At 38.6% G+C, this 144,179-nt stretch overlaps 9 protein-coding genes and 1 long non-coding RNA gene across 20 annotated transcripts; 5 read left to right on the top strand and 5 right to left on the bottom strand.

Moving 5' to 3' along the window:
• The first annotated feature begins 18,589 nt into the window (after positions 1 to 18,589).
• LOC112166025 (thioredoxin-like protein 4B) lies at positions 18,590 to 23,242 on the top strand. 4 transcript variants are annotated; one of them, XR_002923095.2, is made up of 3 exons: positions 18,590 to 19,239; positions 20,428 to 20,527; positions 22,901 to 23,242. XR_002923095.2 is itself a non-coding variant. In XM_024302776.2 (2 exons), the coding sequence occupies exon 1, from the start codon at positions 18,757 to 18,759 to the stop codon at positions 19,210 to 19,212; it is 456 nt and encodes a 151-aa protein (XP_024158544.1). In that variant the 5' UTR covers positions 18,590 to 18,756; the 3' UTR covers positions 19,213 to 19,239; positions 22,901 to 23,242. The 4 variants fall into 4 exon arrangements, 1 of the variants encoding a protein (XP_024158544.1); XR_002923094.2 differs by having other exon boundaries at positions 20,417 to 20,527; XR_002923091.2 differs by having other exon boundaries at positions 18,590 to 20,527.
• A 12,032-nt stretch (positions 23,243 to 35,274) lies between these two features.
• LOC112202791 lies at positions 35,275 to 40,213 on the bottom strand. Its single transcript, XM_024343801.2, has 7 exons — positions 39,754 to 40,213; positions 38,926 to 38,980; positions 38,630 to 38,704; positions 38,374 to 38,465; positions 36,727 to 36,808; positions 35,736 to 35,819; positions 35,275 to 35,638 (listed from the first exon to the last, which is right to left on the bottom strand). Exons 1-7 carry the CDS (start codon positions 40,122 to 40,124, stop codon positions 35,513 to 35,515), a joined length of 885 nt encoding a protein of 294 aa, XP_024199569.1. The 5' UTR covers positions 40,125 to 40,213; the 3' UTR covers positions 35,275 to 35,512.
• Positions 40,214 to 40,373: 160 nt separating this feature from the next.
• Positions 40,374 to 47,742, bottom strand: LOC112202789 (pentatricopeptide repeat-containing protein At4g13650). Of its 7 annotated transcripts, XM_040519555.1 has the most exons (7): positions 47,437 to 47,742; positions 46,743 to 47,330; positions 46,394 to 46,566; positions 43,107 to 46,321; positions 42,396 to 42,483; positions 41,772 to 41,853; positions 40,374 to 40,929 (listed from the first exon to the last, which is right to left on the bottom strand). In XM_040519555.1, exons 3-4 carry the CDS (start codon positions 46,517 to 46,519, stop codon positions 43,223 to 43,225), a joined length of 3,225 nt encoding a protein of 1,074 aa, XP_040375489.1. In that variant the 5' UTR covers positions 46,520 to 46,566; positions 46,743 to 47,330; positions 47,437 to 47,742; the 3' UTR covers positions 40,374 to 40,929; positions 41,772 to 41,853; positions 42,396 to 42,483; positions 43,107 to 43,222. The 7 variants fall into 7 exon arrangements, with proteins under 7 accessions (XP_040375489.1, XP_024199562.1, XP_024199561.1 ...); XM_024343794.2 differs by having other exon boundaries at positions 42,396 to 42,503; positions 46,743 to 47,742; XM_024343793.2 differs by lacking the exon at positions 46,743 to 47,330.
• Positions 47,743 to 70,519: 22,777 nt separating this feature from the next.
• Positions 70,520 to 74,234, top strand: LOC112167632. 2 transcript variants are annotated; one of them, XR_005800462.1, is made up of 8 exons: positions 70,520 to 71,076; positions 71,252 to 71,393; positions 71,643 to 71,717; positions 71,792 to 71,924; positions 72,006 to 72,097; positions 72,694 to 72,909; positions 73,730 to 73,851; positions 73,956 to 74,234. It is a non-coding gene; the product is annotated as an uncharacterized LOC112167632 (long non-coding RNA). The 2 variants fall into 2 exon arrangements; XR_002923872.2 differs by having other exon boundaries at positions 71,643 to 71,924.
• Positions 74,235 to 88,976: 14,742 nt separating this feature from the next.
• On the top strand, positions 88,977 to 91,591 carry LOC112201872 (peroxidase 60). The gene is made up of 4 exons (XM_024342797.2): positions 88,977 to 89,204; positions 90,455 to 90,634; positions 90,727 to 90,886; positions 91,170 to 91,591. The coding sequence occupies exons 1-4, from the start codon at positions 88,977 to 88,979 to the stop codon at positions 91,589 to 91,591; spliced, it is 990 nt and encodes a 329-aa protein (XP_024198565.1).
• Positions 91,592 to 99,859: 8,268 nt separating this feature from the next.
• Positions 99,860 to 109,031, top strand: LOC112203884 (germin-like protein 8-11). The gene is made up of 3 exons (XM_024344789.1): positions 99,860 to 99,954; positions 100,093 to 100,183; positions 108,828 to 109,031. The coding sequence occupies exons 1-3, from the start codon at positions 99,860 to 99,862 to the stop codon at positions 109,029 to 109,031; spliced, it is 390 nt and encodes a 129-aa protein (XP_024200557.1).
• Positions 109,032 to 112,642: 3,611 nt separating this feature from the next.
• Positions 112,643 to 113,269, bottom strand: LOC112167796 (putative germin-like protein 9-2). Its single transcript, XM_024304868.2, has one exon. It carries the CDS (start codon positions 113,267 to 113,269, stop codon positions 112,643 to 112,645), a length of 627 nt encoding a protein of 208 aa, XP_024160636.1.
• A 3,058-nt stretch (positions 113,270 to 116,327) lies between these two features.
• LOC112203883 (putative germin-like protein 9-2) lies at positions 116,328 to 123,144 on the bottom strand. Its single transcript, XM_024344788.2, has 2 exons — positions 123,037 to 123,144; positions 116,328 to 116,846 (listed from the first exon to the last, which is right to left on the bottom strand). Exons 1-2 carry the CDS (start codon positions 123,142 to 123,144, stop codon positions 116,328 to 116,330), a joined length of 627 nt encoding a protein of 208 aa, XP_024200556.2.
• A 5,547-nt stretch (positions 123,145 to 128,691) lies between these two features.
• Positions 128,692 to 129,312, bottom strand: LOC112166722 (germin-like protein 9-3). Its single transcript, XM_024303614.2, has one exon. It carries the CDS (start codon positions 129,310 to 129,312, stop codon positions 128,692 to 128,694), a length of 621 nt encoding a protein of 206 aa, XP_024159382.1.
• A 1,828-nt stretch (positions 129,313 to 131,140) lies between these two features.
• LOC112166721 (putative germin-like protein 9-2) lies at positions 131,141 to 131,764 on the top strand. Its single transcript, XM_024303612.2, has one exon. The coding sequence runs from the start codon at positions 131,141 to 131,143 to the stop codon at positions 131,762 to 131,764; it is 624 nt and encodes a 207-aa protein (XP_024159380.1).
• Positions 131,765 to 144,179: the final 12,415 nt, after the last annotated feature.

Raw genomic sequence — 144,179 nt, 5'->3', positions numbered from 1 at the left:
ACTACAAGTTCGAGATGTCAGTAAGAAACATATACAGAGTAAGTTCTTAAGAAAGGAAAATGGGATAGAATGTACCATATATTTTTGGCCATGATGATGACCAAAATGACCAAAATGAGTAAGAAACATATACAGAGTAACCTCTTCTGAACTATAGGCAAATCTAAGGCAACCCATGTTTGTTATGATTTAGTGATTTCCACATTACTATCAACTTAATTGGGGTTCAAGTTAAAAAAGCAGTCTCAATAAGCATGCAAGTGTTGCAGAAAAATGGTAATAGATGTGTGGCAAACATAGTAACATCAACGACTGCTAAAGAGGAACTTTCTAATTTGGGGTTATATTTGGTTGCTTCATTAGCCAAATCATATTTTATAATGTTACACATTCCAGACAAGTAAGCTTTCACTCTTGTACATGCAATAAACACAAAACAACCGGCTTTGCCTTTGAATATAGTCGCTTGCGTTAATTCAAGGCTGCCATACCACACACATTCAAAATCGAAACAAACCATATTCATGCTAGGCAGTAACAGAGCACATTAACCATGAGAGCCGAGAAATACCTTTGCCATTGCAGAGGTTATATATTCTGGAATTCCGTGTCACTAATTCTAAGGGGAATTAATTTCTCATCAGGGTACTTCTCCAGGTGCGCATTCCTCCTCCTAGCAATCTAAAACCACCACCCAAACACAACAAAAACGAAATCTTACATAAAAAAATCAATCACGTAACCACAATCAGCATTATCGCAATCGATTACGATACTCAGAATAGATTAACAAACATAAAAACTTCAGAGATCGATGGTGAATCGAGGACTTCCCTAACAAAATTAACATTAACAAAAGTCCCAAACACAAGCAAAAACGACAAGATTTCATGAAAAACAAACATATTTCTCAAATTAGCAGTCTCAAGATTAGAGCAGTACCTGGACGCCGGAATCAAAGGCCCCATGGATGGAGTTCTCAGGAAGCATCTCAAGGCCGTGGCGGCAACAGACTATTCAACTTGGCTGCTGGCGAAGGCTTCGAATCCAAGGCCATATAGAGGAGATCTGAAGGCGGAGACTCGTTCTCCTTGGCGGCTTTATGCTTTCACGGAGGCTTGCTAGACCTTACTGGGGCGGCTCCATCGTCTCCCGTAAGAAATTGTAGCGCAGATAGACTTCATCTCCGTCAATTTCAGAGAGAGACGGAGAGGATTGTAGAGAGAGAATGTGAGATTCGGAGACACAGACAGAGGGAGAGGGAGAGGGAGAGTAGGGTTTGGAAAGACAAGGGAGCGAGAGAGAAGGAGAAGAGAGTTGGTAGATCTTCTACTGAAGTGGCCAGATTTGATAGAAATATGATGAAGAAGTTCAATCTTAGCCAACAAAGAATCGAGAGAGTGAGAATCGAGATCTGAGAGAGCTGAGTGAGAAGGAGAGAGGGCTGGTGTTTGAGTTTTCCTCGCGGTTTCTAGGTCGAGCTGAGAGAGCCCGAGTTAGAAGGACAGAGAATGAGTGAAGGGTCGAGGTCGATCTCTATAAGCACAGGTCAAAATAATTAGAAAATTTTAAAAGAAGCTCCACACTTGGACAACATTTAAATGTTGTCTGAATGTCACAATATTTTCTAGTCAACTAGGGCTTGGTTATTTGAGAGGGAAAAGTACCAAATCAATTTTTGGATATCCGTCCAAATTTAAGATAGGAAATCACAATCTTCTACAACAACAAATATGTGTTGTCTGAATGGTGACCATTTTTTCAAATTGAACGAGTATGGTTTTAGTCTATATTCAGACAACAGAAAAAAAAAATTATGTCGTCTGAAAAACTCAGACGACATAAAACAATTCTAATGTCGTTTGAAGTGTGTCGTCTGAAGGACTTTTTGGCATAGTGTTAGTTTGCCAATCTTTACTATGTCTGAACCTGATAAGTTTCCCCGTGTTGAGTCAAATTAAGCAGCAGGCTCCACTCCTAGTGGTGTCCTTCTGTTAATTCGTTTAAGTTTCAACCTTGCGACCATATTCCCTCATAACCCAAAAACTTTGATTTCTCATAAGGTGTCAACGGAGTCCTAAAAATAACATCCACCGATCCCTGTTCGGCATCATTTATGGTTGAGACTAAGATGATATCTAATCGTCTTCGAGTCCCTAACTTTTGATCTTGATTAATGAAAACATCACTGGCAAATGTTTTGCAGTTGTTCATCGTTCAAAAATTCAAGAATTTCACCTGACTATAAAATACGAATGCTGAGAAGTTTTATGTTAACCGCCCTTATTGACGGTGTGATAGCGTGATCAAAAAGGCAAGATATGCTACATGTATTGATTGGTTTTGTTATTTGTTCTAATATAAATTAAGTAAGCCCTTAACTAAACACCTCGAAATGTAATGAAAATTTGTAGTTGCAAACTGAAGGCCCAAATTGAAGAGGGTGGATGTGGGTGGACGAGAAATCATATCTTCTCATGGTACACATACACCCAAATGTGTTACCCAGTAATGTAAGATTCGTATTCACGTACATTGTTCATTTCTTCGTGACAATGGTACTCATATGCATAAATACGTAGCATCAAAGATGCTTCTTTTGAATAATGTATAACGAAAAATGGTAATTATTAACATGTACATCTAGTGACTTGTGCGATACCTAATCCAAGCTATTTCAGATGCAGTGATGAAATGAAGCGCTTTATATCACAAGCAAAACTAAGCAAGGACCGAGAGTATTGGCTTTGCATAGCGACCAACGTGAGCAATTGGTTATTTATTTGTTAAATAATATGACTAATTATGTTGGATAGGATTGGAGTAACATTTATATTATTATATGTTTGACAAATTGAAGTCGTTAAATTTAGTGACTAATTATATGACCTACCTCAATAATATATAATTGTTCAATCCTTTATTTAGATTTTGGTGGATAAAAATTGTATCAGTTTTAGTTGGGCTAATTGCATTTACACACATCAGTTAAATAGCCTAAAAAGAACAAGATAAGAATTACACATTGGTTCCATATCTCATTGGTCACGTGAACAAGAAGACGATGACTTCTGGGTTGATGTTTGCTAGGATGAGTTGATATCATCTGATACGCCACTAGATGATTCGGACATGCAACCTTCTGATAATTTGTCGGACTACTCCCTGTAGCACTAACTAGTTATTATGAATAAAAGGTTTTCAGGTATAAATTTAAATTAAGTATAAGTGGATGATATACATCAACTATGGCGTTAATCATAATTATGTATGTGAACACATCTATTATGTTTAATATTGCTAATATTTTCACCTCTATGTAATGTGATTTGCATTATTGTTAGGCCAAGTCTATATTAAAACGGTCATTCTCTAAGAAAATTTTTGTTATATATATATATATATATATAATAATAATAATAATAATGAAGATCGGTCGTTGTGTTTGCAAGCAAATTTGTTTAATGTGACATTGTAGTTACACATTGAGGTGGAAAACTAGATTGTAAATTTTTTTTGAAAAAAAAAAAGGGATGAAAAATGAGAAATTTTTTGAAATGAAACATGCTTTGAATTATAAATATGGTAAAATTGCATGGCTTAGGAAAAAACCTAAGCAAGAAAAACGTCCAAATTATTAGTTTTAGTTGAATTGCAGTTTACCCAAGTGCAGTTTACACCAGACTAGTATTAACTATTAAGATTGGTGTTCACTAAAGTAAATATTATGAAAGTAGTCAGTTTTTCCAATTACAGCCATTGTTTAGAAAATAAAATTGCAGGAGAGAGAATTGGTTTCGGGCGCCTATGACCCATATGTTTTATTAAAACCTTATTTAATGTCGCTTGAGTGGAGACCAACGAAGTAAATATGAAATTTAGGACTTGTCTGTCTTAGCGCCTGCAAGTAGTTCTGTTTACAAAACCAATGAACATAGGAATATGGCATCCAATCCTTAGCCAACACCTGTCCTTCATTGGTATTGTGAAACCTTGATTCAGGCGTGTGTTAAAGTCAACCCAAAACCTGGTTCAATTTCTACTTATTTCTTAGGGGAGTTAGGAGAACAACCAGAGTGGATAGGTTTGTTGAGTGAGAGGCAACGACAACCTTAATGGTTGGGTGAGTTATTGCATCAAGAGGAAGAGGATGGCTGCATTGAAGTCATTTGACTGAAGCCACACCAATGCAGGGTTTGTCATTTCTTGGTAAAGCAAAACCGAGTATGTAAAATTTACTTTGAACCACTACTTTTGTCATTTTCTGAAAAGGCAATATAGTCCACAGTCTTGGCTTCACATGGTATTGCTAAACATACAAATATTTCCAATGAGTTTTAGTTTATGTGTTGAAATCAGAGAAGATAATATCGTAGGGCTAAATAATGAAGATTGGTCGTTGAGTTTGCAAGCAAATTTGTTCTCTCTCTCCTACTCTCTCACCGATTTCTTCTCTCACAAAAGACCGAATCCGGCAATGCTGTCGCCCTCTGTCGCTGAGTGGTGGCGCACCGTTTCACTTTGTAAGAACTAGATCGGCGCCAATGTCTGCGGGCTTCCCTACGCTTGGATCAAAAACTCCTGCAAACAGGTCCAACAACGCCCTCTACATGATGTTCTTGTATGACAACTATGGCAACGACACCAGCCTTTGGGCTCTGCCGAAGATTGAGCGAGATGTGTTTTGGGAGAAGATAATATGTAAAGTTCACTTTGGACCACTACTTTCGTCGTTTTCTTAAAAGGCAATATAGTCCACAGTCTTGGCTTCACATGGTACGGCTAAACATACAAATATTTTCATTAAGTTTATGTATTGAAATCAGACAAGATAATATGGTAGGGCTAAATAATGAAGATTGGTCGTTGTCTTTACAAGCAATTTTGTTTAATATGATGTTATAGTTACATAATTGGGTGAAAAGCTGGATTGTAAATATATATATTTTTTTTAAAAAGGGATGAAAAATGAGAATTTTTTTGAAATAAAACCTGCTCTAAATTATAAATATGGTAAAATTGCATGACTTAGGAAAAAAACCTAATCAAGAAAAACGTCCAAATTATTAGTTTTAGTTGAATTGCAGTTTACCTAAGTGCAGTTTAAACCAGACTAATACTATCTATTAAGATTGGTGTTCACTAAAGTAAATAGTATGAAAGTAGCCAGTTTTTCCAATTGCAACCATTGTTTAGAAAATAAAATTGCAGGAGAGGGAATTGGTTTCGAGGGCCCATGGCCCATGTTAGGTTTTATGAAAACCTTATTTGATGTTGCTAGAGTGGAGACCAACGAAGTAAATATTAGATTTTGGACTTGTCTGTTGTGGTGCCTCCAAGTTCTTCTATTTACAAAACCAATGAACATAGGAATCTTGCATCCAATGCTTAGCCAACAGATGTCCTTTATTGGTATTGTGTACCAAAAATCCGATTCAATTTCTACTTATTTCTGAGGAGAGTTTGGTGAACAACCAGAGTGGATAGGGTTGTTGAGTATGAGGCAACGACAACCTTAATGGTTGGGCGAGTTATTGCATCAAGAGGAAGAGGATGACTGCATTGAAGTCGTCCAATTGAAGCCACACCAGTGCAGGGCCTGTCATATTCTTGGCAAAGCAAAACTGAGTATGTAAAGTTCACTTTGAACCACTACTTTCGTCATTTTCTGAAAAGGCAATATAGTCCACAGTCTTGGCTTCACATTGTATGGCTGAATATACTAATGTTTCCAGTGAGTTTCAATTTATATGTTGAAATCAGAGAAGATAATATGGTATGGCTAAATATTTTAATGTTTTCTATGAAGTTCAATGGCTTACATTGCCAATATTTAGTCTTATCTTAAAAAAGTGTTAATCTATAGTCGAATTTAGAAAAGTGTGAGGGGATTTAGTGTGGAAGAAGAAAGTACCGGTTGTCCGTAAACAGTTCACATCTAAAATGGTAGAGTTTAATATATTATCTGTTTTTTATTTATTTATGAGTGAATAAGCAATAAATGAATACTAGCAAACTAATATTTGGTTGTATCACAATTTCGTTTTCAAACGAGTCTTGTTGAAAAGTAATAAGAGGGATATGTTTTAGTCCTAAGGTTAATCACAACTTTTGAGGTTTTATGCCTGTGATTACATTAGAGGACTCATGTGTTTAGATCAGGCGCGGATCTACGTATACCATTGGTTAGACTCAAGCCCACCCGAGATTATAGATAAAAGGTTTAGTATATGTAATGTACATTAGGTAGGTTCCTGCATAGTTGGCTGACAGGCTTTGCTATCATCAAAGCAACCCTAGTTCGATTCTCTTCTGTTTCTTTTTTATGGTTACATTCCACATTTCCACTCATATTTCTTTTACTTATTCCTCCACCTTCTATATTTCTTCTACTTATTTCTATTGTTTTCCACTCATAGCCTCATCCCATATATAAAAATAAGTAAATAAAAAAAAATGTGTTGACCTAGCGTGTGATGCCCCGGAAATTCGTAATTATTTTCCGAGGAATTTTCAGAATCTATTTATGGTTGTTGGACGGTTTCGTGGCTCGTGGACAGAGCGGAAGTGTTTCGGACGAATTAATTATTTGAAAAGTATGACTTTAGGGGGGGTTTCAAGGTTGACTTTTGATACGTTGAGATTCTCTGAAAACTTCCTTCACGAATGTTGTAGAGTGTGTCGATACGAGTTCGTGGACATGTGGAACGTGAGAATCTGAGTTCGTATGAGAAAGTTATGAGCGTTTGAAGTTTTGGGAAAGTTCTATAAATAGGAGTTTCCATTTTCGAAAACTTACTATTTCCATTTTCACATTTACCATTTCCGGAAATCAGAAATCCTCCGTTCTCTCTCATCACCAGCGCTCGACCCGACCCGAACCAGGTGATCCGACCCGGATTTTCCGGCGAGCTCCGGCAACGACAGACCACTAGACGAGCCCAGATCGGTTCGCCTCCTCCATGCACTCCTCCCTGTGGTGTCCTCTAGAGCCGATTCTCGGTGGTGGCGGCGGTAGAAGGCGGTGTAGATTGGTATTTTCGGACCCGGTCGGAAATCCTTGTTCCGACGTCGGCGGGGCTTCAAGTTGAGCTTGGGGAGCTCAGAGCAGCCTCCTTGATCGATCCTTGGTGGTTGTTTGGATCGATTCACGTGAAACTTTGTTCAACTCGGTTTGGATTACTGTTCACGGCTTGTGAGGTAGTTTTCGACCCCTTATGCTTGTTTTCTGACTTCGAGCTTGTTATGAAAGTTCACAAGCATGCTTAGATGAAGAACTTTGATGTTGGGAGTTTTGTGAAATATTGAGTTTTGGTTGGTGGCGGTATGCCACCGTCTGTGGCGGCATTCCGACGGTGTTCCGGCCACTTAAGGAGCTATTTTTGGTATTATATATGTTCTACTTGTTGAAAAGAGCGTTTCGATATATAATATGCAAATTTTGGAGTTCGTATGGAATTGTTATGATTTTTGCAGTTTCATACCGATCGATTTATTCGATCCGTGAGGATTCGAGCGTCCGATCAACTTGTGGTTTGGTCACATCGATCGTGGAAGTATTCCGAAGACTATGAGAGGTCTCAGATGTGGTTTTGCCTCGATTGGGGCCACTTTGGGGATTTTAGTTCAAAACAGGGGTTTCGAACTTAAATCAAATGTGAATCATTACTAATTTGAGATCATTGGTGAATAGGTGCTTCTAAAAGGTGAATTGGACAAGTTGTTGGTGAGAGTGTTAGTTCGGTTCTGTATAGAAGACGCAGCGGGAGTTTCGAGGTGAGTAATCTCACGATGTTCATTTACGAACGGGTTCACCATATTGTTTTGAGAGTTATTTAGTTAACTACAAACTATAGTTGGTATTAGTAGGCATTCATGATCGGATGACTACGTATATATATATATATATTTACATAAAATATATATGTTTTGGTGGTTTGTGGATTTGTGAAAACAATATGCATGAAATGATGTTTTTTATTGTTTTGGGTTGTGGCTTTTGGAAAACAAATGATTGTGGAAATGTTGATTTCGATTTGTTTTGAAAAGCGTTGAGATTTGTGTATTTGTGGAACATTTTAGTTCGCGGTGGATTATTTAAATATGGGTTTTATACCGGGAGTAATTGATAGGGGTCAATTACGGGGAATCTTTCATTTTAGATTCGTGTAACATTTTGGGTCCAGTGCGACTCCTTTAATGTTTTGGTATTTATACCGCGGGTCCAAAGACTTACAAGTTGAGGATCGTGGGTCACGAAATGTGATCGTGGGTGGGAAATCGGGAATTCACGCCTTTGGCCGGGTTAGTGAATACGATCAGTTAGAGCTCTAGTCTGTCCGCCGTGCTTTGTTTCTTGATTGAAACGTGACTTGTTTATTGATTTAAACGTGATTTGGGTGAGTTTATCTCGTGATTTGTGTGGGTTTATCCCGTTCTTTGTTTCTTGATTGAAACGTGACTTGTTTATTGATTTAAACGTGATTTGGGTGAGTTTATCTCGTGATTTGTGTGGGTTTATCCCGTTCTTTGTTTCTTGATAGAAACGTGATTTGTTTATTGATTTAAACGTGTGAGTTTATCTCGTGATTTGTGTGGGTTTATCCCATGATTTGTTTATTGATTTAAACGTGATTCGTGTGAGTTATTCTCGTGATTTGTGTGGGTTTATCCTGTGCTTTGTTTCTTGATTGAAACGTGATTTGTTTATTGATTTAAACGTGTGAGTTTATCTCGTGATTTGTGTAGGTTTATCCCGTGATTTGTTTATTGATTTAAACGTGATTTGGGTGAATTTATCTCGTGATTTGTGTGGGTTTATCCCGTGATTTGTTTATTGATTTAAACATGATTCGTGTGAGTTATTCTCATGATTGGTGTGAGTTGTGTGTGGTTTGAGTTACTCATATGGGCTTGCAAAAGCTTACCGGGTTTGTTGTGTGGCAACCCGGTACACCATTCAAACGGTGTAGGGGACAATCTTGTAGGTCAGGGTAATCGTGGCTGAAACTGAGGCAGCGAGCTAGCAGCTTTACGGTAGAAAGCCAATTTTGTGACCTTACCGTTATTAAAACTTCCGCTTGTAGTGAGCTCTGAGGAGCATTTACGTTTTATTTTGTTGTTGACAATTTAAATTCGTAAGCTTGTGTAATATATAACTCTTTGGAGCGAGTGTATATTAATTTTGTGGGTTCAGGGCATCAGTAAGTACTTGGTTTAAAAGGAAAAAGATTCCAGGTATTTTGTATTGATGACTGAATGTTTACGCATGTATAATTATGGGATTATATATATATATATATATATATATATCGATTTTTATGTGTGTAAAATCAGGGGCGTGACATAGCGCTCTACTAGGGTTATGAAGCGGCGCGTCTCTTGGTCGTTGTATCCTAAACCTGCTCCATTCATGGAGATACTTCCAAGATTCGGCTTCTGTGTGTTGGCTCTTGCCGTCCTCGATGGCAGAGTGTTGTTTAAGGAGAGTTTTGGCATTGGGGGTGGTCATGCCTGCGAGCCAAAGGGTTTTTGAATTGGTGAAGGAAAGCGAAGGTGGTTGTTGGAAGGAGTGAGATCCGGTTATGCTCTCTCTCTCTCTCTCTCTCTCTCTCTCTCTCTCACGGTTGTCTTAGCGGGTCAAATTATTCCGGTGTTGATGGCACGATGGGCAGGCTATGGTCGTGTAGAATGGGCTTGAGCTTTCTCCGATCGGATCTTCCAAGATTAATGCAGCCTATTTGTGGGTTGGTGTTTGTTGGGGATTCCGTTGATTTCAGGGCAAGCGGTGATATCCGGCATCGGCGTAAAAGGCAAGGTGGTGTAGAAGGATCACGCCGGCAGCTATGCAGAAGGATTCGGATATGGGATCCGGGGGGTCTTTGTAATTGGATTGGATCTGGGATCTAGGGGGAGACTGGGTTTGGACTACAACCCACTATTGTGGGTGGGTTGTTTATCGATTGCTGGATTGGCTTGGGGTTCTTGTGCATTACTGGTATTGGATTCAAGACCCATGTCTATGGTATCTGTTCGTGAAAGATCGTCTGCCAACATGGGCATGTTCTGACACCCTTGGCCGGCTTTGATCTTTAGGTGGGAGAGTGCGCTCATTCCAGCTCAAAATTGGTTTTGGTCAATTTGCGCGTCGGGGTTGTATGGGTAGTCAAACCACCGACTACTCAATTCACTACACGGCTGCAATCCGTAGTGTAAAATCAACGTTGCGTTTCGACGTTGCTGCAACACCTTAATTTATTATTTCTTTGTAATTCTGATGCAATTGTGGCAACTTTCCCTTTTGCACTGTTTATTTTCTTTTTGGATGCTTTTTTGCATTATTTCGTTGTAATCTTTCAATTTCAACAAAAGGCTGACCTCATTTTACTAAAAAAAAAAGCCTCATACCATATGATAGGTTTAATTACTTTTTCCTATTTTCTTCCATTCATACCTCTATTAAATAAGGTTTAATGTTTTTATTTTTTTAAATAATATTTATCTCAATATATTACTCACAAGTTTATTTTTATTCAATAAAAATGATTCCAAATAATCTTCTTCTGCGGCAATCTATTTAACATCTCAATAAAATAGGTCTAATATACATTAGTTAAATATTGGCGTTGCAATGAAATCTCTTATCTCTATAGTTAAGAAAATGAAATTTTCTAGCCCCACCCCTATTTTAAATTCTAGATCCGCCACTGGTTTAGATGCTTCTGAAAATTGCTAAGAGTAGCTGATGCTTGACTCTCCAAAACAGCATTGTTCCTCAGATATACAACTGAAACTTTTCAGGCATATTGGTTTTGAGCACACTCTAGTGCCCTACGGTCAGTATTAAGCTGAACTAAACCATGTCTTTTTGTGAAAGAATAGGATCTCAATCTTCCGTAAGTTATAACCCAAGTGTTCAACAACAGCTTCAATGTCCCACCTACTGAATGTGTCTACCTCACAGTCATCCACCCATTGTACATAACCCCCACATAATCACCACCTATGAAGTCGACCCGAATGGGTATACCATAAAGTCACCCCCATGCCTAATTTCAAGAGTGAAATAATCTGGGTCACCCGCACATACTAATAACAATGAAAAGACTAAAATTATGGATTGGTATAGAAATGAAGAGGAGAAAAAAAATCATAACACATATAGACTATGTAATGGGCATCCATCTGTAATATGTAAATGTCAATTGTAATTAGCTTTGAGAATGAATTATTAAACTACTATTTGATAGTATGAAAGTTTGAGAATAGTCAATTGGGATTGACAAAATTTTCTTCTCATATTTTGTTGTAATATAAAATTCATTAGAAAAAAATTCTAATACAAATATGAATTCTGTTTGAGCCCAAAAATATTTTTAGCAATATCCTTAAGAGGATTTAGCATAGCGGGCCGATACTTGCGGCCTAAAAATAAGTCTACTTGGGTTTGGGTTATAGCTTCACCCATTCCGGAGTCTATAAAGAAAACGAGCCCTTAAAGGATTCGGGTAGCAGAGACTGATTAGGAATCTTCAATCAATATTCCTTTTATGGCAAGGAACCGTCGAAACCCTAGTTATAAATACCAGGTTTTAAGGGACAAAAACAACAACTCTTCAATCAACTAATCTCACAGATTATCCAAAGTCTCTCCGGAGCAACCTACCTTTAACCTAGTTGAAACCAGCGAAGCAAGGGTAACGCCCTCGCAACCCAGCAAAGCTAAAGTTACGCTTTAGCAAACCCGCGTTTTCTCCTACTTCCCGGTGATTGCTCTGCTTAGTGTACAACACTAAGTATCGACTCTGTGACATAAGAGATCACATCACAAGTCCTTACCAGTAAGGTAAGAAGTCTTTTTTCGAAAGGCAAAGAAAAGAACCTGATAACGAGGTTGGTGCTCTCCTCGTCCACAGCGTTTGAGAATAAGTCAGGTCAATGGACACCTCGACGACTACACCTCATGGTGTTGGCACGCTCGCGCACTCAAAAGAGACAGTTTGCTACCCAGACTGGTTTTGGAGCCAAACAAATTCAATAGGTGGTAGGAGAAACCCACAACACATAAAATATGAATTCATTCATTAAACAACTAAACCAAATAGGACAAGAACACCTAAACAGGAAGATTTTCATGCTCAACAAATAAGACCACGAACATGGAGAACACCATCACCATTAAACCACTACAATTCGATAAAATAAATGAAGAACAAGAAAAATGAGAGCTTACTGTAAGTAGGAGGTCCCCGCTATCTCTCAAAACTACATCTCATCCATCAATTTGTTGATTCATTGAACGATGAGCGAATCTCTTTTCGTTGCTTGCTTAGGTATTCTGGAAGTTTGAAAATTGAGGTTTTTTTCACTCTTGAAATTTCTCTCCTTTATTTTTAGGGTTCTAGTTGTCCCCAGAGTCAATCTGAGACTCTGAATGTTGAGTGTAGAATATTTTGAAGATTTAATCGATATTTGTGTCAGTTTGCTCTAGAGAGAAAATTTTAACTTTTAAATTGACTATAGAATGGATGGAGGTAAATCGGCAGTTAATAAAAGGTGAGGGGGTAATCGGCCGAAATAAAACTTGAAGGGTAAATTGACAGCATGTGCAAAACTCAGGGGGCAATTCAGCATTTTAGCCATTGGATAAAGATGAAGGTTCAAATATTAAATTTGGAGGTCCAACTAGAACCACCATTATAGCTAATGGATATATGATAATAAATTACACAAAATCAAAACGCTTCACAGACTTGCCTACATTCTTTGCTTATCCTTGTAATTATAATTTATTTGGTCCATTTGCAACCAAATCTGCAAGAGTTGTTTAAGTAACTCCAAATAATTTAATCAAACTTGAAATAGAGCGAAGATGTAGACTGCAATGAGTAGACCCTACTCGTTGCAAAGTGCAAGTCTGATCAACCACTATACCGGCCACTAATGAAGAAGTTTCTTCTTCGATAACTTTTAATGTTGGTTACTGTTTTACAGAAGAATCAACAAAATTTACAATCAAATTAGAGTTGAAAAGAATTCTCAAATATCATGCAACCCTCTAATTTATATAAATTAGAACATTTGATGATATGAAGTAACTGATCAACTAGACGATCAGTAACTGAACACTAGAAAACAGGTAATTGGATATAACTTCTAAAGATAAAGACAATTACACTAATTACAAACACATGTAAGCAGCAATAAAACATAGGGTCCTAGACCCATAGCACCAAATACACTAAAATTAGCCCACTTACACCACTAAGAGATTTTTATTCCCACTAACCCAATCTAAAGTAAAATAACCATTTTACCCTCAGACTAATTAAAGAATTACAAACTCTCTCATCTCATCTCTCTCTCTCTCTCTCTCTCTCTCTCTCTCTCTCTCTCTCTCTCTCTCTCTCTCTCTCTCTCTCTCCCCATCTCTCTGATCACGAGCCTCTCTCTATCTCTTTCCCCCCTCTCTCTGATTACGAGCACCATGTCGTGGCCGACGACGTCGTCTTTATCGGAGGAGGAGGATACAAATTAATGAATCTCAGGCCACCATCTACTCGTAGTCGTCGTCCTCATTAGAGAAGAGCTGTTGCAACTCTCTGGCTAACATCTTCGACAAGCCATTCATGAGCTCCACGTCGAGCGGCGTTTCCAGTTCCGATAGAGGCTCAAAGCACCGACGATGCCGGCTCTCTCTCTCCCCGTCGCCACCTGGCTCTGCCACCATCGCCATGGAGCAAGAAGGAGTGGGTTCTCCCAGAGATCGACGACGATGACAGGCGTTGACGATTCGAGGAAAACTACAACCGCTTCTAGCTCAATTTTAATGCAATTGAAGTTTCCGATTTCAATTTCTCATCATTGATTTTGTGAGGCAGAGGAGTGGCGGAGGAAAAGGATGATTTGGTGCCCAGAGCTTTTCTCTGGGTGCCCAAATCAATTTCTTTCTTTTCATTTGTTTTGGTTTTTTTTTTTTTTTTTGAGTAAAATTGGGGCAGAAGGCTCAGAAGGAAATAAATTCTGGGGGCAATACATGACTGATAGTCGTCTATTGGGGGGCAATAAACGTCTATTGGAGGGACATAGACGTTCTGAATTGATGTAATCTCCTTTTTTTTTTTTTTTTTTTCTGTAATCAAAGTTTTATGTGTCTAAATTTAGGGAAATTAATTCACATTCTGACGACTGAAAGTCCTATTGGGGGGGGGGGCAATAGACGTCTATTGGGGGGCACTAGATGTCTATTGAGGGCAAAAAAACTTTCCGGTGAGATTTTCAGCAAATTCCGGTGGGCGGCGGCCGATGACTGGATTCTGGCAACTGGTGACTAGAATCCAGCGAAAGTTGGACGGATTCCGGCGGCTTGTGACGGGGCTCCAGCGAAGTCTCCTATGATTTCTCTCTCTCTCTCTCTCTAAGTAACAAAGGGGTGATGGTAAAATGGTATTAAAAAAAAATCAAAAGACAAAAAAAAAACTTAATGGGGTATTAGGGAAGACCTCCTTAGAGTGTTTTGGGTAAGAGAGAATTAAAAAAACTTAATGGAGTAAGTGGGAAAAAAAATCTCTTAAAATCGGGTAAATAGACAAAAACCCTAATGTACTAATTAAACAACCATGTGCATATAACAGAGATATTGTATTTCAAAGAAAGAAAAGTAAACCACTGCAAGTGGCCTAGATGTTCGTGTCTAGTTGGGTGTGCTCCCCAATCTAGGTTCGAATCCTGAAGCTGTCAAAGTGGTCAGGCACTGTGCTGCAATGCACAGTTGAAGCATTTCACATGCGCCGAAGGGGTTTATCTTGCGCCTAGGAAGCCTTTGGGTTCCCCTTGACAAAAAAAAAAAAAAAAAAAAAAAGTAACACTTTTAGTCCTGAGTACTCTTAGAGGTTTGACTGACTTATTTTACCTGGAGAAACATAGACCACTTAAAGAGTAGAGGTTTCAATATTTTTACCTCAGGAAACATTCAAGAAGACAATAACATTCAAAAGTGAAAACACCACCATAACACCATTCACGATAATTTTTATTGTGCGAGACGAAAAAGAGGGAAAGGCAAAAAAGTATTGCAGTTCTATATCAAAAATATTAGTGCCAAAAATCGGTTATACCCCTTGAAATAGGGACATGTCTGTATGGATATTTGATCACATAAGTAGATACTTGATTAAACGTTTTGAATTTAGGTATCACTCATTAATCTCAAGTACCATCGAGTAGAGTTGTTAATGGACCAGATTTGGAATAAATCGACCTACATCTAAATCTGTTTAGTAACAAATAAAATTTAACCCGACTCAATCTGATAATTCGCCAGATCATTGAAAGTCAAATCCAAAATCCAAATCCGTATTTAGCAGAGTAACGGATATATGGTCCATTAATCCGACTATTTATTATAATAAATTTTAAATGTAAATATAAACTTTTGTCACCATGTACAACAAAAGAAACTCTGTTCGAATATTATATTTCGTATTAAGACGGACCAAATTATTATTATTATTATTATTATTATTTTTGAAGGGAAAGATAACAAATTATATTAAATGATAAATGAGAGTTACATGGAGCAATGCAAAAGCATCGAAAGAAAATAATAAAGCATAACGAGATGCACCAAAGCATCTATAATAAAGAAAAAACAATAAAGGATAATAAGATGAACAGACACATCTAGAATGAAAGGTAACCAGGATGTAACTTTATGTCGAACGACATCGCTACACTGCATATGTCACAAGAGCAGTGTAAATGTAAAAGTAACCGTAACCGAAATTGTAACCAGTCATATGATCACCTAGGAGAGGTGATTCGCCCACCAGGAGTTCGAAAGTAACCGAGGGTGTCAAAAACTCAAAAATTAGCAAACGAACTTCTAAGAACCAGAACCAATACCAGATTAATATGAGCAGCTGTCTCGGATCCAAGATCCGGACTTGTGAGCGACCAAGATCCCAAATACGGATCCAAATCTGGCCTAAGACCAAAGTCAATTATGCCAAAGCAGCCTTGACAAAAGCTCAAGCCCATTTAAATATGATTAAGGCACCCAAGCTCATGGTCACCCTAGCATTAGCTCCTCTTTGGGCACTCGAACGCCTCCGCACCGAAACACCACTGATTCGATCCAAGCCTCCGCACCAAAACACCACTGATCCGAGCCGCCGCGCCGTTATCCCCATCGGAATCCACCAGGGGCTCCACCAAAGCTTGATGGAAGATAGCATTCAGGAGAAGGCAGCTGCGCAACAGACTTAGGAAGCCCTTCAACGTCGATTCGATCTGCAAATCCTGCCAGAGTCGGCCCTAATGCAACCCCTCCAATCCTCGTCGAAGAAGACTCAACCATTGTTCCAACCTATCATGCCGGACGAGATCAGCCTCACCATGTACCAATTCGGTGACAACGCCGCTTGATCGATCCGGTCTGGGCATGCCCCGAACATCCAAGCACCAACCAACCTGACCCACCTCACCAAATTTGAGACGCGCCCGTTGAGGCCCAGAAGAACAACAGCCGTTAACCGCCATCCGCGATGATAGATAGGCTATCATCCTCAACATCGATCGAGCCGGAAAAGCGCACGCTGCCTCCACCTCACCGTACGAGAGTGGCATTGGATAAAACGAGAAGGAGGGGAGAAGAGAGTCCCTACTCTAAGGAGCCGACACCACAGAAAGTGAAGGAATAGATCCCCATTGAACAAGGGGGAAGGTGCTGCAAAACCTCGCCCGAGGGCGGTGGCCACTTAACCCTAGCAGAGTACTGCTAGGTCTCATAAAGTAGTTAGCTAGAATATGTTTTAGACGGACCAAATTATTGACAATGAATTGAATTGTTAACGGACTAAGAGCAACTCCAAAACCTTCCCTATAATTTTTGCATTAAAGTCAAAGCTTTAGCCTCTTTTTCTTCTCTAACTCTAACAGATTCCCTATTTTACAACAATCTCTAAAATCTCCATATTCTTCCTTAAAATTTTAGAGTTTGCTGTAAATATAGGGAATTTGGTTTTCTCTTTCCTCACTTTCCCTAAAATAGGGATAATTATAGGGAATCTGTTGGAGCAAAAGAAACTTATTTTTCCCTAAAGTAGAGAAAAATCAAAATATAGGGAATCTGTTGGAGTTGCTCTAAAGACAATGTATCGAACTATCGAATTATTAAGGATCTTTGATCAAAAGCCCCAAAATGAGCCAAAGTTATCCCACTTACCCCAGCAACAGATTTTTATTCCCACTAACCCAATTTGAATTGAAATAACAATTTTACTCTTAGTCTAATTAATGAATTACAACCACATGCCCTTCTCTCCTCTCTCTCTCTCTCTCTCTCTCTCTCTCTCTCTCACACACACACACACACGCACGCACACTCCGAACCACACACACACACTCTCTCTCTCCTCTCTGGTCGGCGGCGAGACGAGGATGACGATGACGATGACGTCGATGGAGGTGATTCTCGGTGAAGCTGAGGTGTCGAAGATGTCGAGGACGCACAGCTTGCCGGCGACGGCTGATCTGCTGAGATAAGCGACGTGGCGGGGGTGGTGGTGGAGCTCCGACGGGGTTGATGGTGACATCAATCTCTCCCTCCTAGGCGAAAGTTCACCAGCAAGCCCACCTGAGGCGGTTTTCCAGTGAGATCGAGCACGGCTTCACAGCTTCACAGCTTCACAGAACGGAGAGGGGTGCCTAAATCAATTTCATCACCTGCCCTCGCGACTAATACCTCTAAACAACTCAATCAAGCCGATCATTCCCTTTTCTTTTCTTTTCTTTTTTCTCTTTTCTTCTTTTTGGCCTTTTAATGAGAAATTTTGGTAATATAAAATGTAAATTATTGGAGTAACAAGCTACAAAATGGTGTTATGCCAAGCGCAATACAGGTCTATTGGAAGGCAATAGATGTTTTGAATTGATGTAATCTCCTCGTTTTTTTTTCTTTAATCAAAGTTTTATTTGTGTAGTTTTAGGAAGATTAATTACCATTTTGGTAATCTAAACGTCTATTAGGGGGCAATAGACGTCTACTGGGGGCAATAGATGGCTGATAGTCATCTATTGGGGGGCAATACATAGCTGATAGTCGTCTATTGGGGGCCAATAGACGTCTATTAGGGGGCAATAGACTATTGGGGCAATAGACGTCTATTGCCCCTCTATTAGGGAGCAATAGATGTCTATTGGGGGCAAAAAAAAATTTCCGGTGAGATTTTTAGCAAATTCCGGTGGGCGGCAGCCGGTGACAGGAATCTGGCTGCCGGTGACTGAAATCCGGAGACAGGTGACCAGATTCCGGCGGCCGGTGACGAGCTCCGGCGAAGTTTCTTATGGTTTCTCTCTCTTCCATTTTTTTTTTCTCTCTCTAAGTAACAAAGGGGTGAGGGGTAAAATGGTATTTAAAAAAAAAAGGTATTAGGGAAGACTCCCTTAGAGTATATTGGGTAAGAGGGAATTAAAAAAAACTTAATAGGCTAATTGGGAAAAAAATCCCTAGAAATAGGGTAAATGGACAAAACCCCAATTATTAAATCCAAAACCATAAGTTGTCAACAAATCCGGATCGGATCCGGATCAAATCCGGTCCTTTCCACCATCGAGAACAATCCATGCCTTCATTATTCTATTTCCTTCTTTCTCCCTCTCGCAGCTCCCACATCAAAACCTCCCCCTCCTAATCTCAAATCCGGCCAGCTTCACCGCCACCGCGTTCTCTTGGTCTAGCGCTGAAATCGAAGAATCATGAGTTACCTATTGACGACACTGACGAAGAAGCAAGAGGTGGATTCGATCATCAGATCCACCATCGACAAGGTCCTCGTCCTCCGCTTCGGCCGCGCTTCCGATTCCGTCTCTCTTCTTCTCGACGACGTTCTCGCCAAATCAGCCCGCGACGTCTCCAAGTTCGCAACCGTGGCACTCGTCGATGTCGATTCCGACGACGTTCAGGTCTACCTCCATTACTTCGACATCACTCTGATTCCGTCCACCATTTTCTTCTTCAACGCCCATCACATCAAGATGGATTCCGGAACTGCTGATCACACCAAATGGATCGGCGCGTTTCGGTCGAAGCAGGACTTCATCGATGTTGTCGAGGCTATTTTCAGAGGAGCGATGAAAGGGAAGCTAATTGTGAACTGCCCCTTGCCGCCGGAACGAATTCCGAGATACCAGTTGTACTATAAAGATGTCTAGAAGTTGCCAAAGTGTGATGAACTAGAGGTATGCTTTACTCGGTTTGCCTGAGGCATGTCAATCTTGGCTAAGTGTGCTTTATAATTTTGTATTATTGAGATAATGTGCATTGTACAATTAGAAGCTCATTGCATGATTGGGTGGTAGAAGTGAATGGATCACTTGCTTTGATTAACTATTTCGGGATTAGGGGATATGGGATAATTTTGTTGGGAGTTATCTGTGGCAATATTATGTTAGTTCTTTGGTAGAAGACAAATTAGATCTTTTACTAGAGATTTGTACGAGTAATTGAGAGGATGAATCTGTTGATCGCTAGGGAGCTGGAGCATCCTTTTCTCTCTATCTCATGTGCGCGTATGAGGCTAGCGCGTTTAAACCATCAATTCTACAAATTGATGAAGTTGGCATTTTGTTTCGTTTGACGATTCTTTATACTTGTAAAGTTGTAACACGGATGATATCTGTGGATCTATATTACATATTACATTAATAAGAAACAGGCTGGTAGTAAAGAAGAAAGGGGTACAAAACTCTTTGAATAGATTTACCAAAAAGAGAGAGATCCATAAGTCTCAGTAGCTAGTTTTCCAAATGCTCCACCGTACTGACTTTCCTGAAGTCTTAGGGTTCATGTAACATTTTTTTTTCTAGGAATATCTATACTATCTTAAGAGGACATGGCTGGTTTATGGCATAAAATTGCACCGCCATGGTGTCCTTATCATTTTTCTCCTCATCTGTATATACAACAATTTCAGTCTCTAGAAATATTATTCAATTGTTACATGAGCAAGCAAAGTATGAAGAATTGAAATTCATTCTAGTAACTAAGGTTTGATTCACCTTAATTGGCACAAGGGTGGAATTGGTGTGCTCATTTGAAGTGGGTTTAGTTGTATACTCAATATTTGGAACTACTCTACCAACGACATAACTGTTGCTTTTTTGACCGAAGATAATGTTTTAATTCTCACCAATACAACCACAGGTAACCTGGTTGTAGCGTGCAAATACCAAAATACCAGTTATTTTATAAGGATGTGTAGAAGTTGTAGTCTGTAAAAGTTGGATGAACTTCTGAGGTTATACTTACTTTATTATGAGAAATGTATTTGAGAGTTTTATGGCTCAGCCTTTTTACTTTGGTTCTCTTTGCTTTTGTTGAATGGGTGGAAGTTTTCACCTGATTATTACCAATTAGGATTCTTGTAGTTCATGCTATTTCCAGGGAAAGAAGAGGAAGTTGAAGAAGAATGAGTAGGTATGGATTGAAAGTCACAAAACAGGAGAGAAGGACTCTGAAAAGAGAGAGGTATGCTTTACTCTGTTTCCCTGAGACATGTCAGTTTTCGCTAATTATGGTTTATAATTTTGCATTGTTGAGCTTAGCTATAGATTGATTGGAGATAAAATTCATTGAACATTTATTAAAGTTAAACGTCTATTGCATGATTTGGTAACAGAAGGGGTTAATCACTTGCTTTGGTATGCGATGTGGGAATTAGGGGATTTGGCATGTCTGTTGGGGAAATATATGCGGCAATACATGATTACAATGTTAATTGTTATTAGGGTTTCATAGATTCAGGTTAGGTTCTCTATGACAAGATAAATTGGTTCATTATAAGAGAATCAGTAACTTGATTGGATTTTGTACAAGTAAATGAGAGGACGAATCTGTTGATCACTTGGGGCCTAGAGCATCCTTTTTTCTCTTTCATGTCTGGGCATGAGTGTGCGTATTTATGGGGTTTAATCCATTCAATTCCAGAAATGCATGGAAGTTGGCATGGAATATAATGTTGATGTAGGCATATTGAAGAGCAGAACAGCTATGTTGATCTGGCCTATCTAATCTAAGAGAAAGATCAGCATTCTTTGAGAGAAAGTCTTTCAGGTGTTCTGTGGACTTTTTGTACTTGAATTGGTTGGATGAAACACAATTGTCTCATTTGTTTCATTTCACAATTATTTATATTTATGACATGCTGAATCTCTGTGAATCTATTTGTAATGTTTGCTCTTTACGTATTACATAAATAACATATAGGCTGGTGGTAAGGAGCAAAGGAGCATGAAATTCTTTGAAAAAAGAGAGTTCCAATAAGGTTCAGTAGCTAGGTTGCCGATTTCACCACCCCACTGACTGTTCCAGACTCCTGGGGTCCGTCTGACTTTCATGCTAGGAATATCTATACTACTATTTTGAGTTAGATACTGATGCTTCTAGTACAAGGCTGCTTCTTCTTATGGCATAACACTGCAATATCATGGTGTCTTTAACATCATTCTCCTCATCTTTGTTTATAACAATTGCAACCTCTGTGGAATTAATTTATCTATATATGTAATTAGTTTAAAATGCATGTTACATTCGTTGAAGATTTACTAGAGTGGGCAAAATGCATGATTGGGTAGTTGAAGTGATTTTTAGTCAGTTGCTTTAATATACTATGTGGTGATTAGGGAATGTGGGAGAGTGGCTGTGTTGGGAGTTTATCCTTGTGCAGCAATAGGTCGTTATTCTTCATTCTTGCATTCTTGGAGTTGGTTATGTTGTCTTGATAGAACACAAATTGGTGGTGTTCCAAGTGCTGCCTGAAGTGGCATGCTTTAGTTGGAGGCAACTTATGTACTAAAGAATCAATTACTTGGTAGTTTTACATGTGTAAACGAGAGGAGATTGTTGACCAATTGGGAACTAGCAGTCCTTTTTCATTGTCATGTCTTGTATATGTGTGTATAGGGTTTTACTCTGTTCAATTCCGGAAATGCAAGCAAGCTTGTTTGTATAGAGAATACCAAAGTTTGTAGGCATAGTTGATTACATTGAAGCAGAACCTATTTTTTGTATTTTTTTCTTTGGTAGATTTGATCAGAGAGAACTAATCTGATACAGTTGTTTGGTTATTCTCTGGTGACTTCTCTTTGCACTTTATTTGGTTGGATGACAAAATTGTCTCAGTTGTCTTGTTTGCTCATTTGTTTAGGCTCTTTATATTTGTAACATAGGCATGAATCTTTTTGAGCATCTACTTGTAATATATGATGCTCGTTAAGTATTGTATTAATTGTGCATACGCTTGTAGTGAGAACAAAGGTGCATGGATTTTTTTTTTTCTTTTCTTTCTCTTTTTCGAAGGAACAGCTCTTATTGGTTAAATTCTCAAAGGCATTATACAACAAAATGGAGAAGGAGTCTACATAAGAGAAGCTAGAAAAGACAAATTAACAGGGCATCAGATTAACTGACATTGAACCAGCCTAGACCAAGAACCCTAATCTATAATTGCTTTCCAGTCTAAAATTCTAGTGGCATGCATCCTTAGCATTTTGCTCCTCATCTATATTCACAAAAACTGCACCCTCCATGGAACAAAATGGAATGGATAGCATATCACATATCACGTACAAGACACGTCTCATGTATAGACAACAGTGTTTAATTTACAATTTTGTTACATCAGCAAGCAAAGTAAAAAAGACTTGCATTTCATTGTGGTAAGTGAGCCTATTCACCTCAATGCAATGATGGAAATAGTGAGCTCAATTGAAGTAGGATTATTTGAAGTCTTTAGTTGGAAAAAATCTACATGCATGGAACTTTTGGCCAGTTTGGTTCTGTAAGATCTATTAATTCAGTCTCTAAAATACAACCACAGCTAACACATTGCTCTTTTTACAGGGTCCTCCTGGACACACAAAAGCTCAAGATTTTGCATCTCTAACCTCACATGAAGCTGGGTTTTGTTCGTATGAGGTCCTTACATAAGATGGATTCAGGAACAGCTGATTACAGTAAATGGGTCAGTGTGTTTCACACAAATCACAACTTCATTGATGTTTTTGAGTCGGTTTTCAAATGAGAAATGGAAGGCAAGCTAATTGTGAATTTCTCCTTGCCACCGGAATGGATTCCTGAGAACCAACATTTGTACTTGTAGTAGTAGTTGAGAGAATATTCGATTAACTTCTAAGATTGTACTTTTGTTAATATGAAAACATATTTGGAAGTTTTATTGCTTAACCTTTTTCATTGCCGTCTCTTTCCTCTAGTTATTCTTGCTAGGTAGGAGTTTTCAATGTTTTGCAATTTTCACCTGATTATTACTGATTAGGAATTTCGGATTACTGTAGTTTATGTTATTTCCAATGTAAGCAAAAGGAATGTGAAGAGGAATGAGTAGATATGGTTTGAAGGGTTTGAAGCTCAGGCAACAACACAAGAAGGCCTCCAAAAAGAGAGGTATTCTTTACTCTGTTTGCCGGAGACATGTCAACGTTGGCTAACTTGCATTATTGATCCAATTTAGATTCGCGTTGCATGATTGGGTTGTAGAAGTGATTGAAATCAATTCCTTTGATGTACTAACAAGGGGATTAGGAGAATGGGTTTGTTGGGAGTTATCTGCGGCAATATTATACTGTTATTAGGCATTTGTAGTTTCAGGTTACGGTTCTTTATTAGAAGATAATTTGGTTCTTTGCGTAGAGAATCACTTAAATTGACTTTGTGTCATTAAATGAGAGTAGGAATCTGTTGATCACTTGGGAGATGGAGCATGTATTTTTATTCTTTCATGTGTATATGAGTGTGGCTATGTAAAGTGTTTAATCCATTCAATTCCCAGAAATGCTTGCCAGTTTGCAGTGGTTAAATGTTCAGTGTTCTCTGGTGACGTCTTCATTTCTTTGCGTACTTGAATTGGTCGGATGACACAAGTGTCTCATTTGTTTCATTTGACGATTAAATCTCTGTGAGTCTATTTGTAATATACAAGCTCTGTGTATCACACATGTAAGTGGTAAAGAAAAAAAAGGAGCATAAAACCCTCGGAATACTTATTACCACAGAGAGAGAGAGATCCACCCTACTGACTAGTTTCCAATTTCTCCACCTTACCGGCTCTCCTAGGAACATCTATACTATTTATTAAGAGTGAAATACCTGTGCTTCTAGGTTACACGGCTGGTTTTTCTTACTGCATAACATTGGTAATCTCATGGCGTCCGTACCAGATTTCTTCTAATCTATGTTTACACCAGTTGCAATTTTCGGAATTAATTTACAATCTTGTTTACATGAGCAAGCAAAGTAAGGGGAATTGCAATTCATATTAGTAAGTTGGGTTAAATTCATATACCACTACCTACAGAAAACAATGCTGGCTGCTTTAATTCAAGAATATCTATTGATTTACTTCCCAGAAATAGAACCACAGGTGACCTGGTTAGTCTTTCTGCAGGGCCTTCTTGGACGCACAGCTCAATACGTATGCTTCTTAACACCTCTGAGTAACAACACAGGTTCCAGTGTTCCACAAATTATTATTTTTTCTATTGTTCCATAATCTCCATGACTGACTCTCATTTGTTTAGCAGAAGAGGTGTCGTGAATTTAATGTTTTTTGTCTAGCTAAGCCTCTAATAAAAGTAGACGATGGCATGTTTGGTGTGGTAGAAAGGTAGAACCTTCAATTTGCCACTAATAATCTCAAGCATATTTATACGGAAGCTGAAAAGTATCCAATCTGATATAAAATATGTTGGAATGGTATGCCATTCTGATAATGCGTATGACAATGCAAATTAGCGTTTGTCCACCTACTCCAATCTAAGTTTAGAGAACTTTCCAAGCTGTCACACCAAAGGATTAAATTCCAAATATGCATAGCTCTAGGGCAATCCCTGAGAAGATAGAGCAAAAATCCCTGTACCTGGGGGACAATAAGAGCAGTGAGAATCCACAGTAAGTTTCCTCCTGCATCTTTGTACATTGGTAAGCAATCTATCTTGAAAAACAATCTATCTCAGATACCAGATGACCTTACAGGTTGAATCAATACAACCTTCATTAGAGGATTGCCCCCAAATCATTTGGTATATCCCACAACCAGCAAAACCATAAGGTTGGAATGCTCACATCAGGGAGCACACGTGGAGTTTATGCACAACCACCCAGAGACTAAAAATCTTGGACTTCTGAAGTTAAGTTAGGGTCTTGGATATTAATCACCTCCACTATTAGCAAACTTTGCAACGGTATTAGCCCCTTCGTGCATAAGCATTTTGGCTTCTGCAAATTTAGGCCGGGAGTGAGGACTTTGAAAGAATATAATATCCTCCCTTTACCACATCATGGGGGTTTACAGGAGATCCCAGAGGCTCAAAGCCGCCTTTCCTTTCATTCGGTACGCACTTTGCCATGAAAGATCTTGGTGATCTTCATTTCTTCTTGGCAATGCAGTTGTTGAGCGTCTCCTTCGCCATAAATAAGCACCGGCTCGCTATATACTGCTGTGGATTAGGATGTGACGCATAGCCTCCGTCTTCTACCAACCTTTCCATAATTTTCAATTGTCATCTGATTATTACTAGTCAGGATTCCTGTGATTTATGCTATTCCCAAAGAAAAAGGAAGCATGTGCCGGTTCGGGTTAAACTCAGGCAACAGCAGATGAAGGCCTTTAAAATATGCTTTCCTCAGTTTGCCTGAGACCTTTTGGCTGGATGCCCATCTTGGCTAGTTATGGTTCATAATTTGATTTACCGAGTTCATTTATCTATTTATATAGTTATTATTAGATTGAATGTAGATGACATTCATTCAACATTTACTAGAACAGAAAGCGCATTGCATTTTGGGTAGTGGAACTGGTTTCAAGTCGCTTGATATAAGCTTGTCCTACTGGGACAATATTAAATTAACCCTGATCCTTATTAGGCATTCTTTAATCTGAACTATGGTTCTTTATTAGAAGACCAACTGGTGTTCCAAGTGCCGCCTGAAGTGGCATTCTTCAGATGGAGGCAACTTGAGTAATAGAGAATCATTGATTTTTCATCTGTAACCGAGAGGAGAATTTTGTTTACCACTTGGGACCCGCAGAAGGCTTATTTCTATTTCATGTTTGATGTATGTATAGATTTGGTGCATTCAAGTCCAGAACATGCATTATTTGTATGGAATATATCATATTTATAAGGGTATCTCAAAGATCAGACTGCTATGTTTGCTTTGTTCTATCTGATAAAATAACTATGAGGCTTTCTTTGAGAAGGTTGAGAGTCTGGTTGTTCTCAGGTGGCTTGTTTTTCTACTTGATTTGGTTGGATAACGTAACTGTGGTTGGTTTGGTTGCTGATTTGCTTAGGCTCTTTTTGTGCATCTTCTAAGGTATGCTGTCTGTTTATTATGTGAATTGTACGTGAGCTGGTATTGAAAACAGAAGAGCATGAAATATAATTCACATTTTCGAGAACCATTTGAATCAAGTTATGGAGATGAAATAACTCCAATTGTTTTTTCTCTGATCTGTTTCCGACCCTTCCCATATCAATAACTAAAATGAACTTTTCGAGTAACTATTAGTTTGGCAATTTGGTGGCTTCCTTTTATCTTTTATACAGCGTGTACATACATTCCTGAAATGAAACTATCTGATTAGCCTAAGGTTCTATATATCATTTGGACTTTCATGCCATCTATATCTGTACTATTACAAGGAAACTGGTCTATCTTATGACATACTATTGTAATACCATGGCTTCCTTAGTATTTTACTCCTAATCTATATTCACGAAAACTGCACCTATCATTGAATCAATTTTATATGTTAGATATCAGGCACATGACACGTCTCATCTAGACTAGTGTTTGATATACAATCTAGTCACTTGAGGAAGCCAAGTAGGAAGACTTGCATTTCATCCAAGTGGGGATGTTCACTGTGGCACAATGATGGAAACAGTGAACTCATTTGAAGAAAGATTTTCTGTAGTTGTTATTGTAACGGCTCTACCTGCTTTGAAGATCTATTAATCCACTTCCAGCAATACAATCGCAGCTAACATGGTTGGTCTTTCTGCAGGATCTGGACACACAACAGCTCTTATTTTTGGATCTCAAAATCTCTGCTGTTGGGCAAGATTCCATCAACACAGGTTCCAGAAGTATATTTTTGTTTTCCATGCCTTTTTGCCTGTCATTTGTTTAGCAGAAATTTGTGTTTTCAAGATCTAGAGAATATGTCTTCAATCTAAATGTATGTGTTCCGGGCTTCTAGCTAAGCTACTATCAAGTTAGACAAGGGAACATAAAACATGCAGTGATACTCACTTTCTTTCCACTACTAATCTTGACAAGATTAAGCTCTAGTATAGAAACATCAGATTTCTTAGATAATCTACCATCGTTCGTATGTACTTCTGATCCGTGTATTGCTGTTTTATGTTCTGGTCAAGAAAAATCTTTACTGTAAGAGGTGTTATGACATTAACTAATCATTATTGCCAAGCTAGGGTCTCAGATTTTGGACCATTTCTTTAAATCCCTGTGAATGAGTGAAGCTGAAAGTCCCCATGAAGATACAGTACCCCTCTAGCAACGTCTCTCTGATTCTGAGTCAGTGGTAAATAGAGGTCAGTGCATGATGCACAGATTAAATGTTTCCATTTGACATGTAGTAATGTTTGGTTCGTTGTATGGATAGGATTCAGGATGAGAATGCAATTAGAATGATGGGCAGAACAGAACAAACATATAAAAGCCTCAAAGCTTTTATTTGGCATGAACTCATACAAAAGCAGCTAAGTTTTTCAATGTGTGACCTCATTTATAAACTCCTGTGCCTTATATGAATCAGCAGTTGACCATCATGAGAAATGCATTATCTTCTAAACAGGCTTGTCCAAGCTTATTTAAATCTGGAATGTCAGCTGTAGCTATACTCCTATATAGTAGCCAGAAGCTTGAAGGTCATCTTCTCAGAACTTGCAATTGTATTTTATTCTGGGATTGTGACTGTTTGCCAAATGTGAAATTGTACAATTTTAGTGTCTTGCTTGCATTTGGTTCAAGTTTTACATTGTATATTTACTTTTCCTGTAAGTAGAAGTACGGATGAGCAAATGAGTACTTACCTTTCCAATATGGGTGAATCACTTGCAGAGAAGTTGACATGTTGCAGAGCATATGAGTGCTGCCTGAAGCGGCATTCTGTAGTTGGAGGCAACTCAGTAATAGAGATTCAATTACATGAAGTGATTTTGCTTGTTTTAAATGAGAGAAGGAGGTTGTTGATTACTTGGGACATGTATCAGCTCTTTTTGTCTTTTGATGTTCTGTGTCTGGAGTTGTAGGGTTTTACTCCATTCTTTTCCAGAAGTGCATGCAAAATGAGTTTAGATACTTGCATACAAAATGAGTTGCCAAGCATTATTAAGACAAAGCTTAGAATGATTCTTAATTCTTATAGATCAGTAACTAGATAACTGAAGCCTTCTGTACAATGTAAACATGAGTGAAGAATGTAACTATCATTATCTAGTTCCACAGGCACTCATACTGACTTGTATTTTGGATCAAACCTATATAATTTGACATTGCTAATGCAGATGTGTAAAGCTATCTCTGCAACTGTAATGTCTCATATTTACATATGCGACTATTTTGGATCAAACATATAGTATTCATTAAAAAAAAATGCAACTTTTACTTCAATCATGTCACTTAAAAGATTAAAACCAAACTCTAACATACATACTTATCAAGACCAACTAGATCAATATTAATTAAAAGCCATTGGCATGGAAGCTATTTCTATATTTATGCTGTCACTATCTATATCAGGAGTAGCCGCACCCTAGCTAGTATTTTTTGGGCAATATGGGATTGTAGAGGTTTTCAAGCTTTTTCATCTTAGACTCGTATTCTTCACATTCAAGAAGTTAGTTCTCATTCTCATCAGGCCATTGGAATAACCTTCTCAATCGCATCCACAATTTTCCCCTTGTCTGCTTGGTTGAGATCTGGGAGATTAGAAACTGTGTCCTGTGTGCCACAGGCATAATGTGCCAATGCAAGCTTAGCATCCATTTTCTTCTTACTCTCCTCGTCTTCCAACTTGTATTTTCTGCCCCCACCATCTACTCAATTTCCTCCTTACATAACTTTGGTGTTATTGGTATTTACGATCTTATTTTCATTCTTTTTTCCTTGGCAGAACAATCAAAATTCCATTGGCATTTCAAACAAACAATGATATCAAGCACTCCCTTAAAGCAGGACGTATGCTTAAGAGTTTAAATGAACTCAACAATTTACTTGGTATTTTCATCCTCATACACACGGATAGTCATATAAGTCTGGCCCTTTGCTAATCGGGGCTAAAACTCCGGAAATGAAAAATGCCAAAATAGGAATAACACTTGAGATTATCAGAAATGCCCAGAAAGAATCATATTTGTAAAGGGTATCTTTAGTAGTAGCTTTCACATCAAATAATCCCTTTCCATTTTTGAGAAGGGAAACATCACTACCACCAAGATAAAATTCTTTCTACCACAAGTCTTGCCTTTTTTGTCAAGACCGCAGGCAATTGAGGTAGTTGTTGGCTTATCAATGATACACATAATGCTCATAAGACGCTGTTTGAAATCTTTTTTGAGATAAAATATAATTAGCATCTCAAGGATTGCATGTTATTGATATTCAAATGCCAAAAGTATAAAAACGTTCATGGCCACACCGTTTCTTATCTGGATAAATGCAGGTCAATGACAACAAATTAAACACAGTATTGTCTTTGCTATTATGATAATTCTGTGAGTGTTTTTAACGTTCGAATAAAATATTGACCATCAACAGATTAGTGAATTCACGTAGCATTATTCTATCCTATGCATTACTTGAGATTATTTTCCCAAATTTGTGATCCATCTAGATATGGCTATAATATATTCAATTGTAAATTGGTACGACTGAATTACAAATCTTTTATGTATTTAGTTTCTAGTTGATTCTTCCGTATGCTTGCACTTGAATAGGTTGGCATGTACTATTATAAAATTGAGATACTGGAGTCTTCTTATGATTAAATGTTGTTTGGGCTTGATAAATGATAAATGAAGTGACAGATGCACTAATGTTGAATAATTTTCTAACTTTTTGTGATGTTGAAAATTAAAAAACATTGTTTTTAATTAGTTCAATGCTATTATGTTGCAGTTGATTATATTAGAGGAATTATCTAAAGCGTTTGGTGAGATAAACGTCAATGCAAAAAACGTACTCTCTTGATATAATTCCTCTTGCAAAGGTCGTGAAGCAAACAAATATGTAAGTTATTGTTTCTCTAGATGTGCTTTATTTGTAACATGGGTTTTGACCTAATGTGTTAAGGTTTTGTTTAGTCATTGGATCATAAATGGAGAGGATAGACTTTTGCATATAATGATGTAGTGTTTAAGCAATATGTGTTGACACTTGATAAATGATGTGGATATGACACGTTATGCCACCTAAGATTAAGACCACAAATATATGTTAGAGCTTAATTGAGGCAAATACTCATTTTCTTCTAGAATAAGGGCCTTAATCCGCCCTTCATTTTGAACCCTAACTACAACATGAACCCCAACGATCCCAACCCTCCGCTCATACCCAACTCCTGTGGTCCTCACTTTGGTTTCGTCCCTAACCTAACTATTAACCTGAATTTGCTCTATCACAACATGTTATCCAAGCTGATGAAACAATATGAATAAAGTTGTATTTCTTGCAAGCATCAATAAAGTTGCAAATAAGAAGCACTACGCCACAACCTCTTCTTGGTGATGTCTTGTTGATTTACAAGTTGTGGAAGATGAAGCAATTGAGAAAGGAGTTGACCGATGTTACATCTTCGTTTGATTAAGTTTTGGGTTAAAAAAAAAATTTTGGAGTATTTTGTTATTTTTTAAAAGATATTTTGGTACTTTGAGGATTGATAGTTGGACTTCATATTTGGTACTTTTTGGTTGGTTTTCTTATTAATTTTTAATTACACATAAATTCGAAATGCGCTAGTGAATCGTCATTTTGTGTTCACAACAAAGTTATAGATACAATTTAGAATTGATGGAACTAGACATTTACTTATAAGTCACAATGAGGACTGACACGAGTTTTACGGCTAAACTTTGTAATAGGCAAGTGCTTGATGCAGAAATTGAGGTTGGTTATTGGTTTGAAAATGGCTAATGATTGTAACATTCACAAATTTGATTTTGTTAGTTTATGCATACTAGTAATTTTGAGTTACATATCTTCTCTCTTAGGTTTATGTTTGAGGTTTGTGTGTGTTCTGGCAACAATCACCAATGGGTGGGTGGACATAATGTGCATGAGAGAGTTGGATTAGGAGGTGGTAGAGGAGGTGGACATTAGTGGTTTGTGATCTGGAAAAAGTATAAAGAGTTTTTAAGGTTGGGGAAGTCATTCTAACTTCTCTTTCTATTGAAATCCTCTTTTTCTATTTGAAGAGTAGCCTCTAACTTTTATAGTTGAAATTTATCAAAAACCCTAAATTATTCTATATTTCTTCATTTAATCTCCAGCTTAACTTTTCCTTATAGTTTCATTCACAGTGCTTCATGTCTTCATCGTGCAGGGGCATCCAAGAATCACATACTCTAACATGAGATTCTCTTCAAGGCTAAATACAATTAAAGACTGAAAATTTTCTTTACTCTTTCTTCCATGGAGAAAATGTAAAGCTCATTGATGATAATCTTAGTGAAACACGAGAAGGGTGTTGAGGAGCTGGATGGAATTTCTGGATCTTCTTAGGTTTATATTTGAGGTATATGTGCTTTTTGGCAACAATAGTTTGAGATTTGGGTATGCATAATGAGCATGAGAGATGTGGAGGAGGAGATTAATGTTTTGGTTTGAAAAAAAAAAAAAAAAAGTTGTTTAAGGCTAGGGAAGCCATTACAACTTGTCTTTCTATTGGTATTTTCCTTTGCTATTTAAAGAGTAGCCTCTACCTTTTATGGTTGAAATTTATCAAAAACGCTACCTTATTTTCTATTTCTTCATTGCATCTCATGCATGTTATTGGTTATTGGGTAATCATAATTACCAATTTAATCTTGTTTCAATATTTCCATACATGGTTCTCTTGTAATTTTGAGTTTAAACTTGTACTTGAAACTTCAAAATGCTAAACTGCATGTAGCATCCATTAAACTAACTTAGGATATTTTCTGGTGTTTTCTTGTATTGCTTGCAAAATCTTATTTTCTAGATAATGTTCCAACATAATATATTCAAGGAAGGACAATCAAACACCAAATATTCCCAATGAGACTCATTCAACCAATCACAATATCTCAAAGAAAGTCTCTAAGCAGTTGTGACTTGAAGACACCCGAAAACCAATTGACAATTGATAACGAAAAAGAATTGGCCGTACCTTTTCTTTTATTTCTTTGAATTTAAAAAAAATGACAGTAAATTAAAGGTTGGAGACATCACTTGTAACAAAATATGGATCAATGTATAACCAATATATTCTTGAAATTGGTTTTGCGAGCAATTGGTGTTATGCTCATCAAAACCAAAAGATGATAGGAATTGTCATGCACTACTACAATCTTCCCCATTGCACACCAATTTTTTTAGTGGCTTTAGTTCCAATGCATACTAATGTTGGTGACTAATGACATTAGCCACTATGCACGTAGAGAGTTGATGACACACGACATTTATCACATTAAACGAACTTGGAGAAAGGTTTTGCATATTAGGTATTCATTAAGATCTATAATTTGATCATTTTATTGCATGCATCTTCAATGGTCACAAAATTTTATTTACGTTTTTTATTTTTTTTATTTTTATTTTTTTACAATTTTGAATATGGATGAGCAGGAGGCAAAAGCATCGTGAACAAAACAGCTTTTTAGCTAAGGTATTATAAATTTCAATTGTGATACTTAAGAGCAAGTATATATGTATAATATTGGACTATTATGAAGCCTCCTCATAATAATTATGTGTTTCTCCTAATAGTTCTACATCAAACGTTTTGAGGAGTTGAGGCATAATACTGAGGTGATTATATAATGAGTTCGTTCGTATGCTATACTTGGTCAAATCATACAATTAAGAATTTAATATTTTCTGTCACTACAGAATTCTTCCAATAATTGGAGCAAAGGTGTTGCAGTAAAGGAATTATCTAACTTCATGGTATGTACTTTACTTAGTAGATCCATTTCACTTTATAGTAAAAAAACCAAACACACTATCTTATGTTTTGTTTTTTTTTTTTTTTAATAATGTTCTCTTCTTTTTTGTACTCTCAATTTGTAGTTTAGGCAATGATTGATGACAAATGGATGGCTGAGATGGAGTTGATTGGAGAATGTGGACTTTACTTTATTGAACAAATATGTATATAGGTACTTTGTGGAAGTTTCCTTTTAAAAAGTATGTTTCTATTGTAAAGATTTGTATATATCGGTGCATGTTTTATGTTTTTACTAATGGATTGCTAAAGACATATTCACATGTTTTATAATATCTGTATAGGGTAAGAGTTAGGTAATATGCAACACAGACATTATATTGCACTCATGAGTAACATTTCAAACATGCATAGCAAGAGAGGAAGATCATTACGCACGCGCATGCAGGAAGACTAGTTTATTATAAACAGAGTAGAGAGGGTAATCCTAATCGTAATCGGAATTGGCTTAAGGCGGTGTCACACTGTTTCACACGTGGTTTTGCAACGGTCACTAAAAAAGTCAAAAAATCAACTACTTCCTAGATGATTTTACTGTAGGAGAAGAATGCTTGAAAAACTTATGACTTGTGAGGATACAAAACCGAAACTTTTGTTTTTTTTTTTTTTTGGTCGAATACAAAGTCAAACTAAGAGCCTCAACAGTTGGAATGGAGTAATTTTGCCTGTTCAGGATTTTGGTGGAAATGCTAGGACTTTATGAGTATATGAGCATAAAAAAAAAAGGGTGGCTCTATTAAAATCTCCAAATTTAGCATTTGGACCTCCCTCCTTTCTTTTGTCATGTAAACTTCCTATTTTATCCCTATCTAATTTCTCTTTATCCTGTCAAGGACTGAAAAATCGATAATATCCTCGATATTTCTATTATTTGAGGGTCTCAATATATCTTTGACTTACCAAGAGAATATCATGAGAAATTTTCGAAATTTCGCGATATTTCCGGAAATATTAAAAAAATTTGCAATATTTCCGGAAATGTTCAAAATTTTCGCGAAATTCCTGATATTCTCCCAAAATTTCGAGATTATTGTCATCTCTCGCGATATGTGGGTTGGTCATAAAGTATTTTGACCAAAATTGAAGCCAAATTTTGACATACCTCATGAAAATTAGTCATTGTCCTTATCCAATCCGACTAAACTGTATAACATCTAAAGAGGAAAATTTTAAAAATTTATAGGATCATGTATCGCTCTTTGAGTCTTTTCCCTCCATGGTCCATGCTTATAAAGCTTCTGATTATCTAATTTGCTAACTAATAAACATTTGGCTCTATTTTAAAAAAAAAACTTTTCTATGTATTTTTATGGACCATTTTCTACTTCTTTTCCTGTTTGTTTGACGACCGATGTTTATTTTAAAATATTTATTTAATTGTAAAATATTATTATTATTAATAATTAACTCTCCTAATCTCCTATTTAAGTCATTTTGATTTCTCATGTAGAATTTCATTTCTTTGTCATGTCACTATATCTTATTATACTTTAAATTACTACAATCATTATACAATTAAGTTTATCAAACAATTTTTTGAAATACTATAGGTAATTGATCATGTAAACATTTCATAAAAATTCATTAATGATTTCCATGTTACTTTTTAAATTTCCATCATTTTTTTAAAAAAATTTACTTAGATCGAAATTTCCTCGAAATTTCCATTTTTTGGACTATCAATATTTCCTCGATATTCGATATTTTAGTCCTCGCCTCCTGTTTTTGCCAATAATTCATTTGGATTTTCTCAACGGCAGTCATGAATGAACGATGATGATTTTCTTCTAATTGATCCTTCAAAACAAGAAGGCTCACAAATATTGATGGCATAAGGGTAGAGGCCAAAATTGTATAGAAAAAAAAAAAAAGGGGCTTCCTTTTTGTATACTTCATCCTGCGGATGATATTTTCTCCTCTTTTCAGCTGCAGGAAACACAATCATACCCACAAATTCAGCTTCAATTGAGTCTTTAGACAGACCAAAAAAACAGGGATCAAATATCTGCCAATTAATTCCTTCATCAACAAGATGTAGCAAAGTTACATACACGAAAAGTGTATTGGCTGTTAATACAAAGTCAAACATACAATTACTATACATAAATGTTTTACTATTCATTAGGTGATGCCATCAATGGAATGCTAAAGTGCTTTTAGGAGACTTAAGCACCAAGACTGAGCAAGCACATATGTACAGGGAAGATAACAATCTATTGATGTCATGGCATTGAAGAAGGCTTCGATAGATATTGGAGCCACTCTTCTGGAGTTCCCTTTCTCATTTTCAGCATCTTTACTGCCGCACTTGTTAGGGGTATGGCAAGTATGTCATAGTCTTTTGGAGTCTGCAACATCAAGTGTATGTCATTGTGTCAATAGTGATTAGTGAGAGAATAACACATCGTTCTTCTCTATTTCTGAGATCATTACTTACTAATATACCTTAGGAATTTTCATCAGCTTCATACATGCTTCCTCCAATGTCTTCTGCCCTTTCTTCGAGTTGCATTTTGCACATGCAGTAACCTAATATGCATCATCAGAAAACTGCATGATTAAAAACCACTAAGCAAGTATTTGCAGAGAACGCTATTTTTGTAGGGACCAACTAACTATTAGACTTGGTTTTCTGAAGAACCCAATTTTCCATATTCCAGATCCCATATTGTGAAATAAAACTTCTCTTGGAAAATTCATATTCTCAGAGCAGGGTTTCAGGTTTACACACACTATCCAACACTAATTTTCTTTCATGTCATTTTCCCCATCACATCTAATAAAGAACATGGCCTTAATATAGCTGAACGGTGGAAAAAATTGATTCAGGAACCATACCTTAGTGGGAATTCTAATTTTTAACTGAACTATACTCAGTTGGAATCTGTCTTATTGAAGTTATTATTCATGTTCCTCATTACATTCTAATGTGCCATTACAACTTCATAAATTATGTTAGTAGCAGTTGAGCAACAAGTTGGACTAATTTTACAACTTTCCAATACGTATATACTGTACATCCAATGTTTAAGCCAATGACCACAACAAGATCACACATTTTCACCATCCATGGTAAAAATAAAATGGAAGCATGAGAATTCTCAGAGAAATTGGGTGCAGAAAGGAAAACAAAAGGAAAGAGAAAAGAACAACAGAACACTCCTCTAGTTCAGAGCTTAAGGGGCATCCATAACAAAAGCAGATGGACAGGAGGATCCCTCCAAGATTCCTTTTCCATCTAAAGGATCATGGGGACTTCGTTATATAAGTTGATGTAAAGAAGCACTTCTGTCTTAGGGAGTTTGATGGCCTCAACTAAAACAAAGAGTTGAGAGTTTGATATAAAATGCTTTTGTCCTATTCATTTGCTCTCCTCACACCCACACCCACACACACAGACCTCAACTATATCTAAATGGTTGTCTTACGCTCTTACCAGATTTTCCCACTTCCATTCTCCACCTCGTGCAATTGGTATAACATGGTCAATAGTCAAGTTTTCACGTGAAGAACAGTACCTGTGCAGAAAAGACATACAAAGTGAGTAATCAAAACCGAAATCTTCATCCCTTACTGAAAATAACACATTTATTCTGATCAGAATTCATGGCTAATGAAGTTTCTTTATTGGTGACGGCCTATTTAACAGATCACTGAATCCAAGCTATGAACTTCCTGTCTAACAACAGTTGAAGATCTCGATCAGGTTATCTAGGTATCACCAGTAGCAGATGTCCATTTGTGATTTTCAATCTGTTTGATACTGATTGCGTTGTGAAAGATGCTTGCACACAGTACATACTTCATAAATCCAAAGATGGTTCCAATTATATCGGAAATTTCTAAAGGGAGCTGGTTGGTTGAGCAAGACTTGCTTCTGGGGTAAGTTCCCTAACTTACCGGAGCCTCCCTAAATAATTCCTGCCAAGTGAAGCACCTTCAAAATGCACAAACAATGAGTGACCCTCTCCCTTCAATTTGCATGTGACACAGCAACCATGCCATCTTCTTTCAAGCACATCGCAAGTTTCACCTTCCCATGAGCCACCAACCAGCGTAATAGCTTGACCGTTGTTGGAACCTTAGCATTCAAGATAAAAACTAGCTTGACCTTTGGTTCCACTTACAACTTTGAGCGACAGAATCAAATTATGTAGAAAGAAGATGTCATTTAAGGTCAGTTCAGAAACGTATTGCATAAATTTGTCCAAGTATCAACAGTCAGAACACCATAAACCACTTTACTATTCATATGTGCATTAATAAATTATAATATTGTTTAACCCATCTATATCTCCTCTAGAACTCTAAAAGAGAAAAAGCAGTGGCTGCAAATGGTCATTGGTGATGGAACCTTCTTCATTGAAAATTGTTTGGCAATTCCCTCAATCCTATTACCTCAAGAATCATGCTCATTTTCATTATAAGTATGAAGGATTTATAGACCAGGTTCTCTGCCTATGCTGTCCACTGTTTAAACAGTTAAATACCTTATGTTTATCCTTCAGAAAGTAATCCTATGCCTTCGGATTCCTCATCAACGTAGCTGAAAAAATAACCTAAACCGCCACAATAAACAACAGGAAAAACGCCCTCCCACATTAGTGTGAACATAACCAAAAACACCTATATTGTCATGAGATGTTGTGTGTTGTTCTTTTGTGAGCTATTTTCAGAAGTTTCAGAATTCTTAACATTCAAAATTTCAAATCATATAGCAAATCTCTCTTGCTATAGCATCATTGACAACCTGTTATACTATCATAGTTCACAATGTTTCAATCAAACCCAGACAGAACTACATTTTACAATGCTTTTTAATTAGTTTTCTTCTGCCTTTCATGTTTCCTGAAGGCTACTTAGAAATAACCTCTCAATGCCACAGAAACTCCCACTCCTAGAGAAGGTGAGGTTCAGTCCCAGGTCTTTGGTATGACCACAAGAGACTTAATGAGCTACAATAAGCTGCAACATTTACTTATTGGCCCTTGAGATGCAAGTACTTAACCTATTCTCTTATAACAAGAAGGGTACATACTCAAAATAAGCACAAAAACATTTAACTAAAGGGTAATATACTTACTGACAAGTGAAACTGTCCCGACAAAGTATATTTTTACGACTAAGATTGCACTTAATTCTTCTTCTCTTTACAACTTGCAGTAAATGGGGAATCTGGAACAAAAAGTGGATGTAATCAGTCCAAGTGGACTTGAAAAGAAAAAGTGAAGACTGTTGGTCAGAGAAAACAGGATGTAGTATAAAACTACTTAAAAGCAAGGATCCATGAAGTTGTCAATCTCAAGCAAAAACATGGTAAAAATCATGGGATTACATACCCTTAAAACAGCCGGTATGTAGAAGGATCCACTTGGGGAATTAACAGTCTGATCATAGTATTCTAGGACATCCGCCTTGTACAATAGAAGAATTGAATTAAACAAGTATTTTAAAAAGGCATGATACAACTAAAGCTTCTGACCGTTGCAGGAAATATAATTTTGACTTTTTGAGGAATACGATATGTTTACTACTACAATTGCCATTACAAATAATATCAGCACATAACATATCCTTTTCAGGTGCTTCTAGCATTTGCAAAGTATCTAACTTGAGTGAGGCATGGAAGTCCCACCTTATCCATGAATTCCAAACAAATAGCACGTTTCCAGCAGACCACATTAATTGGCCTGGCACAGAAACCAAACAAAATTATAAAGAGAAAAGAAAAGAAGCAAGTAGATAAAATAGTACAGAAGAAAGTGTATGGTCCTCCATGAAACTACACCCTAGAGATAACTAGAAAAAAACACTACATAATGCATAGACACTTGTTACAAGACCACCTAATGATTACTGGATAGTAAGTGTCATTTAACATACCTCATGTTTACTGATAAGCATTAGCATTATCATGTAGATAAGACAATTGAAGGAATAGAGAAAAATGAAGCATCACAGACATTAGTTGAATGTCGAATACTTCTCCAATAGTCAAAATGTGAGAGTAAATGCATCAAGTTCATTTCCTTTCGAAACCACATAATTTAAAGACCATTTAGTCTGTTTGATCACAAGGCTGTGCAACTGGTTTGGTGAAAATGTTGACTCCCATTGTTTTCTATGAGATCTACTACTAGAATGCAAAATTTTCATTCTCATATTTGAACTGAAAGCATAAAAATCAAACATACCCAATTCAGAAATCAAGAAAGAAAACACATTACACTTATGCAAACTCATTCTCCATTGGAGACACAATCAAACTCATTTAGTTACCACATTACTAACAACAACAGCCAAAACCATGATATAAAAAATCAGCAAAAACCAAATGCGAATGATCAACTCATCAATGACTCACTAAACAGATCCACTACACATTAAATACTCATCTTTTGCTTCTAAGAAAGTAGTCATGCAAGTCAAAACCAAATAGAACAAGTGGGTCCTGATCACCAACCTGTATGAGATATCCAAAACCAGACCTCTGAAACAGGACAGCTCATCCCTCTCAAACTCATCATCATCATCACCACCACCATGATGGGCATGCTCACCAACCTTGTTGTCACCCTTAACATCCTCCTCATCCCCGAAAAACAAACGAACCTCGGCCTTGAGACGCTTGGTCTTGTTGGAAGAAGAGTTGGAGGAGGAGTAAAGCCTAGTGGAGTCAAATGAGCTGAGCCTGCGGTTTTGGGGTTTGATCGATGATGAGAAAGTGAACATGCAGCTCAATGGGTCTTTTGGGTCCAACCCGGATCCTGATGATGGGACTCCCTCACCATTGAAGAGTGACTTCACATTTGCTCGTGCAGCTAACCGTGCCATGATCAAATGCCTACTTTTCTTTTCTTTTCTTCTAGTGTTGAGTATGAAGGTTTCCTTCACTCTTATTACCAGTCCACGGAAATAAGCGCTACCACATATTTTTGCAAACATGCTTCATTTCCCTCGGAATATCCTCTGCTAGTTTACTCAAATTGACATATCTACCCTTTAATTATTCTTCCTGCTAGAGCCAAAATTCTCAACAAAAATCTAATAGTAATAGAAATAAAAATAAAATCTATTTTGGCATTCAGACAAGATTGCGTTATCGTCTTTTATAGAATAACAGATTATGAAACACATCGTTTCCTGTGAAGAACTTTTCACCAGTAATCTTTAGACCACCTTTAAAATGATGAAATGATTGCATCCCATATTGGGTTAGCGCTATTTGAGATAATTGGCATGTACTTGATCCAATTATGGCAATCATTACAAAGGAGATTCTTAATTACACGTATAATAAGCTAAGCAAGCCTAAAGCAATTGCCAATTTCTCGCTGTGAATATAGAACTGTTGGGTCCTTATGCTGTTATTCTGTTTCCTTCCAAAGGTTGTCTGTTTCCTTCCAAAGGTTGTATGGTCCTGAACACAACGAAACTCAGATGCCCGTCCCCGAATAATTGATATACCTTGCCTGCAAGCGAGTGTGGTTGTTCGCCAACACAGAATGCAAGAACTGAATTCTCGACCTCAAATCCAACTGCGGCCAGGCTCTTTCTTCACACAAGTTCCCTTCATTAGTTGCCTTGACTGATCCCTACAACCCCACATTCCCGCCACTGCGGTCTTCCAATTCCAGCTCTAGAGGATAATGGTGATGGAAATGAATTAGGATTATCAATTAGTAAGCAACGTGAATCCAGAATGCCAGTTTACCAACGTTTAACGATACAAATAAATTTAGATCTTAGAGGCCAAGCGAAAGAAAACATGACCAGCAGAGTAACTGATCTGAATCAATGTAAGGACAACAGTAACCATTTGTTTTCCATGGAAGTAAAGACCACAAGTTATGTTCTACAGGCAAAGACTTATTTTACGTCTAAAGCACTAGGTCATGGGCCCATGGCATATTAGGAGAAATCTCTAAAATTGGAATACTGTTTCAGTTTCGGTCCTGATTACTGATAATGTCTGACATTGTCTTTAGATCAATATTAATGAACTTAGCACATCTTCTCTGCACTATATTGAGTATATTCTGAAGCACTATATATGGTTTATCTGATGAGATCAAAATCAGAATCTTAGGATCCTAGCCACTCGACAAAGATCTGGAGACTGTCTAAGCAAAGTTGTAACAAGTCTATTGCAGCAATGCCCCCAAAATCTAGTCTGAAACCATGGCAAAGCTAAATATCTAAACAGTGTACCATAAATTAAACTCTAGGGTGGGGCGTTTAAGGATAGATTACTCTGGGTACGATCAAATGATTGGTGAAAACAACAAGGGGATTAGTAGGAATGGTCAGGCTCATTGTTTGCTTCCATCATGATACCTAACCAATTCTAACATGCTATTTTGAATGTAAATACAGAACCAATTGTTCCAAATTATAAGTAGGGAGACAAAACTTTTACAATCAGAGAGAGAAACTTCATGATCATACTAGAGCAACAGGGTATTATAGTTTAGTTCTTACATTCCCACGTTGAAACTTTCTGCCAACAGTCTTGTCCTGATTCATTGTTTAATGGATGTGGAAATATATTAACAGTCTTGTCCTGCATCAACACGAGATTTTTATGAAATTACCATAAAAATAACGATGACGATGATTTTTGGTATAAAATTGATGCTGGTTTTTTAAGGATAAACTGATGATATCACGCGGTGAGGTTGACAAACTCTAAGTTCACCCCTATAAAAGAATATGTCACTTAGAACCAAAGTGAAACAATGTACTAGAGTAGATAAGCGAAGTCATACTACGACCAATACAGTTACTATCGGATCTGCACCAATATAAGGACAGCGTTAACCATCTAATTTTCTCAAAAGCAAGGACCACCCAGTGTTCTTGGGGAGCAATTCTTTTATAGTTTGCATTCCTAAACATTAGGTTGCAGCCAAGAAGCCCAGACTAGCACAGGATAATAGAGAAAATCCCTGAAAATTGGATAATCATACAACTCTCTGTGAACCATTTTCATTTTAATTTCTTTCAATTATGAGCATGAAAACTATACCTCAATTGAATAATAATGATAGAAGGACTTTGAAGACTGGTTTGACACCTCATTTTGAAGAAAACGAGTAATCATACCTGACTGAAAATGATGCACTACACGTTTGCCATTTGGACCCTATAAGGACTTCAAGGTCTCCCCTCATCCACCTAATCTGCATGGAATCTACAAATGGAACAGAGTACCTGGATTACAAACCCAAATCAATATAACTATCCTAATCTGCATGGAATCTACAAATGGAACAGAGTATCTGGATTACAAACCTGAATCAATATAACTATCACAGAGGAATGCATTACAGTAGAAAATATATATATATACACATAGCAATGGTAATCAAATGAGTATTAACACAACCAAAGTATGAACATGTTGGCAGAAAGTTTATGCTAACAAGTAGATCAGAGGATAACATTAAAGTTTCAAACTTCAGTCAGGATGAGTTCCAAGTCCACGGTAGTATGTACAGTTCAATAAAATATACTTGATCATCACTATGTCCAAACTCATAAGAGCATCGAAGTGAATAAACCTTATCAAATCAAATTATATATATCAAAAACTGAGTCTTAACATGGTAGTTTGATGTGATAAGAATCAAATCCTGATAGATGATCAAAATGATTTGGAGCAACATAAGCCATTACACACATTAGGAAACCCTATGTTTAAGAAGCAGTTCCTATGGAAGATAGATTAGAATCGGTCACTAGTTAACAAACCACAGTCCCTAGACTTCTGTACAGAAAGGCATTTTAAAAAAAAGCGACAGTTAGAATTCATACCAGTGTCCATGGTCTTCTATAAGAGGAAAGTCAAATAGGGGCCACAATCATACACAATGAAGTGATTCCAAATGCCCAGTGTCAAGACTTCTTTTCTATTAACCTTTTCAGCAGTCTTACCAGTAATCTTTACAAGAGCAAACACCATCTTTAAAATGATGAAAACGATATGCATCTCGTACTATGATAGTTCTTTTTGAGATCTTCGACGTATGCTTGATCCAATTATGGCAATCATTACAAACACGGAGATTCTTAATTACACGTATGGGAATCGTATTAGATAGGCTAATCAGGCCAAAAGCTATTGCCAATTTCTCGCTATGAATGTACACTGTTGGATCTTTATGCTGTTGCTCCATGTCATTCCAGAGGTTGTTACGGTCCTCAACATAACCAATTTCAGCTGCCCGCTCATTCAAATCCCCTAAGAATTCATATATCTTATTGGCAAGTGGGTGCAGCCGGTCACCAACATAGAATGCATGAACCGAATTCTTTACCTCAATCCAACTGCGGCCAGGCTCTTTCTTCACACCCCTTTCCTTCATTAATTGCCTTGCCTGATCCCTATAACCCCACATTCCTGCCACTGCATACATGTTTGATATGAGAACGTAAGTTGCTGAGTCTTCAGGTTCCAGTTCTAGAAGATGACGGGCAGCAACCTCCCCAATTTCTGTGTTCTTTTTAGCTATACAAGCACTTAAGAGAGTCCTCCAAATCATTGAATCTGGTTTTATTGGCATCTCAGTTATGAATTTTCTTGCCTGGCTCAAAGAACCAGCTCGACTAAGAAGATCAACAACACAAGCATAATGCTCAGCCTTAGGCAGTAGTCCATGCTCTTTGCTCATGGATTCAAAGTATGCAAGCCCCTCACTTACCAAGCCTACATGGCTACAAGCTGAAAGTACTCCCACAAATGTGACATGGCTTGGCACCACACCAAGTTGTTTCATCTGCTCAAATAGATGTAGTGCTTCAATACCATGCCCATGCTGAGAATAGCCGGTGATCATGGCATTCCAAGAAATCTCATTTTTTTCAGGCATTTCAATAAACTCTCTCTTTGCATCATCAACACTACCACACTTTGAGTATAATGTGATTAAAGCATTGGAAACCTCAGCTTCTGAATTGTTCCCAGTTTTTATCACCATGGCATGAATCTGCTCTCCTTGTTTTATATTTGCTAAATTAGCAGCAGCGCTGACTGCAGAGCCAAATGTGAACAAATTAGCTTCTACTCCAGCTCGATGCATCTGAGAAAATAACTGCAGTGCTTCCTCACAGTACCCACTCTGTCCAAACCCTGATATCAGTCCATTCCATGATATATTATCTTTCACATCAATTTTCTCAAATGCTTGGTAGGCTTCCCATATTCTACCACATCTAGCATAAAGGGTAACGAGTGCATTGCCAACGGAAAGATCAGTCGAATAACCAGATATGCATGACTGAGCATGAATCTGTCTACCTTGATTGAGTGCTTGAATACCAGCACATGAACTAATTGCACTTGAAAATCCTATGTTGTCAGATCGAATCCCTCGGTTTTGCATTTCTTCAAAAAGTAAAAGAGCTTCAGCAAACAAATCATGCTGTGCATACCCTGCAATCATAGCTGTCCACGAAACAACATCATCTTCAGTGAGTCTTCTGAGTATTCCAAGGGCAGTATCCAGTTTTCCATGCTTAGCATACATATCAATGAGCACGCTACAGACATATGCATTAAACTGAAAGCCAGTTTTTATGGCTTGAGTATGAACCTGTTCTCCTAAATTGAGAGCTCCAACAGAAGTACAGGTTCTCAAAATACTCGGATAGGTATATTGATTAGGAATCATACCCTCAACATGCATTTGTTTAAAAATATGAAACGATTCGATCAGGTCATCTTGCTGCCCATAAGCAACTAGCATCACATTCCACAGGACAACATTCTCTGTCTCTGTTGTAAGGAAAAATTCATAGGCGGTTTGCAAATCTGAGCATTTCACATAAAGATCAAGCAGAGACCCTTCGAGGATTATATCTGATGACATTCCTGCTTTAATTGCATATGAGTGGAGTTGTTTCCCCTTATACAGATAACCAACTGATGCACAGGCACTCAAAAGACTAGCAATTGTTACACAGTCAGGTTCCATACAGTCACTCTGCATTTTCTTGAACAATTCCAGAGCCCTATCACTAAACCCACACTGAGCTAGCCCAGATATCAATGAGTTATATGATACTCCATCCCTGTACCACATTGTATTGAAAACTTGTTCAGCAGATATGAAGTTCCCTGAACGGGAATATAATGTTACAAGAGCATTGCATACGTATGTTTCACAAGAAAAGCCTCCCTTGAAAACAAGGCATTGCAGCTGCTCACCCAGCTCAAATAACTCTATTTTTGCACAGGCACTAATCACGCTTGAGAAAACATAAGGAGTTGGGAAAATTCCTGACGTATGCATCTGGATGAATAGGAGAACAGCTTCTTCTTCTCGTCCATTACGAGATAAGCCAGAAATTATAGCCACCCAGGAAACACTATCCCTAAAATTCAATTTATCAAAGACTTTTTTAGCAGAATCCACAGAGCTGTTCTTAGCATACAAATCGATCAAGGGATTACATACAAGTAAACTAGTACCAAAACAATGGCGGATAATCCTAGCATGAATCTGTTCCACATATTGGATACTGGCATTACCACCACCACACGCCCTTAAAACTCCTGCAAACGTGGTCTCATCAGGACGCACATTTTCTGCTACCATTCGGGAAAAGAAACCCAATACTTGACCCGTCAACTTCTTTGCAAGAAACCCATGAATTATGTTATTCCATGAGAATAAACTTCTATATGGTAGATCATCGAAAACCTTGACTGCGCTGCATGAGTCATCATTTGCAAGATAAACACCAACAAACAGGTCACTTATTTCATATTCTCCACCAAACCCCAACTTCAAAATCCTAGAGTGAAGTTTCCTAGCATCTAACAAAGACCCAGAACTCAAGCACCCTTTTAAAAGCCAAATATACGTCTGAGAATTGGCACGAATGCAACGTGCTTCCATAGAATGCAACAAATCGATCCCCTTTGGACCACCTTCATTTTGATGAACTAGATAATCATCCGAAACACGAGCATTGGCTGCATTACTATATTCCGCCAAGCTCAAACTGACTACACTCCCACAAAAGTGCTGCAGAAATTCAAAAGATTAAATAAAACAAAACTAGAAGACCCAGAACAAATCAAAAGAAGAGGAGTTCACCTTGCGAAGATTGATAACTGAGGTGGGTTTGGGTTTGGTTCTGAAATGAAGCCGGTAGCGATGGAAGAACATAGGGTTGTGGCATTGGTTTACAGTGAGCATCAAGGACCTGAGACACCCACTCATCTGCCTACAGTCATCATTAACCTCGCTCTATAAACTTCACCACCCTCCTGCTCCATACAAACCAAATCAAATTTGATAACCATATCTTCATTTCAAGTTTCAACAAAACAACATCATTCAGATAATTGCATATATCAGAGAGCATAGGGAAGAGGCATCAGATAGGTGATAACAGTTCCGAACAAACAAACAAACAGCATCAAATACAATTTATCACACAAACCTGAAATGGAGAGCTGCAAATGAGAGTTTGCAACTTTGTGCAGATAGATGGGAGTGAAAAGAAGAGATGGGTGGGTTTAGGGTTTAGGGTTTTGGGGGTTTAGGGTGAGAGTAAGCAAGTGAACTGAAAGTAGGCGCAGGCGGGGCAGCCCAGTGGTTCGAAGTTGAAGAAGATCATCTTCTATGGATTTATAATTTGTAGCCTCCCGATTCATAAAGGACAAAACAGAGAACGTCTTCCATGCTCGGAGCTTTACATGCTCGTCTTGTTTGGGCCCAGACATGTGCAGCTCACATGTCAACAAAAAAAGAGGAAATGTTAATGGGAAAGGCTTAGCCTGTTCCCGGTTGACGTTATCAGATTTCTACCCACAAATGGACAACCCATTCTCTTTAGGACCCATACTTCTGTTCATCTCCTTTTCCCTACAAGAGGAAGGACATGGCCTGAGGAAGATTAGGAATTCACCAGTACCTCTGGTAACACTCCGACCTGTGGCAATCGATTAGCTAGGAAGGAACGCAAGCAACAGTAGTTATCGGAGACGAATCAAAAACTCCGGAACCGCTGCCGGAAACCGGAATCACACTGAAATCCGACGTCACCCAAAAGCACAATTTCTTCATAACCCAATGGAATTCAAAAACTATTTATACTAGCATGTAGAGCGTGACGAAAGGATTAAGTTTTATACCACATGAAGCTCAATCCGTAGCCGGAGTCGCCGGAAAAAAGCTGGAGAACCGCCTGGGAAGCTTTTAGCTGTCCAGCTTCGTATCATCGCCGTCTGTCGCCGTCAAAGAGACCAGGAAGAAGTCGGTATCAAAGAAACGAACCTAACATCCGTGTTTTTCCGCCGGTAGATGGCCTGACGGCGAGGAAAAGACCGGGCCTCGTCCTCGGGTATTCGGATCGCAAGACCGGGTCAGAGACTCGGGATCTCTCTCGATCCCTCTACAGTGTTGATCTGATTGAATACACAGTCTCTCCTTAATTACTTTAGAACGGTCTTGATAAAGAGGTGGCATTTTACGGTTCAGATTGCACCACGTGATTTTCTATTAATGCCTTAAAATTCTAAAACTTCAGAAAATCACAATAAATAGTTGGGGTGTCCAAAAAATTCCCTGAAAATATCGACGGACTCGTGACGTTGTGTATTTTATTATTAAACCCTTAATCAAGGAATTCACCGCCTCAAAATTTTTTTAAAAAAAATTCCGAGCACCTGTACAATTTCTGAGATCAATAAATAATTTTCGCACGATCTCACTTAAACTCGACAAATTTTTCGAGGCTCACAGATTGGGAATCCTATTCCCAAAATCCCCCCTCCCTCCCCCAATTAGGGGAGGATAGGGATCCAATGGTGCTCCTGTTAGGGATTTTTGTCATCCCTAGACCACAATAGTAGGCATATAAGAATTTTGTGTAATCCGACGAAATCGAGATGAAAGTTTTAGACTTTTAGTCATATTTATTTCAATCCAAAAAAAAGAAGAAGTTAAATTCAATAAATTTTAAATTCTCCGGGTTTATTTCATGGTAATAAGTATTATATAAAAAATTGACCATCATTGAAAGCGGTCAATCCTATAAACACTCATACTTCTCTAACGCGAGCCGAATCACAATGAGATAAACTTCCAACTAATGTAAAAATTTCAGAAAGTTCATCTACTCATGGTTAAGCTCCCCTTAGGGAGTTATAAGTGTAAAGTGGTTGACCGCTTTATTTGACATCTAAATGATGGCAGATCGGGTTAATTTTTTTACACAATACATATTAATACGCTATAAATAGATTGGTAATGTCAAATTTTTCGATTTCCAGTTTCAATTATTTAGATCGACCGAAATCCTTATATACCTACTAATGCGGTTTAACTTGTTTATTAGTTGTATTGAAAAATATACCTTCCATGAGGAACAATGTGGAGGAAATAGACTTTATCAAAATCGACCATTGGATGTCATCATGATAAGAAGATATAATTATGGTCAAAATTTCAGCTATTTTTAAAGTTGTTTGGGTCTCGATCTACTACGTCAACCATAAACCTTAAATACTACATAAAACTAATATGCTCATAACCGCTCACTCACAACTTCTTTTTTCGATCTATCAGCTCTCACACTCTAGTGGCTATGACTTATATCAACTAATATAAAAATTTCAGAAATTTTATCTACTCGTGGTTAAGCTCGCCTTAGGGAGTTATAAGTGTGTAAGTGGTTGACCGCTTTATTTGACATCTAAATTATGGCGGATCGGGTTAATTTTTTTACACAATACCTACTAATACGCTATAAATAGATGGGTAATGTCAAATTTTTCGATTTCCAGTTTCAATTGTTTAGATCAAACGAAATCCTTATATGTCTACTAATGCGGTTTAACTAGTTGTATTGAAAAATATACCTTCCATGAGGAACAGTGTGGAGGAAATAGACTTTATCAAAATCGACCGTTGGATGTCATCATGATGAGAAGATATAATTATGGTCAAAATTTCAGCTATTTTCGAAGCTGTTTGGCTCTCGATTTACTAGGTCAACCATAAACCCTAAATACCACATAAAACTAATATGCTCATAACCGCTCACTCGCAACTTCTTTTTTTGATCTGTCAGCTCTCACACTCTCGTGGCTATGACAAATATCAATTAATATAAAAATTTCATAAAGTTTATCTACTCGTGGTTAAGCTCCCCTTAGAGCAAGTTCACCCGTTGGGTCATCGGGTCACCTACTATTCACTACTTTTTAGTGTATATTTTCATTCTCTGGGTTACGAAATACACTATGCCCGTGACCCAGGGCACGAAATACACTGTGCTCGTGACCCAGAAGGTGAAATTAACACTAAAAAGTAGTGAATAGTGAGTGACCTGGTGACCCAACGGGTGAACTTGCTCTTAGAGAGTTATAAGTGAGTGTCCGTGTACCTCCAGCAGCGACAGCCCTCGCACCCCCCCTCGACAGCTCCAACCCCGCTATGGTTACTCCCTCCGTTGGGCGCACCATTTTCTTTGGCACCCCGCGCCGTATCGCCGGCGCTCTTTCCTTCCGCGACGCCGCCTCGCTCGCAGCGCCGGTCCCCGCCTGAACAGCGGGCAGCCCGTCACCACCAAGATGAGAGTGGTGCGGCATTGGCAGCACCACTGGAACCTCTGATGGGCTCAGCGCCAGCGTATCGGGGTCCACCGCCGTTTTCTGCGTTGCCAGCCCGGAAGCATACATGGCCTCCAGGAAGTTGTCTATTTTAGCGCGGTCCATCGCTTTCTTGAAGGCGTCACAGTTGGCCTTATGTCCTGGAGGAGTCTCTACAAAAGTGCATAATGGCAAGCCGGTCAGTATGAGGCAACATCACAAAACATGTAGTACAGCGGAGAGTACTTACCAACAGCACGAGTCAGTTGTTGCGCTACCAGCAGCTCCCACCCGGTAAGGAGACGGAAGTCCAGTAGGTTACGATTCCGCCAACAACCCCTGATGCGTGCTACGCGGCACTCTTCCTCACGAGTCAGGTTGTACCGCAACCTCGCTGCACAAAAAGGTCATTGTCAGTATAGTAAAAAAAAAAAAAAAAAACAGAAACCCCGCCAGTCGTGTTCAGCGGAAACGGCAGACAACCTCGGATGGGCTGAAACTCTGACTTAATTCTAAACGACGGCTCCCCCTCGTTAGACCCCGCTTGGTACTCCCACCCTGCTGTGGCAATGCAAAACGAACCCCGCCAGTACGACATTGAGTCCCGCAGGTTCTCAATCAGCTTGGGCGCTCCTTGGTGACGACTGAGGTTTACCTGCCCTCTACAACCCTGGCGCTTCACGTACACCAGTTCGTAGAAGTATAGTACCTCCGCCACGGTCGGTCCTTCGCAACCAGACAACCGCCACAGCGAGTTCAACGCCAGCAACAACCGCCACATGTTAGGGCACACTTGCCCAAAGGCGATACCGAACTCACACACCAGGATCTGTAGGTTGGGCACCAGCGGCAGGGTCACTCCCTCGCGGAATATAGCCTCGTGCACCGCGGCGTGGCCCGCTGGCAGAATCGAAGCCTTCTCCTCTACCGTCGGCGGACGCAGCTTCACCACGCCGGGCAACCGGAACACCCGCTTCAGCCGGTTGACGGCAACCGATGTCATCCTACCTCCCGCCTCGTCAACGGGGGTGCCATCCTCGAACACCCACGCCGAATCGGTATCCTCTCCCGCTACACCTCCTCCGCCAGCGGAACCGCTGGCGGCACTATTACTTTCTAGCCGCTGTTCATGCAGTGTGTGTGCAGAGGCAGCCTTCCCCGCCCTAGAACTCTCCGGACGCGATGAACGATCCATGTCTACGTCTCACGGAATGGTCTGTAGCGGCTCGACCTCTAGCGGTTCTGGCAGTGAGGTTCTTGCACGGGCAGACGGACGCAACGAGTCAATAAAATTTCTATCTGCCGCGCTGAACGACACTTCAGATCCGGAATCCTCACTGCTCGAAATCTCTATGACGTCGGCCATCCCAAAACCCTAAAACCCAAATCAGTTAGCTCACACAAAGATCTAACCTACCCCTATATCAGCTAGTGACCAAGAACATCAAGAACACTCAAACCCAGAAAATGCCAAAACAAGAACAAACGCACTCAAACCCATATTCGACCATCTAGAAAAGCCCTAACAACCCCAATTCTGTCAATCACAACCACCCTTCCCCAAACCCACTCTCACATGCACCCTCACAGTACGTCGACAAATAACATATCACAGAAACACCCAAAACCCAGAAATTCACCGAGGTAGACACCCAATGAAACAGGGAAATAGGCCAGAATACCAACCTTAACAGTGGAGCCTCTGACAGCTAGTCTTCGAAGCCAGAGATCGTCGGTTCTTCCACGCACCAAAAATCGCCAGTATCACCTTTCCTCTCCGATCTCAGACACAGAACACTTGAAGACGACGAAGGCACAGTTCAAAGTTTAGAGCAGTGCCAAATATGCTACCTTCCCCCCCTTTTATGTCAACGTCAAACAATCCCACGCTGTCCGTTTAAAAAACGACATCAAATGTCAGCCGTACACATGTCTCACAACTGCAGTTACTCTCGGGATTAACCGAGGCGTCGCCTCGGTTAACGAAATCCATCATTACTCAACATTAATGGCGAGGAGACGGCTCGGTGGAGGAGGCACGCCTCCGCACGCTAACCCTTTAGGGGTTCCCCACATGTCCACCACCATCAGGCGAAGCGTCTAGTAGAAGCCACAACTTATGGGAGGAAGGCGCCAAGTATCGAAGTCTGCTGAGCGAAACCTCGCTAGCGAAACTTCTCGCTTGTCATCCTCCAAGTGTCGAAGTCCGCTGAGCGAAACCTCGCTAGCGGAACTTCTCGCTTGTCATCCTCCAAGTGTCGAAGTCCGCTGAGCGGAACCTCGCTAGCGGAACTTCTCACTTGTCATCCTCCAAGTGTCGAAGTCTGCTGAGCGGAACCTCGCTAGCGGAACTTCTCACTTCTCATCTTCCAAGTGTCGAAGTCCGCTGAGCGAAACCTTGCTAGCGGAACTTCTCACTTAATACCTATCGAAATCTACTATGGGCTGCTGCCCGCTGGAAAACTTCCACTTGTCAATCTGCAAAAGGCACCCCCTGCTATGAGTGGCACTGCCGGCAGAACCAACTCCATTTTGCAAAAACTGTGCATTGCTGAGCGCGACTCCGCTCATTAACTACCACCAAACACGTCTGCGCGACGCTGTTTCCCGCTACATCCAGCGGGGGGTATCCGCCAGCGGCGAATCCCGAGGCTACGCCTCACTCTGACAACTACCGCCACGCGGCGTTACGGTCAGACGGTCCCTACGGGACACGGGCACTTGTCAACAGTCTACGACGACCCTGATCAGGTACGTTGACCCCCTTCACCCGGGTACTAAGATTGGGCTCGCTACCCAACACCCTCTGCTCCGCGCAGGTTCCCCTCAACAAACAATTTGCCGACCATCCGGAGGTCCGTCTTGGCTAGGGAGTGGGGACTCCCTGGCGGGCCTGGCAGGGGCCCACCCGAAAGGGTATAAAGCGTTTGCTCAGTAAATCCATGGTTGACAACGCACTGACGCTAATTATGCTGTTGCAAGTCTAGAGGAAGTAACGCTTCACACCGCCGATCAACTCCCCAACCAAGATTGCCCTCCTTGACTGGGGACTTGGGGGACTTGTACCTACATGTGCCAGAACGAGCATAATTAGCTATAATGAGCCACGCTCATTGTACCGCCGGAGGTACCAACTCCCACCAAAGGGATGACCTGCGAAGGCACGGCCAGGCAGGCTACCGCTTAGGCCCTGGACCGCCCCCAGATCACCGCTGACGCGCCTCCACGCGCCGCGTCAAGATAGCATCAGAAGCTCCATATGCTAGGAATCGAAGTACATCAGTCCCACATCGGAAACAAGAGGAAGATCAACCTCTTCCTCAACTATAAAAGGTTCTCTCCTCTCTCCTCATTAATTATGCAATTACTACTCATTTATTGTTATGCTGTCCATATACAGTGACTGACTTAGGCATCGGAGCAGTGAAGACCGACCAGCACGGTCTCCCTCTGACGCCTTGTCTATTGTGTTACAGCAAACAGGAATCATCTAATCCTAGGAGTAGCGGTCCGCCCACTGGACCCGCGTTAAGCAAGGAATCGGCTACCGCCAGACTTGAGCATTAACAGGTAGGGATCAATTACCCTTTTTCCTGTGCTAAAACAGCTTTCCGATGCCACTGTTGATACTTAAATTGCGAGAACATCCCTTGTAAGAGCTTGGAGGTTTGGATATTTCCCACCATTGAACTTCCACCACAACAATATAATGAATTCAGCATTCCTTGGAGGCAACTAAATAGATCTAAGAGATATCTATCCACCTCACTCTCAACAACCACTTCACAACTGTCTTGAATCTCCCTCTCCTAATCATCAAGCATTGCAGCCATCTTTCCTGTCATTGCTCTTGATGTCGAGGAGCTGCAGCAACTACTTGGAACAACTTCTTTGTTGCATATTTTTTTGGGAAGTAGAGGAGCTTGCATACAAATCCGTTAAGCTGACCAAAAGCTCCTTAAGCTGCCTGCTCTTCTCCTTCATAGAGTTTGTATCATAATCTAGATACCTCACTAACACATGTTCAAAGTTTCTAAGTTTGTATCGAGGGTCCAGAACTAAAGCCAATAGAAGGAGTTGATTTAAATCTTCAAGGGCACCAAAGTGCTTCTTAAACTTGGACTTCATTTTCACATCCATACTAACCAAAACTTTCTCTGCTTCGCTGCCCTCAGCCATTTCAGGCCTTATAGCAAAAAGAGAATCTATCTCTCCCTCTATAGTCACAATCTGATGAAATGCCATATGAGAAGTAGGCTTTGTCGTTGCGCTGATCTTGAGTGTTGCATCGTAGAATGCCTTTAGAAACTGTACAAAGACTGCTGCCCTCTCCCAATCAGTGTCATTAGGTGGCCTAATCCTCTTCCTACGCTTCTTGCTCTTTACATCTTCACTAACGTCTTCATTGTCTTCAGCAATATCATCATCCTCATCGAAATAACTATAGAATTTTTGGTCCTCTTCTTCTGCCATCCTCTCAAAACCCTTCCTGAACTCTAGGGCTGTATTTAACATTAAAAAGGTGTTGTTCCATCTAGTTGGAACATCAAGGGTAGATATTTTCCTGCTTTTCGGTACTTCTCTTTCTACACACTGCTTAAAATCATCCAACCTCAACGGAGAACTCCGCACATACTTCACAGCATTTCTTATTGCAGCCACTGATCTATCTAAAATGGTCAAAGCTGATCTCACAATCAGGTTTAAAACATGAGCAAGGCATCTAACATGCAGATGCTTGCCTCCCAAAATAGGGGGAATAGCCCAATTGCCCATCTTCTTCCTCAAATAATCTATCGCCACCTTATTAGCCGATGCATTGTCCACACTCACAGTTAAAACCTTATCAATCTTCCACTGAACCAAACATGCTTCTAAATTTTTTCCTATGCTTGTGCCTTGATGGTTAGGAATGACACAAAAGTTTAGAATTCTTTTGTGCGTTCTCCAGCCACTATGAATAAAGTGTGCCGTCACAACCATGTAATTCACATTTTGAATAGATGTCCATGTATCGGTTGTGAGTGAGAATTTGTGATTGGCTAATTCTAATCTCAGTTTTTCTTTTTGTGCTTCATACATTTCAAAAAACCTTTTGACAATTACTTTCCTACAAGGAATTGTCCACTGAGGTACAACCACTGAACATAAATGCTTAAATCTAGCTTTCTCAACTTGAGAAAATGGAAGCTCATCTATGACAATCATCTTACAACAAGTTGTTAAATAAGCATCAGGACACCATTTTCTCATAGCTAAAGATGCATTTTTTGTTTGATCACTAGTTAAAACACGTTGGTCTAATTCCATCCTAGGAGGATACTTCTTGCATACTTTCTCAATGTGACGATTAAGTGTACTAGTGCCATTAAGACTAGAATCACCAGTAAGTTCAGTAAAGCAATGAACACACTTAGCTCGTACTTCATGGCCAACTTTTACCTGCTTTCCATCAATGGTACATATTGTAAATCGGCTTGTCAAATTTTTCAAAGTGTTCCCAAATCCAACTCCTTGAACTTGGCTTCAATGGCTTCACTTTTTTCTTCTCTATCCTCTTTCTCTTGATCTCCTGTGATGTTGGAGGCTTGCTTTCTTCTTTTCGTTCTTCTTCAGAAGCTGGAACAATTTCTTTCCCCATCGTCGAATCATCAGTGGCCATATTCAACACTGAAGTTGAGGAGGGAAAAAAAAAAAGAATCCAAACATAAAACAATATCAACACTGAAAGCTAAAGCATAAATTCAACAACTTGGAAACAACAAAAAATAAAAACAAAACACCAAAATTTTGGGTAAATTATACAAATTAACCTGCAAATCTGTTCCTTTGAGGAATGAGGCCTGTAATTTTTCACTTGCAATCATCAGCTCTTGCAATTTTACAATCCAAAATTCCTCAGACTTCTCATTTTTTGACCCCCTCAATGGACTATCTGCATTCACTTCATGCAGCCGAAGCTTCTCCCTCGCTTCACGGAGCTCGATTTCCAACAACAAGAAAGATCAGCAGAGACCCACATCACCAAGATCAGTTAAAAACCCTAAAAAAATTACAACAAAAAAAATGGAGCAAGATTTATAGAGAGAGGGAGAGATTGGAGCTGTGCGTACCACGGTGGTGGTGTTTTCCTCCACGTCGGATAACGGTGTTGTAGACCTTCCAGGTGATAGCAGATGGTGCAGATCTTAACCTTCCTCGAATCCCCGCAACTCAAAGAGCTTCCTCACAGATCTTAACCTTCAGTTCCTCGCAGACCTTCCTCGAAGATTCTTCACACGGGCATGAAAGATTGAAAGGAAATCACATCAATTTTGGTTATTGGAAGAGGTGGTTTCAAATTCAATCCCAACAATGAAGTTCAAAGAGAAGGTTTTACTTACAGTGGGTAGGAGAGATCGAACCGGCGAGGGTGGGTCGGCGGTAGAAGCGGTGACAGGGTGGGTCTGCGGATGGTGACCGAGAGAGAGAGAGAGAGTGAGTCGAAAACGAAAAGAGGTTGAGATTGAGAGAGTGAGGCTAACTCGGTTAGGGTTGAGTGATTTAGGTCTTTAGTTGGGTTAGGAATCGCATGTGCACACATATTGTAAGCCTGAATATCACTACAAATAATATACAAACATATTCGGGCCTTCGGGCTTTTTTTTAATTTTTTTTATTTCTTGGGCCCGGGCCCGGACCGTATGATATTTATTTCGGGTTGGGCCTTGAAAAACATGTAAAATAAATATTAAAGCCCGGACCGGTTCCGGGTCGGGTTCCGGGCTAAAATCCCAGCCCTACAATTCAGAATGAGAAAGATAGAGAGAGTTGAATCCGAAACTGAGGCATTGGGCGCTGACATGACTTTCTTCATGGATAATTTTTCTCACAACTGACGTTCAATGAGGGCAATTTTTTTTTTTAATCTTCCACCTTAAACAAGCAGCCTCTCTCATTTCTTTTTTTTTTTTGTCTTTGTTTTCTGAAATTATACTAAATCCAGACGCGCGTGTGTGCTATTAATTTGTTTACTCATTATATTAACGTTGACTACCTTTGCAGGCCAACAAGGTGGAAGAAAATAAAGATGGAAATAGGACATTTGGATGTGATTAATGTGAAGTATAAATTTTTCTGTCATTATATTAGTAACTAGTCTTTTTCGCATTGTTTTAGCCTTGATCAATGTAATCAGTCGATTAGTTACTACTTTATGTCTATCTACACATGTAAACATAAATAAACTCAGTATTTTATCATAATTTTATTTCTCTTGGAGACTTCTAAATTAATAAAAAGAAATATTTAAAAACCTTCTGTGAGTCATTAGAAATTAACAAAAGTATATTTAAATTTTTTTTGGTGTTCATGGTAGGGTTTGGCGAACCCCAAAATTTAGAAGGACTGCTCTTTATTTTTGAACATGAAAAAAAAAATTGTTAAAGGTTTCACGCCCCTGATTTTTCACACATGAAAATCGATATATAATCTCATAATTACATATGCGTGAACGTTCAGCCATCAATACAAAATACCTATAAACTTTTTCCCTTTAAATTACACACATAATGATGCCCTGAACCTACTATATCAATATTAACCCGCTCCACAAAGTCATATATATCATAAGCTTACGAATTAAATTGTCAACAACAAGATAAAACGTAAATGCAACTCAGAGTTAATTATACAACGGAAGTCCTTATCAACGGTAACGTCATAAAAATGGCTTCCTACCGTAAAGCTGCAAAGGCGCTACCTCAGCTTCAGCCCGATTATCCTAACCTGCAGGATTAACCCCTACACCGTTTGAATATTGTACCGGGTTGCCACACAACAAACCCGGTAAGCTTTTGCAAGCCCGTATGAGTAACTCAAAACACACATGCACAACTCACGCCAAAACGAGGAAAACAACTCACGCTTTGATTCCTTAAAACACGAAATAAAGGAGAATAACTCACACTTTAATTTCCTTTCAAATCGAAACATAGAAAACAACTCACTTCTTGATTCCTATCATTTGTACCAAAATCGTACCATAGAAAACAACCCACACTTGAATTCTATCAGTAAAACATAGAAAACAACTCACACCTTGAATTCTATCAGTTGTACCATCAGCGTACCATAGAAAGCAACTCACACCTTGATTTCTATCAAATCGTTAATAAGGAAAACAACTTGCACCTTGTCCCCTTAAAAACCATTAATAAGGAAGCAACTCACACCTTGTTCCCTAAAAATACGTAATGTCATGAGTTATCAATAACCAATTCCCGTTACCCTATGAATTACCTATATGGCAGACATATTAGATCTCTAACTGAAAACGTAACCACTCGTCCGGCCAAAGACGTGGTCACCTGATATTCTGCCAAGGTCTTAGACCTTCGATCCTCGGGCCGCACTGTCCCTTGGAGCAAAACATTAAAAGAGTCACAGTGGACCCAAATGTTACACAAATCGCAACGCTTTTGAAAACAAACGAAATCAACATTTCCATAATCATTGTTTTCCAAAAAGCCATAACACAAAACAATAAAGAGCATCAATTCATGCATATTGTTTTCATACCCAAATCTCAACGCTTTTCTCAAATTTCAACGCTTTTCAAAACAAATCGAAATCAATCATTTCCACAAATCATTTGTTTTCCAAAAGCCACACCCCAAAACAATAAAAAGCATCATTTCATGCATATTGTTTTCATAAATCCACAAACCACCCAAAACATATATATTTCACGTAAATATATATCTATATGTAGTCATCCGCTCAGGAATGCCTACTAATACCAACTATAGTTTGCAGTTAATAAGTAACTCTCAAAACAATAAGGGTATTCCCGTTCGTAAATGAACTTCGTGAGATTACTCACCTCCAAACTCCTGCTGCGTCTTCAATATAGAACAAGGCAGCCAAACCACCCAAAATAGCTGTCCAAGAATACCTCGTCACATACCTAAGGAATTACAGCTCTGATTCAGTCAACGAATCACAAGGAATAACGTTCGAAACCCTAAATCGAACCAAAATTCCCAAGGTGACGCCAAATGAGGCGAAACCACATCCGAGACCTCCCAAAGTCTCCGGAATACGTCCACGATCGATGTGACCAAACCACAAGTCGATCGGACGCTCAAATCCTCACGGATAGAATAAATCGATCGGTATGAAACTGCAAAAATCATAACAATTCCAAACGAACTTCAAAACTTGCATATTATATATCGAAACTCTCGTATCAACGAGTAGAACATATATAATACTAAAAACAGTTCCTTAAGTGGCCGGAACACCACCGTAACTCCGCCACAGGCGGTGGCGCACCGCCGCCGGCCAAAACTCAATATTTCACAAAACTCTCAACATCAAAGTTCTTCATCTAAGCATGCTTGTGAACTCTCATAACTAGCTCGAAGTCAGAAAACAAGCATAAGGGGTCGAAAACTACCTCACAAGCCGTGAACAGTAATCCAAACTAAGTTGAACAAGGTTTCACGTGAATCGATCCAAACAACCACCAAGGATCGATCGACGAGGCTACTCTGAGCTCAACCAAGAAGACTTGAAGCCTTGCTGACGTCGGAACAAGGATTTTCGACCGGGTCCGAAATCCACAAACTGAACCGCCTTGCAGCGTCGCCGTGGAGGAGAATCGGCGCTAGAGGACACCAGAGGGACGACCAGACGGAGGAGGCGAACTGATCTGGAAAGTCTCGTCGCCGGAGATGGTCGGAGCTCGCCAGAAAAGCCGGGTCGGATCGGGTCAGCTGGATATTTTCGATTCTAAAGGTAGCAGCCGAGAGAGAAGAAAGAGGGAGTGAGTTTCCGAAAAAGGAAATAATGAAAATAGTAAGTTTCCAACTTGGGAAACTTCTATTTATACTAAAATGGAAATTCCTTCCAATGGCCATAACTTTCTCATACGAACTCCGATTTTCGTGTTCCACATGTCCACGAACTCGTATCGACGCGCTCTACAACTTTTGTGAAGGAAGTTTTCAGAGAATCTCAACGCTTCAAAAGTCAACCTTTGCAACCCCCTTAAAGTCACACTTTCCGAATAAAGTTCATCCGAAACACTTCCGCTCCATCCACGAGACACGAAACCGTATAATAACCACAATTTAGATTTCCGAAAAATCCTCGGAAAATAAATGCGAATTTCCGGGGCATCACAAAAGGAAACACAGATTATGTGCCTTCGTCAAAGAGACTGACGGATAGGGAATCAAGGAATCAGTGATTACCATCAATCAGCACAATTATAGATCAATCAGCATTCAATGTATTTAATGTAATTGATATTTCCGTTGTAATTCTATCCCTATATAAAGGGATTATGTAATGAAATGAGTATACCAATTCCTATTATCATTTTACTTTTAACACGTTATCAGTACGCTCAGAGCAAATAGCCAAGAAAAAAATCTTAGTTTTTAGAAGAAAAAAAAACCAAACCCTAGAATTTTTTTTTCTCTGCCGCACCAATTGAAAAAAATAAAAATCCAACCAGATCAGGGACAACCAACCCACATCACCGGCCTCCATCTCGATCCGGCGGCCTTCCCCTCGATCCCAACCCTCCAGGCCAAGCGCTGCAGCCTCCAGCCACCGCGATCCTTGCAGCAGCAGACGTTAAGCATCAGAAGCATCCTGCCGGAGCTCCACAGATCGAAAAAACCCATCCCAACACCTAAATTACCGATCCCTGCAGCACCGATTCCTGCAGCCCCACAACCTACCTCGTCCATATCTTTCTTCTGGCCTCCTCTTTTCTAGCCCACCTGCTGCTCAAATCACAGCCCCATCCCCGTCCGGCCTCCTTCACATCCTTGTAGCAGCACCACAGCAACAGCGCGCGCATGCCCAGCCTTCGATCCCGTCACCGATCACCTAATCAAGCAGCCATCGATCACCTGCTGCTGCATCGCCCACACCTGTGACCAGACCTCCCTCCACTTGATCTGTCCTGCACGCCGGAGCACGCATGCAGCAGTCTCTGCCCAGAAGGAACAAGAACCAGAAGCACGAAGAGGACGTGAAGAAAAGAAAAAAGGGCGGGTTGACCCAGCCCAGAAAAAAGGACTAACCTGGCCTAAAGAAAAGGTCCGGTGAAAAAAAAAAGAAAAAAAAAAAAAAGCAGGCCCTGCAGGCCCAGAAACAAAAAAAATAAAAAATAAAAAATAAAAGAAAAGAAAAAAAAGAGAAGACCCAAAGAAAAGGGAGAGGAAGCGGCTTAGTTTTCTCAAGCCCAAAAACATCGCTACACACGCCTGCATCAACACGCGCATGTGCTAGGATTGTTTTATTTTCTCAAAATAAAGTATGTTTTCTTATTTTATTTTATGACTTTAACAAAGCATATGAATTTTATTTATATTTTCTATTTTTAAGCATGCTTTATACCTTATTGTTTATGCCTTTATTATATTTTTATTGAGCATGTTTAGTTAGATAATTTTGATCATTTAAAGCATGTCTTGTTATTTATGTTTTATATGATTATCTTTAAATATGATCATATATTTTCTTGTTTATATTTTATTTTTGAGCATGCCATATATATATATATATATATATATATATTGTTATTTATGAAATTTTGAGCATGTTTTTATTTTATTTGCGCTTATATAAATTATGTCTACGCATGCTTTGTATTATGCTATTGTTTACATTTTATTTTATGCATGATATATTCTTGCTATTATTATGTGTAGTATATAATTTGCTATTATTATGTGTAGTATATAATTTGCTATGATTATGTGTAGTATATAATTTGTTGTATATTTATGAAATTTGAGCATGCCATGTAGTTTATTTCTTATATATGCTATGTTTAAATGTGCTATGCTTATTTTTAGAATGCAATATACAAAAATTACGTTTTGCCATGATAATGAAAATTCATGCGCATTTGTTTAATCCTAAATTGCGAACAGCATTATACACACATACTTACTGTGATAAAGTATTTTCACATAGCATCGAAAAAATGTGACCTTTACGAAACTTGATCTTGAAATCTAATTCATACGTCTGGAAAATAATTCACGTGGATGTCTTTATGACTGCGTAATTTATTTCTTCTCTCTTGTTTATGTAGATGGCTGATCCAACTCGACCTGAATTTGACATTTTGGACTCAAACGGACTTGAGTACCACCGTTGGGTTTCCGATGTAGAAACTACCTTTGTGGCAAGAGACTACACTACCACCATTACCGATCCCAAAGACAATGAACCGTCTGACAAGGTGAAAGCAAATGCCTTAATGTTTCTAAGGCGACATATTGATCCTAGCCTCCGCTGGGAATACCTTCAGTTGAAGACACCCAAAGAACTGTGGGATGCCCTTAAGGGACGTTTTGGGAACAGTCATGACACATTGCTCCCAGAATTGACCGTTCAGTGGAATGAAATCCTCTTGCTTGACTATAAAAGGGTAAATGACTTCAACAAGGATATGTTGCGCCTAAAAGCACGTCTAAATTTCTGTGGAAAGGAACTCACAGAAGATGACATGATCCAGAAGACTCTTTCCACTTTTCCTACTTCAGCAATTATACTAGCGAACCAGTATAGGCTGGAGTATGATAACAAAAGAATCACAACCTTCAACAAGCTGATCAACCTACTGCAAGTGGCTGAGAGGCATAATGAGGTTCTATTAAACAACAATGTCAGGCCTGTTGGAACAAAGAAAATTCCTGATGCTAATTATGGCAAAGTGAAAGGTGGAAAGAACCCCAATGTAAAGGGGGTTAGACGTGCTGATCCCTACCCACATGACAACAATGCACCACGTGGCAAGAGACATGGGGGTCGTGATATGGGCCGTGGAGGCCCTCCCAATGTATGGCGCAGAGATGGTGGTGATGGCCCTAGTGGTCATGGAAACAAGTTGCAAAGGGCACCTAAGAACCCTTCAGTCAAACAGAATAGAGTTAGCAATGAACCATGCTATAGGTGTGGAGTCATTGGGCATTGGTACAAGAACTGCCAAGCAAGCAACAGAGTAGCAGCCAACTACAAGAGGTATAGGGAGTCTAAAGAACAATAGACTCACTATATGGAAGAAGGAGGCCATGACCCAGACATCAACTGACAGGACCAGCCCCGGATTTCACCTTGAAATCCAAAGTGGCCCTGCGGGGCCTACCTTAGAAGAAATTCTATCAAAAATTTGGCGGAACTCCCTCTAAAAGTGAACTACCCAAAAACCTGTAGAAAGACATTTACACTTCTAAAATAATCCACCCTTATTCTTCGGGAGCCACCCTGCTCCCCGTATCACAACGTCTCCCATTTCACAAACAATTAAAAACTTAAAAATATTAATCTCAAGAGTTATCAGAGCAATCTATTTCTTCGGCGTACAAGAAGGTAGAATACAAGATAAACGACCAATACTTTTATAATGCGGAAGCTATGACAGCTATGCCTCAACCCCATGTACGCTCGACCTTAAGCTAAACTGGCCTGCAAACTGGGCGTTTAAAACCGAAGGGCCCAGGGGAAAACATTTAAAAATCGTTAGAGTGAGTGGACGAAAAATAAGTAATTTCGAATGAATAAGTAAAACTTAATGCTTTCCCAATTTATTCTCTAAAATCTTGCATGCAGTAACAATCTTGGAAATACTTTTAATCATCATCTTTACTGCAATCTCTTAAAATCTCATCCTCAATCCTTTTTAAAACATCATTTTCAAGAGGCTTGCTTGATGACTAGAAAGGACTGCTGTCTAGTCATCTCATGCCATCTGGGAGGGACTGCCACCCAAATGACGCATCGGAAGGGACTGCCAATCGGAACAGGAGACGGTGGATAGAAGGGACTGCCAACCAACCACAGGTAGTAGACGGGACTGTTGACTAACTACCTCATGTTATCTGGAAGGGACTGCCAAACAGGTGACGCATCGGAAGGGACTGCCAACCGGGCTGCAGTCTGGAAGGGACTGCCAACCAGACTATTACCTAGAAGGGATTGCCAACTAGGTAATGCATGCATGCGCTGACTGATAGCCTCCTCAATAAACTGGAAACAACCTTTTGCAATTACTTGCCTTCGGAAAGAAACTCGATATTACTTCAATAAATCATTAACAATTCACCGAAAGCATAACTCAGGATTATCTCACCAACTCAAACCTCAATATCTCAATAAATCCTCGAAAGCATAAAATCAAATACTCTGTAAATCAATAAATGCTTTCGAAAAGAAAACTCAATCTAACTCAAGGCTGATAAGTACGGAGCTCAAAACTCAATAAATCTCGATAATTCAATCATGCTCAAATATTTGCTAAATCCTTCGTACTCGTATATCATCATATAAACTGATATTTGAAATCAATAATTCTCATAATATTTTCTGAATCAGTCACTTCCCGAAAATCATTTCCCAACTCAATAACTCATAACTATCTCGAAAATCTACTAAAAGCCCTCGGGAAGGAATTTCAATACTAACCTCGTAATTCATAAATAAAACTTAATAAACTAAATCTCATAAAACCATAAAACTCAATAATTCAAATTATAAATTAAATCTCAATCGGAAAATGCTAATATACTGCATGCACCATGAATTTAAAATAAATGTCCACTCACAGTACTATTTAGGCGATCACGTATACGAGTTCCTTCATCGAGCCATAGCTCGGTATATCGCCCTGTACACAATTATAATTCTTGAATAACAATCCGGAATTTAAATACGATTCCAATATCCTATTCTCAAAAATCAACATTTTCATTTCTTCTCCAATTTAATCCAAACTTCACCATTAACACCAATTCCTCGATTTACATATTCCACAACGAAAACGAGGGAATTCTGACGGCCGGATTTCCCACAATTCAATCACAAAACTCCAAACTTCGGAAAATCACAAATAATTCCAAATTCCTCCAAAATTCACCAGACTCCACATACAAGCTCTACAACATTTCTACAATTTAATGGGCTAAAAACTGAAATTAAAACACTGCCCTGCACGCCTCCACGCGCCACCAACAGTGGCAGCGCGTGGACCCCACGCGCTGGCGGCCACCACCTCCGATGGCCACCAAATTTTGGCAGCACCACCTACACAACAGACCCAACATTTTTCATAACTACAACAAGTTCCAATTTTACCTTGAAGGGCTCCAAATTGGCCAGTGAAATTTTTCCAGAAAAACCCAAGAACCAAAGAATTTGAAATCGTCGATTCGACCTCCACACTGCAAATCGTGGCTCAAGGATAGGGGCGAAATGATCCTTGGCAAAAACCGAACCTTCGACGCCAGTTTGGTGGCCGGAGACGGCCGGAATCACCGGAAATCAATAAAACTCCCAAACTGCTACAGTGAACTTCACGGCTAAATTCCGAGCTCCACCGGCCGAGCCACCGCAAAACACCACCATAGGTGTGACAAGGATGAAGAGGCGAGCTTGCCGGTGCCCGGATTCCTTTGTGGGGTGACCGGAGGAGGAAGAAATCGGAGGAAGAAGAAATCGGGCCGAAGAGGAGAAAGGATCGGGGGAGAGGAGAGAGAAAAAGGCTGTAGGTTTCCAAAAATGGAAACTTACCACAGTAACTTGGCTATTTATAGAAAGTTACCACATGAACAGTAACTTTAGTATTTCGCTTATAACTTTTACATACGAACTCCGATTTTTACGTACCACATAGCACGGGCTCCGTTTAACGTCCTCTACAACTTTCATGAAGAATATTTTCTCAAATTTTGACCCGAACAAAAAGTCAACTTTTAGGGCCACTAAAAACACTAAAACGATAGTAAAAGTGAAAGTAAAGATCGTTCACCGTCCAAGTGACTAGTAAACCGGTGAATTCGGGTTCGGGACGTCACATCAACCTCACAATTGCAGACTTTTAATGGCAACAAGGAACTTGCTCAGTCAACCGATGCCCCAGATTTTGACTGATCTGCTTTATTTACTTTATTTTCCAAAAACAGTTGTGAAGACATAATGCCTCATTTTTAATTAGACTATTACTTGGTCTTAAATTTTATTTCAATAATGGTTTGATGAATTAGAACATGACCTTGATTTGATTATCGTTGGCTTAATAATAAATTTTGAATTTTATTCTGAAGCACTGAATTTATTCAAATTTATTTCCTATACACATATTTACATGGTTTGAAATAACATTATATAGATGTAAAGCAATACATCTAGAAAAAGAAAAATTATTAGAATGCAAAGATTATCATTCTACTAAAATAGAAATACTCTAAAGAATATGAGATATGCTCTATATGCACCAAGAGCTAATCGAACTTTGTTAAAGTTTCAAATATATTCGTGCCAACGGTTACCATGTAAAAACAAACTGTGAGAATGGAACTGAATACTTTTATATTACCTCTAATGAATGTGGAAGGAAACACATTTTGGAGAAACTTATGAGTCAATCTAGTGGACTGTACCTCACTACGATTAGGATCATTGAATCCTATGCTGTCACCAACAATGAAATGTGGGACACTGACTCATACAGACTTTGGCATGATGATCTGTATTTTAAAGAACTCATATGGACATCCCTTATGCTAAAGATATAACATAAAACATTCTATTCTTACAAAGGATACAAAGAGATATTTGTGGACCTATCCATCTAGGATACGGACCATTCAAGTACTTTATGGTTCTGGTGGATGCTTAGACAGTCTGGTCACATGTCGCTTTATTGTCCACAAGAATTGTTGCAAACTCCTAGCACAGATTATATGTTTAAGGGCTCACCACCCTGATCACCCTATCAAGTCTATAAGACTTGATAACGCTGGAGAGTTTACATCATAAGCATTTGATGATTATTGCATGTCTATTGGATCGATGTGGAGCATCCTGTACCCCATGTGCATACACAAAATGGTCTCGCAGAAGCCACCATCGAAAGGCTACAGATGGTGGCTAGGGTATTGGTTATGCGCACCAACCTGCCTATATCTGCCTGGGGTTATGCAATATTGCACGTAGCTTTACTTGTTCATTTCAGACCCACAACTAGCCAACCATTTTCTGCGTACCAGTTGGTAACTAGATATGAGCCTTACGCATATTTGGTTGATCAGTATATGTGCCTATTGCACCCTCATAGCGCACCAAAATGGGTTCTCAGAGACGATTAAGTATTTATGTTGGACACGAATCCCCAACAATTATCCGCTATTTGGAAACCTTGACAGGCGATCTCTTTACCGCTAGATTTGCGGACTGTCACTTTGATGAGACAGTCTTCCCGTCGTTAGAGGAAGATAGGAAAAAGGATTTTCCAAGGGAATGACAGGAATTGTAGTGGTTTGTTCCCACTCTATCTCATTTTGATCCCCGCACTTCACAAAGTGAAAGTGAAGTGAAAAGAATAATCGATCTTCATAACGTAGCAGATTCGATGCCTGATGCGTTTAATGATATCGTAAAAGTGACGAGATCACATATACCAGCTGCAAATGTGCCTGCAAGGTTAGAATTCCCCAACAAGGGGCATGGTGCCGCAGATAGAGGCACTGCAACAGCACTTAGTGGAGGTGTGGTTGAGGCCGTGGCTCCTCAAGGAAGAGGGGGAGGTCACTTGGTTTAATTGACACTCACCCAAGGAAGAAGAGGGTGAGTAAGGCACAAACCAATCATCAATGTATAGAATCCCTCTCATGAGATTGTCTCTGATTATAGTTATGTCCATGAATCAATACTGGAGGACGCTCCGTTGTTAAAAATGATTCCAGAGAACAAAGAAATCTCAGAGGATTATGAGAGTGCGTATGAGTTGATAGAAAGATCTTCCATACACATTGATGATATATACTGTAGCTCAAGGAATCATAGAGCACGATGATATCGAACCACGCTTTGTTGCAAAATGTCAACAAAGAGCAGATTGGCCTAAATGCAACGAAACAATCCAGGCAGAATTAGATTCTCTGACAAAGAGACAGGTATTTGGTCTGGTAGTGCTAACCCCACCAAGCGTAAAGCCTGTAGGACATAAATGAGTCTTTGTCAGAAAGCGTAATGAGAAGAATGAAGTCCTGAGGTACAAGGCTCGCCTTGTGGCGCAAAGTTTCTCACAACGCCCTGGAATTGACTACGAGCAGACATACGCTCCCATAATGGACGTTATAACGTTCCGCTACTTAGTTAGCTTAGTAATTTCCGAAGGACTGGAAATGCAGCTCATGGATGTGGTTACTGCATATCTCTATGAAGATCTAGATTCAAAGATATATATGAAAAGTGCCTGATGGCCTTACATTACCCAAGTAAAGTGACTCTAAACCACAAAGTGTGTTTGCAATTAAGTTGAAACACTCACTTTATGGATTGAAACAATCCGGCCGGATCTAGTATACCCGTCTAAGTGACTACTTGATTGGGAAGGGATATAAGAACGATGAAGTATGCCCCTACGTATTCATAAAGAAAACAAGTTCCGGATTTGCAATTATAGCTGTATATGTCGATGATATGAACATAATAGGTACTCTTGATGAAATAAGAGAAACCACGAGCTACTTGAAATCCGAATTTGAGATGAAGGATCTTGGGAAAACTCAATTCTATCTAGGCCTTGAACTAGAACACCAAGTTTTTGGAATACTAATCCACTAGTCTGCGTATGTCCAAAAGTCAGGAGATATAACATGGACAAAGCGCATCCTGCTAGCACTCCTATGATTGGTCGAAGCTTGGATGCAAGGAAAGATCCATTTCGTCCAAAGGAAGATGACGAAGAGGTGTTGGGAGCTGAAATTCCCTATCTAAGTGCAATAGGCGCATTATTGTACCTAGCCTAATGTACTCGACCAGACATTGCATTCTCAGCGAACTTGTTAGCTAGATTTAGCTCAGCGCCAACGCAGCGTCATTGGAATGGTATCAAGAACATTTTCCGATACCTAAAAGAACCATTGACTTGGGACTGTTCTTTCCCTACAGAGAGACAAGAGGGATCGCATATGGAATTGCAATCCCTAAAGGAAATGTTGATGGTGAAAGCGCCACTCCCTACACCGAAAAGCCAAATGACGTTTTGGTTGGTTTTGCTGATACTGGGTACCTCTCTAACCCACATAAAGGTCGTTTCCAAACTGGTTATGTATTTACCATTGGGAACACGGCGATATCTTAAGATCAACCAAGCAAACCCTTGAGGCTACCTCCTCGAACCACCCAGAGATCATTGCTCTACATGAGGCGGTTTGTGAGTGTATATGGTTAAGAGCTATAATTACACATATTCGAGGGACTAGTGGTTTGAGTTCTACCACTAAAGAGTCTACTTGCATTTATGAAGATAATGCAGCTTGCATCAAACAGATGAAGCTAGGATATATCAAGGGTAATAATACAAAACACATATCGCCAAAGTTTTTCTACAATCAGCAACATCAAGCTCTCCTCAAGATTCAAGTGAATCAAGCAAGGCCTGAGGAGAATATGACAGATTTGTTCACCAAATTATTACCTAAGGCCATATTTGAGAAACGTGTGAAAAGCATAGGAATGCGAAGACTTTCCAAGCTCCCCTAATTAATGTAAGTATCATGTGGAGGTGTAGACGTCAAAGGGGGTCTAACACACACATGTCATACTCAAATGTAGAAGGTGCGTTGTGCTCTTTTCCTTCGACCAAGGTTTATTTTTTGTCCCACAGGGTTTTTATTGTAACTTGGCAAGGTTTTTAGTGAGGCAACAACTCATGCATCACTTCGTCTTTGACTTGGCACAAGGGGGAGTGTTAAAGGAAAAACAGATTATGTGCCTTCGTCAAAGAGACTGACGGAGAGGGAATCAAGGAATCAGTGATTACCATCAATCAGCACAATTATAGATCAATCAGCATTCAATGTATTTAATGTAATTGATATTTCCGTTGTAATTCTATCCCTATATAAAGGGATTATGTAATGAAATGAGTAGACCAATTCCTATTATCATTTTACTTTAACAAAAATTGGGATGTTTGCTTCTTTATTGAAAAAAGAAAGAAAAGGAGATGTTTTAAATTAAACAAATATTAATTACCAATATTTCTAGGACGCGTGTTGGGTAGATATATGGTATCAAATGGTCGTTATGGTTGGCTGTAAAGAAAATATAATTACAGTCAATCACTTTGACAGTAAAACAGTTACTAAAGAAAATTACAATGTTAAATATTGTTACTTTTTCACACAAACACAAGTCATGCAAGAAGTGCAACCCACCGGCAAAACCCTTGTGGACCTAGGCTTCTTCTTAAGGTTTTAAAAATGCTTTGCAGGTTTCCGGTTTAATTGAATAAGTGGCTAGCATTATGCCACAAGTACTGCACAATAATTGACGGTTACAAGGGATGCTGATGTGCCCAAGCAACCCATCACTACTAGAATTATGCCATCAAACATCACCATTATTAAATTGGTCGGAATTGTACGCGATGTAAAAAATACATCCTAACATCAGTTTATGAAATATCGATTTCTATTGTGATTATAAATATCAGTCGTTAAATTAACCGATGTGTAAAGTCTTGTTCAAAAATTTTGAAAAAAACGCGGAGGGACTAACTTAAAAAGTTTGAGAAATGCGGGGGTCCAAAATTTTAATTCCCCCCACTTGGTCATTTTGTCTGAAACTTTCGGACCCCAATTGATACTCTCACTTTGACAGCCTCCTTCTTCGCGTCCCCAACCTGACCCAGCTCCTCTCTCCAACCTGACCCCCCGACCTCAGCTCGTTCTCCGACTCAACCCGCGCCACTAGCGTTTGATTTTCTGTCCGGCGTAGGCCCGCTTTCTTCTCTCTTCTCTTCATCGTCCTTTTCTTCTATTTATTGGGCTTGCCATAGGGTAGCTCAGATCGACTACGCCGGAGTTCAGATTGACTAAGCCGAAGCTCAGTTCGACTTTCCTCCATCATTGCCTCCAAAATCCCCGATCCACTTTGCAGATTCCGACGCCTTTGATTTTTCTTCGAGCTCCCGTCTTGGGATGGAAGTCTGGGAAGGTAACCGGCCACGGCTGGAGCAAGTGGGCTTGGGTCTCCGGCCACTGCTGGCTCTGTTCGCGCGCTGTTCCGAGCCTACCGCTGGCGACGGTGTGCTCAGATCACACCTCTCAATTTCGTGTATTCTCATCTTCCGGCTCATGTCGATATGTTGATGGGATACCCAAAGTGAGTCTCTTTCAGCAGATTTTGGTCTGGGTTTCGATCTAATGATTAGTCCAAGATCAAAAGTTGCCTGGTTTCACTTTGTATATGTAAATATATACTAGTTCTTGAGTTTGGCTGTTGAGATTTGATATCTACTGGTTTCATTTATCTTTAATTTCATTTTCTAAAATTTCAGAAAAGAGGAAACGCACAATTACCAGGGTCGCACCCAGTTTCGCTTAGCAGGTTAAACATCACAGCTCCTTGAGAGTGATTGCAGTGGTTATGGGGAATGGAAAGGGGAATTTTTCCTTAATATTCCCAAAATTAAATATGAGGTATAGAGGCTTATATGACCCATTTCCCTTATGATTGCATCGATTTTTTTTTCTTTTTCTTTTTTGTGTTTTACAACTGGAAGATGATATCGTATAAATGGTTCTAATACACTTATATTCACACAAGTCGAAGGTTGCATCTGTGTTTTGTTGTTTTTGATTGGTCAAGTTTTGCACATACTGCATTATTATTCTAAGAAATTTTTCTTAGCAGAACTGTTTTCATCTGTATATCTTTTTATCTTGCAGGGGCCCTCTAGTAAGAACCCTCTTGCATACAAATGGTATAATGCAGAGGAGGAGATTCTAGGGAAGAAAATGAACGTTGGTAACTCTTTTATATTATTTGAGTTTTCAAGCTGCTAATGGTTGTTAACTGAAATTTTTGCCAACATTAGGATTGGTTGAGGTTTAGTGTTGCATTTTGGCACACATTCCGTGGAACAGGAGCTGATCCATTCGGTGCGCCTACAAAAAATTGGCATTGGGTGGATGGAACTTATAACTCTGTTGCTATGGCCAAGAGAAGAAGTGAGAACATCCTCTGTTATTTTTCTCTTTATGTGACAGAGTGATTGAATTATATTTATATATGCGTAACTTACAATGCAGTGAAAGCCAACTTTGAGTTCATATATAAGCTTGGAGTCGATAGATGGTGTTTCCATGACAGGGATATTGATCCGGATGGTAAAACCTTGGAGGTAAATCATTCCTTAAGGTTACTTTTACTGATACATTAGCAAAGGAAAGCATGATTGGTGATATAGCATTGCTTGTACAAACAAGATAAACAGGAAATTGTTGATTTACCTAGTTTTGTTTATTGTAGGAAACTAATAAAAACTTGAACTGTTTGAGCTGAAGGAATAAATATTGTTTAGCTTTTACCTGGATATTTGTCTATAGCTCTAATTCTCTACATTGTCCTGGTAATATTTAGTTTGAAAAATACAAATTGCTTGTCCTGAATTCTTGTGCGTGAGATTTTGTTAGATGATAGATCATCCCAAGTCCTGCATGTATCTGTAAAGATGCCTTCCTAAGTACTTGCACGTTGTTTTATTGTTATATACTGTAGATATGAATTTTTATGAGAATGAACAAGTTGCTATTGATTATTTAGTAGTTCTGTTTTACTTGGTGTCACTCGTGGATTTGATATATGGGCTCTGTCTAGCTTAGAATGCTAAAAGTTTTGGTGGTGTTACTTGTGGTAAAATTGAGCAGCAGCATGGTTCTAATTTTGGTAGCCATGTATGTATATACGCTTACTTTTGAAGTGTCTTCTTCATGAAAGGGTCAATATCCAGGAGTAGCTTGGAATGATCAATTCTTGGCCTCACTGTCATTTGATCTTAGTGCCTCCATGCCTAGAGATAAAAGGAATCTGCTGCACTGAACCAAGAGCTCCAATTATTGGAACAGCAGTCTGCTTCTAGTGACCGTTTATCTGCGCTTGTCAATGAGACATTGCAGTTATATGACTGAAACTCTTTTCACGAGATGTTCCAGGGTAATTAACTAGACACAATTTCAAATTATATTCAATTTTAAAGTGCTATAGCATCCATTTGTAGTGCTGCTAATGAATAATATTAATTTAGGAAGCATGGGTTTAGATGTATGAAGGTTTTTACATTTTGTGATATATACTAGTGAGTCAGAAATGATTGGCACCTATGCTTACGAATACACCATAAGTTCAATAACTGTCTTTTTCCTCATATTTAGTCAATCCTTATCCCATATCCTTCCTTCCCTCTCATTTTTGGAACTTACTTTGTATCAGTTTTAAATAGTACTCCGTTTTGTAGTTTATATTTTGGGATCAAATCATTTTTTGGTCTGCTCTATGGGCATCACTCGCTCTAGAGTTTAGACATTACTCCTTATCAGCCATATAATAAGATTGGAAAACTACTATTACTTGACTAATGTTGTCATATTGAAGTGTTTTTTTTTTCTTGTTACTGTTGAGTGTTCTTAGGCTTGGTTGAGGACTTCTTGTCCTCTATTATTGTTTGGCTCCCATGAGATATAATATACTGATCTGACATGGACAGTAATTTTCTAGCTGCTAGTCCCCAAATTGCCAGTAGCACTTCTCCTTTCTTTTGGCCCTCTACAATTATATTTGTTCAACAGACAAGCTTTTATTTTGTTATGTGCAATTTTACTGTATCTGGTTTCATGATTGAAGACTAATGAATAGGAAAATCCTTACAATTACCATATTGAAGTTGTTTTGCATGTATCTATCTTTTGTTGTTGGGTGGCAGTATCTGTTGATGTATTTTATATCAAAACTCATTGAAAATTATTGTGTTGTGCAGAGATGGTTAAAACATCATCACAACTTAGGACGAAAACAGCAAAGCTGAAGAAGCGAAACAGAATAAGACAGATAAGATCTACAACCGATACAAAGATTCATCTGTGATGAATGATAGCAATGGTAACAGCTATAAAATGTTCCTGATAGTCAGTGGTCTTGCAAGTGGAGTTTAACAGGAAACATTGCATTTCCATGTTTGTGTTACAATATACTCTCTTTTGCAGGCTTCTCTGGTGCAAAGTTGGAAGATCTTCAAGAATTTTTAGACAATATGAAAACAATGTGAACTAGCCATATGATTTCTTTAGTCTTGCAGCGCACCTAATTCGCACCTTTTTGTGTTAGATGAAGTGACTGCAGCAATTGTGAACAAAACTGCAATAGAAATTGCTAGGCTAGACTTGTAGAAGGTTAATTGGGATTTTATTTTGTCTATTTTGTGAACTGTCAAGGATAATAATTTTGGACAGAATACTCCAATATTCAAATTACTTTTTGTCAAATATGGATTGCATTTTATAGCAGCATCTACATATTGTGTGGACATCATCCTCATCTAAAGATCATGATGTCTATATATAAAGTTTAAATCAGTTATAACCATAAAAACAGATGTCCATTAAGAGAAATCATTAGTTTCAAAATGAAAATCGATGTCCCATTAACCATAAGATATCGAATTACTATGTTGGAACCGATGTGTCACAAACTAGTGCACATCGTGTTTTAGATAGAGATCGATGTCCAGTATAAGTATTGTCATCGATGAAGACCAGAAAACCGATGTGTGAAACAGTATCAGTCATCGTTTTTAAATGAATAGCGATGTTAAAATGCATAGTTGTGTTGTAGGATATTATTTCTTTAAGCATTAAAGGCAATAAGATGAGGGTTTGGCAATATATAAACAGACAAGGTTGTTATCATTTAAACGTATTTACATCGATTTATAACAAGGAACCGATGTGTATAATGATACTAGACATCGGCTAAAAACCGATGTATGGATTTTCCGGACCTTTCTCATCACCCACTAAGACATCAGTCGGGATTCTTTTTCTCATCGGTTTTTGGCCGATGTCTGAGGGCATTTTTCTAGTAGTGCATACTCGGAGCATGTTAGAATTTTCGGACAAAACAATTGATAGGAGCATAAATGCCATGTTTATAATGTTTAACTCCCTATATTTTGCTAAGTTATTTTCTTTAACTTGATCAATTTAACTTAGTTAGTGTTTTACAGGTAAAATGGAGTCTCAAAGTCCAAAAATGACTAAAGAAGGCATAAGTGGCGCAGAAATGGAAAAAAAATGAAGAAATGGAAGTTCTCCCAGTTTGACTAGGAAAAGGAATCCTAGTTGGAGTAGGAATCAGAAGCTGACTTGGATTCAAACTCTTAAGTTGCGGAAATTAGAAGTTCTACTTGGACGAGGAGACCCAATTCTACTCAGATAAGGAATACTAGTGTGATAAGGAGTCCCTGTTGGATAAAGATTACTCAAGAAGGTTCCGAAAGAGTGTAGAAGCATCTCGGAAAAGGAAGCAGTATTCAACTAGGAAACCTACTTGCATATGGAGTTCTACTTGCACTAGGAGAGCTTTAGAATGTCCAAGAAGTATCTAGAAGTCTCAAGAAGATCATATGCCGTGCACATGAGGAGGAAGTTTTAAAGAAATCGGATTTCAAAGCAATATGGAGTTTGGATTTCTATTTTAGTATGGATTGGAACTGCCGTGAGATTCTTGAAGGTTCTATGGAGTTCTTGACGTTTCATTCTTCAACAAGGCGTGGAAGACATGCGAGAGGCATGTGATGGCAAGGAAAACCGAGTTGAACTTAAGTTATTCATTAAAAGTCAAATCCATTACAGATTCGGAAATCTGCCTGTGCAGATCAGTCAACTTCAACGGAGTGTCAAAAATCGGTCAGAGCTCAGAAAATTATGATCTTTATATGGTTGGAAATCTACAGACGTCTAGTTTTCAGAACTTTTTACAACTTGTCGATATCTATTTTCTAGAAGAAGTTATGGCCGTTTTAGTACACTGAGGTCAAGTCTGCCGGAAATCTGTTTTGTGTCAAAGAAGTCCTAGATCAACACAAACTAAGAGAAGTCAAGTAGAAACGAATTGGGAGTGCCTTGAGACGTTATCCTATAAATACCTTGTGTATTAGACGTTTCAAGGTTAACACTTTATTCTCCACAATTTCATTTCTCACCGGTTTGCTCTTGAGTTTTCAGGTTTTCGCATCTTGCAAGTTCCTAGCCGTGCCATCCTCCATCTTTGCCGTGATCTTCACTTTGTGCCGCCGCCATGGATCTGTGTTGGACCTTGGGACGTAACTAAGGGCTGTTCATACCACCTTTCATATGTATTCTTCTCGGTTTTATGACTTGTTAGATAGAAATTTCTGTTTTGATTTTCTTTGTGTAAAACCGAAACCATGAGTTAACTTTCTGATTTTTGGATGCAATTTTGATAGTCTTTTCAATGTTTGATGTGTTTATGTGTTCTTGATTCTTGTTAATTGCCGAATATATGGAATGATAATCTGATTTTGTTTTATAGAAAACTTTTATGTGTTCTTGTTCTTTGGGTGTGCAACTTAGGATGATTGCATGTAATTGGAGCTAGTAATTAGGTGAACGCTTGTTGATCCTAATTCAATATGGTAGTAAAGGCTTTGTACAAAGGTCGAGATCAGATTATGCATGTAATGAAAAGACTTGCTTTGAGTACTTGAATTTGCATGTTTATTGACTAAACTTTCACTTGCTCTTAATGATTTGAATGCATGAGATTATGAGTCGCTTCGATTGTGTGATACTTGCATTTGAAATATATTGTTTAGGCGCTTGTTCTACTCAATTGTGTAAAGGGAAGTCATATAAGGGACATTGGGCGCTTGTAACTTTGTTTCTTGGTTGATATCGTTCCATGGTAATTACAAGATTAAGGGATGCATGAATATGTTGTTCTTGAAAGATTCTTGATGAATTGTTTTCCAAAAATTCTTCTTTTCCCACCTTTGTAAATAAAACGTTTTTGTTCTTTATTGTTTTCTAAAAATTTATGTTTTCAATCTTCAAAAAACCCCCTATCTTTTATGTTTTGTGTTCTTGTGTATTTGTGAATAATTAAAATTAATTTAGTTAGAGTTTAGGTTGCATGTCATGTAATTAATAAAATAAATAAAATAAAAAAATGTTTTTAAAAATTTGTGAATAGTGTCTCCGTGAATAGTAAATATGTGTTGGTGTTTTCTAGGAATTAATTTGGTGGTTTTTAGGAGTTTGTTGTGTGTTTGTTATATGCTCCTATTTTTTAGGGATTGGCTCCTAATTTTTAGGGAAAGTAGTTAGAGTTAGTTTTGACTTAGGATTTCTTGTTTGACTTGGTTTATAATTTGTTTTCTTGTAAATTAAGTAATCTTAAGTAGGCTAGAAGTAGTAATCCTTGTTGTATATGGATTTCTAATATAACTATGACTTGTAAAATGTATTCTAGTAGGAGTAGGATTTCTAATTTAACTATAACTTGGATTCTTTGTAAATTTCGAATTGTTGTCTATATATACTTGTTATTTTTGTTTGTTTTGTAAATTCTTTCTCTTATTTTCATGTCACATGTAAGTACCCTCAATCCCCGGTTTAGAACGATCCCTGCTTATCCTATACTAACACTCGACATTTTCAGGGTTTAAATTGGTGAATGCTTTTGCTCGTATCAACAATAAAGGGTTTTTTGCACCAACAGTGTCTGAAGACTCGGGTGATTGACAATATGATACCTGAACTTTAAACGTTATCAAAGTGATACCCAGACTCAATTTTTCGTATCAACGTAGTACCTGCTGTCAACTTCCGTCACGTCTCTATCAATCTAATCACGTGCGTAGCACGTGACTCGTTAAATGAGGCTAAAAAATCCGATTTGCCCTCAATTTCTTTTTCTTTATTATTATTATTATTATTATTTCTTTTTTTAAAGAATACTCAATTCCTTAAATTCTCTCTCTCTTTAAGGTAATCAGTTTTGAATTTGAGGAGGATCTATCTCTTCGAAGGGCACTTCTCGAGCCTCGAAAACAAACATTGTTTGTTGTCTATCTCCGAACCTTTCCGGCTGACTTCAGTTAGCTTGGCATTAGCAGTAGGCAACTTTTTGCCTTTCAACTCCAGTTATTTGTCTTCTACCCACCCACTTCTTCAATTTCGGTTAATTATGCTAGTAGAAGTGATCAAAGCTATGGGAAATGACCAAAATAGACTAAATCACCGACGTGCACAGTAGCCACACATGGTGGCCGAACCTGCAAAAAAATCCCAATTTCTCCAAATCTCAACCAAACTGAAATTCAAGTGCAGAGGCATGTAGAGCTCGACAAGTAGACCAATTTTGATATCTGAGTTGAAATCGAAGGTCGCCGGAAAAGGAAGAAAACCCACCGTGAAATCCCTACACCATCTCTCCTTCGATTCTCACTCATGCTTCGTTGTTGGGACAATCCGACACCACAAGGATGTCCATGACGTCAAGAGGAAGCTACAGCCACCGGTTGAAGGTCTCGAAACGGCCTGAATCTGGAAAGCTCGTCGGAAATCCATGAAGCTTCCCCCCTTCGATTCTCCTTCCTCACTTCGCGACTTGACAAACGAAGAACACCAGGTCGGTAGCCGCCTCACCATTCCCTAAAAGACCCGAAGCCGGCGTTATGGGTTCAAAAAAGCTAACCTCTTTCCCCTCCTAGCCGCAGTTCAACTTCGACTGGCCGGAACTCATGTTCGTCCCTGGCCCAGTTCCGGTCTTCTCAGCCCCAGTTCCGGTCTTCCCAGCTGCGGCTCTCTCTGCAAATTTAGAGATCCCAATTTCATAAAGATCCACACTCGTAATCAACGAGCAGCGAGTCGACTAAGAATGCAAAAAACCTCTCCCCCCACCGATTCGGTTCTTTGGTTAATAAACAAAGTAAAAAAAAATTTCAGTTTTTATTTTTAATTTTGAATTTATTCATTTAGGATTTAATAGAGGGGAAAAGACTTTTTTGCCCTCATTATGTTACTCACATGTCTCGCATGTGGTCAAAATTGACGGCGCCGTGACGGAAAATGACAGCATGTACGACGTTGATACTAAAAATTGAGTCTGGGTATCACTTTGATAACTTTTAAAGTTCGGGTATCATATTGTCAGTCACCCGAGTCTCCAGACACTGTTGGTGCAAAAAATCCAACAATAAAATACCAAACATTTTTAAAATGAGAAATGCCCAATAAGTTCGTCACATAGTGGGGCTAACTCATTTTGGTCCTCAAACTCTCAAAATCAGGGGTCGGAACGGGTTGAGATGGGCCGGGATGATTATGAACCCAAACTTAAATCTGATTTTAACAATGAGATGAGATGAGATGGGATGGGATTGTTTTTCTTTTAAATTAATCTCGTTCCGTCCTATTCATTTTGGTTTCGGATTCATTCGGGATCGGCTCATTTTTAAATAATTTAAATATAATATGTATAATTAAACTTAGTATCAAATTATCAATGATCATTCAGAATTCAAAATAATCAAACACCAACATATATGAGCATTATCCATACAAAAACCATCGTTCTAAGCCTTATGGCTTTACAACACTTGAAAGAAGTTTAATTAAGTCCAAGCAAATTGAGTAATTGGCTAATATAAATATTGAAAATTATCACAAGCAACCTATAAAAAATTGACACATATTAAAAATTTAATTTAAATTATAAACATAAATATTTCAGGATGGAATGAGATCAGCCTCGAGATTGAAATTACAATCTCATTCTCATCCCGAAGTATTTGGGACAGGACGGGACCATCCCGATCACCAAAAAAAAAAAAAAAACTAATGATCTCGTCTCATATTGCTCGGGATGGGATGTGACAGGTTTGGGGTCAGGATTTCGGATTCAAATGCGCACACTTATTCAAAATGATTAAGAAGGAAAAGATATAGCTAGCTGCTCCACTTGAAATAAAGAAGACAAGTTGTAGGAAATTTGTTTGACACTATATGTATTTTAGTTTTTTGATCAAATAGCTCATTCATTAAGAGAACACATATTACAAACGTAGAAGTGCATGAGGAAGCAAGAGTCTTAGGCACGGAAACCTAATAGACTAAAGCCTGATTAACCAACATCTTACGTAAAATAACAAATCGAAGCCCAAAAGTCCAAAAACGACCAAAACAACCTTATATCTAAAACCACAGAAAACTGCCACTAGGAGATCAACCTGACTAAAGGCTGCTAACTACCAAGCTGCAATAAGAGTAGCACCGACCAAAGCTTCACTTCCAGAGGCCAAAGATTTGTCCACCATAATTCTCCATACCCGAATAGTTTGCACAACAAGGACAAAGGCACCAAAAGACATAATAACTGTAGTCATAGATGTGGATACTATCGAGCAACACAATGACATTGTTCTGGTGACGTCCACAAACATCGGTGGAATACCAGTACGACATCAATTCTCAATGTAGAGTTAGTTGTATAGGTCCAGGTCGAGACTAGAGTAAACAAGTTTGAGGGTAAGATTGTGGAAACATTAAAAATTGAGATAAAAGATGAGAAAGGGAGCTATATGAGAATGAGATTACTGAAAGTTTTTTTGACTTTGGACGACAATGTAACACCGCACCCCACCCCATACCTGATGTCAATGAGATTTGAACCCGTGTTAGTTAGGCTAGCTAACCAACAGGCCACGGCTCACCGACAGATTAGTGAAAGTAAATCTGGGCATTTGGAGATGAATTGGTTGGAGCAAAGAAAAAGATAAAGAAAATGAGACATAAAACGTCAGGTCTAAGATAAAGCTCAGGAAAAACTCATCACAGGGGGGTGGAAGACATTATCGACTCTCAAAACGACAGAGAGAGAGTTTGGGTGTGTTAGCTGGAGAGACTCTTGAATAAAAACTTTTGGAAGATAGCGATTTGCAGTAAATGTCATATGTTTGGTAACCATTTTGTTTATTTTTGCATGTATATTTGTTTGCTAGATAAATGTGTGGGGACTTTGTTTTTTGAATGTTTGTTTATTAGTTTGTATGTGAATGTGAATATCTATGCATGATTATTCAATTGGGAAGTTCTACAGTACATAAATATACTGATACATTAATTAACTTAGTTCGATGCAAAAGTAGAGTAGTCACAAAATAGTCTACCAATTTATGGAACTAATTTACTTGATATATTGAACTAGTCTACTTCATTAATGGTACTTTTTTCACCTACTATTTTTTTGTCAAATTAAATACAATATTATAAAGGTGGTTCTAGTTGGACCTCCAAATTTGATATTTGGACCTCCCATACTTAGTATACCTCTAATTTACTTTTTAGAATATTAGAAAAGCTAAGTAGACCTCCTTATTTTTACCAAAACACCCTTGAACATGAGATACAACAATATGTTACTCTACTTTTTATCTGTATCTTCAACCACGAGAAGAAGAATGAATCAAAATCATATGATATTGCTCTCTTATGAGTAGGTTTCTCCTCCACCAAAATTAATCAGAAGGTTGGTTCTCGATCTTGATATGTTGCTAGATTTGAATTTGTTAAAAGAAGGATTTCATGAGTTTTGGGTTGGAAGATCGACTAATAACTATATCAAAATATTCAATGAATTTAGTTTAAGGAAACTTCAAATCAGATTGTTTTGAATTTACTTTTGTCTTAAATGATGGGTCATCTATTGAAATTATTATGTTTACTTAATTGTTTTAGGTAAATTATAAAAGTATATAGGCAATATGAGGAAATTCCGGGGAAAAAAAAACAATTTAATTGAATGTTATATTTGGGAGAGGTAAGAAGTTTTTTTTTTTTCATTTTTCTCTCTTTGTCCTTATTTGTCTTTTCATATGACTTGAAAAGTTTATTAATAATTGAAAAAAGTTGGAGGTCTATATATCAAATTTAGAGGTTCAACTAAAACCACCCATATTATAACTTTGGCAAAGGAGTGACATAGTGGACCCGCTAGGTCTTCTCCCTGATGCCTCAAGTCTGGTAGTCTAGAAAATAATAATAATAATTCATTATGAATTCGAAAATCACTTTTCAAAATCATCTAAATTAGGGCTGGACAAGGGTTGGGCCCATATGCAAATTTATTGAGCCCAAAACCAAGCCCAAACTTTTCGGACCAAGCCCAAATCGTGTCATCCATAAGTTGGGATTGAAAATCTAGACCAAACTGTTTCGGACCTGTTTTCTAGGTTTTCGGGTCCAAAGGCTCCCAAAAAAACAAAAGGACTACAGAATTGAATATTTTTTTAGGTTCATCAGTTTCTTCATTTCTAAAATTGATGGAACCTGATGGTGCTCAAACCCAATACGACACCTCATTATCTTTTGGGTCAATCCATGATGATGGCTTCCATCTCAACCCTGCCATTTTTTTAAAAAAAATAACCATCTCATAAGTCGGACTAGATCTAAACTCACCTTCCATTTTAACACTAGATCTAACATCGCGACAGGTTGGTTGTTGGATTGAGCGACAAAGGAGTTGGATTGGATTGGGGTATTGTAGGCCAAGCCAATGTGTGTGGGTCCAGTGACGACGGTGGTGTCGAGGCCGCCCTCCAATCTTTAATACTGACAGTAAATACAAAGGAATTTGTTGCTGTACTTAAGGAAGAGAAAAAGTCTGCAGCTCTACAATTCAAGCAGTACATGGATATAATAGTTAAGATAGAAAGAGAACTTTCTCAAGCTCAAGCAGATGCCAAAATATTGAATAGTGAAATTTTGACAGGGGAAAAAGAAAAAGAAGTTGCAGAAGAAACTAAAACTGGAAGAGGAAAAGGAAGAAGAAAAAAAAATCTGAAGAAGGGGAAAAGAAGAAAACGTCTAATAAAAAAAAGAATTCCAGGCCCAAGGAGATTTTTATTTTTTTTTAATTTCAAAGACCAGGATCGAACCAGATTTGACACGGTTCAAATTCAAACCAGCACGATTTGTCAAGTTTAAAAAAAAATTCAGACCAAACCAAACTAAATCGGCTAGTCCAGGCCAACTTTTCAAATTTTTTGCCCACCCCTAATTCAAAATAGGTCATGGTTTTTGGACTTAAAACTAATTTATTCCTAAAAATAAGAAATATTATTTATCCTATCATTTATTATAAAACAAAAAACAAAAAAAAATATTTAAAAAAAAAACAGAGAGGTGCCATTCTTTGTGAGATAGAATTTTAATAGCTTGGTCACTTATAAAGAAAGTTCAAGTAGAAGGTGACTTAAAAACTCTTATCAAGTGCATCACTGGTCAATATTCTATCCCGTAGAGTCTCAAGTCAGTCATTGGTGGCATAAGGAAGCTTGCAACATGCTTTGAAGACATCAAGTTTAACCATATTTTTAGAGAAACCAACTTTGAGGCTGATTCTTTGGCAAAAATAGGTCATAATCTTGGTACAAGTCGTGTTTGGAGCCATGATCGATCTTCCTAGTGCCATAGCTGCTGCTGCTTTATTTGATAGGCTCAATTATGAATGCCCTAGAGCCTCCTAGTGGCAGGGTGAAGCTAAGTGTCACCGAATTTATATATTCCGGTGGCAACATAGTGGGAAAGCAGTGCTATTTGCTATGATGCTTCTTTATAATAGAGTTATCTTTCCAATATGTCACCACAATTGTAAAGTGAATAAAGTAGCCAGTGATGCACTCTTCACTAGTTAGTGCTTGTTAGAATACATTATTTTAGTTGAGACTCTTGTTATTATCTCAGGAAGTTCTCTTGATGCATATTGTAATTTGGGGTTTAGGCACCATGTTCCCTTATGTATTCTATAGTTTCATTAATCAAGGCTTGAGGGCAGCCGCACTGACCCTTATTCAAAAAGAAGAAGAAGAAAATTTTAACAGTGCCTTAGTGTTTCGTGCCACTTTAGAACTACATTAACCAATTGCAAGCCCTAATACAATAGGTTCCGGCGAGAACCCTCACCAAATCAAACTCGATCATATCCCCTTTTCATGTCGACAAGGCGAGAGTGGGGTGCTGAGGACCAAGAGACATGGAAACCTCTGTGTTTTCAAACCTCAAGTAATAGGACCCGAATAGAATTTCACTTTGAAACCCGAAATAGGCCCTATGGGTCCCACTTTAGAAGAAATTCTATCAAAAAATTTGGCGAAACTTCCCCTAAAAGTGGACTACCCAAATAAACAAATTTGGACATAGAACTTAAATCATCATCTCACCAACAAGTTTTACAATCCAAATATATATATTCCGAGTACACCACTTAAAAACATACTTAAACAGTTTGGTAATCAGAGCAATTCTACAAATATCAAACCGATATACATATATGCGTAGGTCAAAAAATAACCTACAACGATGATGAAGGTGGTGAACACTATGCCTCGACGCCTACGAACGCTTGACCTCAACTAGTCTGCAGACTGGGCACGTAAAACCGAAAAGCCTAGGGAAAAGCATTTGAAAACTGTTAGAATGAGAGGACGAAAAATAAATGACTTCAAAGGAAAAAAAGAAGAAGAGGATTTAATACTTTCCCATTTTATTATCTTAAAAACCACGCATACAGTAAGGTCTCGTGAAATACCACTTAATCCTCCTCTTTACTAAAATCTCAAAATGAATTCAAATTCTCTGTGAATCATCTCAAAATCCTTTCAAAACCTCTCATAAAGAAAGATCTCAGATCACTTTAGAAGTCTCAGAAATCTCACTAAAATACTCAATGGTAATATATCTCAAAATCATTCAAAAATCTCATAATCTAATTAAAATACTTACATCGTAAAATAGGTGATGACTAGAGGGAACTACCGACTAGTCATCTCATGCCACCTAGAGGGTACTGCCGACTAGGGACGCATCAGATGGTACTGCCAACCGAAGGAGGAGGTGATGGCTAGGGGGTACTGTTGAGTAACCATAGATAGTTAGAGGGTACTGTCGACTAACTATCTCTTGCCATCTACAGGGTACTGCAGACCAGATGATGCATCGGAGGGTACTGCCGACCGGAATATATATTCTAGAGGACACTGCCGACCAGAATATTGTCTGGAGGGTACTGTTGACCAGACTATTACCTGGAGAGTACTGTTGACCAAGTAATGCATGCATGCGGTAACATATTTACCTCCTCAAATAAACTAAACTCAATCTCAATATAATAAACTCATAATATATAAATCTCAATTTACTAAAAGAAATCCTCAAAAACTCAATAATTCTCTTAGTGAAATCAACTCCATAACTCACTATAAATTCAAAGCTGATATTAATATTCGAAAGAGAGAGTGGTGGAGCCAGAAATTTTAGTTTGCTGGGGCACAAAAAAAAAAAAAATATTAATCATAGCAAAACATAAAAAAAAAAAAATGTATACATAATCTATATATTACCACGGTACGTAATTTTCTTCGACAAGATTTCATTGGTGTGAATACCACATGAAAAATATAGAAAAGAGAGCTAGAAGAAGCCTATAGTACGTATATTAGTATTGTATATTAGATTGTATTGTATGAAGGTTTCACAGGTATTGTATATTTGTATTGTATTGTATGGAAATTTGTATATTGTCCCTTTTATATACCAAACAAAGAAAAAAAAAACAGTATACTGCAAGACTCGAACTAGGGGCTTGGTGTCCACAACAAAAGTTGCTAGACCACTATGCCAAATTGGCAACTAGTAATATATGTCATCTAAGTTGTATTTGTATCAATCTTAGTAGGGCACGAGACCCACTAGACCCCTATGTGGCTCTGCCTCTGGAAAGAGATATCAATATCAAACTTAATCCACTTCGTAAAACATCAATAAGTCGTCGAAAGTATAGATAAAATATTATCAAAGCTCATAAAACTCAATATCTCAGTAAGCCATAAAATCATAAATAAATCTCATTAAACAAAAAAAATGTTGGAAAGTAGTACTTATGCATAATTTATTTTAAAATCAAATGCCTACTCACAGAATTGCTTTCTGGTGTCCGTCTGACAATTTACTCCTCAAACTCGACCTACATGTCGTCTTGAACAAATTGATATTATCATTAACTGTTCTCGATAATAGAGGATAAATTGACGATACTAAAATTTGAAACTCTAAAAAATGATAATTCATCGAAAGCTCGAATTCATAATGGAACGAGCTCAAAAATCATAGGCTACATTGATTCGATTACCATAACAACCTATCGAAAATTGGGGTTAATCCAACGGTCGGATCTTCCCAAATTTCTGAAACTTTAGAAATTCCGATCATTTTCAAAATGTGCATCGATTGATACAAAATTCATATCTACACGCTAGTAACAATATGCTCAACCCAACAAACCAAAGCAGGACTCCAAGAACAGCCGGACACACCGCCACAAGTGACTGCGTGTGGGCCCTACGTGCCGCCAATTCCAACCCGGATTTTGGTCACCAAACCTATATCAAAATAATCCTTACAACATTCCCAACAACTTTCTCAACTACAACATTGCTCAATTTCAAGTGTATAGATCAGAATTTGCCTCGAAACCCTGAAAAACCCTAGATTTCTTCTCACCGTTGATTCTCCTTCCTCTGGCTGAATTGGAGCTAGCAAATGGTTGGGTTTGAACCACGAAGAAGAGAGATTCAAGATATGGGTAGTGGCACGGCCGGAGGTGGCCGGAAAAGAGAGAATTGGTAGGAAATCCCAAAACAAGTCTACTGGAGTTTTTGCTCGCTGTGCCATCCACAGCTGAAATCATCGTACTCCACCGCCACATAGAGGAAGAAGAAGACAAGGCGGTTCAGATGGGATTGGTTTCACGGCCTGAGGTTCCCGAAAGCGGCGCTGACGAGGTCGAGAAGTTTGGCGCTAATTTGGGTTTTCTGGGCTCTCTCTCTCTCTCTCTCTCTCTCTCCCCCCCCCCCCCCCCCCCCCCCCCCCCCCCGATTTCCCAAAATGGAAGCCTCCAAAAATAGTAGTTTCCAATTATGGAAACACCTAAATATCCTTAAACTAATTTCTCAAAATTTACAAAAACTACCACTGAGTTTTAACCTTTATAACTTCTTCGTTACAACTCCAATTTTAACATGCCACATGTCCATGAACTCGGTTTAATGTGCCTTACAACTTTCTAGAAGGAAGTTTTCTCAAATACTGAGCTGAACAAAAAAGTCAACCCTTGAAATCCCTAAAAAGTTCGATACGAACGTAAAAAGTAAAGGTAACTATTGTTTACCGTCCAAATGACCAATAAACTAGTAAATTTAGATACGGGGCGTAATATTAAGTCACTCCGACTGTATTAGGGAAGTCGACTTAATTTTTCATATTTATGAGAGTGATTTTTTATAGAAATTATATATTAGAAATGCTAGAGATACCAATTTTTCAAATCGTCTGATGAATTATGCCCAGTATAGATAAATGAAAGGTTCATTTCGCAATTCTCACTCTCATTCTCATCTTCAATAATTTGAATCTCTAGAGTCAAGGCCATGGTGGACAAGTTTTAGATCCACTACGAAATACATATTAGGCTACCCTCCATCTTATCGATCGACATGGATGGATGCCCTTTAAATGAATCCCCATTGGGTTTGCACGACGTTGTGCACCAACTACTCTACCTCCTACTAGGGATGGCAAAAATCCCCATCGGGTAGGGTACCCATAGGGTATTCGACCCTAATGGGGAGAAATTCGGGGAAAATTGGGTAACGGGGATGGGGATCCCCAGTATTCGAATTCTGAAATTGGGTACGGGGCGGGGATGGTATTTTGATCCCCATCCCCATACCCACCCAATAAGAATTATACGAAATACATATATATATATATATTTGTTTATTTATTATATATATTTTTGATATTATTTATAAATAAATATTTATGTAAACTTCATCTTTTTGTCAATATTTAAATTCTGTTAATAAATATTTTCAAAAAAAAGAAGATTCTTTTAATAAAAGATCTTTATCAATATGTTAATTTTGCTTGATTGAAATAAGAAATTTATTTTATTTTGATGTTCAATTTTCATATTTTACAATCCATAATTGTTTGTATAAATTTTTATATAATAAATTGGTAATATTCTTAATGGGGATTGGGGCAGGTATGAGGACCTAATCCCCAATGGGGACGGGGACGGGGAATCCCCAGTATCTTATTACGGGGATTGGGGAGAGTATGAGGATGGAGAATGAAGTCGGGTATGGGGATGGTAATTTAATCCCCTTACCCTACCATCCCTACCTCCTACCCCTCTTCCTCATTCAACAAGATATCTATATTAATTTAATCCTAGTGAACTTGTGGCTATAGGATGTATTGACTATATGAAATGCTATCGGTTATCATTAGAAATTTCTTGCTGCTACACAATCTTCTTCTCCAGTTACTCTTTACACTGATTCCTCCATCTTTCTTGGTTTTTCAACTACATACATGTACAACACAACTCCACAAAGACCCAACCACCATTCAATTTTTTGTTTTTGTTTTTATAAAGAAAAAGTCAAGTGACATGAACGCAAGTATGTCAATAAGTTGATGGAAATCATGAGTGTCTGGAATCTTGATCTTCTAAAGGGTGTGTGAGTTGAGCGATAGGCATATTTCAACATAAGGACGGCTCTTACTAGAAAAGCAATATTTCTGCCCGCTGTAAAAAATTAAAAATAAATAAATAGACAAATAAAAATTAAATGAAACTCTTCCTTTATATACAAACATGCACGAGAGAGAAGAAAAAAACCGAAAGAGGTCAACCTTTTTTTTTTTTTTTCCTTTTCTGGCTTTAATTAAACAAAGGACAGCTAAATTTGTATCACCGTCCTCTGAATGTGGGACATTATAATTTGTAATTAGGGTGTTGAATCAAGGAACAGATCGGTCTAGAAGATTTGGAAGAATTCAGTATCTCAGAAAAACATGCACTATCCTTGACCTTGGAGATTTTCATTCTCATATCAACTATTAAGAAACTGTTGGCTTATATTTATATACACATATTCTCACTTACATGACTTCACGTTTACAGCCGACTCAAAATGCAAATGAAGATGACCAATTACAGAAAGTCGTGCAAACCATACAAGCTTGCAAGTTTCCAATTATGCATGGTTCCTGATATTCCTATAAATGCAGGTGATATGTATGCTTTTGATTCACACAGAGATTGTTTGTTTAGTAGCTTGAAAATTAAAGAAGATGAAAATGTCTAGCAGAGCTCATCTAGTGGCAGTAGGGATATTTGGGCTCATATTTGTAAGCCTTACAGGGCAGTGCTATGGGGCACTAGAGGTAGGGTTCTACGAGAGAAAGTGCCTTGCTGATGTTGAAAAAGTAGTAGCTGATGTAGTCAAGGCAAAGTACAAAATGGACCGAACAATTGCTGCTGCTCTCGTTCGCATGCAGTTCCACGATTGCTTTGTGAATGTAACTTTCTTAATTTCCATGTTTTTCTTCTTCTCTATGTTTCATTTTGTGTTCATCAAGCCCTAACGCTAATTATGTTAGCTTGATTGTTGGCTTATTGTCCGTTCACACCTACCCGATGCTTCACGTGCAAGGTGGGGTAAAAGCTAGCATCGTGAAGATGGTGTTAATTTGGTATACATTGTTGGAGCTAGCTAGCCTAGCTTAACACAACGTACTTAACACTAGCTTTTAGGGTTTACTTTGCCTAACAAGTTTAGATATATATCTACTAAGTTAGAAGAGAATTCAATGCCACAAAAATGATTCTATTTCCACATCATACTTAAGGGTAAAGCTATGGTATGTTAACATTTCTCATACATCAACTATTTTTACCCCTCTAAGAACTCTTATCACTTTGAGGACTAATATTACTATTTTCAGGACTCATATGGTAAACTAAGAAAATTTACCACTTTAAGGACTCATGTTACCACTTTGAGGACTAATATTACTATTTTGAGGACTCATGTGGTAACTAAGAAAATTTACCACTTTAAGGACTGATGTTACTACTTTGAGGACTAATATTACTATTTTGAGGACTCATTTTACCACTTTTAAGGCAATTGTATGCATGTCATACGTTAACACATTGTAAAATTTTCACATACTTAAACTGATAGAGGTAGTAAACTCGTAATTCTCTTTGATTAATACCTTGAGAAGTACTAAAAATGTTGAGAAGAAAAGGAGAAGAAATCTTATAATTTATCGTGAATTCATAGTTGTTTCTGTGTGGCTGCTGAGTGGGTACCAAGAATCACCGGAAGGGCACACCATCTCCGAGCTCCTTCACTTGTCAACCACAAATAAAGGTCAGAGAGTAGACCGGGGTTGCCGGCATACGACTCTCCGATGCCTAAGTCAAACACTTTGTAGGAAAGTTGATAAGATAGGAGTAGATAGAATGAAGGCTTACCTTGAATGAGGGGGGAAACACGTATATATAGTGTTAGGTTTAGGCATTGTCACCCTTCATTTTCCCATGTGGACTTAGATGTGGCTTATCAAAGTTTGGAATGTGAGACTAGTATATGTGTTGGGCTTTGGGCCTACCTTATAGAGTTAGGACCGGAAGAGGTTTGGGTGGCTCCGTTGACTGTATCCTTCCGGTATTTATGTTTAATATGCATATGGTATAAACAATAGTGTTTCTCTTTTAACCTGCAAGAGCTAATGCATGCTTATATGTTTTTGTTTAAAAGGGATGTGATGCGTCCATTCTACTAGATGGAAGCTCCAGTGAGAAAACAGCTCCTCCGAATCTCAGTGTACGGGGTTATGATGTCATTGATGCCGCAAAAGCTGCAGTCGAAGTTGTATGCCCAGGAAAGGTCTCCTGCTCGGATATCATTGTAATGGCTACCAGAGAAGCTGTATGCCTGGTAAGAAATATGATCTGTATTTCCTTTCTGGAGTATATTAAGTTCTTGGCTAATTCATGGTGGTGATACATGGATTATGTACTTAATGTCAGAGTGGAGGAGGGCGATACAGTGTTCAAACTGGGAGAAGAGATGGCTTTGTATCTCTTGCATCAAATGTTGATCTCCCAGCTCCATCAATTTCAGTGAATCAATCTGTTGCAGCATTTGCTAGAAAAGGACTCAATGCCATTGACATGGTTTATCTTCTTGGTACTAAACAATACATACTCATCAGCACCTCTTCTTCTTATTCTTCAAGTTTCAAATCTCAAATTTTCAATATTTTGTTCGCAAATGTTATCTTGTTGGACATATCTGACTTGTTATGTTGTCCAACATCAATTTGGTTACAGATTTAAGCATAATTACACCTTATCACTGCTCAATTGACAGTTTGACAATATGATCGACATGTCAGGCAATTTAATTTCCCACATATTTATGTGTACGTAGACCTATGGGATTTATATATGCATGCTTGTTCACGATGCAGGCGGTCACACCATTGGGGTGGCACATTGTTTTCTCTTCCAAGACCGTCTATACAATTTCCAAAACACTGGCGGACCTGACCGGAGCATGGATTCATCATTGCTGCAAAAGCTGAGATCTATCTGCCCTCAAAATTCAGCAGGCAGTAAAACTGCTGATCTTGACCAGAACGAGTACGTACCAAGTTCGTTCATTGTTGACAACTCATTCTACAAGCAAATACGAGCCAGGAGAGGAGTTCTTCAAATAGACCAAGAGCTAGCTTTCGACCCCATAACTCAGTCCACAGTGACAACAATTGCCAATAGTTTTGGCTTCTCCGCGAAATTTGGGCAGGCCATGGTTAAGTTGGGAGCAGTGGGAGTACTTACAGGCACGCAAGGGGAGATCAGGAAATCATGCAGAGCAGTTAACACTCCTTGATCCTTTGTCTTATATTAAAGAGACATATCTTTATTCTGTTGGTTTGTTTTATTCAATTTTCTGTTTGTCTTCATATTTCTCTTGTAATTTTTTTTCCTTCCATACTATTTTGGTTTCTAATTTTATACACGTACAATGACAATGTCACAACAAGAAAGGGCTAAAGTTAATGCCTCAATTACATTGATTTGGACACTGAGTTATAGCCGTGGATTAATTAAGACCACGTTTGGTTCGCGGAAAGTAAAACATTAGGAAAAGAAATTTGTTCCTTTATTTCATTTCTTGTGTTTGAGATGCAAAAGGAAATGATTTCCTTTTCTAAAGGAAGGGAAAATAAGGGGGAAAGTGGTTCATTCCAAACCCCAAAGAAATCACTTTTCTCTATTCTTTCTTTGCATTTATTACTCACAACATATTATTTTATTATATTATTTACAACATTTTTAACAACTTTCTTGATAACTTTTCTTACATTATCAAACATTGGAATATAAAGTTCTTAGAAAATTTCATTTCCCTTTCCATGGGAAAGACAAAAGAATTACTTTCCTTTCCGTGAACCAAACGAGGCCTAAATTCAAAGTTAATAACTTTAATTTGTTTTACCATAAAAAATTGAGGAAGAATGTCAAACAATATTCATATGTACACCCATTTATTCAGCAATATTATGACTTAACCTACCCTATGAGGTTAATCAACGGAGGAACATCTATAACATCAATGGTTTAAGCATATACTTCTACTATCTTCCATTTTAAGCTGTGTTGAACTGTTGATAAAGACAAAATAAGAAACATGAAGTAGTCACATTCCTGTATCAGTTTCAAGAAAGAGTACGACTGTAAAATTGCAACTACAACAAGAAAGACTTTGTAAATTTCACCTTGACTACGCAATAGAAAGGCCTGCAGCAATAGTATATTATAACCTTCTGTAGAATCGCTGTAAATCTGTATGTAATTAGGATTTTATTTAATTAGAATATCCTGTAATTATGGAAAGATTGTTTCCTATTAGAGTTAGACTACTCCTTTGTATTTGTATATATATCCCCATTGTGGGATGAATAGAATTATTAAATTAACCCTGAATTGAAGTGTTCTTTTCTACTTGGTATCAGAGCCTAGTTCAATCCTTTAAACTTGCGCTGCATCCTTTGAATCCTGAACCCTGAATCCCGAAGAATACCATAAACCGCTGCGTACCACCACCGTTGAAATCAAACCATCCTGAATTTCAAACCACCATCACCCTACCTTTTTTTCCAAAACATTCATATCCATCTTGAAACCCTTGAAAATCCAATCCTGTGAAAATCATGAATTTATCAATGATGCAATCAGAGAAACAGGCTATGGGGCATTCGGTAACTACATAATTTTCTGTTATGGCCCAACGCAAACAGGGTCCTCCTCCAGGCTTCTCAGGACCTTCTCCACACCGTCCTCTAGGTAAACCAAATCCATATGCAAACAAAAGGTGCATTATCTGTGGGGAATTAGGTCATAGCAAGGAGCGGTGCTATGAAGTGATTGGTTACCCTGATTGGTAGGACTTCACCAAGAAACCGTGAAAGAATCTGGGCAAGGCCGCTGTTGCTACTAAAGAGGAAGTTTACCTAGACAATGCCTCCTCTAATGTAGCGCAGTCAGGTATGAAGGGTAAGGTTACTTTTAATAGTACATGGATAATTGATACAGGTGCATCTGACCATATGACCAATGACCCAAGTCTTGTGAAAAACCTTAGACTTTCCCCTCAAGATGTTGTCTCTACTGCTGATGGTACTCCAACTCCGGTCACCGGAGAAGGTTCTATTGCTTTATCTAATACCTTAACCCTTGAATCTGTCTTAGTTGTTCCATCACTAGCTTATAATCTCCTGTCTGTTGGTCAAGTTATTTTAGCTCTTGCATGTATTGTGACCTTCTATCCGTCTTTCTGTGTGTTTCAGGACATTCTGACTCGACGGATTCTTGGTTATGGTGTTAGAAGGGGGAAATTATACTATATGGATCTGACAGAGACAGGAAAGAAACAGAAGCATCTTTTGGGACAAGCTAATCAGATCAACGGGGTAGAGAATGCGAAGGAAGCTGTATGGTTATGGCATCGCCGTTTAGGTCATCTATCCTTTCGTTATCTTAAGAAGCTGCAACCTCAATTGTTTTCAGTTGTTAGTGATTTGGATTTCCACTGTGACATCTGTGAACTGGCCAAGAGTCACCGTATTTCATATTCACCAAGTCTTAATAAAAGTCTTGTTCCTTTTATGAAGATTCACTCCGATGTCTGGGGTCCAGCGAAAATTCCTTCTCTTTCTGGAGCTCGGTATTTTGTAACATTTATTGATGATTGCACTCGCATGACATGGGTGTCATTACTGAAGAATAAGAGTGATGTATTTGGAATGTTTACCAAATTTCACAAAATGGTGGCAACTCAGTATCAACAATCCATCAGAGTGTTTCAGTCTGACAATGGTGGAGAGTTTGTGAATGGCCCTATGATTGAGTTTTGCCGGTTACATGGAATTCGTCATCAAACCTCCAATTCTTATACTCCTCAACAGAATGGTTTAGCAGAACGGAAGAACAGGCAGTTGATGGAAGTTGTTCATGCTTCCTTGTTTGGCATGAATGTACCTCGGTCCTATTGGGGCGAAGCAGTGAAATCAGTAGCATATCTTATCAACCGTACTCCTTCCCGGGTGATTGAGTTTCAGAATCCTCATCATAAGCTTCATACACTTTTGACCATCCCTTCTATGCCTAATTTGGAGCCCCGAGTGTTTGGGTGCACAACTTATGTTCATATTCCCAAGCCTCAACGTAGCAAGCTTGATCCCCGTGCCCGTAAGTGTATATTTGTTGGTTATGCTGACTTCCAGAAGGGTTATCGATGTTATGATCCTCTTACTGGCACTATACATATATCTCTTGATGTCTAATTCCGTGAATCAGAGCCATATTACTCAGGAGGAACTTCTCAGTCTTCCCTTCAGGGGGAGAGAGGTTATGAAGGGAATCCTTGTTCTATTATTTTTTTTGATGTCTTTGAAGACTTGGAAGATTTGGAGGAACGATTTGAAGGTAGAAATTCCGAAACAAGGAATGCGACTGCCGAACAGAGTGTTGTAAATTCCTAAACAGAAAATGCGACTGCCGAACGGAGTGTTGTGAATTCTGAAACAAGGAATGCGACTGCCTAACAGAGTGTTGTGAATTCCGAAAAAGAGAATGCAACTGCTGAAACTGCTGAACAGAGCGTTGTGAATTCCGAGACATAAGAGACGACTTTTCTGGATAATTTGAAACAAAATCAAGACGTATTTGAAGCTCACACACAAGATATTCCCCCTTCTGCCTCACCAACTGAAGATCCCAGTCAGAATGATCCACCTCAGGTACCCCTAAACTTTAATGAGTCTTCTGGGTTAGAAAGTATCTAACCTAGGAAATCACAAAGGGTTACCAAGGGAATTCCTAAGAAACAATATGAACCAGATATCAAAGCCAAAGCTAAATACCCTATAGCTAATTTTATGTCTAACCATAGGATTTCTGGGTTACATGCACTTGTTGTTGATCAATTATCTACTGTATCTATTCCTAGTAACGTGCAGGATGCATTGACGAATCCAAAATGGACCAAGGCGATGAATGAAGAATTGGAAGCTCTTCAGAAAAATGCAACATGGGAGGTAGTACCTATGCCAGTTGGAAAGAAGACTGTAGGATGTCGTTGGGTATTTACTGTGAAGCTTAATGCAGATGGAACTATTAATAGATACAAAGCGAGGTTGGTTGCCAAAGGATATACACAACGCTATGGGATTGATTATAAGGAGACTTTTGCACCTGTGGCAAAGATTAATACTATCCGGATTCTAATCTCACTTGCAGCAAACAAAGATTGGCCCTTGCACCAGTTTGATGTGAAGAATGCGTTTCTTAATGGGAATTTGGAGGAAGAAGTGTACATGGATATGCCCCCCCAAGTGTTAAGAATTACCCAAGTGATGTTGGCAAAGTGTGTAAATTGAAGAAGTCTTTATATGGCCTAAAGCAGTCTCCAAGAGCTTGGTTTGGAAGATTTTCAAAGTCCATGAAAGCCTTTGGATATAGACAGAGCAATTCTGACCATACCTTGTTCATCAAGCGCAAGAATTGTAAGATTACAGCTCTTATTGTGTATGTTGATGACATGATTGTTACAGGAGATGATCCGAAGGAGATAAATGAATTGCAAAAGTATTTGTCAAAGGAGTTTGAAATGAAGGATCTGGGACAACTAAAGTATTTTTTGGGTATTGAAGTTGCAAGGTCTAAGAAGGGAATTTCACTTTCACAGAGGAAATATGTTCTTGATTTACTTGCTGAAACGGGGATGCTGGACTGCCGACCCATCGAGACATCCATTGAGATGAATCACGGACTTGCTATCTATCCTGATCAAGTGCCAACTGATAAAGGGAGGTATCAATGTCTTGTAGGAAGGTTGATTTATCTTTCACATACTAGACCTGATATTGCTTATGCTGTGAGTGTTGTTAGTCAATTTATGCATTGTCCTAGTGAAGAGCATATGGATGCAGTCTTTCGTATTTTGAGGTACTTGAAGAGGGCGCCAGGTAAAGGGTTACTGTTTCAAAAAAAGATGAATTGGAAGTTATTGGGTACACAGATGCAGATTGGGCTGGTGATAAAACGGACAGACGTTCTACATCTGGGTACTTCACTTTTGTTGGAGGGAACCTTGTCACTTGGTATAGCAAAAAGCAAAAAGTCGTTGCCAGATCAAGTGCAGAAGATGAGTTCCGAGGTATGGCACATGGAGTATGTGAAATATTGTGGATTCGTAATGTCTTGAAGGACCTGGGTTACAAGCTTAAAAAGCCTATGGATTTGCATTGTGATAATACAGCTGCCATTGAGATTGCACATAATCCAGTTCAGCATGATAGAACAAAGCATGTGGAGGTTGACCGTCATTTTATTAAAGAAAATCTTGACAGAAAGGTTATTCGCTTTCCATTTGTAAACTCAGAGGAGCAATTAGCTGATGTTCTTACTAAAGGAGTGTCCAGGAAGGTATTTGACAGCTCGGTTGACAAGTTGGGCATGATAGGCATCTATGCACCAACTTGAGGGGGAGTGTAGAATCGCTGTAAATCTGTATGTAATTAGGATTTTATTTAATTAGAATATCCTGTAATTATGGAAAGATTGTTTCCTATTAGAGTTAGACTACTCCTTTGTATTTGTATATATATCCCCATTGTGGGATGAATAGAATTATTGAATTAACCCTGAATTGAAGTATTCTTTTCTACTCCTTCACTCTATAAATAGCACCTCATCTGACTACTCAACATTGTAGCAATAGCACATCAGATTAGTTTCAACAAACCAATCAAGTTCCAACCATGGCCTCTACACTCAAATTCATCTCACTACTAATTTCTACATTCGCCATAATTCAAATGGCATTGGCTGACCCGGATATTATTTCGGATTTCATTACACCTACTCCAAATGCAACAGTAAATGCAAACTACTTCACATTCACCGGCATGCGTGTTCTTGTCAGGGCCGGTCCTGAGAATTCAGAGACCTAGTGCGAAAATTTGACAGAGGCCTTATGTTCATTGCATAATGATTTTTATTTTTATTTTTAAAATGGGTACAATAAAAAAATGTTATGACAAGATCATTCAATAATATAAAAATTATTCTCAAACAACTAATCAAAATAACTAAGAAAGTTTCAAATAATGTTAAACGAGACTATAACTCCTAATTCATTCATGACGATAACAAACTTAGTATTAAGGGTAAGGCACAGCTTTGAATTTGTGTTGGCTTTAGTTTTATTTCTTTGCACATGTCTCTTTTATAAGGTTAATAAAAACCTAGTAACAAAAGGAAAAAAAAATCTAATTTGCTGACTTACCAAAAAAAAAATCTACTAAAAAATGGAAAAAGAATATCCTAAACCCTAAAGGAATGTGACATGTAAAAAAAGACAAAGAAAAAGAGAGAAGAAAAAGAAAATCAGGGACACGGAGAGTGAAAGAAAAAAGAAGAAAAAAGAAAAAAGGAAGATTAAAAAAGAATAAGAGAAAAGAAAAAAAATCAGGGACACAGAAGGTTAAAAAAAAAAAAAGAAAAGAACAAGGAAGAGAAAAAAAGATTAAAAATAGAAGTCTGGGATTCGAACCCGTGACAAGGATATAAAAACTTGCGTGCATATTTGCCAGCCTAGCAACTGGACTACACAAGCTTCTGTGCATGGATGGGGGACTAAATTAATTATATTCATTTATACCTATATATACGTGAAACTCAAAGTCGGAGACCTCCAATTTTCGGAGGCCTTGTGCGGCGGCACTACCTGCACACCCTCAGGCCCGCCCCTAGTTCTTGTTGGAGGAACCCCTCCCACAACCTTCACCGTATTGAAGGCAACCTTGGCAGAGTTCCCTGCTCTTTTCGGGCAGAGTGTTTCCCATCTGGCACAGTTAACCCACTACACACTCATCCTCGCTCTGCTGAGCTCCTCTTCCTCGTTGATGGCACCCTTGAAGTGGGCTTTGTTAATGATAGGCTATTTCTATCCACCTAAATAGAAGCACAAAAATTCCTATAACTTAACCCTACAAGAATGTCGAAAATAGTATAGGTAAGTAGGGATCGTTCCCGCAAGAGATTGTGGTCGAATCACTAATCTAAAGACTCAAAACAAAATAAACCTAAACTGTCCAGTTATAAAGATCTGACTGGCAGATGACTCTAAACTATTCTAAATGTCACGAAAATTTACAGACAGACTCTAGACATCACTATGCCAAAAAGTTAATCAAACAACACACATCAGACGATAGAAGCCTAATTTTCTGTCATCTGAGTTTTTTAGACAACATAAAAATCTAACTCTGTTGTCTGAATACGCACTGAAACACACTTTTTTCATTTTGAATAAAAGGGAGGCATTCAGACAACATATTAACATTCTTAGCTCAAGATAGAAATATACCTATAATTTTCATTCATCTAAGCCTAAAAGGTAGTCATATTCAGACAACAGAAATTATCTGAATATAGATGGTTGAAATTTTGGAATTCTCCCTCCATGTTCTTTTGACCATTTCCTTCTCAAAATGGTTAAACCCTAGCTGAGTCAAAACAAGGGTAACATTCAGATCACAGATTTAAGAAAATTGTGTTGTCTAAATGTATTGGAGTCAATTTTTATCTTTTCTTTTACCTTTGAAATCCCTCAGTCCTTAAGCCCGATACTTTATTCATTCCGTCTAAAACTTTCAAGTCTCGAGCAGTTCACCCTTTCTCCATCACTCTTTCGCTCTCTACCTGTTTCTTTCCCTCACCAGATCTATAAACGAGGAACTAGTGTAGCATTTGGATACTCAAATCCAAAATCCCCAACTACATTTTATTTCTCTCTACTCTCTAGGTCACCCGTTCGTCCAACCCTAGAATCGTAGAAACTAGAGCAGTTGCAGCAGCTATGGACCCAAAGGTCGTGAAATCGGACCTGGTCCTCATCCTCGACTACGGCTCCCAATACACCCACCTCATCACTTGCCGCATCTGATCCCTTTCTGTCTTCTACCTCACCATCTCCGGCACCAGCCCCCTCAATTCCATCACCGACCTCAAATCCAGCGTCGTCATCCTCTCTGTGGGCCCCATTCCATCCACAGCAACGACTCCCTCAGCTTTCCACCCGGGTTCGCTGAGTGGGTCGAGGCCCACAGCGTCTTCGTCCTCAGAATCTGCTACGGGCTGCAATTGATTGTGCAGCCGCTTGGCAGGGTGGTTAGGGTTGGGGAGAAGCATGAGTATGGCAAGATGGAGATGAGGTCTTTATGGTTATTGTTGGCTGAACCAATGTCTAAACCACTTTCCCATTACCTCAGGAGTCTAAACGACTCTCTGTTGGCTTCAGAGTTCTTCACTTTCCTAATGAGTCTCTAAATTTTCACTTTCCCAATTCATAAAGCCTAGTTCTTTGAGCACCCCTTAATTGATTTCTTGTAAAAATGAGGTCTTCCACTCGGTTGGACTCTGCTCTGTTCCAACTCACACCCACTCGGACTAGGTAAATCCTTTGCTTTTCTCAAATGGGTGACATTGCTTATTGTTTGTTGATGAAGATTGGATTTGGGTTTTTTTTCTTGGGTTATGACCTTATGAGCAATGTCTTGGTGGCACTAGATTCTGCCTTTTGTTTTGAGAAATGAACATCTGCTTTGGAAATTTACAGCATTGCTTTGTTGGTCTACAGATAACAGTTGATGGAGAAGTTATTAGAGACTCGAATACGATCCTCAGGTATTGTCTCTATGCTATGCCTACTCCTTTGTTGTTATTTTTTGTATGGATACTATTGTCTCTATGCTATTTCTGCTCCTTGTGCATAAAGGAAGATTCTTATGTGGTGTTTTTTCTTAATGTAATGCATTTGGTTAGGGTTGGTTCACAATTGGTCTATCATAGGCTTCCGTGGAGAGAGCCGGATGCGCCATACTTGCTGGAGGTTCTGTATGAGGATGATGATATGGTAAATGTCTTAAACCAGTTACAGTTTGTTTCTTCATGGTTAAGATAATGTGAAGCAACTTGTGTGATAACAGTTGTAATTGAAAGCACGGAATTTTTGCACCGTAAGAGATTCAGGTGACTGTTATCATTGTGTTTGGTATTGTTTAATAAATGTATTCATGCAAAAATGTCTTTGTTTGACTGAATGCTTCAAATATGTATATATCTCAATGTATTATAGTTGATTCTGGAGAATATCCGAGAACATAACTAAATAGAATTTGATGAAATCTTGCCACTTTGCCATCTGAGCATTGCCTTTGTGCTAAAGGGATGAGGTGGGTTGGTGTAAGGTTGGTCCTCAGTTCAGTTTTATCTCAGCATATCAGATTACTATTTCAAATTGATCTGGTTCCTAAGAGCCAACAACATAAAGGTTCTTGAGATGACTTTTCTTTTCAAAAAGTATATTGGCAACCAAATAAAGCATCATGTGGTTTCTTAGTGATAGAATATATTCAGTATTGTTTGTTTTCATCCATTTTGATGGTGACTGTGCTTGACATATCATTGCTAATATGTGTTCAGCTTGCTTTGAATAAGCCAGGCGGGCTACAAGTTTTACCTGGAGGTCTTTTCCAGCAACATATAGTTCTAACACAGCTCCTATGGCGGCAAACTCAGAAGATCCATCACTTAGCATGCCAAAAATCACATCTTGTTCATGTTCATCGCCTAGGAAGGGGCACTTCAGGTACCACATAATTTCAAAGCTGTCCAAAACAATGTTATCCCTTACTATTTTCTTTTTTTCTTTTCAAATCAATATGCTTAGCCTTTTTAGGCATGGCTCTGTGCATGAGATAAATTTGAATACATACTCTATCTAGCTATTTGAATCAATGTTTTAAAACGCTGAGGCGTAGGCCGAGGCGTTTTCGGGAGAGCCTCAAGAAGGCGTTCGCCTTGAGGAGTAAGGCGTAAGCCTTACGTATAAATGAGATATATTTATGTAATTATTACTCTTATATATACCACATTAAGAGTAACCAAAAAAACATTATTTATTGTCATTCACTCATGATCTTTCTTTGTTATCCCACTAGTAGAACTCATTGTTACCTGCATTATAAATATATAGCTATTAAGACTGTAGGATTTGAATGTGATATAGATCCTAATTTAGGATTGAAAACTGATCACAAGCCTAACACAAGATTGAAAACTGATATATGTCTGAACTAAACACTCCTGCAATCCTATCAGACAAGCAGCCAAACAGACAAGCATTGTAGAGGATAACTAGACAAAGGAATCAGTCTTAACCAAGTCACATGTCAAGACTGCAGCTTAATTTGCTGCACCCAGCTCACAAGCGTGATTGTGATACAAGCCATACAAAAATAAACCTTCACTACATAATGCCCTCATGATCTCTCAGGATTTGTACTAGAGTTTCAATCACCATACACCTATATAGCCTAGCTTCAAACCGGGGTATCAATACCATTGTAAAGATGAACACTTCAGTTGCGAATGAATATACAAAGTTTTCCATATATCAAAGTCTTATTCTTTCTATATTTCCATATGAATTCTAACTTTTCTATCAATAGCATCCTACCAATTACATCGAATGTAAAATTGCTAAAACACAAAATCATTGCAAACTGCCAGGAATAAAAAAAATTGATTATATTCTGGGCAGCATATCAATTAAACAAACTAGTTTAAGCCTATTAAGTATATAGATCAATCAAAGGTTCAGCTCCAAGCCTCCATCAAATCAGTACCTAACTAGTTGAATCATTTAATCAAAGTTTTATAATTTTATGATTCCAATCAAACAAAATCTGGGCAGCATATTCAAAGTTTCATAATCCTATTCAAAGTTTGATAATGAGATTCAAAATTTCATAATCCAATCACTCATTCAAATATGAAGACTCTCAAATGAAATATGGGCAGCAAATTTGAAGACTATCAAACAAAATCTGGGCAAGGAGTCAATGATATAGAACTTCTGAATCAATTTCTTTTGCTGCAATCTGTAAAATAATGAAAATCAAAAACCAAAACATTCGTCTATGCCCAATTTGATTGAATTAAGCAATAGAAATACTCAGTTATAACAATCAACAATCACATATTCACAAAGCCTTTGAAAAGCAGAGCCTAAGCCTTAAATCACTCATTCAAAGTGCGAAAATCAAATTCAGATCATACCTTCAAATGTTTTGCTGCCAATCGAACTCCCATTATCTAAATCTCTTGCTCGGTTGCTCCAAGTCTCCAACTCGAATTCCAAGTGAGAAAAGAATCTCCTTTAAAGCCAAATTCTTGAGAAAACTAATGCGTTCTAAGAGATTTTTATCATTCTTCTGGGTTAGGTTCGAATTTACTGTGTTTTGGAAGTGCGAAGGCTGAAATCAGTTCTGGAACTCTGTTCTGCTATTTCTCGCGACCTAGACAATGCTTAAAACACAAAGCCTAAATCGACGTCTTTGGGTTTTGAAAAAAAAAAAAATTTCGCTGCGCCTTGGTCGACGCCTTTGAAGCCTCATCGCCTTACCAGTTACCACCGAAACTCACTCAATTTAAGGGCTGATTTATGTCTTTTAAGCCTCAGGCGAGCCTTTTAATTCATTGATTTTGAATCAAGGTTACAACCTATGATTATCAAGAACTTCTGAAATCTTCATAATTAGAGATTTTATGTGCATTGCAACGTAGGGAATAAAAACACATGATTGTTTTATCATTTTGGGTCTCAAAGTTTCATTGTAGTTATTGATATACATGGTATGTCAGTTGGTTTTTTTTTTTTTTTTGTTGCAGATATACATTCGGTGCCAAGTTGTACCGTGTAAAATGAATAGTTTAGTGATATTTACTACATCTCTCATAGAGACATCTAAGAACCACAAAGATCCTTTTATTCAAATACGATCCTCAGTTTCCAGTTTTACTAGTCTAGATAACCTTTCCATTGTTATTTACCGATAATAATCGCTATACTTCTTGATTGTAACTGGTGTAAAATTGTTCTAGGAATACTGCTAGGTGCAAAGATAAATCATGCCAAAAAGCAACTTGCAGCATATTTTGCTGATGGGACATCCCATATTGGAGATGACAGGTTAAAGCAATGACATGTTCAATCTCTATTTGCTTTTAGTATTTTTATTTTTTATTTTTATTATATGGTTGACAATCATGATGAGATGATATTGGATTGTCTTCGTGGTGTTATTCTATTCCCTTTATTTTCAATGACTAACAAGGAAAATCGACAATGCAGTGACACCAACATGAAGCTTCTTTGATCAATAAGGAAGATCTCAAAGATATACCGGGCCCTAGGGACTGGGATACTTTGTGAGGAGGAGGTAATACTATCTCATGAGACTCTGAAGTTTGTGTGTGACTATGTCTTCATGTGCAATCTTAATGTTGGTATCTCAGAGACCATTTCTGTCCCATGTTTCTATAGCTTCTTTGATCTAGAAAGTTGCATACTTGGTTTTTAGGCTGTGGTCTTCAAGTAGGACTCAACTGGGAAAAGTTCATCTATGAACCTCATTGTGCAGCGGAAAATGGAACCAAAATTTTGGCAATGTCTAGTCATTTAACCCTAGTTTGGTCAAAGTGCCTTTCTATAGCACACATTTTTCATGAAAAAAGTCATTTTTATGTTTTGCTGAGAACATTTGCTTGGAGGCTAAAAAAAATGTTATAATGGTGTGGGAACCAATGAATTAAAAAACGCGCCTTGAGGCGCGCCTGAGGCCTAAAAAGCGAAAATGTGCACCTAAATTGAGTCAGCTTCGATGAGAAGGCGACGAGGCTCCTGAGGCGGCGATCAAGGCGCCAAAGGCGTAAAAAGCGACGCCTGAGGCGTCGTAGGCGTACGCCCAGGGTTTTTTTTTTTTTTTGGGGTCGTTTCTGAAACTACGTCATTTTGGTTTCTGAGGTTTAAAGAGATAGGTCGCGACATTGAGCAGCCTTAATCATTCTCCTCCCCTTCTCAGCTTTTGCACTCTCCTTGGTTTCTGATGCAAAACTCATAGAAACCCATTATCTTTCTCAATGATTTGGCTGTAAAGGAGACCAAGGAGTTCGAGTTGCAGACTTGGAGTTCGATAATTGGAGTTTGATTTGCAGCCTTCGAGTTCGATTGGCAGAGTTGGAGTTCGATTTGTAGACTTGGAGTTCGATTTGCAGGCTTGGAGTTCGATTTGTAGACTTGAAGAGGAACAATAAGAACAACAACAACACCCACATCAACTGTAGCAAATCAAATCGTCTAGGTAAATTCTTTTTCAAAACTCTGTTTGATTTTGAATTATGGGTCATTGAGATAAACTCTGTTTTGTAGATGATCAATTCTGGGTTTTCATTTCATATTGTCTTTTCGGTTATTTTTGTGACGATTATCTTTTTGCATTTGTCCCAGTTTGTTTTATGTTGTTCTGGGAATTGTTTTGGGTGTTAGTTATCACCTGGGTGTGAATCAGAAGAAAATTTCCTTTCGTCTCTAAATTAAAGGCGATCAAGTTTCAGTTCTCTTATCTAGGTTTTCATTTTCTTGCTTTTCATTCTGTTTGTTGATTTAGAGTCACTGATTTTTGATTGGTTAGGATTGTTCTAGGTTTGAATTCAAGGCTCTGTCCCTTCGATTTGCAGACTTGGAGTTCGAACTGCAGACTTGAAGATGTGCTTGTAGAGACACTACTAGCATTTTAAGGTAAGATATCTTGAACGAGAGTTAAAGATTGTTGATTGTTAGTTTGTTACAACTATTAAGATTGTTGCTTTGTATCATTGACTTCTATCTGAAGTTCTGAACCATTAAGATTGTTGCTTTGTATCACTGACTGAATGCATATATGTTGGTGAATGACAATTAGTAATGTTCTTTTGGTTGAATCATAATGTGGTATGTATAAGAGTAGAAATTACATGAATATAGGTGATAATTACGTAAGGCTTACGTCTTATGCGCCTTATGCGCCTTATGCCTCAAGGCTGCAAGGCTCTCCCGAAAACGCCTCGGGTACGCCTTCAGCGTTTTAAAACATTGATGGGAACCAATCCCATGTGAGCACTGACGTTGGTATAGTGGTATTTTGAGCTATGAACAAGAGTGTTGTTTTAGCTGATATACAATAAAGGCAATCTGTGTTGTGTAATGTATAGTGGTATTTTGATGCACTTTTGTTAATTGGTCAATGAGGTTAGATTCTAATATAAGTGAGCTTTCGGTTTTCCTTGGCTTTCACTACTGCAGGTTCTACAAGGTCGTAGGAAATAAGATTTTGATTTGATTTCAGGTTCGCTCAGGTCACACCTTTGTTTTTCAATTGATCTTTCTTATGACCGCAATCATGTTATAATTAAGATGCATTTGTTTGTATGAGATATAAGTATAACTTCCTACTCGTAAGTAAAAGTGAACGAGATAGTCTGTTGTTTTGGATTACTGCACATGAACTATTGTCCTTTATTATTACAAGGTTAAAAAGAGACTCAAGATACTTTAGACTGTAGAGTGAAGTTCAAACGCTATGACTAGGTCCATCCATTGTTCTTAAGTTGAAGAGAAATTAATGTTTAACTATGGTAGCTTTATACAAGCAGTTATAGGCTTTATTATTTATGGAAACTTGATTCATTATTGACTTTCTCTTTGATTGTCCAGACCAGCTTTGCGATGGAATGATTTTTAATCACAAGCTGCCTGGATGTGTTGATTGCTCGGTAGATTTCTCAACTTCTAGTCTTCCATGCTATTACTCTTGTCTATTTTAATAGAGAAGGCAATGATAATGCTGAAATTTTGAAATGCTTGCAATTATTTACTTGGTGGGAATAATATTTGCTTATATTTTGACCTGTAATGGAGATGTTCATGCTCTCTCTCTCTCTCTCTCTCTTTCTCTCTCTCTCTCACCCCTGAACTAGAGGATGAGTTCTTTATACAATAGCTGCTGCAATGTTTGGTTTTCATTCAAAAACGCATCAAACATGCCCATGTTGTTCTTTTGACGATATCATTAGGCTGATAATTGTTTGGGTTTTGCTTTATACCTTGCGGTTTCAGCACATGCAGTGAAAAATTCTATGCAAACTCTGAAGGCAAGTGATTGGCATCTTGAAGGAGCTAGGAGCATTTCATATATTCTACAGCCAAGCCATGGCAGGAGAAGAAAAAACAAACGTTCAAGCTCTAGAGTACATTGCAAATTATTTTGCTATTCAGCTTCAATAGTACTACTTAGGTCTCATGGAACAATTAATGACTATTGTAGATGTATTTTAATGACTGTAATGACAATGGATTTCCAGAATGAATGAGAACATCAATGAATGGCAAGAGCAAACTTATATGTGTCGTCTGAAATGCAATGCAACAACAAACTTGAAGAACAATATGTTGTTGGAACAACTGAAAAACAATAGAATAGAACCATAAATAACTATCCTCTTATATTGATTAAAACAACAGATAATTGTCGCCCAAAGGTACGTAGAACCACAAATAACTATCCTCCTATATCAGTTAAGATAACAGATAGTTGTCACTTAAAGATACATAGAACCACATATAACTATTCTCTTTTACCGGTTAAGACAACAGAAAAATGTAATCTTAACTAAAAAACCACGACAAATATCTATTATATTTAATGGACATAGACAACAGAATAGTTGAGTTATTTATAGTTTTATACACATTCAGACAACATAAAAACGAATCATAAATGTAGCTACAACAACAAATAACTGATGTTTCTTATCTTTTCATACTGCAGTTATATATAATTGAAACATTCTTAAGACCACAATTATATGTAGTTTATAACCATTACAGACAACAAATAAGTTCTCAGCACTTAACACTTCAGTTCATTCACACCACATAAATATCATGAATACTGTCTTTGAAATAGCTATTAAACAATAGAAGATAAAGATTGCTGATGTCTGTTTGTATATAAGGTAACACATTTCTGTCGTCTGAAATCTTCATAACACACACTTGTACATGTGAGGAATCAATCAGACAACAGAAGACCAAAAACATGTATGTCGTCTGAGTGCAATCAGACGACAGAGTTTCTATGTCGTCTGATTGCACAAGAGACGGCAGCGCCTCAGACGACAGAAAATCATGCAATCAGATGACAGAGATGATCTGTCGTCTGATTAACTTTTTGGCATAGTGCATGATAAACTAACTACTGACAAAGTTTGATAATTTTTGAAGGTGTTTTGGTTGACGAACTAATTAAATAAAAACGAAACACTAAATGACTCCGAAAATAAAAAGACTTGATTCAGGGTTTTGAAAATCAAAGATAAAACAAGTTAGAGTAATTGCAACCACCACCAATCAATCAAGTAAACTAATCATGTTCAACCTAATTTCATTTACCTATGGATGAAGATGCTCAAGTTAACCCAACGCCTGAATTAACCAATTGTTTTTCCTTACTTGTATGCTAGGTGAGAAATGCTCTACACCTAACCTATTTTCTAAAATGCAACCTAGGTTGACGCAACTCTAGATTTAACACAAAGAAATCATTACGCAATAGAAAAACGAGACATCACAAGGCATCTTGAGTACGATGCGTCTCAATTAACCTAGAAACCTAATCACTTGCCTTATAGACAATTTACTACTCTAGAACTCTCAACGGAACCCTCGAAACAAGGCACATGCAATGATCATTCTTAGCAATAGAATCCTAAATATGCAATCTAAGTTGCGCACCAAAGAAAACATGCAAAGGAATCATCAATGTGAAGATAGAAATTAGGTTCTCATCCAATAGATAAACAAAACTAATTGAAAGTCATAACAAGTTTAAAATCATGATTTGGGGCTTCAAGCAGCCCCTAACTAATAAAAACTAGTTAAACATAGAAGAAAACAAAACAAAGAAGCGGAGGAAGAGAGAAGAAAGGAGAGAAGAGAAGAAGAGCTGCTGCAGATTGATCCCCTTTTATATGCTTAGAGGTTGCCTTCACCTTTCTTGTTGTGTAGGAAATCCAAAACCTAAAAGAATTAGGGTTCACGTGCTTAGGTGGAGTTTTCCTATTGGCTCTTGAACTTGATGACTTATTCCAACCATTCACATCATGCCAATTATCCATCATAAGTCGGAATATGAAGCAGAAACTCGTCCATGGGCTTCTCAGTGTGATTTGGGCCTCGAAACATAAATTCCCGTCCAACCTCAGATTCACGCGCAGCCTAACCTTCTTGTACTAAATCAGTCATAACTTCTTCTAGAAAAATGATATTGACAAGCCGTAAAAAGATCTGGAAACTAGACATCAGAATGGAAACATAAAGATCATCCTCTGGATCATTGTGAGCTGGTCTCCGTGATCTGTCGAAGTTGATTGATCTGCACAGGTAGATTTGCCTATTTTGCACTTCAATCCCTCTTTTACTTCTTTTCTCCTTCTTTGCTCAAAATACCTATAAAACAAGTAAACAGCGTAAATAACTAGAAAATATACTAAACTAACAAAGAAAGTATAGAGATTAACGCTATTAACATGGCATATTTATGCTCTTATCAGTTGACACAAAGAACAACCTCTTTACTCAAACTATTCAAGCCAGTGACCTGTTTGTGTTTTCCAAGGGACTTGTGCACTACCAGTACAATGCTGATGTACAAAACCCGGCTCTAGCCATTTCAGCCTTTGGAAGCGCAAGTGCTGGAACTGTATCAGTTCCTCCCACTTTGTTCACCACTAATATTGATGATAATGTCCTTGCTCTGTCATTGAAGACTGATGTAGCCACCGTTCAAAAACTCAAAGCTGGACTTGCTCTGAAGCCATAAAGATAGAATCACAAAATTGATTCTTCATTGTTTTGTTGTTTTTGATGTTGCTTTGAATAATTAGGCATTATCTGTCGATTTTTGAAAGGGTAAGCCACCTACCTGCATTCCATTGTTTGTATTCATTTATTGTCAATAATAAACAAACAGATTCCTCTAACTGTGGTTATCGATCAGATAAAAAGTCTCAATATAATTTCAACTGTTGAGCTCGATCAATTTTCATGTTTAGACATTCATTTGGATTTTGTAATATCATTACAACCAATGAACCAAGGAGTCCATACAAGCTCAGTACGAGAGAACTCAAAGAACAGCTCATGTAAATAATGGGATGTGTTTCAGAGTATAAACTGGAGTAAGAGCTTGCAGCGTAATGAACCAATCCATCCATTTGTGAAACATGAAAGCCAAGGTAGTCTCAAACTTTTCGGAGTCCCTGTGCAAAAACTTAAAATGTGGCCCTCTAGGTTTTGGTCTTATATGAAAATATTATGAAGAAAAAATCATTGATAACTCATCAAATTCATAGCTAAAACTTATACTTCAAAAATACCAAATATTCAATTAAAATGTAAAGTTTGCAGCCAAGATAAATTACAAAAGATCTCACATAAAACCCTCAACAACTTCGTTGCCATTCCCATTCTCTCCGGTATTATCAACGGATTCCTTCTTCGTATAAGTGTGCTCTTCATTGACTAAATGACTTATTTCTCTGGTAAGGAACTTGTCAAGACTTCCCTATAAAGAATTAATTTTTTTTAATTCATATTATTTTTAATAGGATTAATTTCGGTTTACCTCCCTGAGGTTTAGGTGCACTATCATGTTAGTCCCTGTAGTTTCAATTTGATCAGTAACACCCCTAAACATTTTGATTTCAACAGCCGTGTCCAATTTCGATCTCTCTGTCCAAATTGGATGTTAACTCTGACAATGGAGCCCACTTTCACGGCTGAGATCATCATTTCAAAACAAAAATACCCGGAATGTTTTGAATCATCTTCTTCCTCCTCCTCTTCTAATTCTCCTCTCCATCAACTGCGAACAACCCAAGTTATCATTCACTCGCAAAAGTGATTCTGAACAACTAACTATTTTTGCAAGAAGAGAATTAAATGCATTATCACGGTGATTATACCCATGATTGAATTAGTTGGCTCTTCTCTAAGTAATTTCACCCATTTATCCACGGTACCTTTCCATTTCTTGAAAAAAACAACCCCAAAATGAATTATAGAATTGACAATGAAGAACTCAGAATTTAATCAATCAATTGCAATGGAAGAAGTTTAAACCATAAAAGTTGCTTGGCCAATGTCCGAACAACCTCACTGCTTTGATGTTGCTTGAGTAATCGACTCACTTGCCTCCTAATCACCCAAAACAATCAAAATGAATGAATCTGATTTCAACAATCTCCAATGTTTGATCAAAGAAAGCTACTAATTACCTTGAGGTTTTGGAATGATATATCCATGTCGACTAGGCTTTGAAGCAATTCAATCAGAGAATCCTCAGACGGAAAAATATGAACAACCACAAACAAGCATCAATACAAAACAGAACTAAGAACAAAAACCCAAATATGAAAATAAGAGATTGAATCCATAGACCTGATCAAGACACTCAAACTGCTTCTTGATATCAACAATCTTCTTGGGCTCATCATCGAACAATCCATCGAGGGATCCAACTCTTCTTCCTCCTCATCCTCCTCGTCTCTGTTATCCAGAGACTGTGGCGTCACCGGCGAAACTCCTTTGCTACCTAGGTACAAAAATTTGGATCATTTGCTATCTGGGTTGGTGCTTTGAGCTCCAAAGATGAGTCATTTTGCAATCTGGGTCTGTAAATTCGATTAAGAAGATGTTGGGATTGAGGTAGAGGAAGAAGGGTTTGAGGATTGGGACTCTAGTGTTTGGAGGAGTTGGAGTTTTTGGGTGAGGGAGGTTCATCAAGGTCAGACCAGGTTAGAGAGAGAGAGAGAGAGAGAGAGAGAGAGGACGTCGTAGAGGGATTTAAAAAAAGAAAGAAAAAAAAATCCTGATATGACCATTTAAGCCTTGAAAGTGGGCCATATCATCAAAGTTAACGTCCAATTTGGACGGAGTAAGTAAAATTGGACACGGCTGATCAAATTAGAGAGTTTAGGGGTGTTACTGATTAAATTGAAAACACAGAGACTAACATAATGTTGGACCCAAACCTCAGGGTGATAAACTGAATCTAATCCTTTTTAATATAAGAATTGAACATACTATTAGGAAGATTGGGATTATACAAATTGAATTATTAAATAATAATTGAACAAATACTAAGCAAAATATTTATTCATTTCTGATCCACAAATCAATTAATCATACTTGAGTCGTGACTAGGGTCTAGAAATTACTGATGAGAATATGTGACTCATTGTGCTTCAAAGTCTCTAATTGAATAATGAAGACTTGAAGTGGGACTGTGGGAGTCTAAGTGAGAACTGGGTCTACTCTAATTTGAGATTTTTTTTAGGGCAATCGGAGAATGAAAAATGATAAACATTAAAGAAAGATAGATGGGAAGTAATAAAGAGGCCACTGAGAATTGAGGAGGGACTCAGGGGCGAGAGATTGAACGCAGGAAAAAAGAAGAAGAAGGCCGAGCCCTACTCCATACTGTTTTTTATATTTAATTATATAAACATAAAGCCTTCACTCAAAAATTGTGGCCCTCTCAGTTTGGGGCCCTGTGCTGTCGCGCTTCTTGCATAGCATCAGAGCCGGCTCTGATAAAAGCCAACTCCTACTAGCCAGCCAAAGGATGACGTTCATCCTAGGCGAGCAGAAGCTCGCTCAACCAAACTAAAACTAAACCATTCCATTAATCCACTGAAGGATGAAAACACAGAAGATGATCGAAGCAGAGACTTCAAAAAAACATGTACATACAAATTCGAGTACGTGGAGGGAGGCAACTACCTTTATCTCTTCTAGCAGAATTAGGCCTCATACTAGATAAGGTAAAATTTATACAGATCAAGACTTTTCAATGGTAAGCTTTCATTGAAAAAGTCCATACTTGGCCTTCTTCCTAAAGAATATTCATCAATAACTTGGGACTACAAGCCAATTCCAGGAGTTTTGCCTTTGCCTGCTTAAGTTCTGAAACTTGCCTCCACCAATTCCTGAGCACCGGAGTGAAGCTTTTGCTGGTGAGAATTTCTCACCAATTAACTTTGGACCAGGGATAAAACTTAAAAGAACAAGCAGCCTTTCATAAAGATCGAGAAGATTCTTCCCTGTAAAAATTATTTTACAGAAAATTACCATGGTTAAGTTAAGTTTGTGTTATTCATGTTCATGCATCCCTTCCCTATTATATCAGAAATCCAAATCATTTTGAAATTTACAATGGAGTTCAATAGATTCATCACAAACAAAGTCAGGCTCACGAATAGATCAAATAAAAATATGGATAGTTGATGATAAGTGAATTGTGATAAATGCTTTGTCACAGTAACACAGGTGGCGACATACCCTTCCAACTTATTGAGGGTAATTATTCAAATAAAAAAAGAATTATAAGTTATATCAGAACCATATTAACTAATTATATCGATCTTCTCCTCATGGCTTGGGAGCGAGACCAGCCTTAAGCTTTTGAATGGTAGCTACGTCAGTCTTGAAGGACAAAGCCAAGACATTGTCATCGATGTTGGTGGCGAACAAAGTGGAAGGAATTGACACAGTTCCTGCACTTGCACTTCCAAAAGCAGAAATTGCTATAGCTGGGTTTTCTGAGTCAGCATTGTATTGGAAGTGCACGAGTCCCTTGGGAAAAACAAACAGGTCACCTACCTGAAGAGTCTGAGTAAAGAGGTTGTTTTTTGTGTCGACAAAGCCAACTTCAAGGGAACCGCCAACAAGGAAGAGGAGCTCAGCAGAGCGAGGATGAGTGTGAGGTGGGTTAGTAGTGCCAGAAGGGAATTCAAGAACTGCATATGAAACACTCTGACCATTAAGAGCAGGGAACTCAGCGGAGGTTGCCTTCAGAACTGTGAAGTTTTTGGGATCATCTTCTTCAAAGATAACACGCATGCCGGTGTATGTGAAAAAGTTTCCATCTACTGTTCCATTTGGAGGCGCAATGAAGTCACTAAGAATATCTGGATCTCCGGCCATTGCCATTTCGGCGATTGCAAGAGAACAGATTATTAGTGAGAAGAATTTTAGGGTGGAAGTTCTCGAGGCCATTTGATTGACTTGTATTGAAATGGGATTGGTATTGTTGGATGTGATAGTACTTCTGAAATGGATGAAGTGCTATTTATAGAGTTTTCAATCGTGTTGCTGCAGGCCGGCCTACCTATAGTGTCAACTGGCATAGTGATGAAAATTACGAAGTTTTCTTGTTTCGTAGCTGCAAATTTACAGTTGTTTCTCTTGATCGAAATAGCTAGATACCAAGAACTTAAAGACATGTTTCGATCATCTCCATCTGTCTTTACTAACTATAGAATGGAATAGCTAGAGTCGAAGCATATGCTCAGATCTTCCTCTCTTTTGAAAAAAACAAAGATTCGTAGCTTCTATGTATTTTGCGGGGTAACAATAATCTTCAAAATTATTGAAGCCTGCTAGCAGCTAGTTCATCAACTATATATGGTTAATTGGTGGGAGCTGCTAGCATCAAGTACGTGTAAAAAGTCTAAAGGGAGAGGCATAATTTGAATCGATACAAACTAAGTAATAAATCATTGATCGTACGTAGATGAAAATGCAATAGAAGCAATAGGACTGTCCGACTTTTACATGGAACACAGAAGACGTACATGCACGATAGATACATATGATAAAGGAGTGCATAAAAGCTATTTTATACCTTCAATTAGAATTGGGGCACGTGAGAGTAATTCCTTATAGATCTCGAGTTGAGACCAAGACCACTGGGAGCCATTAACAATTGATACATCTCATAGAGGCCGCCTGTGGATACAACATAATCACTAAAATTGTTGCGGATTAGAAAGCATGATTAATTTGCTATCGTAAATTTCACCTTAATGTCAATTTGTTACTTTAGATCTTATATATTTCAGTGAATTACCTGAAGTTTTATACATATTTGTTATCCTATCTAGGTTTTCAAAATTAGCAACTTGCTACCGGTCTATCAAATTAATTAAGTTTTGTCAATTCCTCTTGTATCATTAACACAAACAGCAACAATCTTGATTAAAACAAAACTACCAAAATGTTCCCATGTGTTGTCCACACATATGTTTGGACTAGGGCATTGACATAAACAAGTTAATTTAACGGAAGTGAAGCAGATTGTCAAATTTTGAAAACCTATGTAGGAAATTGGTTAAATTAAAACCTAAATTGTTATACCCCACACCCAAATTTTTATTGGTTTACTAGTCATTTGGACGGTAAATAGCAATCGCCTTCACTTTTACCTTCATTTCTGTAGTTTTGGGGAATTAAAAGTCGACTTTTTATTTTGTTCACATTTTGAGGAAACTTCTTTCTGGAAGTTGTAGAGGGCGTTAAACTGAGTTCGTGGACATGAGACATGCTAAAATTGGAGTTCGAATGAAGAAGTTACGATATGAAAAGCAAAAGTTACTATTTTGGGGAACCTACTATAAATATCAGTATGTTGACTCTTCCATTTTTAGTAATTTCCATTTCAGTCACAGCACCAACGTTTGCATTTTCTCCCGAGATAGACGCAGATTACCTACCAGACTTGAATCGGAAATCCGGAAATTTCTCCTCCATCCGGCCACCTCAAACCACGGTGCCTGTACCGTTCGAATCACCTTCTTTTCCTCCACATACGCATGGGTGTAATTCGGGCTATCCAGCCGTGAGGAATGAGAAGCGACAAGAAAACTATTTGCGGTGCCGAATGGAGAAACCAGTTTTGTTTGCCAGATTCCGGCCACCTACGGCGACGCCACCACCTGGGTTTTGAGCCCATGCTCCGTTGATCTTCCAAGTACAAGTCTCATAACTCGATTTGATTGGAGAAGTGAAAATTGAAGCATTGAAGAAATCGGACCCCGTGTGCTTTCGAAGCAAATTCCAGCCAAATGGCTTAAATCCTGACTTCGTCGTAGTTTTAAGAATGGTTGGGCTTATTGTAAGAAACAATCTGGCATAGGTATTGTCAGAGGTGGCAGTGAGTGGGGCCCACATGCAACATCTTGTTGCCGCGCATGGGGGTGCATTCAGCAGTTTCTGGTGTTTTACTTTGGTGTGTTGGATAGATATCATCATTACGAACATGTGGATATAGCTTGATAGCAATATGATTGATAGGAATTTTTGAAGTTTTGGGAATTTGGGTTTCGAATCAGGAAGATCTGACAGTTGGATCGACCCCATTTTTTAGATAAGTTGCTATAGTTATTGAGTCGACGTAATCTATGAAATTTGAGCTCATTCTGATATAGTTTCAAGCTTTTGATGAATTATCATTTTGAGAGTTTCGATTTTTGTTAGGGTCTATTTAGTTCTGATTCTCAAAAACAGTTATTCATAATACCAATTTGTTCAGGACCACGTGTAGATTTGCTCGAGGAGGCAGCTGCGGCAGTGGTTGGTGAACTTGGCTAGAGTATGGCTACAATTGGGGGCGGTAATTGTCGTCAGGTCCGAGCTCACGTTTGAGGCCGAAATTGAAATTCTTGAAGAGGACGCCAGGCCAGCAGACAACAAGCTTGTGGAAGACATTCAGAACGACGTCGCCCTAAAGCATCGAGAACACGGAATTCATTTTGTAATGGTCAAACGAGCTTGGGTAACTGGAGGGGGGGAGAGAGAGCTATTAGTCGACTTTTTGTAATTGTTGTTATTTTTAGTTTCCTAAAGTATCATAAGGCACATCTAAGTGACATTTTTATATATTTTTTTTTATCATTTTTCCTTATAATTTTACTTTTAAGTTTCATATGAAGCCCTCATTTCAATTGTTCGCCTCAGGCCTCCTAAAAGTTAGGACCGTTGGCCTTGTACTTATTGATGTTCATGCATCCCTATTATATCAGAAATATTAATTGAAATAATTTCGCAATTTACAATGGAGTTCAACAGACTCACAAGTAGATCGAATATTAAAAAGTGGATCTATATAATTGATGATAAATGAAATGTGAGAAATGATTTTAACATTATAACAGTAACACAGGTTGCTGAATACCCTTCCAGCTTATTGAGGGTATTTATTCAAATTGGAAAATCATAACGAGTAAAACAGAACTACCAAGCGAAACTAATTAAACTACTTATAATAATCTTCTCCTCATGGCTTGGGAGAGAGACCAGCCTTAAGCTGTTGAATTGTAGCTATATCAGTCTTGAAGGACAAAGCCAAGGCATTGTCATCGATGTTGGTGGCGAACAAAGTGGAAGAAATTGACACAGTTCCTGCACTTGCACTTCCAAAAGCAGAAATTGCTGTAGCCGAGTTTTGTGAATCGGCATTGTACTGGTAGTGAACAAGTCCCTTTGGAAAAACAAACAGGTCACCTACCTGAAGAGTCTGAGTAAAGAGGTTGTTTTTTGTGTCGACAAAGCCAACCTCAAGGGTACCGTCAACAAGGAAGAGGAGCTCAACAGAGCGAGGATGAGTGTGAGGTGGGTTAGTAATGCCAGATGGAAATTCAAGTACTGCATATGAAACACTCTGACCATTAAGGGCAGGGAACTCAGCGGAGGTTGCCTTCAGAATTGTGAAGTTTTTAGGCTCATCTTCTTCAAAGACAACACGCATGCCGGTGTATGTGAAGAAGTTTCCATCTACTGTTCCATTAGGAGGCGCCACTACTAGAATTATGCTCATAGACATCACGACAATTAAATCGGTGAGAAATACACGTGATGTAAAACAATGTCATTAACATCGATTCCTCAAAAACCTATTTGTATGCATATAACTGACATCGTTTTTTACTGTTGACCGATGTCTATATTTTGATTCTAAAATTTTCAAAAACGCGGAAACACTAAGTTCAAACTTTTAAGGAACGCGGGGAACAAAATTTTCATTCCCCACACTTAATATTTTTCCAACACACTTAACTTTCACACAATTGAAAACTAGTGACCCATTTTCTCTCTTGCTATTCCCCGAACCCTAGCCCTCTCCTCCTTCCTCTCCCACTCTCTTTCCACGGCCACCACCGATTCCCTCTTCTCCGCTCACTCCCGTTACTATCTCTTTCTCTCATTCACCGCCTCCGCCCTCTTGCCGGCGCCATCACCTCCACGAGCAAGCTCTCTCTCTCTCTCTCTCTCTCTCTCTCTCTCTCTCTCTCTCTCTCTCTCTCTCCCTCTCAGATCTCGGAAGACTGAAAGAAGGCAAAGAATCCTTCTCTCAATCTCTCTCTCGAATTAGGGAAATCGATTGTTTCTATGAACCAAGACAACATCCCAGGGGTGACCGGCACCGTTCTGTCAGAGAAATCTCAGGCGCTGCGCAATTGATTATCAGTAATTGTAGTTCGAACGCACCATTTTGATTCGCAGCAGTCAATTTGAAGGTATTGGAGTTCGATTCACAGCAGGCCATTTGAAGGTATGATTCCAATTGATTCCATTATAACTCTGGGTTTAAGTGTCTATGCTTTTCTGGGGAATCGTTGTGGGGTATTCCAGCTGCTATCCTTTCACTTGTGAATGGGAAACCTCCGATATGTATGAAGTTCCTCTCTGCTTCTGCCAATGAAAAAGTCAAAAAACTTTTATCTGGTCATTAAAGTATATCATTATAAATTTAGTTGCTGGGTTGATTTTCAGGTGATTGTGTTTATAGTACAGGTGATTATGTTTAGTTGCTGAGTTGGATTTCATTTAGAATTTGTCAACAGTATGATTGTTGGTAATGTATGAACTGTTTTGATTGTCAAGCAAACTTGATTAAGTTTTGATAATTGAGTTGTGGAGAGCATGAACTATTGGTAATGTAGCCATTAAGAGTTTAATATAGTCGACGGAGTTCGATCGTGAGTATTAGATTTAGCTCACATGTATTAGGAGAATCCATGATTGGGAGTGCTTGTCATTTGGCCTTTTCTATTTTGTTGAGAAACTAAAAATAAAATAATTTTAACAACTTGAATCATCCTGCTCCAGCCAAAAGTAAAAGCAGTTTCAATGCTGGGAAATCACTTGTTGGAACAACATAGTGGACATCATTGTTAGGTCCCCCATCAAATCTTTGATTGTATTCAGCTGTGCTTTGAAATGGTGTCATTCAATGGTCCTTTTGAATTGCTATTAGATTGTGGATTTTGATTTAGCCATAAGTTGCAAAGCTGGGTTTCCAAGTTTTGAAAATAGCCCTTAGAAAAGATGGGTTGGTGGAGGAACTTTATGTTGACCTTGCTTTCTAGTTTTAGTACTATTTCAATGTCTGTGTTTTCTTAATTAAAGTTTTAGTGATTGAATTGGGTTGGTGCAGGTTTCCCCCCTTGGTGGAGCATTCTGCGCATGTACTAGGCATTTCTTTTATAACACTGAGTGTCTTGAGGTAAGATCATGTTTAGTGCAGCTGTAACTGTGGTCACAGAGTACAAGGATAATGATAAATTGAGTATGCATTTTCAAATCTTCAGACACCTTAGAAACAACTGGTGCTTCGATGTGATGCGAGGCATTGCAGCTATTAGCAGAGGATTAAAGCAGAAAGCAAAATTGAAGGTCAGTAAAATTTCAATGAATGTTGAGCAGTTACAGCTAAATGTATAATATGGTCAATTTCTTTATAATTGGTTTGCTCTTCATTATCAAATGATTAATATTTTTAGGCTTTTAGGCTATGGGCTTCATTTGATGTGATATTGGAGGTTGCATATGAATTTGAAGGTTGCATATATTCAAGAGGCTGAGAGAGCCAAGTTTTTTGACACTCAGAGGGATAGGTTACACTGGAAACGAAAAGAAGAGGTTTAGTTTTGAATTTCATTCAGTTTTTTGTTGTTTAGTTAAAAAAAAAAAAAAATTTCTCCGAGTTTGATCGTCACAGACCCCATCCAAAACTAATCTTTAGACCATAATTGATATCATCCCAAAACTAATCTTTAGACCATAATTGATATCATCTTCAGTTGTCTAGAGCCTTATTGCAAAAAAGTAGAGCTACCAAGTCTCAGCAGGCTGTTGCAAAGGTAATTCTACTTCTTCTTGCCTATGTTGTTTTGTAATGGCTATTTTTATGACAGTATGAATGCACATCTTTCTTTCTATAGCATTTGGAACCACAAAGCCACTGATAATGAGTTGATGGAACTGGTAATCTTAATAGTGGAGTCATTAGAATGAGCATAGCACTTCTAGTATGCTTTATATTGTGAAAGGTTAGACTAGAAGGACTCATCTGGTTTTTAATTGCGCACAACCTGAGTTCAACATAAAATCTAAGTTCTAAGTGAATTCTACACCCTAAAGAGAGCAACCGGTTAATAGCAATAGGTAATAATTGGCCTGCCAAGAAAGGAATTCTGTCTGTACATATGAGACAACCTACTGAGAACTTAAGTTGAGAAAACCATATAAGAGGGGACTAAGATGCATCTATCTAGTTGTGAGTATCACCAATTCACATTTATCTAATTATGATATGTAAGTCCTCAAGTTAGGCTCTTATTAGAATGCCGACACCAATTCACATTCAATCTAATCATGATATGTAAGTCCTCAAGTTATTGGTTAGGTGTTTTAATTTTCTCCTGTAATACATATGGAACATTAGTTTGTGTACTTGGGGTTTTTGTATAAGTATAAAATTTGTTGGTCGGTGTTTGAAGTAGATATTGAATCAGTAGTGAAGTAAATGGTACTGCTTTGTTTCTAAATACATATAATAACATGTTTTTGTTTCTTTATTTTGTTTTTACTCTTATAGTTATTTGATTGTTTTATTATGCTTGATTACAGGTATCATAAGTGAGCTCCCGTTTGGGCAGGGCTGGTACTGCGGGACTTGGGAAGGCTGTGGAAGTTTTGGACACCCTTGGCAGTAGCATGACAAATTGAAACCCTAGTAGTGGTTTTACCTCTGGGGTTACACAAAAGGGAACAAAATTTCAATTTTGGCTTTTGAAGTTGCAAACACAATTGTTAAGGGTTCAAATTTAATGAAACATTTGAAAGAGGTTGTGCTTCCATATGAAGGGGTACAGAATTTAATATCGAGAGATATGGATGAACTCCTGAGAACTGCTGCAGCTGACAAGAGGTTGGTAGAGAAACTTTTCCATCTATACTTTTCTGGATGTTTAGAAAAGCTGTATTTGTTATTACCATCAATCTTTAAATAATAATATATGAAGGTTGGAGAATAATTTATGGTTTTATTGTCAAATCCTGGCAGAGAAGAACTTAGCGTCTTTTCGGGAGAAGTTGTGCATTTCAAATTTTCAATGTCAAGGTGCTTTGATGTAAAAGAAGCTTCAGGCTATCGTCTTAGTTCTTTGTCTTTGTATCTCCAGGCATTGCAGTTGGGACAAGACTCGGAACTTCTTCGGTTGTCTTTGAAAATCTGAAATTAGTGTGCAGTAAGAAGAAGGCGTGTGATCTAGGAATGGGTTTTCGGTTTTTTGCCTTTTTTTTTGTTCTAAGTTAATGTTTTTGTGATTCTTTCTTGTCAATCTCTTTGAAATCGGATTGGGGTTTGCAGAAAATAGAAGGAAGCTTGGTGTTGTTGAGTTTATTCTTTTGAGGTATAGTTCGTAAACCTGGATTTTTTTTTTTATTGGGATTTATTTTCTTTGTTTTTTTCTGTTGATTATCTGCTCTAAGATGAGGTGAGAGGGTTGGATTTTATTTGATCTTGAGTATCAGAGCTTTTTCCAATTTTTGATCTATTGATAAAAGGTAGTCATGAAATATCAGTAGTTCATAGAATTTCTTTTTCACTTGCGTATATGTGAGTTGGAAGCTAAATAAAAAAAAAAAAAATTAACAACTATATGAAATGTATCAGTTTGATTTGGTTTGTAAATTTTTTTTTTTTTGCGCAGGAACCATCTGAGAATTTCAAAGGCAAGGGTTGTGAACATCTAGGTTTGGTTTCTGCAATTTTGTTGCTTTATATTAGCTTGTTCTGTGAAATTGGAAATGTACTTTTTGAATTAGCAACTATCTAGGAAATGTTTCTGTTATCTTTGTTCTGGTGAATGAAAGAGAGTATTTAATTATATGTAAGTTGCATATAAATGGTTAAACTTGAAATGAACATATTAGTTGGCAGTAGAACCACTAGCTATAGCATATCAGTTGGTCTTATAACTATGAATTTGTTATGATGGAAGGGACATCCTTGTTGTGGAAACTTTTTGGGGTTTGTGATTTTTTCAAATACTTTGATGGTGGTGTTTTGTGAATCAGAAAAAAACATTTGTGATGTGGGAGGACCATCGAGTACTCGTGTTTTCTTTGCTCTGCTTAATCATGTTTTCTACAATCATTTCTTGCAGCTTGCTCTCCTAAAGATGCAAAAATGTATATGCGCGGGGATCATGTGGCATTAGGACAGGGGGGTGCCAATCCAGTTTCTCAACTCAACTTCCAGGCAATACTTCTTTCTGTTACTAAATTCATGATTTCAGTTTGATTGAGTTAATTTATATCATTGCCTATCATCTGTTCAGAATGTTAAAGTGTTGCATAGAGACACCATATTGGCTTTTCAAATCTCTTAATTATATCTCAGCATAATTTTTGTTATTATTTTGATTCATCCTTCAATATTGATTTCAGCTGAGCTTTGTTTTCTTTAGAATTGGACATTCCAACTTGACGAGGTGCACGTTGAGGTGATTGACTATTTGCAGACTTTGCTATAGATGCTGACTAGCAAAGTGATTTTCAGTAAGGCTAGCCAGATTTTTTATGAACCATTTGGGAATAGTTGTATTGTTGCAGCAACTATGAACAAAACTACATGTACACTTATTGCAATGGTATGTTTTAGGCTAGCCTTGAAGTAGGTTGGGGTATTTTTGCCTATTTTTTGAACTATTAACATCTTTGATGTTGGATACAAATTAATGCAATGCCTCATATTCAAATTATTGGGATTTCATGTTGTCAAATGTGGATTAGATAGATGCATTGTAGCAGCAATTACAAAGTTAGTGGACATCATGCTCATGTAAAGGACATGATGTATATACGTTTATTTCAAATCAGTATTAAACTACAAAAATGATGTCATTAATTAAAGAGATGATACATCAGATTGGAAACAAAATCGATGTCTCTTTATTCAGTGCACATCGAGTTATAAAGTAAGAAACGACGTAACACACCTCAATGGACATCAACTTATTAAGTAAGAAACGATGTAACACATCTCAATGGACATCGACTTTTTAAGTAAGAAACGATGTAAAACAACGCAATGGACATCAACTTATTAAGTAAGAAACAATGTAAAACAACGAAATTGACATCGATTTATTAAATGAGAAACGATGTCTAGTATAAGTATGAACATCGGTGACAACCTCAAAACTGATGTTTAATATAAGCTTGCACATCACTTCGTAAAAGGAAACGATGTTTAACATAATAATGAACATCGGTCCAGTAATGCAAAAGAATGTAGATTCAATCTTAAATAGTTTGATATATGGCAAGCACCCGTAAAGCTTATAAACAGCAGGCAAATTTCAAAAATACCGATGTGTAAGAATATATTACACATCATTTCTAGAATGAGTAACGATGTTAAAATGACTACTAGTGCTATTGGACATATATTTCGTTAACATTAAATGCATAAATATGAAGGTTTAATAATATCTAAAAACACCAATTTGTGATCATAATAGCAGTTTAACATCGAGTCTAGAATCTAATCCGATGTTTATTGTTGTATGGGACATCGGTTTTTAACCGATGTATATTTTTGGCGATCTTTTACATCACCCACTAACATATGTGTACAAATTTTTTTTTACATCGGTTTCTGGCCGATGTATATGAGAAAAATTCTAGAAGTGCGCAATGAAGTCACTAAGAATATCTGGATCTCCAGCCATTGCCATTTTGGCGATTGCAAGAGAACAGATTAGTAATGCGAAGAATTTGAGGGTGGAAGTTCTAGAGGCCATTTGATTGACTTGTATAGTTGTATTAAAATGTGATTTGTATTGTTGGATGTGGTACTTTTAAGATGGATGAAGAGCTATTTATAGAGTTTTCAATCGTGTGATTGGAGTTGAACATAGTAGTGTTGCTGCAGGCCGGCCTACCTATGGTGTCAACTGGCATACTGATGAAAATTACAAAGCATTTCTTGTTTAATTTGTAGCTGCAAATTTACAGTTTTGTTTCTCTTGATCGAAATAGCTAGATACCAAGAACTTCAAGACATGTTTTGACTTTTGATCATCTCCATCTATCCTTACTAATTAAACTATAGAATTAATGGAATAGAGTAGAAGCATATGCTCAGATCTTCCTCTCTTTTGAAAAAAAAAAAAAATCAGGAAGATCCGTAGCTTCTATGTTCATTGCGGGGTAACAATAATCTTCAAAATTATTGAAGCCTATTTCAACTAGTTCATCAACCACTTGCCCTAGAGCCCTAGCTCTATTTCAACTAATGTTAATTAGTGGGAGCTGCTAGCTTCAAATACGTATGAAAAGGGAGAGGCTTAATTTGAAACTATACAAGACTAAGTAATAAATCATTGACGTACGGTATGTAGATGAAAATGCAATAGAAGCAATAGCACGAACTGTCCGACTTTTACATGGAACACTGAGGGTAGAAAAGAATACTTCAATTCAGGGTTAATTCGATAAAAATATTCATCCCACAATGGGGATATATATATACAAATACAAATGAGTAGTCTAACTCTAATAGGAAACAATCTTTCCATAATTACAGGATATTCTAATTAAATAAAATCCTAATTACATGGATTTACAGCGATTCTACACTCCCCCTCAAGTTGGTGCATAGATGTCTATCATGCCCAACTTGTCAACCGAGCTGTCAAATACCTTCCTGGACACTCCTTTAGTACGAACATCAGCTAATTACTCCTCTGAGTTTACAAATGGAAAGCAAATAACCTTTCTGTCAAGATTTTCTTTAATAAAATGACGGTCAACCTCCACATGCTTTATTCTATCATGCTGAACTGGATTATGTGCAATCTCAATGGCAGCTGTATTATCACAATGCAAATCCATAGGCTTTTTAAGCTTGTAACCCAGGTCCTTCAAGACATTACGAATCCACAATATTTCACATACTCCATGTGCCATACCTCGGAACTCAGCTTCTGCACTTGATCTGGCAACGACTTTTTGCTTTTTGCTACGCCAAGTGACAAGGTTCCCTCCAACAAAAGTGAAGTACCCAGATGTAGAACGTCTATCCGTTTTATCACCAGCCCAATCTGCATCTGTGTATCCAACAACTTCTAATTCATCTTTTTTCTGAAACAGTAACCCTTTACCTGGCGCCCTCTTCAAGTACCTCAAAATACGAAAGACTGCATCCATATGCTCTTCACTAGGACAATGCATAAATTGACTAACAACACTCAAAGCATAAGCAATATCAGGTCTAGTATGTGAAAGATAAATCAACCTTCCTACAAGACGTTGATACCTCCCTTTATCAGTTGGCACTTGATCAGGATAGATAGCAAGTCCGTGATTCATCTCAATGGTGTCTCGATGGGTCGGCAGTCCAGCATCCCCGTTTCAGCAAGTAAATCAAGAACATATTTCCTCTGTGAAAGTGAAATCCCCTTCTTAGACCTTGCAACTTCAATACCCAAAAAATACTTTAGTTGTCCCAGATCCTTCATTTCAAACTCCTTTGACAAATACTTTTGCAATTCATTTATCTCCTTCGGATCATCTCCTGTAACAATCATGTCATTAACATACACAATAAGAGCTGTAATCTTACCATTCTTGCGCTTGATGAACAAGGTATGGTCAGAATTGCTCTGTCTATATCCAAAGGCTTTCATGGACTTTGAAAATCTTCCAAACCAAGCTCTTGGAGACTGCTTTAGGCCATACAAAGACTTCTTCAATTTACACACCTTGCCAACATCACTTGGGTAATTCTTAACACCTGGGGGCATATCCATGTACACTTCTTCCTCCAAATTCCCATTAAGAAACGCATTCTTCACATCAAACTGGTGCAAGGGCCAATCTTTGTTTGCTGCAAGTGAGATTAGAATCCGGACAATATTAATCTTTGCCACAGGTGCAAAAGTCTCCTCATAATCAATCCCATAGCGTTGTGTATATCCTTTGGCAACCAACCTCGCTTTGTATCTATTAATAGTTCCATCTGCATCAAGCTTCACAGTAAATACCCAACGACATCCTACAGTCTTCTTTCCAACCGGCATAGGTACTACCTCCCATGTTGCATTTTTCTGAAGAGCTTCCAATTCTTCATTCATCGCCTTGGTCCATTTTGGATTCGTCAATGCATCCTGCGCGTTACTAGGAATAGATACAGTAGATAATTGATCAACAACAAGTGCATGTGACCCAGAAATCCTATGGTTAGACATAAAATTAGCTATAGGGTATTTAGCTTTGGCTTTGATATCTGGTTCATATTGTTTCTTAGGAATTCCCTTGGTAACCCTTTGTGATTTCCTAGGTTCCACACTTTCTAACCCAGAAGACTCATTAAAGTTTAGGGGTACCTGAGGTGGATCATTCTGACTGGGATCTTCAGTTGGTGAGACAGAAGGGGGAATATCTTGTGTGTGAGCTTCAGATACGTCTTGATTTTGTTTCAAATTATCCAGAAAAGTCGTCTCTTCTGTCTCGGAATTCACAACGCTCTGTTCGGCAGTTTCAGCAGTTGCATTCTCTGTTTCGGAATTCACAACACTCTGTTCGGCAGTCACATTCCTTGTTTCGGAATTCACAACACTCCGTTCGGCAGTTGCATTTTCTGTTTCGGAATTTACAACACTCTGTTCGGCAGTCGCATTCCTTGTTTCGGAATTTCTACCTTCAAAAGTCAACACTCTTGGCCAGTTCACAGATGTCACAGTGGAAATCCAAATCACTAACAACTGAAAACAATTGAGGTTGCAGCTTCTTAAGATAACGAAAGGATAGATGACCTAAACGGCGATGCCATAACCATACAGCTTCCTTCGCATTCTCTACCCCGTTGATCTGATTAGCTTGTCCCAAAAGATGCTTCTGTTTCTTTCCTGTCTCTGTCATATCCAAATAGTATAATTTCCCCCTTCTAACACCATAACCAAGAATCCGTCGAGTCAGAATGTCCTGAAACACACAGAAAGACGGATAGAAGGTCACAATACATGCAAGAGCTAAAATAACTTGACCAACAGACAGGAGATTATAAGCTAGTGATGGAACAACTAAGACAGATTCAAGGGTTAAGGTATCAGATAAAGCAATAGAACCTTCTCCGGTGACCGGAGTTGGAGTACCATCAGCAGTAGAGACAACGTCTTGAGGGGAAAGTCTAAGGTTTTTCACAAGACTAGGGTCATTGGTCATATGGTCAGATGCACCTGTATCAATTATCCATGTACTATTAAAAGTAACCTTACCCTTCATACCTGACTGCGCTACATTAGCGGAGGCATTGTCTAGGTAAACTTCCTCTTTAGTAGCAACAGCGGCCTTGCCCAGATTCTTTCGCGGTTTCTTGGTGAAGTCCCACCAATCAGGGTAACCAATCACTTCATAGCACCGCTCCTTGCTATGACCTAATTCCCCACAGATAATGCACCTTTTGTTTGCATATGGATTTGGTTTACCTAGAGGACGGTGTGGAGAAGGTCCTGAGAAGCCTGGAGGAGGACCTTGTTTACGTTGGGCCATAACAGAAAATTCGGTAGTTACCGAATGCCCCATAGCCTGTTTCTCTGATTGCATCATTGAGAAATTCATGATTTTCGCAGGATTGGATTTTCAAGGGTTTCAAGATGGATATGAATGTTTTGGGAAAAAAAGGTAGGGTGATGGTGGTTTGAAATTCAGGATGGTTTGATTTCAACGGTGGTGGTACGCAGCGGTTTGTGGTATTCTTCGGGATTCAGGGTTCCAGATTCAAAGGATGCAGCGCAAGTTCAAAGGATTGAACCTGGCTCTGATACCAAGTAGAAAAGAATACTTCAATTCAGGGTTAATTTGATAAAAATATTCATCCCACAATGGGGATATATATATACAAATACAAAGGAGTAGTCTAACTCTAATAGGAAACAATCTTTCCATAATTACAGGATATTCTAATTAAATAAAATCTTAATTACATACAGATTTACAGCGATTCTACATGAAAGACAAATACATATGATAAAGGAATGCATAAAAACTGATTTTATCTCTTCTATTAGAATTGGGACGCGTGAGAGTAATTCCTCATAGATCTTGAGTTGAGACCAAGACTACTGGGAACCATTAACAATAATTGATACTGTTCATAGAGGCCGCCAGTGGGTACAAGTATAATCACTAAAATTGTTGGCGATTAAAAAGCATGGTCAATTTGCTATCTTAAGTTTCATCTTAATGTCAATTAGCAATATGTTACTTTAAGTTTTATACATTTCAGCCAATATGTTACCTTAAGTTTTCAAAATTAGCCACCTGCTACCAATTTGTCAAATTAATGAATTTTTGTCAGTTGCTTGTGTACCATTAACACAAAGAGCAACAAACTTGGTCAAAACAAAACTACCAAAATATTCCCACGTGTTGTCCACATATTAATGTTTAGACTGGGGAATTGACATAAACAAGTTAAATTGGAAACGTAGCAGATTGTCTAATTTTTAAAATCTATGCAGCAAATTGGTTTACCTAACACCTATATCGAGTATCAATTTGGTACTAAAATAAAACCTAGGACCAACACTGATTTCTTTTTGCGAACAACATCTCTTTCTCATCAATCCATGAACAAAACACTTTGGTCTCCTCCTCTTCTTTCTAATATTATTTTTTCGTTATCCTCAAATAGGCAAATTTAAATTTATAATTGTGAAAGAAAAAAAAATTGATGAGCCAGAAGACGAGGATGGAACGCTGGCAGCGGCGGAGGTGGAGCAGCGGCCACGGTTAGGGTTCAGACTGTCGCTGAGCTTTTGAGAGGGAGAGGAAGAGAGTGAGGAGATTTTGAGAGGGAGAGGGAGAAAGTGAGGGGAGTTCCTTATATCTCTCTGTTTTTTTTTTTCCATTCGAGAGGGCAGTATATTTCGCCGAAACTTTTGGCACATTTCGCACAATATCGTACCATCAGAGAAGGCCTTTAATGTAAACAAAATTGTAACTTTAATGGCTTGCATATTCTGCACCTCGTAAAAAATGTCGTCAAAAAGTATCATCCATGGTGTTCTTTTATTATTCATCGGTAAACAATACTCAATCACAGCGCGAGCATTTTATGGCGTATCTCGCGTCGTAAATGAATACTTTTCTTGCATACAGGCAAATAATAAACCCGCAGCAACGTGCGGGGATGCTAACTAGTGTAGTACTAGTTGACAACATATCCATTGAACACCTTCAAGGATAATTATTCAAAGCAGATTAATTAAAGAACGAAACACCAAAAGAAGAGGAAGCAAGTGAAGAACAAATTGTTTTACTACTGGCGTTATGTAATTCTATTCTCATAGCTTGGGAGCAAGACCAGCCGTGAGCTTTTGAATGGTGGCTACATCAGTCTTGAAGGACAAAGCCAAGACATTGTCATCGATGTTGGTGGCGAACAAAGTGGTAGGGATTGACACAGTTCCGGCACTAGCGCTTCCAAAGGCAGAGATTGCTAGAGCAGGGTTTTGTGAATCAGCATTGTATTGGTAGTGCACAAGTCCCTTGGGAAACACAAACAGGTCACCTGTCTGAAGAGTCTGAGTAAAGAGGTTGTTCTTTGTGTCGACAAAGCCGACTTCAAGAGCACCCTCAATGAGGAAGAGGAGCTCGGCAGAGCGAGGATGAGTGTGTGGTGGATTAGTAGTGCCAGCTGGGAATTCAAGGACTGCATATGAAACACTCTGCCCATTTAGAGCAGGAAACTCTGCCAAGGTTGCCTTCAATACTGTGAAGGTTTTAGGCTCATCTCCACCAACAAGAACACGCATTCCCGTGAATGTGAAGAAGTTTCCATCTACTGTCTTATTTGGGGCAATGAAATCGGTAAGAATGTCCGGGTCTGCCATTGCCATTTGAACAATGGCAAGTGAAGAAATTAGTAGTGAGAAGAATTTGAGGCTTGAAGTTCTTGAAGCCATGGTTGGAAACTTGATTAATGATGTGGAGATTGACTTGTGATATTGGGTAGTTAGATGAGGTTCTTCGGTTTCCACAAAGACATTATTTATAGTTACAGAAAAAAGGCAAGAGAGTTTGTTTTCTTGCATGGAGCTATATCTGATGTCAACTGGAGATGAACATTCCGATGTTTCTTGTTGTAGTTGTAGTCGTACTGTTTGTTTTTCATGTTTTGAATAATGTACCCAATAACATTGGAATCTTTTCTAATCTTCTCCTCACTAAATTTCAATTGCCGAAGTACATGCTTAATTGCTTAAATTCGACGATCACAACTCTAATATTTTTTTAAAGGACTTCACTTTCAGTTATAAAAACTAGAGCCAGATAACACGCTCGAGACAGTTTTAAGTTTAAACCCTTATTCAAAGAACAGAAGTTAAACATTTTGATATTCATGCATGCTGAAGATAAATTAGAAAAGATCAACAGAAGATTATTTAGGAAACAATACAGCAATCTACTTAATCTGTTATTGCTCTAATTATGACAGAACTATTAACTTCTCGGCTCGATTTCCTTAGCGACCCCAGATTAGTCTTCACTATTGTCCATTAATGAGACATGTATTGAATTTTGATTATGAGGTAATGTTATTTTTTTATTTTATTTTTTTTGAAGAAAATTGGGTGTCAATCCATTAATAGAAAATGTGGTTAGCAATACACAGTGACCACCTCTGAGGGGCACAATCGATTTGCATCACTGTTTAGGAAGTCGCAGAGCAACCTACATAAAGCTAGTCACGTAACAATAATAGAGTTTTATCTTATCAATTCAAAATGCAACCCTACTTTATTCTCAAACCCTGAGTTCACCTACGCAAAGGGGACTACCCCAAGGGCCAAGGCTGTCAGCATGCAGCCTGAAAGACCTTACAAAACACTACCAACAAGTTCAAAAATTGAGGCCCAAAGCCTAGATCCACCAAAGGTAGACCCAGACCCATCTCAGCATCAAAACCCTTGATCCGACCTTTCACAGCAGCAGAACTCATGAACTGAGCAACTCCGGCTGCGCCACCACTCACCAATCCCGATGTGGTATCGCCGGTGTCACCGCCGCCTGCCACATTATGAGGTAATGTTAAGTTGTTAACAAAAAAGAAAGGGTGACTTATTTGTCAAATCTTCAGTTCTTTCCTGGTCTGCTTTTCTTGCAGAACAATATTGTTCACATATTCCCTGTAGTATTTATCAATGGTGTTTGGCCTTTATTTTTGTATCCCCATCTTTGACAGAGTCAGACACGTTAGGTTATCTGACAAGGTCTGCTACATTTGTATCGACACAAGTATTGGCTAACTTGGACCTCATATATAAAACTAACTTAAATTTGAGCTTTGCTTGGAACTACTATTAAAGTAGTAATTAACATATATTAAGATTCTATTCTGCTGAAAATTATTGTCAGCAAAGAATATTGTGAACTGAGACCACATACGCAATTCAATGCATGAATCAACGAACATCCAAAAGAAAAGAAGGTCTAACTTCTGTCCAGTTTTATTGCAACAAAACGATCGATGGTGGCAAGCAGAAGTTGTCGAGTTCATAGTATCTATTTCAAGAAAAATTAATAATAAACAACTGTAGAACTCCTACTACAACAAGAAAGGCATTGTATACATCTCCAGTTTATATCAGAAAGGCCTGCAGCAATAATCATTATATTTCTTTTAGTTGACGCGGTTTCAACCCAATTGACTATTTATATCTGGTTTATCTAGCCAGTATCACATCCAGCAATACCACAGTACACATCAAAAGATTAATCCAAGTTCAAACCATGGCTTCAAGAACTTCCAGTCTCAAATACTTCTCACTACTAATTTGTTCACTTGCCATTGTTCAAATGACATTGGCAGGAGATCCAGACATTCTTAGTGACTTTGTTGCGCCTCCAAATGGAACAGTAGATGCAAACTTCTTCACATACACTGGCATGCGTGTTCTTGTTGGAGGAGACGAGCCCAAAACCTTTCACACAGTACTGAATGCAACCTCGGCTGAGTTCCCTGCTCTTAATGGGCAGAGTGTTTCATATGCCGTCCATATATTCCCAGCTGGCACTGCTAACCCACCACACACTCATCCTCGCTCCGCTGAGCTCCTCTTCCTTGTTGACGGAAGCCTTGAAGTTGGCTTTGTCGACACAAAGAATAACCTCTTTACTCAGACTCTTCAGGCAGGTGACCTGTTTGTTATTCCCAAGGGACTTGTGCACTTCCAATATAATGCTGACTCAGAAAACCCTGCTATAGCAATCTCTGCCTTTGGAAGTTCAAGTGCAGGAACCGTGTCAATTCCTACCACTTTGTTTGCCACCTACATCGATGACAATGTCTTGGCTTTATCCTTCAAGACTGATGTAGCCACTATTCAAAAGCTCAAGGCTGGTCTTGCTCCGTGAAAGCTGAGCTATTGAACCAGAGACGAAGGACGAAGAAGATGAAAGAAAGGGCAAGAGAAAGCGTATAAAACTGAATGGGCTACATCGCATATTCTCTATTAATTGTGAACAGTACATCAACAGCCTATTTATAAGCATAACAAAATTACACTAGCACCCTTTCATATTCCTAACACTCCGAAGCCATGAGGACAGAAATGGTTCAACAACAAGCTTGATATCATGGTTCTTCAGTTCTAAATTTTTATTTGTTAAATTCTTTGAAATGCTCTACATAATCACCCTTGGCATGTGCGTTTAAATGAAATAATTACTAGTTATGTAAAATTTTTGAAATAATGGAATATACAAATCCATCAATTAGAATTATTCCATCATTTTCTTCATTCAACACATCATTTATGTGGAGGAAGGGTATATATGTCAATAAGCTGATCATAAATTTACTATTACAATAATATTGATTATCACAGGTCAGTTCTTGCCAACTAAAGAACCAAACTAATAATATATTAGCCAAAGTTATAACACCACAAAACCCTAGCCGCCTAGAGCAAGTGTACGTCAGAGAGCAGAAAACCCTATGTTTTTCTGCGATTGAATTTTGCGATCATGGATGCTGTGGATGAGATGGCGATGAGGTTGGTGGCCTCTCTGGGATTGGTTGATGGTTGGAGACTGGTGGACTGAGGCCACCATGAGGAGAGGGCTTGCGCAACTCACAAACTTACTTGGTTGGCAAGCTTTTGACAGCTAGGGCTTTCAATAAGCAATCTTTCATGAATATGTTCAGAAGGGCTTGGAGACTCAATGGTAGATATACGGTGCAAGAGCATGATGACAGGTTCCTTTTTACTCTGTCTGACCTGTCGGACCAGAATAGAATACTTCGGGGATGTCCTTGGGGCTTCGATCGTGCTCCTGTTGTTCTGGCACAATATGATGGTGTTGGGCAAATTAGAGTTGTACTGCTAAATTCACTGGCTTTCTAGGTGAAGATCAAAGGCCTCCCTCCGGCGTTCCGTCCTGATAGGTGTCTTCGTAGGCTAGGCTACACACTAGGGCGGCATTTGGAAAAAGACACGACTGAGTTCTACACAGGTTGAATCCGGATTTGAGTACCGATTGTCCTCCATCATTGTTTCATGGTGGAAGACGGGATTGATGCTGACCTAGAATTCTTTTTCGAGAATATGTTTGGACGCTGCAATTTGATTGTGGCAAGTTCACCCATGTGGGACTGTCGTGTTCTGGCACGCCTCTAGATGCGGCTTTAAGGGAATCTATTACCCCAACGAGGAGAAATCTGGATCAGGTTATGGCTAGGGTTGATAACACCTCGGCGGCTGGCTCTTCCTTGGTGTTCGAAGCTCAGGTAGGTGGAGATGGGAATAGGCGTCTAAACCGGTTTATCCCGGCCTCGACTCTAAAGGCCCGTGCTCGGAGGGCGCTTCAACCCAGACCAGTAGGAGAGGGCTCTTCCGGTAGCAAGTTGGTACCTGAGGGTGATGGTCATGAGGTGCGGGGTTCCGAGCACTCGGAGAGTGAAGTCGAGGCTAATGCTGATGGTCTGGAGGCCAACGAGGATGGCTAAACTACCAAACCTTCGTCTGGCGAATTGGTTGTGGCCATGACTTTGCTAGTAGTTGGTTTGAGGAGGAAAAGATTGGAGCAAGATGGTGTCTCTCCAAAGAAACCAAGGTTCAGTCTAGCTATGGGCAGAACCAATTTGGACAATGTTATTATGGGATTGTTTTGAATTCTTCTCAGGAGAAAGAAGCGGGTTGTCCTCAAGGTGCAAAAAACATGGTGAAAATTGACTGCAAGGTGGTGAAAACCTCACCTATGAAGAAAAGCAAGCCTTCAAAGAAGACAGAAAAATTGGTGAATGGGCTCCTGGAGTTTACTTTGCCAAATGAGAAAGGTACACCCAAAGCCTCCATGGGTAAGGAGGTAATAGTTGCTTGAGTTGTTTAGTTGCAGTTAGAATAATGTCTATGCTAGTGGGAGCTTCTCTAGAAGTCTCTGTAGAAGTACCTGACTCTCTTGTACCACAATGGTGTGCTTGGTGTAGTAGAGTTAGGTAGAATAGATTGCCTACGAGGCGAGTTGATTTTATTAGCATAGACTACTCGGAGCTTATATATATTGTCTATTGGGAGTAGTCTCTTTGTACTATTCTTTGACTATGATTAAGGGTCATATTAATTTATGAACTAAAAAAACTAAAGAATCAAACTTTTCTCCGAATCCTTGCCAATTCAATAGGGAACCTTAGTAATTCATTCCAAGATCATTGAACTCACTTCTTATTTATTAGAGGAGAATGGAGAACATTTTGGGAGAATTAGTACAAGGGTTTGAAAGTTTGCTAAAGACCAGTAACAAGAAAAGAACAAATATTGATATGTTCATAGCTTTCAATTTCTCCTTCATTGTTCAAGGATGTGGCTGAAACATTTTCATCAATCCCACTGGCAAACAAATTGGCGGGAATGGATTGAATTAACGAATTTACCCACCACCCAAACAAAGTTTCTAGTTACTAATTACGACAACAAGATTGAATTAAAGCATAACGGTAGTTGAAATTAGGGGAAATTATTAGTCCCCCCTATACTTTTTGGGATTCGACAGTTCAGTCCCTACTTTTCCAATTTTAACAGATAACTCCTCACACATTCAAATTTAACACAATTTGGTCCAAAATGACCATTTTACCCCTCACTTCCTCTTTTTTATTATTATTATTATTATTATAATTTTTATATATCTAAGACACACACACGCAACACATATACATATATCTACATATACATACATATATATATATATGTTAAAATATATCTCTATTTGTGTTTAGCCCAAACTCTAGGTTACTTGACCTAGTGGTAATAGAGTTTTAATTAGAGAGAATCTCAGAGAATATCTTAGAGATATTTATTCATTGTATGATTACCTTTCCTTGTATGATTCAAACTCTATGCATTGTAATCCTCTATATAAAAAGGCCCCTATTATCAATGAGAATACACAGCAAATTCCCTCTCAAATTCAGTTTCACTACAACACGTTATCAGCACGAAGCACTAACCCTGAAACCTAATATTCGTAGCCTTCAAACCACAGAAACCTCCGCCGCCCTCCTTGAAGCCACAGACTCCAGGAACTCGGAACCGACGGCGCCACCCCCAGAACCGGCCGGAATCCACCTGAACCGGCCTTCGGAAGTGACTGAACCGACCCCAAGAAGAATCCTTTGGTTCCCTGCCTAGTTCACATCCTTTCAGCCCACTTTTCACAGCCATCCTCTGTCAGAAGTTGCAGCGCCACCCCAGTTTTCGGGAACAGGAAAAATCCTTCCCGGAACCGGCCGGAAAGTACCCGAACCGTCCACCGAATACCACTGCACCGTCAACCGCTGCCTGCAAATTCCATCTGCAGGTTCTCTCTGTCCGAAGAAGCCCAGCCCAGAAGTATACGGCCCAGAAGCAGAAGAAAAGCCTCAGCCCAGCCCAGAATCAACAGATCAGCCTTCGGCCTAGAAATAGATAGGATAGGCCTGAAGCCCAGTAAAGAAGCCCACTGATACCAGCCCAAGGTCAGCGTCCACGTCACCGCCACGTCAGCATCCTGTCTGCTTGCCGCGTCAGCTCCAGACAGTGCCACGTCAGCACGGACCCACTGCCACGTCAACACCAGTCAACGTTGGTCAAACGCCGGTCAACTCCTGGTCAACGCCGGTCAACCCCCGGTCAAAGATTTCCAGCCACTTTCGGACAACTTTTCCGGCGACATTTTCCGACCACTTTTTCCGGTAAAATTTTCCGGCGACCTATTTCGAGGTATTTTTAACTAAACGTTCCCCTTTTTTTTTAGAGTTTTTAAATTTAATTTCTCTTCTTTTCCGGGACATGCAACCTCTCTTCTTCTACCCCCCTTTCTTTATCATAGGGGAGACCAAATTAAGCCGAACTGTGGGGGTTCGTGCTCACTCCAAGCTTAGAGCTTGTTGAGATCTCCAAACTTAGAGTTTGTAGAGAATTTATGATCGACCACTTACATCATTGTTTCGATCTAATCCAATATCCCTTGGAATCGAATTTCTTGGAAGCGACTACGCTCGGAAATTCCTAATTTCTTGGAAGCGATTACGCTCAGAAATTTCATATGTTTTCGTGGTAGCCTATTTCGCTCCGAAATTAACCCTAATTTCTTGTTCTCTTTCAGGATAAGTAACCTGAACAAATTGGACTTTGCTCCATTAGGAACAACTGGCTCTGGATATCATAGGTGGGTTCGTGATATCCGCCAGCATCTCAAGGCTGATGGAATCCTGGATATGATTCTCGAGCCTAGCCAGGACGTGCTAACTGTTGAGCAAGCTCAAGCTTTGGAAGCAAATAGAGCAGCCTTAGAGGCAAATAAGGCGAAAGCCATCATCCTAATGACTCGTCATATGGATGATTCGCTCCAATATGAGTGTATGAATGAAGAAGACCCTAGAAGGCTGTGGGTCTCACTCGAAGAAAGATTTGGCAACGTCCGTAACTCCTTGCTTCCTGACCTAGAAGTGAGATGACATAGCCTCCGCTTCTGTGATTTCAAGTCAGTTCTTGACTATAACTCGGAAGCACTTCGCATTAAATCCTTAATAGAATTCTGTGGTAAAGAGATCACAAATGCGATGTTGATTGAGAAGACTCTCTCTACCTTCCCCATCTCTGCATTGATGGTTGCTAAGAACTATTGAATCGATGTTAATGCAAGATGCATCACAAGGTTTCATGAGCTCATTGGAGCTATGAATGTCGCTGAAAAGCATGACAACATCCTTGTGAAGAACTATAATTTGAGATCCGTGGGAACATAGCATATTCCGGAATCCAATTATAGTCGCGCCCCAAAGAGAGGGCGCTAAGAGCAAAACCCTAATCTTAGGGATACTTCTGGATATTCTGGTCCATATAATCGCTCTACTTGGGAAGGTAACTGCCAAAATAGGCGAACACGGAACCAAAGAGGTAAAAGTGGAAAGAGAGAGGGAGGCAACGCCTCTGGCCATGTTGGTGGCGCCACCAACACTAAGAGCCATCTAAATGACGCTTTCAAAGCGCCTCAATCAATGGAGTTCGAGCAAAGAGATGTATGTTCTCGATGTGGAGTGTCTGATCATTGGGCACACATTTGTAGAGCTCCTGAAGAACTTGTCACCGCCTACAAAGCATATTGTGAAGCAAGAGAAGCTCACTATGTGGAACAAGAAGATCAAGAAGATGATCTAGAGTGAAGGGTTGAAGACTACAAATCTGGCTGGGATCAATAGATCGCCAATTCTGTTTAAGTCTTTATTTTTCCAACAGATGTAATAGGCAATTGCCATATACTTTGTAGTAAATGCCAATGGTTTAGTCTTTCTTCAAAGTAGGCTCACCCAAAGTAAGTGTGATGTCTAGGAAAGTTCTGAGATTAGTGGTACTTAAGCGAGCCTTGCTCCACGGACATCTCTCTACTCACCTGGTCACATTTATTTTGGAATTACCGAAAGAAGTTAGACGACTACCATTGTTTTGCATTAGCTAGCATTTGGATTAGATTCTCCTAATGGTTAAGAGACAATGATGTACTCTGTCGGCTTATGAATAAAATTTTGAGTTCTTTTCATGACTCCATTTTGATTCTGAGCATATGACTTTGTGACTACGATGGCCGGGCCATCAGTATTAATTCAAGGACATGGAATAGCCCAAGTTCCACTTGCCAACTGGCACCTTGATTACAGTTGTCACAGAAACTCTCTATGCTCTTAGGGCAAATCGTACCCTGTGAATAGCCAACAAATTCCATGCGAAAATGCATGTAGAGAACGGAAATACCTTTAATGATTGCGAACAAAGACGCATCTTAGAGAAGTTTATGTGTCTCACTAGTGGACTCTATGTCACTATTCGAGCTATTAATCCAATAAATGTTATGAGAGAAGATCTCTTGGATTTAGACACATATTGGCTTTGTCACGACAGGATAGATCATCCTAGTCATGATATGATGATTCGTCTACAAAAGACTTCACATGGACATCTTTTCTCTTGAGCGAAATGAAGCATGAATCAAAAGTTGATTCCTAGACTAAGTGTGACTGACGCTACTGCCTAGGGCACCGCCTCCATCCACCATTAGCCTAAGGCTGGCGTAGTCCCTATCCATGACGCCATGGATGGCGTCCATCATGGTGATGGCGCCCCAGGTGATGCTGCAATCACCAACTTGCTTCAAATAGCGTTTTAGACGCTCAGGCCCAACCAAAATCCTCATTGGTTGCTTCTAAAGCCTCTCGCTCATTTTTACAAAGCCCGTTCCTTAGGGAAATTAGGACTGAGACCGTCCTATGTAAAGGATATGAAAATACTCATTATGTTCTTACATAGAATCCTTAGGGATTCTATGGACTGATTCAACCAACTTGCGGACGTTTAAATATCTCATGATGTTGATTGACACGCAAACACGCTGGTCACGTGTTGTGCCATTGTCCACTTGAAATGCTGCTTATGCTACACTCCTAGCACATATCATATGACAACGGGCTCACTCCCCATATCATCCTATTCAGTCAATTGGATTTGACTGTGCTAGAGCGTTTACATTGAAGACTTTCGATGGTTATTGCATTAGGACTAATGTTGGACATTATATTCCCATGAACACACCCACTTAGTCTCGCGGAAATGACTACGATGGTAGTCCGAACATTGGTAATGCGCACCAATCTTCTTACATCTGCTTGGGGTGATGCAATATCGCATGCAGCTATGCTAATTCGTCTACGACCTACCGCTACTCAATGTACCTTTGCGTTATAGCTAGTGACTTGGTACACGTATTTTGTACTTACGCACATTTGAGTGAGCCGTTTATGTGCCCATTGCACAGCCACAGCACACTATGATAGGTCCTTACAGACGAATGGGCCACTCAGTTGGATTTGAGACTCCAACAATCGTCCGCTACTTAATGCCCTTGCAAGGCGATCTCATTACTGCTAGATTTATGGGTTGTCACTTTGATGAGACAGTCTTCCTGTCGTTAGGGGGAGATCAGAACACGGATGTTTAGCAGGAATGACAGGAATTGTCGTGGTCTGTCCCCACTATGTCTCATCTCGATCCCTATTAAAGTGACGAGATCACACAAATATGCTGCAAACATGCCTGCAAGGAAGGATGTCCCTATGAGAGGACATAGCGCCACCCTACAGGGAGGTAGGCATGGCACCAATGCCAAAGAGAGTGGCACTCTGGCGTTACAGGCCATGGCCCCAGCTAGGATGCGTGGGAAGCCCGTGGGTTCGAAGGATACCTTGGCACAAACCAATCCTTGGATCATCAGCACTCAAAATCCGTCTCATGAGTATCTTTCGGGTTATGGATATCGTTGGGGGACGCCTTAACGTCAGAACCTATTCCTGAGAATATAGAACTCTATGAAACTTACACTAGTGTACATGAGACGTGGGATAGAAACTCCATCATAATTGATGATGTAGTCACGCACTTCGTTGCACATGAGTTTGTTGAGTTCAATGATATCGAACCACACTCCGTTGATGAATGAATGCCAACGTAGAGAGATTTGGCCTAAATGGAAAGATGCGATCCAGGTTAAGATGGATTCTCTAACAAAGAGGAAGGTTTTCGAGCTAGAGATGCCAATACCTCCTAACATAAAACCTGTTGACTAATGGGTCTTCGTTAGAAAGCATAGTGAGAAAAAGAGATGGTAATCTCGCCTTATGGTGCAAGGCTTCTCATAAAACGCCCTGAAATCGACTACGATGAGACAGATTCTCTCGTATTGGATGTCATTACACTCCACTACCCTATCAGTTTGGTAGTTTCCGAATAACTGAACATGCAGCTTACAAATGTGGTAACTACGTATCTCTATAGTGATCTAGATACGGAATATACATGAAGGTTCATGGTGAACTTCATTTACCCAAGTCAAGTAGCTCTAGACCACGGAGCGCGTTTACAAAGAGGTTGAAACGCTCGCTAAAATGACTACTTGATTGGGAGGGGATATGCCCACTCGTTTCCATAACAAGTTTCGGATTCCATCGCGGTCCATGTTGGACATGATCTTCATTCGAAGCCCTTAAAGAGTTAAGGGAAACCGCTAAATACTTGAAATCCGAGTTTGAGATGAAGGATTTTGGGAGAACACGATTATGTCTCGGTTTGGAACTTGGGCATCGTGTTGATAGATGCTTAGGCATTTGACAAGGTCAAACCTTCAAGCACCCCCTTGATCGTTCGTAGTCTTGATCCTGAAAATGATCCTCTTCATTCGAAGATGTGTTAGAGGCAGGAGTGCCTTACTTGAGTACAATAGTCGCATTATTGTACTTAGCTAAATGCATAAGACCGGACATCTCATTTACAATGAACTTGTTAGCTAGATATAGCTCTGCGTCAACGCGACGCCATTGGATTGGTGTAAAAGATATCTTTCAATACTTGAGATGTATGATTGATATGAGCTTATTCTATCCCTACAAAGAGATGATGGATTCAGACCCATCACACACCAGGAACGCCACCAACGCTGGCCTGTGTTCTCAATCCCCATCTCAAAACGATATAAGTGTTTTGGAAGGTTTTGCTGATGCTGGGTACCTCTATGACCCACACAAAGGTCGCTCCCAAACTGGTAAAGTGTTCACCATGGGAAAAGACCATGATATCTTGGAGGTCTACAGAATAGACCTTAGTCGCTATATCTTCGAACAATGCAGAGATCATTGCTATTCAAGAAATGGTTCGTGAATATATATGGATTGGATCCATAATTACGCATGTTCGAACAATTGTAGTTTGAAGTCTACCATAGATGAGCCTACGAGCATTTAGGATAATGCTGCTTGTTTTGAACAAATGAAGTAAGGCTACATCAAAAGTGGCAACACCAAGCATAATCAGCAACAAAAAACTCTCCTCAAAGATCAAAGTGAACTAGGTTCAATCTGAGGACAGTGGGGCAAGCTTGCTCACTAAGTCATTGCCTAAATTACACTTTTGAGAAACATGTTGGTAGCATTATTTACCGAAGTTATCCGAACTCCCATGATTGTAGTCATCAAGGGGAGATGCAGACGTCAGGGGGAGATGTCTACATGTATGGTCTCGAAACGTGAAGGGTGGGTTGTGCTCTTTTTCCCCTTTGACCGAGGTTATTTTTGTCCCACTGAGTTTTTGTTACTCGGCAAGGTTTTTAACGAGGCAATGAGAGAAGCACTGCGTTTGGACAACACAAGGGGGAGTGTTTAAGGATATCTCTATTTGTGTTTAGCCCAAACTCTAGGTTACTTGACCTAGTGGTAATAGAGTTTTAATTAGAGAGAATCTCGGAGAATATCTTAGAGATATCCATTCATTGTATGATTACCTTTCCTTGTATGATTCAGACTCTATGCATTGTAATCCTCTATATAAAGAGGCCCCTATTATCAATGAGAATACACAGCAAATTCCTCTCAAATTCAGTTTCTCTACAACAATATATATATATATATATATTTATATATATATATATATGTATATGTACACACACACATATATACATATAAATATATATAAAAAGAGAGAGAAGAATAAAAATATGGGGTCGTGACCACTTACCCGATTTTAGACTAAAAATTGCCCACTTACTCCAATAAGAGTTTATTAACCCCATTTACCCAAACTAACATCTATTGACATTTTAGCCCCTATTAATTAAATTAAAACCCATCCCTCTCCTATCAGTCTCTCTCTCCTTCCCAAACTCTCTCGCTCTCCCCCCGATCTCCGCCCCCCCCCCCCACTCTCTCTCTCTCTCTCTCTCTCTCTCTCTCTTTCTCTCTCTCTCTCCCTCCCTCCCTCTCTCTCTCCCTCTCTCTCCCCATGATCTCCACCTCCGGTCTGTCTCTCTCTCTCTGCGATCGCAGCGCCGAAGATGCAGTCCAAACCTGAAGATGACGAAGAAGCTCCAGTAGGAGCTCCAGCCACTCCAACGTTCTCGTCGCCGTTCGATTGATCGGCGATCCCGAACCTCCACGGCCTCACCATTGTAGCTGTTATCGTTCCGGCACTTGTTGTTCCAGCCCCCGAGGATTTTCGAGGAGTTGCCCACCATCACCATCATCTCTGTCTCTCGCCCCGACAATGACGATATCAACCCCATGCTTCTCTAGTACACAATCGAGTTCCAATACAACCAAGCACAATCACCTATCTCTCTCTTACACCAGCACCAGCGAGAAATCACGATCAGCTTTAGATGTGGGTGCCCAGAGCACTTTTTTTTTTTTTTTTGGGTATCCTGAGATTTTTTTTAATTTTTTTTGTATCTGTAATGTATTCATTTTGGCTCACTTGAGAGCAATAATATGATTATTGGAGGGTAATAATATGATTATTGAGGCAATAATAGGATTATTAGGAGGCAATAATATGAGTATTGGGGGCAATAATATGATTACTGGGGGGCAATAATATGATCAATTGTGCCCTGTAGTGTATTCATTTTGGTTTTGGGAGTTTATACAATTCACTGAACGAAAATAATATGAATTTGGGAGGCAATAATATGATTATTGGGAGGCAATAATATGAGTATTGCGGGGCAATAATATGATTATTGGGGGGCAATAATATGGTTACTAGGTATTATTAGGGGGCAATAAATTCAGACGCTGGAATCCGGACACCAGTTCGGTAGCCAGATTCCTGATTCCGGTGATCGGTTGCCGGATTTCCGTCATCGGTCGCCGGATTCCGGTCACCGGAGTCGGCACCCGGCCACTGGCCACTGGAGGCCAGCAAGGTGGAGGATGACTTCTCCCTCTAAGTGAAAAAGAAGGAGAGGACAAAAAAGTCCCAAAAAAGAATAAAAAAGAATTAATTGGGTATTATGGAAATAATCCCTTAGAGTGTTTTGGATAAATGGGGTTAAAAAACAGTTGGTGGAGCAAATGGGCAATTTTTAAGCTAAAATTGGGTAAATGATCATTTTCCCTAAGATTAAAACTCATCCCTCTCCTCTCAGTCTCTCTCCTTCCCAAACTCTCTCTCTCCCCCCATGATCTCCACCTCCGGTCTGTCTCTCTCTCTCTCTCTCTCTCTCTCTCTCTCTCTCTCTCTCTCTCTCTCTCTCTCTCTCCGATCGCCGCGCTGGAGATGTAGTCCAAACCTCTCTCTCTCTCCCCAAGATCTCCACCTCTGGTCTGTCTCTCTCTCTCCGATCGCCGCGCCGGAGATGCAATCCAAACCTGAAGACTACGAAGAAGCTCCAGTCGAAGCTCCAGCCACTCCAACGTTCTCGTCGCCGTTCGATTGATTGGCGATCCCGAACCTCCGCGGCCTCACCATTGTAGCTGTTATCGTTCCCGCACTCGTTGTTCTAGCCCTCGAGGATTTTCGAGGAGTTGCCCACCACCACCATCATCTCCGTCTCTCACCCCGACAATGACGATATCAACCCCATGCTTCTCTCGTACACAATCGAGTTCCAATACAACCAAGCACAATCACCTATCTCTCTCTTACACCAGCACCGGCGAGAAATCATGATCAGCTTTAGACGTGGGTGCCCAGAGCACTTTTTTTTTTTTAAGGTATCCTGAGATTTTTTTATTATTATTATTATTATTTTTTGTATCTGTAATGTATTCATTTTGGTTCACTTGAGAGAAATAATATGATTATTGGAGGGTAATAATATGATTATTGAGGCAATAATAGGATTATTAGGAGGCAATAATATGAGTATTGGGGGGCAATAATATGATCAATTGTGACCTTTAGTGTATTTATTTTGGTTTTGAGAGTTTATACAATTCACTGGACGGAAATAATATGAATTTGGGAGGCAATAATATGATTATTGGGAGGCAATAATATGATAACTGGGGGGTAATAATATGGTTACTAGGTATTATTAGGGGGCAATAAATTCAGACGCCGGAATCCGAACACCAGTCCGGTTGCCAGATTCCGGTCACCCGTCGCCGGATTCCAGTCATCGGTCACCGGTCACTGGAGTCGGCGCCCGACCACTGGTCACCGGAGGCCGGCAAGGTGAATGATGACTTCTCCCTCTAAGTGAAAAAGAAGGATAGGGCAAAAAATTCTCAAAAAAAAAAAAAATTAATTAATTGGGTATTAGGGAAATAATCCCTTAGAGTGTTTTGGGTAAATGGGGTTAAAAAATAGTTGGTGGAGCAAGTGGGCAATTTTTAAGCTGAAATTGGGTAAATGATCATTTCCCCTAAAAATATACACACACACACACACACATATACATACATACATACATAGATACTCACACACACACATATATATATATATATATGTATATATATAAAGAGAGAGAA

The sequence above is a fragment of the Rosa chinensis genome, chromosome 5 (assembly GCF_002994745.2).
Source record: "Rosa chinensis cultivar Old Blush chromosome 5, RchiOBHm-V2, whole genome shotgun sequence".
Lineage (NCBI taxonomy): Eukaryota > Viridiplantae > Streptophyta > Magnoliopsida > Rosales > Rosaceae > Rosa > Rosa chinensis.
This window is presented reverse-complemented; position numbering and strand designations above follow the sequence as displayed.

Bases quoted from the DNA above. Each gene is read 5' to 3' on its own strand.
- LOC112203883 (XM_024344788.2), bottom strand. From the start codon at position 123,144: ATGGCCTCTAGAACTTCCACCCTCAAATTCTTCGCATTACTAATCTGT. The intron at 116,847-123,036 runs GCGCACTTCTAG...ATTCTAGTAGTG, and splicing joins ATATTCTTAGTGACTTCATT to GCGCCTCCTAATGGAACAGT.
- LOC112166025 (XM_024302776.2), top strand. From the start codon at position 18,757: ATGAGTTACCTATTGACGACACTGACGAAGAAGCAAGAGGTGGATTCG.
- LOC112166721 (XM_024303612.2), top strand. From the start codon at position 131,141: ATGGCTTCAAGAACTTCCAGTCTCAAATACTTCTCACTACTAATTTGT.
- LOC112201872 (XM_024342797.2), top strand. From the start codon at position 88,977: ATGAAAATGTCTAGCAGAGCTCATCTAGTGGCAGTAGGGATATTTGGG. The intron at 89,205-90,454 runs GTAACTTTCTTA...TTTGTTTAAAAG, and splicing joins TCCACGATTGCTTTGTGAAT to GGATGTGATGCGTCCATTCT. The intron at 90,635-90,726 runs GTAAGAAATATG...ACTTAATGTCAG, and splicing joins CCAGAGAAGCTGTATGCCTG to AGTGGAGGAGGGCGATACAG.
- LOC112202791 (XM_024343801.2), bottom strand. From the start codon at position 40,124: ATGGCACGGTTAGCTGCACGAGCAAATGTGAAGTCACTCTTCAATGGT. The intron at 38,466-38,629 runs GTATGTAATCCC...TTTTTGTTCCAG, and splicing joins ACATACCGGCTGTTTTAAGG to ATTCCCCATTTACTGCAAGT. The intron at 36,809-38,373 runs GTAAGTATATTA...TTTTCTGCACAG, and splicing joins CGGGACAGTTTCACTTGTCA to GTACTGTTCTTCACGTGAAA.
- LOC112166722 (XM_024303614.2), bottom strand. From the start codon at position 129,312: ATGGCTTCAAGAACTTCAAGCCTCAAATTCTTCTCACTACTAATTTCT.
- LOC112203884 (XM_024344789.1), top strand. From the start codon at position 99,860: ATGAACATCTGCTTTGGAAATTTACAGCATTGCTTTGTTGGTCTACAG. The intron at 99,955-100,092 runs GTATTGTCTCTA...GCATTTGGTTAG, and splicing joins GACTCGAATACGATCCTCAG to GGTTGGTTCACAATTGGTCT. The intron at 100,184-108,827 runs GTAAATGTCTTA...GTGTTTTCCAAG, and splicing joins TGTATGAGGATGATGATATG to GGACTTGTGCACTACCAGTA.
- LOC112167796 (XM_024304868.2), bottom strand. From the start codon at position 113,269: ATGGCCTCGAGAACTTCCACCCTAAAATTCTTCTCACTAATAATCTGT.
- LOC112202789 (XM_024343794.2), bottom strand. From the start codon at position 46,519: ATGAGTGGGTGTCTCAGGTCCTTGATGCTCACTGTAAACCAATGCCAC. The intron at 46,322-46,393 runs GTGAACTCCTCT...GAATTTCTGCAG, and splicing joins CAGTTATCAATCTTCGCAAG to CACTTTTGTGGGAGTGTAGT.